This window comes from Choloepus didactylus, chromosome 4, assembly GCF_015220235.1.
Source record: "Choloepus didactylus isolate mChoDid1 chromosome 4, mChoDid1.pri, whole genome shotgun sequence".
Taxonomy (NCBI): Eukaryota; Metazoa; Chordata; class Mammalia; order Pilosa; family Megalonychidae; genus Choloepus; species Choloepus didactylus.
The window spans coordinates 11,411,496-11,554,676 of NC_051310.1; the positions used below are offsets into that span (position 1 = coordinate 11,411,496).

At 48.8% G+C, this 143,181-nt stretch overlaps 2 protein-coding genes and 1 long non-coding RNA gene across 4 annotated transcripts; all 3 read left to right on the forward strand.

The window, feature by feature from the left end:
• The first annotated feature begins 15,868 nt into the window (after window positions 1-15,868).
• On the forward strand, window positions 15,869-72,746 carry LOC119531100 (nuclear exosome regulator NRDE2-like). The gene is given in 14 exon segments (XM_037831942.1): window positions 15,869-16,036; window positions 28,682-28,790; window positions 35,380-35,615; window positions 46,091-46,539; window positions 47,353-47,743; window positions 49,093-49,226; window positions 52,164-52,289; window positions 56,588-56,758; window positions 62,167-62,458; window positions 62,461-62,552; window positions 63,282-64,210; window positions 65,243-65,381; window positions 71,137-71,208; window positions 71,796-72,746. Coding segments are annotated over 14 exon segments (3,330 nt in total). The 5' UTR covers window positions 15,869-15,972; the 3' UTR covers window positions 71,922-72,746.
• Window positions 72,747-94,202: 21,456 nt separating this feature from the next.
• Window positions 94,203-105,411, forward strand: LOC119531101. 2 transcript variants are annotated; one of them, XR_005216215.1, is made up of 4 exons: window positions 94,203-94,674; window positions 97,727-97,814; window positions 98,457-98,576; window positions 105,362-105,411. It is a non-coding gene; the product is annotated as an uncharacterized LOC119531101 (long non-coding RNA). The 2 variants fall into 2 exon arrangements; XR_005216214.1 differs by lacking the exon at window positions 105,362-105,411 and having other exon boundaries at window positions 98,457-98,785.
• A 2,401-nt stretch (window positions 105,412-107,812) lies between these two features.
• Window positions 107,813-112,499, forward strand: LOC119531099 (nuclear pore complex protein Nup153-like). The gene has a single exon (XM_037831941.1). The coding sequence runs from the start codon at window positions 107,988-107,990 to the stop codon at window positions 112,353-112,355; it is 4,368 nt and encodes a 1,455-aa protein (XP_037687869.1). The 5' UTR covers window positions 107,813-107,987; the 3' UTR covers window positions 112,356-112,499.
• The last annotated feature ends 30,682 nt before the right edge of the window (window positions 112,500-143,181 follow it).

Consider the following 143,181-nt stretch of genomic DNA (forward strand, 5'->3'; position numbering starts at 1 on the left):
TTCAACAGCAGTATTTAATGCCAGAAGGTAGTGATGCCATTCTGAGGGAATGAAAGTGTGACCCAAGAATATTATATCCAGCCAGGTTGTAAGTCAACTACAAAGGCAATAGGCAGGAATTCTCAAGCAGGCAAAAAATCAGAAATAGCAGCACCAGTGAGTCTGTAACTTGCACACCAATTTGATGGAGAAATTAAATCAGCAAAGAGTTGAATCAAAATAAAATATCCATGGCTACAGAAACATGGCAAAATGACTGGTGGTAGATATTGAAATCCTTTAAATACAGATCTGAGACTATAGAACTGTGAAAATTATCGTTGCAGCAATATAGTAATTGATGTAAATAATGTAAACCTTGACTATGTAAAAACACTAATTAAGAAAAATGTAGAATTTGCGGGAAGGTAGTAGAAATACCCAACTGCTGATTTCCTCATCTTTTAGAGTAGTGAATAAACTGATGCTATCTAAAATTGAAATATAAGTAGGTAAAGAGGAAAAAAATAATAAATTCCACATCAATGACTTTTTTTTTTGTAATTGTTTCTCTTAATCATACAAGAATCTTACAGGAAATGCTCTCTCTTACATTCATCTGATGTTCAGAAAGTCCTTTATATTCACTTTGGTTTCTTATTCGTTCGTTAAATTCAAGGAAAATAAAATCTAAAACATTCCATTAAAACATATATAATATAATCCTATTTTTATAAAATTATTTCTATCTAACTGTATCTTCCTATCTGTGCATGTGTATATATGCACACACATATATCCCCATATAAACACATACATATATATATATACACATAACATATAGAAAGAGAAAAATAGAATTTGATGCCTGGAGTGATTTCATCTAATTTAGTTATAGGTATTTCTGGGTGGTGAGATTTTTGAATGATATTTTACTTTCTTCTTTGCACTTTTCTTTACCAGTTGAATTTTTTTTTATGAGCAGGTTTCAGTTAAAAAACAATATCCAAACGTATTATAATGCAACAGTAATCAAGACACTGCAGTACTAACATACAGACATACAGATCAATGGAATAGAATTGAGATTCCAGAAATAAACTCAACATCAATGGTTTTCTTCCTTTTTTTTTTTTTTTTAGTTTTCATAGGTAAGGTTTATTGATGATGATATTTGAGGATGTTATTAATATTGGTTAAGATGTCAAAACACACTAAGGTTAACAATATAATGAAAGTCAAAAAAAGATGAGAAGAAAACAAGAAAAAGTGCAATGGAGTTATCTATTGACTTTTTAGCCCTCTTATTTGTATTCTCTTCAAAGTTCCAGAGGGGATTTATCAATAGAAAAACTTCACCCCTTCCCCTAATGGGCAAGGAGAAGTTCGGGATGATGTCACTTCCCTATTTTTCCTCGTACATTTAACCAAAGGCACTGATCAACCCAGAGAAAGCAGGAAAGGAACACAGAGGTTTCCCCTGGCAGAGAAGAGGTGAGACTGATGGGGAAAAAAATATGTAAATTAAACAGAGACTTTTAGAGTCCACTGAGCTCAGAATACTGGAAAAAGGTTGTCCCAAGAAAAGGAAAACACACAATACTGGGTACCAACTCTGGTTCTTGCCTGGTGAACTGCAGGACTGGTGACTGGCTATGAAAAGGGGATTTCTTTTTTTCCTTTTTTTCTCTCATACTAAGTAGCTCATAAGAGAAAGCCTCGGGCATTTTCAGTTGTTTGCACCTACCCAGGCAAGGGTAGAGTTAAGATACAGAGTCAAAGAAAAAACTCAAATGTATGTGATAATTCCCTAAAGGGATTATCTTCCATAGGAAAAGGGTGGGTGGGGCCAAGCTCAAGTGGCAGCTATACCTCAGAGAACTCAGACCCCAGGATCTGTAGGGAAAAAAAAAACAGAAACACCTTTAGCTTGGCTTGCGATACCCTCGGTCCCTGAACAGGACAGGGCCCACTGAGAATTAAATGCAACCCACCTCTTCATGCCAGTGGGAAGCTGCAGGCTGACAAGCACCACCTGCTAGGTAGGATAGGAAAAGCACAGTGTCTAGAGGCCTCACAGAAAAGTCTGACAATCTTCTGGGTCTCACCCTCAGGGAAACATGATACTGAATACAGCCTCCTCTGAGACCAGGGCCAGTCTGATCTGGGAAAATGTGATTGGGGTAATCAAGGAAATTAGATGCCTGGACAACAAAAAAATTATGAATCACACGAGAAAAATGAAGATCTGGTCCAATCAGAGGAACAAACTTACACTTCAACTGAGATACAGGAGTTGAAACAACTAATTAAAGATTTTTGAACAAATATGCTTAAGTCAATTCAAAAATCAAAACAACAAGTTGAGGAAAGATGGCAAAAGAGACTTTGTGGTGGTGAATGCAAAATGATATTATACTGGGAATCACTGTTTACTTAGGGTGGATTGTATGTGTGTGAATAAAACTGTTTAAAAATAAACAGAGGATACCAGTGCTGGAGAAAATGTGGAGAGAGGGATGTATCTATTCCCTTTTGGTAGGGAAGTAGACCGGTACAGCCCAGCTGGAGGGCAGTGTGGTGGTTCCAAAGGAAGCTAACAATGCGGCTGCCATATAGTCCTGCAACCCCATTATTGGGTAGATACTTGGAAGAACTGAGAGCAGGGTCATCACTGAACATTGCACACTGGTGTTTATGGCCACAGTATTCACAATTTGCGGTGGATGGAGGTGGCCTAATGGTACATCAATTGATAAACCAAATGGCAAACTATGGTGTATACATACAAAGGAACACTGAACAGCAGCAAGAAGAAATGAAGTTGTGAGGTATGCAACTAGGTGAATGGACCTTGAGGACAGTATATTGAGTGAAATAAGCCAGAATAAAAAAGACAAACATGATGCCTCACTAATATGGACTAACTATAATGTGCAAACTCCGAGATTTGAATCTGAGAGCAAAGGTTTTCAGGGGAAGGCTTATTGTAAAGGTTCCAAGATTGTAAGCTTTAACAGCAGTCACATCTATTCATGAGCTTTAGTAATGGTGTCTAAAGTCTGAGATGCTGAGCTCCTTGTGTGTAACCTGGTCAGTCCCTGGAACTTTGTGTATCTGTGTGACACCTGAGACTCAGAGCCAGGGTTCAGCAGCTATGAATGTCAGCATTACTCCATACAGCAAATGTTAAGAAGCTTAAAAAGAGATCAGACTTCAATTAGATATATGAATGAGATATGGAGATATTTCATATCTCTCAATTAGGATATAAAATGGAGATCTCTCTCCATTTGAGACATTTCATATGGAGTTGAGAGGTCATTCTGGTGGACGTATTTATGCACTATATAAATAACACTTTTCAGGGTTTAATGTACTGGAGTAGCTAGAAGTAAATACTGGAAACTATCAAAGTGCAACCCGGTTGCCCTGACTCTTGAAGATGATTGTATAACAATGAAGCTTACAAGGGGGGACAGTGTGATTGTGAAAACCTTGTGGATTGCACTCCCTTTATCCAGTGTATGGATATACACGTACAGAACTGGGGACAAAAACTAAATGAAAAATAGGGTGGGATAGGAAGGATGATTTGGGTGTTCTTTTTATTTTTTATAATAATTATTCTTCTTTCTGGTGTAGGGAAAATGTTCAAAACTAGATTGGGGTAATGAATGCACAACTATATGATGGTACTATGACAGTTAATTGACACCATGGATGATTGTATCATATGTGAATATATCTCAATGAAACTGAATTTAATTTGAAAAGAAGTCAGGGTGAATTAAAGACATTTCCAGATAACTAAAAGTTGAATTCACTGACAGCAGATCTAAAATAGTGTCCTAGTTTGCTAATGCTGCAGAATGCAAAACGCCAGAGATGGATAGGCTTTTATAAAACGGGGGTTTATTTCACTACACAGTTACAGTCTTAAGGCCACAAAGCGTCCAAGGTAACACCTCAGCAATCAGGTACCTTCACCGGAGGATGGCCAGTGGTGTCCGGAAAACCTTTGTTAGCTAGGAAGGCAGCTGGCGTCTGCTCCAAAGCTCCGACCTCAAAACGGCTTTCTCCCAGGACGCTCCTCTCTAGCAAGCTTGCTCCTCTTCAAAACATCACTCCCAGCTGCACTCTCTTTCTTCCCTCCAAGTCAGCTCATTTATATAGCTCCACCTATAAGGGCCCACCCTGAATGGGCGGGGCCACGCCTCCATGAGAACATCTCATCAGAATCATCTCCCACAGCTGGGTGGGGCACATTCCAAGCAAATCCAACCAGCACCAAAACGTCTGCCCTACACAAGACCACAAAGATAATGGCATTTGGGGGACACAATACATTCAAACTGGCACATTCCACCCTCTGGAACCCAAAATGACATTATCTTTCCAAATACAAAACACATTCATTTCATCACAATATCACAGAAACTTACATCATCTCAGTAACAATAGTCAAGTACAAAATCCCATCAAAATCAATTTAGGCATGGTCAGTCCCAAGGCACAATCTTTCTTTAGAACTTAGAACAAGTTACGTGCTTCCAATATACAAAGGAGGGACATTCATAGGATAAACATTCCCACTGCCATAAGGAGAAACAGTAAGGAAAACAGGGTTAACAGGAGCAAAACAGTTCTTAAAACCCGCAGGACAAACTCCATTAGATTTCAAAGTCCAAGAGTCATTTACAGAACAATGTTGCATCCTTGGGGCTTGAGAGAGCGGGAGCCTAACCCTTCCTAAGGGCCTTTTCGGCAGCCCTTTCCTCTCCAAACGCTTAGGTGAGTGCTCCAACATTTCCACACATTGGGGAGACCACCTTCTCGGCCCCACCCTCCTCAAACCTCGGGGCAGCTCCCGGATTCCCTTCCATCTCCAGGGCACATGCTCAACCCCTTCAGAACAGTGTGGTGGCAGCCAGGCTCTCCCCAATTCCCTGGGAATGTGCTCCACCCTCTTTGGGACCTCGGGTGGCAAAACTCTTCCAGAGCATCGAGGTGGAATGCCCACCCTCGACCTCCGGGGCAAACTCACGCTTTCCATGCGTGTGGGCTGCTCCACTCTCCCAGCCCAAGGCCTCTTGACTCCAGACCTCAACCTCCATGGCTCTGTGTTTGAAGAAATTTTTCCTGCAATTTGTTCCTTGTCTGTCTCCTCCAGTCCAGACTGGCAATGGCTCTGTCTATAAATTTCTCGCAAAAATTCTGTTGGCTTTGCATGAAGCACACAGGGGTCAAAGCCATCAGACAATAGGAGTTTCCACAAATCCTTTCTGGATAATTCCATCTCCAATCTTGGCTTGTACTGAAATGGCAGCTGGGTTCCATGTTTGGTTACATCCTCACATTGGGCTGTAGCTTCTGGGATTCCACTCCCTGGAAGCTCATAATTTTCCAAGCCATCAGCTTCTGGTTTCTTTGAACCCAAGAGTTCAGTTCTAAGTTTATCTCTCTCTGCTCGCATTTTACTATAAGCTGCAAGGAGAAGCCAGGATACATCCTCCACATGTAGTCTGGAGATCTCCTCAGCTAAGTATTCCAGGTTGTTGCTTCCAGATTCTTCCTTCCATATGACACCAGGACTCAATTTTGCCAAATTCTCTGCCACTTTAAAACAAGGATCGCCTTTCTTCCAGTTTGCAACAACATATTCATCATTTCTGTTCAAGACCTCGTCAGAAGTATCTTTAGAGTCCATATTTCCATAAACAGTCTCTTTAAAGCAGTTTTGGCCTTTTCTATCAAGCTCCTCACAACTCTTCCAGAAACTCCCCATTATCCATTTAAAAAGCCGTTCCAACATGTTCGGTATTTGCAAACTCAGCAGCAAAAGCACCTTCACCGGAGGACGCCAGTGGTGTCCGGAAAACCTTTGTTAGCTAGGAAGGCAGCTGGCGTCTGCTCCAAAGCTCCGGCCTCAAAACGGCTTTCTCCCAGGACGCTCCTCTCTAGCAAGCTTGCTCCTCTTCAAAACATCACTCCCAGCTGCACTCTCTTTCTTCCCCCCAAGTCAGCTCATTTATATAGCTCCACCGATAAGGGCCCACCCTGAATGGGCGGAGCCACGCCTCCATGAGAACATCTCATCAGAATCATCTCCCACAGCTGGGTGGGGCACACTCCAAGCAAATCCAACCAGCACCAAAACGTCTGCCCCACACAAGACCACAAGGATAATGGCATTTGGGGGACACAATACATTCAAACTGGCACAAATAGGAACACTGTGGTTTTCAGTCATGAGTTATGTTGCTTTTGAGGCACTGTGTGGAAGCATGTTTGGCTGTCACTAATCAAGGGTATCGGGGCGTCGCTGACATATAGTGAATAGAGGTCACAGATGCTGGGTACCGCACAGGACAAGCACCGCCTACCCATCTCCACACAGCAGCATCATGTGAGTAGTGCCGAGCTCGAGAACGCAGGGTCTAGAGGAGTTGTTCAAGAACATGAGGTCATGGGAAAACACAAAGGGAGATTCCATCATTTCTTCCCAGATTCGTGCTGAAACAGAGCCAGCAGTCTCCAGCCAGATGTTAACTGCACACGCCTAAGAAAGATCTTAGATCTCAGTGCCAGGTAAGCACATTGTTAATTGTAGGTGGGCCTCAAGTGCTCCATGGATTATAGCCTTGAAAATGTTCTGGCAACCTCAATAAAGAAACTAGAGTGAGTTACTGAATTAAACAGTGTTTCTACTCTGCCATATTCAAAGATAAACTTTTAAAATGCAATGTTCTGTAGTTTCTTTTTATGGTTAGGGATAATCAACATGGTATTTTTAGATCTTTAGGACAGAATCAGAACTACCATTTCTTAATACAATGGTTTTCAAACAAACGGTATGTTATTGGGACGGTACACTTTTTAAATACTATATTTAATTTGCTTTTCTCTAAATATTTCCATTTTGAAAAAGAAAACATTCACATCATTTCACTGTACTCTCTTGTGTGTTATTAATAACAGTAGGTTTTGAAGGTGGGGCAATTTAGCTAGTCCTCTAGAGTAACTCGTAAATACCCAGGAACAACTACTAAATAGTCTGGAACAACTGATGGGGCAATACCTGTGACTGGAAACAAATTGTACACCAGTCTGGAATGGGTGGAAAGGCTGAGATCACAGCACAGAACTGTAAATAAAGCACCCCAAACTGCAGAGCTGGCACCCCTTCCCCACTGGCAGAGCAGGCTGAGTAGGAACACTTCCCTGCGGGAAAGATAGGCAGTCTTTAGGAGTAAGGGACAGTAATTCTACCAAGCTCCAAACGTGGTTTTAATTAACAAATTTGGGCTACTGAAAACAAGCTTCAAGAATCAAGGTCACTGGGTTGTAGTTCAGTAGTTTCAAGTATTTCCCTCTAGCCATTCCAGCACACTAAAAACTACAGAGTGGTATCTGTATAGTGCGTAATACCCTCCAGAGTGACCTCTTGAGTTCATTTGAAATCCCTCAGCCACTAGAACCTTATTTTGTATTATGTCTCTTCCGCCTTTTGGTCAAGAAGATCCTCTCAGTCCTACAGTGCTGGGTCCGGGCTCATATCCAGAAGTCACTTCCTGCATTTCTAGGGGATTTACACCCCCTAGATATAAGCACAGATATACCCAGAGGAAGCAGGAAATGGACTCTGGGGTCTCTCCCGGCAGAGAGGGGTGGAGCTGACAGAAAAAAATAAATAAAAGCAGAGGCTTTTGGTGATGGCTGAGCTCTGAATACTGGCAAATGGCTGTGTCCCAAGAAAAGGGGCACAGAGAGCTGGATACCAACTCCAGTTGACCAGTGAAACTGGGGGCTAGGGACTGGCTCTGAAAAGGGGACTTCTTTCCTTTTTTTTCCTCACCCATCCTAAGTAGCTCATTAGAGAAAACAGGTATTTTCAGTTGTCAGCACTGACCCAGGCAAGGGTGGAGTTAGAGAGAGTCAGACAAAGGAAGAATTCAAATATAGGAGATAATTCCCTAACGGGTGTCTCTTCCCTAAGTAAAGGGGGGGGCATGGTACAGTTGAAGTGGTGGCCCTCCCTCAGGGAATTCAGATCCTAGGGCCTGGGGTGGGGGTGGGGAACCAAAAACAACTTAAGCTTGGGTACTGACACCCTCGGCCCCTGGCCAGGACAGGGTCTGAGAAGAATTAAAGGCACCACAAGCCCTCGATGTAGGGGCTTTCCACTGTGAGGCTAGTTGCTGCAAGGGAGAGGCTAAACCTACTTACAATTTTGCCTAGGAGGTCCCCCTGGACAGCCTCATTGTTGCTCAGATGTGGCCCCTTCTCTAAGCCCCCTCGGCAGGGTAACTCACTACCCTCCTCCCTACATGGGACATGACACCCAGGGCGATGCGGCAACCGCACCCCTGAACACTGCACGTCCCAGGCCGCGGCCCCACTTCAACGCAGGGAACCAAGGACAGGCCCAGGTGGAACCCCCAGCCCGACACCCTCCCGCAAGGAAGGCCGGCCCCCGCGCCTGCAGAGACGGATCAGGTCCCTGCCGAGGAACTGGGTGCACAGGGAGCACTGGAGAGACGGGGAGGGGGAGGCACCAGGTTCCCTGGGTCACCGACTCCCCAGGAGGATGCATCTGCCTGGCGGGTGTTCTGCTTGCGGCCGTGGGACCAAGGCGGCTCTGGGAGCAGGTGAGGAACCCCCTCTGGCACTCCGGGCCGAGCCCGTGTCCCGGGGCCTCCCCTCGCACAGCCCTGGTGCCACCCAGTTGCTCCCCGGGAGATGGCAGAGGGACGTGACCTCTGCACCTTTCACTCTAAATGCAGATGTGGTTCAAGGGGGCCCCATGAGGCTGGGAGGGAGGGTGCACCCGAGGGAGCCAGCCTAGGTCCCCCTCAGGCCTGCCGCTCCTCCCCTTGGCCGGCAGGGCTCGCAGTCAGTGGGTGCTGAGTGAGGCTGGGCAGGGGGGTAGCCGGGCGGACAGCCAGCTCCCAGAACGGCACCCTCAGCACACCCAGCCTCAGCAGGGACATCTTTCCCATGTCCTGCTGCCGCCTGCCCAGACCCAGCCTCCAGAGCTTCCCCCAGGGCCACCTCTGCAGCTGCTCCCAGGCCGGTGCCCCCGTGGCTGCTGCCCTGTGGCTGCTGCTCATCCTTCCCACCCCACCATGAGCCCACTCTGCCTCGGCTGCTGTCTCTGGGCTGCCGTCAGGCTCCTGGAAGCGGCACCTGCTGGCCCAGCTCCCTCACACCACCTGGGGAAGAGCCAGGGCCCCGGCACGGTGGTGGGCATACAGGCTGGTGGGCACACAGGCTCAGGGGTTGCACAGACCTGGTCTGAGCCCCAGCAGCTCCTGTACTGGCCGAGTCACTTGAGCAACCTCTGAGCCAACTGGCCTCAGTGACACCATCTGCAGGGGGCACCTGCTCTGAGGATGGGGGGCAGGGGTGCAGGTATGGTGGAGAGTGTGCTCAGCAAGCACCAACATGTGTCCCCGACCCAGCACCTGTTGGCAGGGTGGGGGAACACTCAGGGGTCATGACCCAGGGGTCACGACCCAGGGGGTAATGCTTGACCAGAACACGGGCAGCGGCGCTGCCTCCAGACATTGTGGGACTGGGGGTAAGACGCGTCACCTCCTGGAGCCTGCAGCCACCCCGCACGCATCCTCAAAGCACCTCAGGATGAGTCCATCACATCAGTCTGGATAAAGTCCTCCAGGGCTCCCCATTACCTCTAACTGAGGCCCAAGCCTGTTAGTCCAAGCTCTCAGCCTGGGGCCTGGCTCCTTTTCCAATTTCTCCCCCTTCCCGCCACCACCACAGCCCAAGATGGCTCCAATCTTGCTGAACAATTTGTTCTTCCCAAGCACTTCCAGATCTCCTTGTTTCTCCTGAAAGTTACTTCACTGTCCAGCTCTGCCGAGTGAACTCCTATTGATACTGCAAGACCCAGCCCAGATGTCCCCTCCACTGTGAAGCGTCCGTTGTTCTCACAAGAAGAGAGAAGAGCTACATGGCCCTCAGCTCCTTCCTAGGAGCTTGTCCCAATTCTCCACCCCACAGCTGTGGCCCTGGCCCGGGGCCCTGCCCTAGCCAACCCAGCTGGGATTATCAGAACTGGACTAGGAGGTAAAATGCCAGTCTCTCTTGGTGGCCAAGGGTGGAAAGTATAAAATACAAGCACCTCCAACCACTGCGATTATCACGAGGTGGCCTGACCCGGGAGGCGAGAGGCCGGCACTCCCTGCCCTTCCCTACCCGGGTGGTGCAGCCATCCTCGGATTCCGCCCCTATAAGGGCCTGTCACCATGAGTGCAGCGGCCTGCCTGTAGCCATAGCCACATCCCTCTGGGCAGTGATGTCCCCATGGGCTGTCCCCCGACCCTCACGTCCCCTGGGGAGCAGGATCCCCAAAAAGCTCCCACTCTGGTCCCCTGTGGGTCCATACCCGAGGCCCAAGGCTGCCTGGGGGTACAGGGGGTGAGTGGCCAGGCGTGGAGGGGCGGGGGCTGCTGCGGCAGCGCTGTCCATACACAGGAGCCCAGCGGCCCTTGGCCTGCACACTTTGCCCCAGTCTGTAAAACCCACCCAGGCTGAGCGAAAACACTGGCCTCCGTTCCACCTGACACCCCACACTGAAGTCCCAGGCAGGTGAGGATGGGACTGTGTCCTGGGACCCCCCGGCAGCTCCTCTACCTGCGTGTGACCCCATTTCCGGCTCTCAGGAGCACTGCGCAACACACAGCTGGCTTTGTGGAGCCAAAATGGGCCCCCCTACTTCCTCTCTCTCCGTGCACCTCCCCCCCCCAGGCACAGCCAATCCCTTTGCTTGGGTTTGACACGACGGGGGGGGGGGGTGAGCTGGAAGGAAGCCCCCTGTGCACCTTCGGAGAATTCTCCCAGCAGATTCTGAGCACTCAGACTGGCCATGCACCCCCAGGGGTCTGCACGAATTAGCGGATAAAGCAGGGTGGTCTGGGCAGCAACACCCTGACCAGGTCACCGAGGCTCCGTGACAACACGGGGAGCACCTCGACCCACCCAGGTGCACAGGCCAGGGGCAGGCGGGCTGCGGGGGTGGGGGGCCATGGGTCCGAGGGGCTTCCGATGGGGAGATGCAGAGGGCAGGGGTCCAGCCCTTCTGCCCCTGCTCCCCTCAGCCCCTTGACGTGCTGCTGGGGTCAGAGCCGGGGCCCAGGGTGGGGGCAGGGGCAGAGGCACCCCTGCCTGCTCCTGAGAGTGGTCGTCGGGGCCAGGGGCCTCATGACTTGGAACTGACCACAGAGGGAATATTTGCCCCATGGGAGCTGGCACACACCGCCGTCAGGCCTTTGGGGGGCAGGGGAGTGGGTTTCCAGCACACCGGTGCCCACCCCACAGCCGTGCCCCAGCCCTGGGCCCTCAGCTCCGCACAGACAGGTGTCGGCAGCCACCAGACCCCCCCACACTCCTTCTGGCCAATTCATTTCAGCAAACACTGGGGGGCTTCCTGCGTGCCGGGCCGGGATGCAGGTGGGGACCCGAGCCCCCCAGGCTACAGGTGGCTCCTAGGTATCCCCAGGTGTCCTCAAGGCTGAACATGAGCCGAGCCAGGGGCCCTGTCCTGCTGCCACCCCAGGCCTGTCCACAGAACCCCGGGAAGCCTGAAGCCCCCGAGTGCCAGGAGGCCCCCATCCTGGCCATGGAGAGGGAGCTGCAGGTTCCGGGGGGCTGTGAGTCGGGCACAAGGACCGACCTTTCACCCGCACCCCAAGCCAGGTGGGAAGCACTTTCTCCCATTGCCCCAAGTGCAGGAGCCTGGTTCCGGCCGGAGAAAGACCGTTTCAGCAGCTTCCTCTCCACTCCCGGGCCCAGCAGCTGTGTCGCTGCCACGGCGGGAGGTGGCCTTGTGTCCATCATCTCAGCTGACCGGCCCCGGCAGGTGGATGGCGGGGGGCAGCAGAGGAGGACAGGGTGCACTTGGGGAGGGCCGCGGGATGCCCCAGGAGGCAGGCTCTGGGCAGACCCCAGGGCCTTGGCGAATGTGGGGGTCCCCGGGCCCCAGGCCTTCCTCCCCCAGCCTCAAGGGCTCCTGGGTCCGGCACCTGCTGAACGCTCACCCCCCCATCCCACCCTCATCACCTCCCAGAGGGCCACCGCACTGTTCTGCCTCCGAGCTGCCCAAGCAGCGCCCGCCTCGAGCCCCCCGCCCATCCCCTTCATCCTTCCCCATTGCTGACCATCGAGCCTCCAGGATTTGGCTCAGGCCCCAACCCCCTCCTTGGGGTCCCCATCCTAGCAGCCCTCGCCTTGTACACACACACGCCCATATCTGGGACTTCTGGAAGGACGCTGGGGTCTCTGGGCTCTGCGGGGCCCGCAGAGGAGAGCAGGGGCCAGGCGGGTGCCCGAAGCGGAAGAGCCTTATGCGGGCCACCCCGAGGAGGGTCCCGGGCTGGGCTGCGGCTGGGGAGCGGGGCCTCGGCCCCCCAGCTGCCTTACGCTGTGGCTCTCCCCGACAGCTCCGAGACACAGCCTCCTCGGTCCCCATGCAGAGAGGATGACCGGGGCACAGAGCCGAGTGCCTGGCGGGTATTGGGCTGGCAAGTGGAGTGGGAACAGGGACCCCCACTTCTCACTGGTGCTTGGATTAGACCCTGCCTCTGAGAGGAGTGGGGACCCCTGCGCCCCGCTCGTTCTGCAATCCCTCCTCCCTCCAGAGACACACCCCAAGGGCAAGGGAGGCCTGGCCAAGACCCTGTCACCTGCCTTTCTGGGGATGAGTGGGGGGCCCAGAGAAGCACGAGAGGGCAGGAACCCCACTGTCCCCCCACAGGCCTGGGAGCCCCACACTGCAGGGGGCCACAGGTGTCCCACCAAGCTGAGCCTGAAATGGGCTCCGTGTCCTCAGCCTAAAGCTGCTTCCCTTGGGAGGGTCCTTCTGGGTCATTGGACACAAAGGAGAAGGCCCCGTCAAGGGGCAGGTGCAGCCCACCCTCCAGGGACCACCCCCCAGAGCCCCTCTACCCATGCAGTCCCAAAGCCAACCCCACTTCAGGCTGAGTCAACGTGGCCATCACCGGCCTTCCTGAGGGGCCATAACCCCTCAACGGCAGAGCCCGGGCCTCGGGCCACAGGAGCTCAAGTATGACGGGGATGGTCACGGGGCCACAGTCGCTGCCTGCTCTGGGCAGCCTCACACCCCAGGCCAGGGGCAGCCAGCCTGCGGGTTCCCCTCAGTTACTGACAGCCCTGGAGCCAAAGCCGCAGCTCAGTGGACGCGACGAGGTGGCTGCTCCCTCAAAGCTGTGCGGGTCACTGCGGCATGGGTGGTGGCAGCACTGGTGCCCGCTCGGCGTTGCCTGTGGCAGTGCTGCATTCCCTGGGGCCACAGGGAAGGGTCACAGCTGGCCGGGTCACACGGCGTCCGGTCTCGCAGAGCCCCAGGCTGCAGGGAACCACGTCCTCTCTTCCGGGCCTGTGCGAGGGGCGGCCATGGCCCAGCCTGCCCCGTCTGTGCGTCCGCTTCCCCCTCTCTCCGTCCACTTCTCCCTCTCTGCCTCCATTTCTGCCTCTCTCCATCCACTTCCCCTTCTCTATATCCGCTTCTCCCCTTCTTATGAGGACCAATCATCCTGGGGGGGCCGACACTCCCTCCACCAGGACCTCACTGTAACTTGCCTAATGCCGTCTGCAGTGACCTTGTTTCCAAATAAGGTTTTTGGGGGACACAGTTCAACCCCTAATGGACGCCTGGCTTAGCCCTGGTATAAGAGGGGCCTCTGGACCAAATGAAGTCCCACTTCCCGGTGACTCTCCCCGAGACAGCCCATGTTGGGAGCTTCTCCCCTTCCCCGGTCCCTGTGTGGTGGGCCCTGGGAGGAGCCCCTATCCCCTCAGCTGCCCCCCATCTCCTGTCCCAGCCCCCGCAGCCCCCCACTGAGAGGAGGGCCAAGCCCCCTCCCATCAGGACCCACCCAAGCGCTAATTGCCACCGGGCTCAGGGTCTCCCGGGTCGTTAGACTCATTGCTCGGCCGCTCGCCAGCGACTATCACACGTCAACAGAGGCTTGGCCGAAGCGCCTACCCCGTCGTCAAATATTGACAAAGGCAGAGGGGAGCACACCATGCAAACTGTGCACTGATTTTCCCCACAGGCTGAGCTAACGGGCTGCAGAGAGCGGGGGGGCTGGGAGGAGATCCCCACTCCTGCTCACCTGCTTCTGGCCCAGCAGACCTGGAGCTCCAGCGCCGATGTGCAGCAGCAGAGCAGAGACCAATCACGGCGAGGGGCGTGGGGTGGGGGATGCTGCCCTGGGCCCCCAAGAGACAAGCTCAGAGCTCCCTCCCGGGCCCGAATTCCAGCTTCGCCGCTTACTTTTTTTCTTCGTAGAAGCATTTGATTACTTTTTACCTTAAAACAATTTGCCTGGTAAATTTTTAAAAATTAGTGATGATGTGTATGTTACTAAAACTCCCCTTTAAAAATTCTCCAAGAATTGAATCATATGTCTTCCTTAAAATACAGTGACACTTAAAATCAGGAGTCTAAATTAGTTACTCAATTACACACTTTAAATTGATCTTAAGTTAAATTCTCCTACACGTTTGTGAGTACACAAAATACCCAAATATGCCTAGATTCCTTATTGTCACAGAAACATTATTTTTATGGCTTTGATTCTCTTAAACTTTTCATATTAATTCTTACTTTTCTGGGTGGGAAAATACGATGCCTTGGGAAAGACTTTCCATTCCTGTCACCTGAGGCCATCTACTAAAGAGAACAGAAGCTGCCCAGTGGATTGACGTAACTTAGAATTAGAGATTTTGGCAGGACTGAATTCTAAAGCTCCAGCCACTGAGCTTCCTTTTGTAGGTTCTGCCTAGGGGACTTCAGAATTCGAAAACTTTGATTTTGGAGCTCACCTAATTCTTACAAAGTTCTGCAGCTTCCACAGGAGTCCATCAGATCCTTTAATTACAGTTGCATTTCTTTTGCTCTTAATGTATTTCCTAACTCTAAAGACCTTTGAACTCCCCAGGATCCTAAGAAATACATTTTTACTTATCTCTCTATTTTCACCCCGCAAATACTTCAACATTTATCTCTAATATATAAGAATTTTAAAACATAACCTCAGTTAGATGCCATTGGTACATCTAATAGAATTAACATTAATTATTGATATCATCTAATATTCTGTCCAACTTTCTATTTCTCCATCTCTCAAAAAGGTCTTTTAACAATTTGTCCAATCAGAATCACAATGAGGCTATACATTACATTTCGTTGATACGTCTCTAAGATCTTTTAATCTATAGCAATTTCTGGCCTAGTAAAAGCCATCAGTAATTGAAGAAACCAGGTCATTGCTTTCTATTGATTTCCTAAATTCTGGATTTGGCTGATTGCTTCACAGGAGTATGAATTTTTTAGGTTTTCCTCTATCCTGTTTCCCGTAACAGGCTTACTTAGATCCAGGTTCAATTATTATTATTATTATTTTGGTCAAGAACTCTTCATAGGCTGTAGTGTATTGTCTGGCTAGCAAAGACGTTTGAACTTGATGGGACCTCGCGTTCTTTCCTATTGCTAGGATATTTCAAATGGCAACCAGATCGCGTCAGATGCACTTTACATTATATTTTCATTTAATCTCAACTTTCAGCAGATGAGGAAACTGAAGCTTTGGATTTTCTGTAAAAAGTTTAATTTGGTTCAGTTAGTGATGGGGGGAGTTTGGGGGTCAGGGTTGGAATCCCAGCAGCGACTTCCCAATACCTATCTGCGCTGTGCAATTCCTTCTCCGCACCTCGGCATTTTCCCGTTCTTAATAAAGCCCTGGAGTACCCCCGGCGGGGAAGCCGCCCCGCCCACAGAGTGCGTCCACATAGCTCCGCCCACAGGGCCCGCCCACACAGCCCCGCCCCGCCCCGCCCGGGCCGCAGTCCAGCCGGCTGACTGCGCGCGGAACCACACGTCCCAGGGTGCAGCTCACCGGCGGATGCCGCAGGCCGTGCGCTTGCTCGCCGGTGAGGCCTGTGGTCATGGCGCTGTTCCCAGCCTTTGCCGGCGTTAGTGAGGCCACCGACAGCGGGAGCTCCAGGAAAGGTAAGCACACAAAAGAGCCGAGGGAAGCACTCGGCTGGCTTAGGGTGCAGTTTCCCGGGGCCCAGTCTTCTTGGCCCCCGCCTTGGATTTGTTTAGCCATTTGTTTGTATCCCGGCATTCTCCGCGGCACTGCAAAGCCACCTGGGAAGGGCTCCCGACCTCTCCCGGTCTTCCGGGGCCCAAAGCAGGAGTGGGGAGGCTGGAGCTGTAGAGTTAAGGAAGGGAACAGAGAGGAGAGAGGTCTTGGAGCGGAACTTCCAATATTACCAATTGTTCGATCCCACTCTTCCTCCGTGCCGTGGTCACTCTGCTTGTAAAATGAGAATAATGATACTCCGCATCTCATCGAGACTCCTGATGCAAATCGCTGAATGTTAGTTCATTTTTCTTCCCTTCTTGTCTTATTTACTTCTGAGATGTTTATTGGATTCATGTCTTTCGGCAGGCCCTGAGATAGCAGATGGGTTAAAGAGCCCGAATCAACAAGTTTCTGCTCTTCAGTCGGGCACAGCTCCTAAGGGAAAGAATGAACATGTGTTTATTGGGGGCCTACTGTTTGCCATATTTTATTCAAGCCTCAAACATTCCTAGGAGGTCTGCGGTTTTAAAAATTGTGAAGTCCTTTAAAAAAAAACTTATCCTAAATCATTGTGACACAGCCCAATTGTGTCTGGCCTCTCGGTTATGTCCTCTCATGGCTCCTATACTTCCGTTTTCGCAATTCTTTTCTTAATTGTGAAAATTTCTATGTAATTAGAAATTTTAAAATTTCTATGTAATGTAATTAGTATGAAAACGTTCTCCTTTTACTAGACCATAAGCTCCATGAGGTCAGGGACTTGGTTTGTCGATTCATTGCAGCATACTAGCACTGGCCCAGAATATAGTAGGTGTTCAATAAATGTCAAATGTACAAACCAATAGTAGATTCTTAATAGTTACTTGATGTATGACTGATTGAAACCACATAAAATATGATTGATTGCACAAGGTAGGATGTATCCATGAAAACTATAGCAATAATGACTTGTAATGGGAGGGTGAAAGAAAGGTCTGTGTAGGATTGGTTTTTAAAGAGGGTAGGATTTGGAAAATAGAGGTAGTGGAAGGGCATTCCAGAACCTAACAATAGTCAGAGTCATGTGGGAAGCAGGATGTGAGACCTTAGAGGGAACTACTCTTAGTCCAGTTTGGTTGGAAATAAAGGAGCATAAAGAGGAGAGGTGGGAAATGTGGTTGGGATGATGGTGAGGGAGGGTAGTGAATAACAGGCTAAGGATTTAACCTATTTTGGGAGAAAGGTATTGAAGGCTTGTGGGGGAGTGTTACTCGACATTTATCTTTAGCAATATTTATTGGAGATACACTGCATATCCAGGAGCAGGATAATGCATGTAAAAGTGCTTTTTGTAAAGCATTGTCTCTTTTTTCCCTAAACTTAAGCACAATACTAGTATGTGTAATGAAATTAGCTGTGATTCCTTAATATCATCTAATAGCCAGTCAGTGTTCAAATTTCCCAGCTGGTCTCAAAAACGACGTTTTACAGTTAGTTTGTTCAAGTCAGGATCCAGAAAAGTCCAACATTGCATTTTGTGGATATGTCTCTTAAGTTTCTTCATATAAAATAATTTCTTCCTCCCCTCCATTTTCTCATGTGATTTGTTTGTTGAGGAAACTGGGTCTTTTGTCCTGTAGGCATTCCCACCAAATCCTTGTGGTATCGTTTAACGTGCTCCTCTGTCCCACTATTTCCTGTAAATTGGTGATTAGATTAGAATACTTCAGGGAGGGTGCTGTGTACTTGCTATTGAATCCAATTAGAAGGATATGATGTCCACTTTTCTCTCTTTTAGTGATGTTAAGATTGATCAGTGGATTTATGACAGCTTGATGCCTCCACTATGAAGCTCCCCATGAACTTTCTACCTAATGATTTTTGCAGCCATTTATGGTTATTACTTAGATCCATTATTTAATTGGAGTTACAAAATGGTGATTTTTCTAAATGTATCATTCCTTCGATATTTATTAGCTTCCATTTTTCTGTAAAGAACTTTCCCTCTACCCTATTGGGGACCCTGAAATACAGTTCGGGAAGAAAAGACAGAATGTATGCTTGATTCATTCCTTTTGTCAGTTTACAGAATGAGTTGGGTCCTAGCAACTTCCAGAGTTGACCAGTGAGGTAATTTTTTCATTATGAACTCATTAATTTTTAACACATGTGTATTTCAATCCATTGCAGGTATTATTTTTTTTAGTTCACTAATTGTCCCATCTTTGGCTAATGGGAGGCTAATCAAGTTGGTGCCTGTATCCTTTTGATACAATCCAGTCATCTTTAATAGCTTCCTTGGTTTCTGACCTAAAAGATGTCCAAAACTGATCACTTGCATGTTTCCTCCCCCACCTCCGCAATATCCCTCTTTCTTAAATGTATACTATCCTGCATTTTACCTTAAATTCTGGAGATTACTCTACAGTGGAATACAGACATCTGCCTCATTTCTTTTTACATCCATTGTGTGGATGTCAAGTACTCTTTTCAACCCACTGTGTTGAGGACATCCGGTCTTTGGTCTTATAAATTGAAGCACTGTATCTTTTACCTTACACTATAAAATATTATTAAAATATAGGGTAGTGTTAGTAGTAGTGGGTACAGACTTTCAATTAAAAAGACATTAAATTTCTGGACAGAAAAGATGGCCAGTACCGAAACGAGTGAGAAAGGCCTGCTCTCTACAGTCTAGGTACTGTGAAGAGAAAGGCCAGGGTTTGCGTGGGCATCACATTTAATAAGGGACTTGGGGTGATGGGGGGGCCTAAATTCAGCAGAATTCATTCTTTCAACAGACAGGTATGCAGCACCTCCATTGTGTTAGACGTAGTAGAGAGCCCAGGTATCTGATTCCTCCAATTCTTGATCACTTCCCTTCTGCACCTTCAGAGAGTTAGGATTGCATATTCTAAAACATTGAACATTGTTGCCTGGGAGTGCAATATTTGAGCAGAATTGGGATGAAAGATGGCATATCAGCTCATTTAATCTTCATAACAATGTATTATTTGGGGAAGAAACTAAACATGTTATCTTTTTCCCTAAACCTGTTCTTCTCTTGTGTCTACATATCAGAATATGGCATCATCATTAACTGAAGTCAAAAACCTAGATGCCAACTTCCACTCCCACCCTCCACCCCCTTCAATTCATCCGTCCTTCTAATTAACTCTTAGATTTGTTCGTTTCTCTCTGTTCTCACTGCCCTGCCTCATTTTTTTGCCACCACCATCCACTGGATTACTACAACAGCCTTCTAAATATATTAAGTTCTATCCTCACTCCTAGAACCACTGTACACAATGCAGCAAGAATTTAGAAATTTATATGTTTTAAAACACTATGTACCATGCACTGATCTGAATGCTTTACAAATGTTAACTCATCGAACCTCGTTACAACTGTACCGTTATCTATTTCTTTTTTTGAGAAAGAAGCAAGTTTATTTGGTGGTTAAAAAGAAGGTTAATTTTGTAGAAGTGTAGTGAAGATGGAGAATAATCAAGTTGGAGAGTTAGAAGACCATGATGCTTACTGATACCTCTCCTCGTCATCTATTTTTATGAAGGAGGAAACAGAGGCACAGAGCCAATAAATAACTTAGTCCTTGTCACCTGGCTAGTAAATCACAGAGCCAGGGTCTCATGTCAACTTTTGTGCTCCTGAGTACACTGCTCTTTGCTGCTGATCTTTCAGACACTAGATTTGATTTTGTCTCTCTTGTTCTGCCTGTTGGCTGTAGGGTAAATCCAAACTCACTAAAGGCCCCCACCCCTCTAGCTTCATTTTGTCCCACCCTTTCCCTTACTCCCAGTGGTCACTTCCTGCTATTCCCCAGAGTCATTCTCTCTCTTTCAGACTTTTGCACAAGCCTTCTCCTCTGCTTAGACACTCTTCCTCCCAGCATCTTTGCCTAACTCCTTCTCATCGTTTAGTTCCTAGCTGAGATGTTCTCCCAGGGAGCTTCCTCTGATCCATCCCTAGTTTGGATTAGGCGACCTTGTACTTGCTCTCATTATACCCTGTATATTTCCTCTGTCTTGGCATTTGTCACATTATGCCAAGGAAGCAAATGCCAGTATGTCAGCTCTGTGAGAATGGTGTTGGGTGTTGGGTTTGTCTTGCTCAAAGTGTATCCCTAGCACCTAGAATAGTGCCTGGCACTCAGTAAAAAAAGTGTTGAATGAAAGAGACTCAGAGTATTTTGTCCAGAGTTGCACAACTAACAATAAAGTCATTATTTGAACACAGGTGCTTCTGACCACACTTTGATGTCAGTAAGTTGGGGTTATGGTTGATTAAACATTACCTTTAGGATTCCTGGGTTTCAAGTAGTAGATTAGCCACCATGGAGGGGCTGATTTTGCTCAGTTTCCTGTAGTCACTGTCTTAAAAGCAGTTCTTAGCTGTGTTTGCTGGTGCTGTTTGTATAAATAAGTTTGTGCTTCCTGATTCTTTGTCATAAAGTGAGGCTTTAAATGAAGAAAAGAAGAGCTTGATTCATTCTTTTTAAAGGAACAAACCTCTCCCCTGATATATATGCTAATTGATTTACACAGTTGGCCCAAATTAATTTTTTTGAGTTATCCTCTCTGTAGGTGTAAAACTCACCTCTGAGTTCACTTAAACTACCAATCAGGGCTATTTTGTGAGAATGGAGAAATAGGTGTAGAACTTGTATATTTTATTTAACTATAATTCAGAATTTATTTTTAAAATTTGAGTCTATTCATGATGATTCCTTCCTCCATTTATCCATAATGGAGTTGAAGTAAAGCATTTTAACTAGTGATAGAGAAATATAGTTATGTAATGAACTGATCACAAAAATGTTATTAGCTTAAAGTATTCAGCAATGATTCATTAGATTATTTTCTGTTAAATTACCCTGAAAATTTAAACATGCTGAGTTCTTCCGGATACCTGCCTGTTTTCTGTTAGGGAGTAGTTCTAAAGTGGTTTTTCTGCCTGATGCTTCTACCCTTCTTCCTTGCTTAGACAGTGTATGTGGTAAAATGTATGGCAGAGTGCTAATTTCTGGGCAAGTTTCGACCTACCATCTATTCACTAACCTGCAGGATCAAAAGGTTTGTCAGCCAGTGAGATTCTCTACCTTAAACCCTAGGCATACGGTGTCCTGCTGGGATTCTCCATAATACGTTACATCCTGTTAATGTTGACACAATTATTTAAATATGTATTTGATTTCTGTCAGGAACTTTCGACTATGTGAGGATGTAAGTAAATGGAGAAAAGAACTTTACAGTATCATTAACAAAGCTTCTTTTAATCTCAGGAAACTTACCCAGCATTTTGTTTCGTTAAAATTAATTCAACAATCCACATGTATTATTTGAACAGTTAAGGTTATGATTAAATATAAGCACAATGTGAGCGGAGACCTCACCTGGCTCATTCACTACTGTATCCTGAGTGCCTAGAACTGAGCCTGGGCACATAGTAGGTACTCAGTCATTATTCTTTAGTGATCAAATATACATTTATAATGAAGAATGGTATTATAATAGTTATGCTTCATACCTAGATAAAGGCTTATTTTTGAAGGTCTCAGGGTCCTTCATTTGTTCAGTAAATTATGTGCTGGGAAAACAAAGATGTAATGATATGTAAAGATCCTCATTCATTTTACTCATTCAACAAATATTTATAGAGCCCGCTAACATTGTGTAAGGCACTGAGTCAGGTGTTGGGAATAGACATGGACCCTGCCCTCACCTCACTTATCGTATGGGAAGAGAGAGTAGAATTGTAAACCGTTTTGGTGTATTTTTTGGCTGGCAGAATATTTTTAATCATTTTTTTTTTCATTGTTCTGTCCTTGTTCTTTATATTGTCACAGTAATCATTACCAACCCAGTCCATATGTCATATGTGTGTGTGTGTGTATTTATTTATTTATTAGAAAAGTTGTAGGTTTACAGAAAAATAATGTGGCAAGTACAGAGTTCCCCTACCTACCACACCCACAGTCTTCCCTATAATTAACAGTCTGCATTAGTGTGGTATACTTGTTACAATTGATGAAGCATTATTATAATTATACTGTTAACTGTAGTCCTTAGTTTACATTGGGGTTCATGGTTTGTGTTGTACAGGTCTATGGTTTAAAAAAAATTTTTTTTTTTCTGGTAACATATATACAGCCCCTGTAAGCATTTGAGTTGTTGACCTTTGGCATAGAAGATAACAGGAAGACTGCCGTGCTGATAATGAGATTACAGTATGAAAGTTGCCATCATGGCCCCTGTAGGAAATGCAAGGAGAATCTGGAAAACAGAGCTCCTTGGTTGAGGAGGTGATGAGTAGTGCTATGTACAGTGGAGAGGCTGGAGGGAGGAGCCCAGATACAGGTTCAGATATGTGTCCTTAGCCAGGTGACTTCACCTCTTTAGGCCTCTAACGATTCGTGTGGTCTCCTGGCTGGGCTCCTGAGAGCCTTCCCAGGCCCAGCCCCTCCCTTGGAACCCAGTCAGAGCATCCATTTTTCTTTTCTACATATTGGATTTTTCTGAAAGATTTTGTTTGAACAATGAGTTCATGGCTAAAAAATGTATGAAGGTCTCCAGGTAGATGATCTCCAGAATCCCTACCAGGCCTAATATCTAGTGACTGTTACTTGTCATATTTCATGCATATTCACTGCATGCATATCTATATCTGTATATCTATATCTATACCTGTATGTATCTATCTATCTATCTATCTATTTTTTTAAAGCCAAAACCCCCGACTACTTGTTGAGTAAAATTACCTTATAACCCCACAAAAGTCCTTTGATTGAGGTAGACACACAAAAAGTGAGTGATGATTCTGGTTCAGAGTAGTTCGTAAACTGCTTTTCACAGCGGTCCTATATGACAAATCCTTAATTATGTCCTTAAAGCCTTTCTTGTCCTTCTGAAGGATTTTGGAGAATTGCAATTTTTATGTAGTTTTGATGTCAGTATTTCTTTACATTTCCCCAAACTGTCATCACCATCTTGAATATTTTTGTGAGAATATACTGGGATTGTTTCAGAGATCCCTCCTGGTGTACTTTTTGTTCCATATTTTTTCACTTTTCCTTTCCCTGTTCATGATGGAACTTGATTATTGGGAAAATAATTGTGATGTCAGTGAGTGACAGGTTTTATTTTCACATACCTCTTGCCAGGAATTAAGCCCAAGGAAAGGGAACCAACATCAGAAGATAAAAGGAAATGATGGAAGAAAGATTGCATGAATGAGTTTGTTTAGCACCTAGGAGGTATGACCTTACAAAATGCTTAATCCCTTTGAGCCTTATTCTCCTCTTGTATAAAAATGGAGATCCTAATACCTCCCATGGAGGGTTGTTGTGAGGGTTAAAAGATATGAAAGATGTAAAGTGCTTAGCTTGGTGCTTGGCTAACATTAGGCACCTAATAATTTAGAATCCCTCTCTTCCTTCCCTATTTCCTGTGCTCCTCAGGAATTTTCCTTCTGTCTTCCCTCCACTCTCCTGACAAGTATTTATTGAACTTTTACCACATGCTAGACATTGCACAGGTGCTGGGGATATAGCAGTGAAGAAAACCAAGTAACTATCATCCTGGAGCATGCTTTCTGGTATCTCCTCCTCACTAAAATGTGATTACCTTAAGGGGCTAGTATCCGGAATATAAAAGAACTCTTACAACTCAATAATAAGACAAGTAGCCCATTTAAAAATGGACAAAGGATTTGAATAGACATTTCTCCAAAGAAGATATTTGGATGGCCAGTAAGCACGTGAAAAGATGCTCAGCATTATTAGTTCTCAGGGAAATGCAAGTCAAAAACCATAATGAGATACCACTTCATACCCACTAGGATGGCTGTAATCAAAAAGGTGAACAATAAGCATTGGCAAGGATGTGAAGAAATTGTAACCATTATACATTATTGGTGGGAACGTAAATTGTGCGGCTGCTTGAAAAACAGCCTGGCAGTTCCTCAAAATGCTAATTATAGAGTTACCATGTGACCTAGCAATTCTATTCCTAGATGTCTACCCAAGAGAAATGAAAACATGTCCATATAAAAACTTGTACATTAATGTTCATAGCTGCTTATTTTTTATTATTGCCAAAAAAGTGGAAACAACCCAAATGTCCCTCAGCTGATGAATGGATAAAATGTGGTATATCCATAAAATGGACTATTATTCAGCAATAAAAGAAACAAAGTACTGTTAGATGCTGCAAGATGTATGAGTCTTGGAAATATTATGCTTTGAGAAGCCAGTCACAAAGGATGACTATCTTAGTTTACCAGTTTGCTGTGACAAATATGACAAAGTAAAATTTGGCTTAAACAACAGGAATATATTATCATGATTTCAGAGTCTGGAAGGCTTGCTTCCTCCTGGGGTAGGTAGGGTTCTGGCTGGCAGGTAATCTTGGAGTTCCTTAGCTTTCGTGTCCCATAGCAATGTACTCTCCTTTCTCTTCTGGATTCTGTCGACTTCTTCCTCATGGCTTTCTCTCTCTCTCTGTGAATTTCTTCTGCCTATAAAGGACTCCAGTAATCCAGATTAAGACCCAGCCTCATTCAGTTGGGCCATATCTTAACTAAAAATAACATCTTCAAGAGATCCTTTATATAATAGGTTTATACCCACAAGAGTGTGGATTAATATTAAGAACATATCTAAGTTTGGGTACACAATTCAGTTTACCACACCTACATATTGTATGATCTCATTTATATGAAATGTCTAGAATAGGCAAATCTATACAGCAGAAAGATAGTGGTTGCCTAGGACTGTGGATGAAGGTGGGGAGTGACTGCTAATAGGTAGGAAGTTTCTCTTTGGGATGATGAAAATGTGCTAGAGTTATGTTATGGTGATGGTTGTGCAACTCTATATTAAATACCATTGAATTATACACTTTAAGTGGGCCAACTAACTCTCCTCTTGTCTCTTCAGCTGTTTCATGGGTTCTTTCTTCTCAGCATGTGAATGTGCTCTGGCCTCCCCATCCTAGGATAGGACAGGAAAATACAAACCCTTCCTTGGGCTCTCTTGCTACTAGCATCCTGTGTGTGTGTGTGTGTTTCCTTCCCTTCCCTTCCCAGCTAAGATTCTTAAAGGGACAGCAGAGTACATTGCCTCCCCCCCCCCCCACTTGCTTACCTCTTACTGCCTCCTCATTTATCTGCAGTTCGCTTCCCCCACTCCTCCACTACACACTGAATCTGCACTAGCAAAGGTTGCTAAATCCAGGGAACACTTTCAGTCCTTATCTTACTGATTTTTCTGCTCCTGACTTCTGTTAAAACTCTTGCCCCTTGGCTTCTGGGCCACTCGGTTTTTCTCCTACCTTAAATATATGTGCCTGACACTGAGCTGGGCACTTTATGTACATTTTGTCATCTCTGAGCCAGGTTTTATTATCTCCATTAGTTGGTAAGAAAGCTGAGACACAGGCAAGCAAGCAGTAAGTGGCCAAGCTGGATTATGAACCCAAGGCCGTGGCACCCCACTGCCTGGGCTCCTGTCTTTGGGCACACTGCCTTCCTTCTTGGGGCTCTTTTTCAGTCCCTACACAAATGCCGCTTCCTCCACCCATGCCTGGGCAGTCATATCTGTTTCTCTTATGTGGGTTGCCATCTCTGTATCTGGTCCTGAGTTCTCTTCTGTACTCCAGATTCACATTGCCAACTGCTTTTGGGATAGAAGAGCTATCTGGCTGGGCCCTTGTCACCCCAGATCCAGAGAAAGCCAGATACTTCTGGCTGAAGCCCTCCTTCTGTCCTTCCTCCCAAAGGAACAGCAGTTTGCCTTCCCAGAAGGAGGGGACCTGTTCTTCAGTCGAAGTTATTTGAGTTGTGCTCCACTATTAGAATTCCCATGTTGGACAGCTTCACTTGGGGTTGCTGCAGGCAGCTTGTACCCATCTTCACCTGAAATCGCATCTCCTTTGATCACAACCTCAGGAAATTACCACCCATCATTAGTGCTCAGTCCGTTCTTTGATTTCCAGTCACCTTCTGGATAATTCCAGCACCAGCCTGTTTTTTCGGCCTCCTCTCTTGCTACTTCCCATAGCTTCCCCACATTCTGTGATTATTAGATTCCTGAATGAGCCATGTCTCCATGTCTGCCTCTTTGTTCCTACTCTTCCCTCTTCCCTGGAAGACCCTTCCTTGCCTATAGCTCCTGCTAGGCCCCCTGACATGTTCTTTCCTCCAGGAAGCCTTCCTCACTCAAACCCCACCGATGCCCCATCTCCCATCCTAATTTCGTAGGTAGTCCTTCCTTCCCTTGTGCTACCATATTCCCTCTGCTACCTTTGGCTCAGCACATGTCATTCTGTGTTATAATTGTTTTACCCATTGCCTCCTTGCATTTGGTGGGGAGCTCCATGAGAGTGGGGACTCTTTCTCCATCTTGGTGTGATGTTTGGTACATCCTCAATAAATGGTTATCGAGTGATTGGATGAGTTTGTGGTTTAACTGAAAACTGGGGGTTGATGCAGTATGTGGCATGTATGTGATAGCTAAATGAATCTTTTAAAATGCTTCTTTCATTTTATTCAGAAGCTTTTCTGGGACTTCTCTGTAGTTGAACCCTCTAGTTTACAAATGAGTTAACTGAGGCCTGGGGAGGGAAGTGCTTTGCTGTAAGTGACACAGTGAGTTTTCCACTTGATACAGTCCAAGTGACATGACTGCGAACCCCTGCCCACCTTTCTGGCCATTTCTCCCCTCTTCAGTGGCCTTGTACGCCTCAGTGTCAACAACTGTGCACGTGCAGTCTGCGAGTGTGTCCGGGCCCTGTGCTCCCTCTCCCCACCCCACCCGCCACACTCCTTGAAGTCATCTTGCCTGCTTTTCTCTACAGTTCTGTTCATCTCTCAAGATCTAGCTTGTCACAATTCTTCCTGAAAAGTCTGTGGAGATTTCTTTACCCCTTTTAGCTCTTCTAAAGGCGCTTAGGACTTGTTCAAGACTTTCCATTCTTGGCAGGAGTTTTATTTAGGTTTACTTTTTATTGAAGTGTATTATACATACAGAAAAGTCCGTGTAGCATAAGGGTAGAGCTTGATGAATAAAAAAATTAGTTCCAAAACTGAACATATCAAAAAACATCACCAGTAACATTGCTACAATCCTAAAAGCCATAAAATGGAATATTATGCAGGGCAGTTTTTTTGAGGGGGTGGGTGTGGTTCTCTGAATGTATCGCATGTATGAAATGCCTTCACCCTCTCAGGTTTTCAGAGTCCTGCCTGTCCATTGTTTCAAGCTCAGCTTCAGCCCACCTTTTTATAAACATTCTCCAACTCCTCTGGCTCACTGAGCTCCCTTCGTTCTCTGTTCTCTCCGGCACTCTGAATTTCTTCCACAGTCACCATTTACATAATGTGGTCATTACATCTCCTGATGGGTCTTAGACTGTTATTTAACTCCTGTTATTTTCATTTTTACACACTTGATGTCTCGTTCTGTCAAATAAATTACAAACGCCTTGAGGACAGGGGCCACTAATAATGAATCACCAAATTTTGTCTAAAAATTATGTTTATCTGAATTCTTTTAAAGGAATTATAAATACCTTATTGTGAAATCATCATAGTGGAAAAGTTAGAAAGTAGTTTAGAAATAGGGCAATGTAGAGAAGTTAGAAAATGTGGATAAGCAGAAAGAAAAATCTTAAGACACCCAGTCTTACCACCCACAGATAATCATTAACATCTTGTATTATTTTCTAATATTGATTGGAAATATATAATTGAACTTAAGACTTTAGAGGGAGATTGTATGGCTTGCTTATTAACTCGATCATTATAGGAATAAGTGCTGGTGCTTAGAATGAACAGACACTGAGCACAGGCCATGGGCAAGGCTGATTAGGACTACAGGAGACCCAGAAAGTTAGGAGACAGGCTTTCCAGTGTCTGGAAGGAGCCACAGGTATAAGTAGTTCAATAATGATGCTAAAGCAAGGTGAGCAAATTATCGACTTTGAAATGCCTGTTTTAATTTCCATCAGACTTATACAGACAATTTTTTTTTTTAATTTCTAAAAAGGATACTGTTACACAAAAAGGTTTATGTTAAATTTCTATAGCAACATAGAACATTGGAATTTTTTTAAAGCTCTTAATCTTCTGTAGTAGCAATGGGCATGGTGGGCTTTTATGCCTGATTTGTTTGTTTGTTTTTTTTTGTTTTTTTTTTTTTTTAGGAATTGTCTAAATTAAATTTGAGTTTATTAAAACTTAATGCTTTGGAAGCTTTCACACTCATTAGACAAAGTATGGATGGAGTACATAAAGCCTTGTTACCTTTTAGATCATACTTGTTAGTTTTTGCTTAAGCTGCAGCCTGATATCACAAGAGGATTTCTGGTCTTAAATATTTCAGTGTGTGTTAAACCTCTGTGCCCTGTGAAATAAAAATTTCATGGATTCCTTTCTGCTTCTGTGGACTGTTGGAAATGCTTGGCTGACATTGGATGTGATTGAGGTTGTTGGCTGGTAAGATGGATTTCCTGCTTTGGAAATCGTATTGAGCCAATTTCATTGATCTTTTCTCCCTTTTACCTGTGCAGCATTAGACTGGCTGAGCAACCGGAGCTTTTGTGTCGGAGCCATAATGTTACAGGGCCAACAAACTGAAGAGACCACAGCCCTTATTTCTGAGGGGTCACCGTTGACAAGGTATTTTCTTTTGACAGATGTATCAGTCTTTGTCAGTGTACTATCTGTAGCTTAGCTTAAATGATGCTTCTTGGAAAATACTGTGATAGAAGAATTAAATAAAACTTCCTTTTACTTAGGGTAATAAAGTGATCTTTTACTGCCTCTTTTCCCTTACCTCTCTTACTGATTATTCCTTTTTTTATTCTTTTCTTGGCATTACAGTGGCAAGTACATGACAACACAGTTAGTGCCTGTAATTAGGCCATGAGGGAAGTGGCATCATTGGGATTCTTAAGTAACTTTAGTAACCTCATTAGTAACCTTTAGATAATAATCCAGGTATTTCCTTAGTGGCGTTTTCAATACTTTTGTAAAAATAAAATAAAACATAGGATAAAATCAGATGAAAACTTTGAGGAAAGCAAAATGGCACACATCTCTACCCAGCTTTGAAAGAGTTTTGTTGTAGATAACAGAATTGAGAAATGAGCTGTCTCACAAATATAAACGAGATGGGCTCAGTAATATGATGACCTTGTTAAGCCCTGTACTCTGACAGTGTAAGACACCTTTGAAAGTTCAGAACAGTTGATGTATAACAAGGAGTTGTTTGTAGACATTTCAGTAATGAGGAAGAGTCATTTTAACCTTTAAAAACTAGGACTGGCCTAGATTGTAAGCTCTTACAGCAGTCACATCTGTTCTTGAATTGTAATGGCTGTCTCCAGATTCCGAGATGCTGATCCCTTTGTGTATAACCTGATCGATCCCTGGAACGTTGGGTATCTGTGTGACACCTGAAACTCAGGGCTAGAACTTGGCAGATATGAATGTCAGTATTAGCACATATGGCAACTGTTAAAAAAGGTGAAAAAGAGTCCAGACTTCAGCTAGAGATATGAATGAAGCAAATGTGGTTAGGATTAGGGCAGATTGGGCCAAAGGGTAAAGGACCATACTGACAGCGTTTTAAAACTTCAAATTCCATGTGAGACCAAGGGAAGAGATGTTTAGTTGGTGCAAGATCTGTATTTCCTAAACAATTTAACTCATACAGTTTGTTCAAATACTGTAATTACATGGAACTTTTAATAGGAAGTGAGACCTGGTAGGTTTGCGTAGGTTAATGTGAAATAGAGACACATCCCAAAGTAATTTGGACAGAGAATAAAACTATATATGCAGGGCTCCTCTGAGAAGCTGGGGGAAAATGCAGAGGTGTTGGGCTTCTTCACCTGGGTTGTTGCTGATGTTCTCACAAACATTGAGGACTGGAGGTTTGATGTGCCAAGCCCTCTATCTTGGGGCTTGCCCTTATGGAGCTCGTTACTGCAAAGGAGAGGCTAAACCTGCTTATAATTGTGCCTAAAAGTCTCCCCCTGAGAACCTCTTTGTTGCTCAGATGTGGCCCTCTCTCTCTAGGTAAGCCAACTCGGCAGGTGAACTCACTGCCTCCCCCCTACAAGGGATCTGACACCCAGGGGTGTGAATCTCCCTGGCAGCATGGGATATGACTCTTGGGGATGAATCTGGACCCACCATCCTGGGATTGAGAATATCTTCTTGACCAAAAGGGGATGTGAAATGAAATGAAATAAAGTTTCAGTGGCTGAGAGATTCCAAATGGAGCTGAGAGGTCACTCTGATGGGCATTCTTATGCACTATATAGATAACCCTTTTTAGGTTTTAGTGCATTGGAATAGCTAGAAGTAAATACCTGAACAATTGATTGTACGCTTTGGATGATTGTATGGTATGTGAATCTATCTCAATAAAATTGAATTTAAAAAAAAGTTTAAAAAAAACTAGGATGAATTCTTTTTTTTCGGTTTTTTTGTTTTTTTGTTTTTGGGCACTAAGGACATGCTGGTATAATATGTGGGACCCTAAAAATAAACTTTTTATAATGTTGCTTTTAAAAATACTATAGTCGGGGGAGGAGAAAACATGGCGGCCTAGAAAGAAGTGGAAAACTGTTAGTCCCCCCGAGAACAATTCATAAATGACCAAAAAACTAGTAAATAACCAGGAATAATTGCGGGGAGATAAACGGGATTGTCCACTCATCATCCACCAACCTGAATTGAGAGGAATGCCCGAGATCACAGCATAAAATCTGTAAGTAAAACTGCGGACCCGCGCTGAGAGCCGAGAGCTGAGAGCCCCTCCCTCACAGAAGCCTCGCGGTGCTAGAGAGCAGCACTCTCCGAACAAGCTAGTGTACCGCAGCCCAGCTCCATCTGGGATTTTACTGTTAACTGCTAAATACAGACAGTGAATCCTCAACGAGCAGACAGAGGCTTTTGGGGACAACTGGCCTTGGGAGAGTCGGGGGACATATCTGTCTCAGGATGAGAAGCCCAGAGGCTGACAGGTGAACCCGGGAGCTTTTCTGTCCCCTCTGCTTTCTGTGGAGAAAACTGCAGCTGCTTTCAGCCCGCAGCGCTTTGCAGTAAAGACAGACTCAGCTATTTTAAAATCAAAATACTTTGATCAGCAGAGTCAAAGAAACAAAGAACTTCCTGATAGGCAGTGACCTCTTTGGAGGGGGCATAGCTTCCCAAAGGAAAGGGAGGGGCCCAGCTTTACCGCCCGCCTTTCCGGAACCAGACCCCAAAGTCTGGGGGAGGAGAGCCACAGGCCACACCCCCTTACACAGGCGGTGACAGACTGCACCTGCCAAACAGAAAAGCACTGGTGTTATTAATCCTCTAAGAAAAACCATCAGGGGAACCAGATACTGAATATTTCCTCCTTCTGTGACCTGAACCTGTTCTCATCTGGGAAAACCTGATTGGGGTGGCCTAGGAGGTCAGATGCCTAGACAACAGAAAACTACAACCTACACTAACAAAAACAAAGCTATGACCCAGTCAAAGGAACAAACATACACTTCAACTGAGATACAGGAACTTAAACAACTAATGCTAAATCAATTCAAAAACTTTAGAGAATATGTCACCAAAGAGATAGAGGCTGTAAAGAAAACACTGAGCATATATATGGCAGAAATTGAAAGTTCAGAAAAACAACTAGTAGAAGCTAAGGAAATGAAAGGCACAACACAAGAGATGAAAGACACAATGGAAACATACAACAGCAGACATCAAGAGGCAGAAGAAAACACTCAAGAACTGGAGAACAAAACACCTGAAAGCCTACACACAAAGGAGCAGATGGAGAAAAGAATGAAAAAATAAGAGCAACATCTCTGGGAAGTTAAAGATGAAACAAAATACAAGAATCTACGTATCATTGGTATCCCAGAAGGAGAAGAGAAGGGAAAAGAGGTAGAAGCAATAATAAAGGAACTAATCAATGAAAATTTCCCATCTCTTATGAAGGACATAAAATTACAGATCCAAGAAGTTCAGCGTGCTCCAAACAGAATAGATCTGAATAGGCCTACGCCCAGACACTTAATAATCAGATTATCAAATGTCAAAGACAAAAAGAGAATCCTGAAAGCAGCAAGAGAAAAGCAATCCATCACATACAAAGGAAGCTTAATAAGACTTATGTGCAGATCTCTCAGCAGAAACCATGGAGGCAAGAAGGAAGTGGTGTGATATATTTAAGACACTGAAAGAGAAAAACCTCCAACCAAGAATCCTATATCCAGCAAAGCTGTCTTTCAAATATGAGGGAGAGCTCAAAATATTTTCTGACAAACAGACAATGAAAGACTTTGTGAAGAAGACACCTGCCCTACAGAAATTACTAAAGGGAGCAATGCGGAATGATAGGAGAAGATGGGAGTGTGTGGTTCAGAATACAATTTTGGGAGATAGCACAGCAATGTAAGTACGCTGAACAAAGATAGCTATGTATATGGTTGAGAGAGGAAGGTTGGGAGCATGTGAGACACCAGAAGAAAGGAGGAAAGATAAAGAATGGGACTGTGTAACTTGGTGAAATCTAGTGTTCAACAATTGTGATAAAATGTACAAATACGTTCTTTTACGAGGGCAACAAGAAAATAACCTTGCAAGGTGTTAAAAATGGGGAGTCATTGGGGGAGGGATGCAATCAATGTAAACTAGAGACTGTAACTAACAGAATCATTGTATTATTCTTCCTTTAATGTAACAAAGGTGATATACCAAGGTAAATGCAGATAAGAAGGGGGGATAGGGGAGGCAAGATAGACAGTTGACATTGGTGGTGTTGTCTGACTCTTTACCCTACTTTGATTTAAGGTTATTTTCCATTTTGCTGCTTTCTAGCTGTCATTTTTTTTTCCTCTTTCTTTTGCCTCTCTACCTTCTTTGATTCTCCCTCCTGCCTTGTGGAAGAAATGTAAATGCCCTTATATAGATAGTGGTGAAGGTGGTGAACACATAAATATATGACCATACAGAGAACCATCGATTATTTACTTACGATGGAATGTATGGTGAATGAACAAAACCGTATTTAGAAAAAAAAAATGGGTTGACAAAACCTCAAGGGCAATATATTGAGTGAGATAAGCCAGACACATAAGGACAATTATTGCAGTCTCACTGATAGGAACTAATTATAATATGTAAACTCATAGACATGAAATATAAGGTACCAAGATATAGGACAAGGCTTAAGAATGGGGAGCAGTTGCTTAGTATGAGCAGAATGTTCAACTAGGATGAACTTAAATGTTTGGAAATGAACAGGGTTGTCGGTAGCAAGATGTGAGAATAACTAACAGTGCTGTATGGTGCATAAATGAAGTGGAAAGGGGAAGCTCAGAGTCATATATGTCACCAGAAGGAAAGTTGGAGGTCAAAAGATGGGAATGTATAAAACTGAATCCTATGGTGGGCAATGTCCATGAGCAACTGTACAAATACTAGAAATCACTTCCATGAACCAGAACAAAGGTATGACAATACAATTAGAAGTTAATAATAGAGGGGCATTTAGGGAAGAAATATATACCTATTGCAAACTACATACTACAGTTAGTAGTATTTCAACATTTTTTCATAAACAGTAACAAATGTACTATACCAATACTACGAGTCAACAATTGAGGGGGTTTGGTTAGGGATAGGGGAGGATTAGAGTTTCCTTTTCTTTTTTTCTTTTTTCATCTTTCACTTTATTTCTTGTCTGGAGTAATGAAAATTTCTAAAAATTGAACAAAAATTAAGTGTGGTGATGGATGCAGAGCTGTAGGAGGGTACCAGGGGCAAGTGATTGTACACTTTGGATCTTCGGATAATTGTATGGTATCTGAACAATCCCAATAAAAATAAAAAAATACTATAGTCGATGAAATAACGGATTACTTTCATTAAAAGATGTATAGATATGAATATTTAGATGTAGAAACTATTAAAATTAGCATTTCTTTACCTGGTTTTATTTTAGGTCCAAGTCTAAGTCTTTTTTCTTTTTTTTTTTAATTCAGTTTTATTGAAATATATTCACATACCATACAGTCATCCATGGTATACAATCAGCTGTTCACAGTATGATCATATAGTTATGCGTTCATCACCACAATCTATTTCTGAACATTTTCCTTACATCAGAAAGAATCAGACTAAGAATAAAAAGTAAAAGTGAAAAAAGAACACCCAAACCATCCCCCCCATCCCACCCTATTTGTCATTTAGTTTTTATCCCCATTTTTCTACTCATCCATCCATACACTAGATAAAGGGGGTGTGATCCACAAGGTTTTCACAATCACACTGTCACCCCTTGTAATCTACATTATTATATAATCGTCTTCAGGAGTCCAGACTGCTGGGTTGGAGTTTGGTAGTTTCAGGTATTTACTTCTAGCTATTCCAATACATTAAAACCTAAAAGGTGTTATCTATATCGTGCATAAGAATGTCCACTAGAGTGACCTCTCGACTCCATTTGAAATCTCTCAGCCAATGAAACTATTTCGTCTCATTTTGCCTTCCCCTTTTGGTCAAGAAGATACTCTCAGTCCCACAATGCCGGGTCCAGATTCATCCCTGGGAGTCATGTCCTGCATTGCCAGGGAGATTTACACCCCTGGGAGTCGGGTCCCACGTAGTGGGGAGGGCAGTGAATTCACCCGTCAAGGTGGCTCAGTTAAAGAGAGAGAGGGCCACATCTGAGCAACAAAGAGGTACTCAGGGGGAGACTCTTAGGCACAACCATATGCAAGTTTAGCCTCTCCTCCACAGCAATGAGCCCCATAAGAGCAAGTCCCATGACCGAGGGCTCAGCACATCAAACCACCAGTCCCAGTGTTTGTGACAACATCAACACCAGTCCAGGTGAGGAAGTCCAACACCTCTGCACCTTCCCCATGCTCCTCGGGGCTGGGAGGGGGGGAGCTGTAAATATATTTTTTATTATCTGCCCAAATTACTTTGTGATGTGTCACTATTTCACTCTGGCCTATACTAACCTACGGTATCTTACTTCCTATTAAAAGTTCCTTGTAATTGTGGTGTTTGAACAAACCGCAAGTCTAAGTCTTTTAAGGTAAATTATAATCCAGGAAGCTGCTATATGACCTATGGACAAATAGTAAATCTATGTGAGCATTTTTAGAGTACCCTGTTACTCATTTGTTTATCTACTTATTTTCCCTGCCTCTCCTTTGAAAAGAATTTTAATGTTGATTTTCTCAACTAGGAATCCTTTGAAATCAGAGCCTTCAGATGAAAGCGACACTAACAAAAAACTCAAACAAGCAAGCAGAAAAAAGAAGAAAGAGAAAAAGAAAAAAAAGAAGCACCAGCACCATAAGAAAACCAAGAGGAGACGTGGGCAGCTGAGCAGCAGTGGGTCTGAAGCAGATACTGACTCTGAAAGGGACACATCTTCCAGAAGCTTCAGAGATAGTAGAAGGGAATGCGAGAAACCAAAGTAGGTTTTCTGTTCTCAAATAGCTATGATATTTTACATGTTGAATTTTTGTCCTTTGATTCTTGCCACAAGGTAGACTTTTGCATGATAGAACAGTCACAGAGTAGGTGTTCAACGCTGGCTTTGCTTTTCTGCTTAGTCCAACATCCTCCTTCAAAGAGGCACTTTGCTCATAGACAGGATAGTTGGCAGGCAGTGAAACTACCTGAATTGTTGCTCATTTAATTTTTCTCTTTTCTTTGCTCAGACTGTCCAGAAGAGAGAGAATTTAAGTACCTGTCTAGGGCATGCTCTTTAAAAAAAAAAAAAAATACTGCGGTCAAGAGTTTTGAAACTCTTTAGGGATTATTTACTTTTGTTCTGTGCTTGGAAGTCCCATTGGTGTCAGTGAGAGCTTTGTGCCTGGAGCAAGCCTGGAATCTTGCCCTTAGTGTTTCCATCAGAAAGGCAAACACAGCAGTCTTCTGGGATCCTTCTGTCATGAGGTCAGAGTTGGAGAGCTCTGCAGGCTCCATGGCTCGGAGGATCCATGTCGACTTAGCCCTCTGTGTGTCTCAGGTGCTGGACCTGTAACCCACACGTGCTTTTATTAGGAGGGAAAAATAAAGGAGTGAAGCAAAAAAGATGCTGAATTTGAGGGCAGGAACCATGCCTGCCTTGCTCAACAGTGTATCTCCAGCGCTTGGCACAGATCTGATACAAAGTTAGCACATGTTATGTTTTTAAGAATGAGTGAATATATTGTTGGTATTCTTGCTTTTTGGTATGTCTTTAAAGCAAAATACATGGTTTCTTCTGAAAGTTCTCCTTTAGCTGCTAATCCTTTTTATAGCCGAGGAAAATAAGTTTAAGGGATTTCCTGAAACCACACAAGAACTACCATTAGAACTTGAAAGATAGCTGTTTTCAGCTGATACTTAACCGTGTTAGGGATGATCTTTATCACCTCTTGATAGTTTTTGATCCAGATAATGGTTTTAAGTTTGTTGACGTGCAGAATCCCAAAAGCCCTGTTAAGATCAAAATAGATTGTTTTTGACCTTAACGTCTTTCCACTAACTTCTCTAGCCTCTTCCTGGGAAGTTACCTGGAAGAATTGTTTGTTTCCACATGGACAAGGACTGAGACATAAGTGAGTTGGGAGAGTCTTTCCATGATGTCAGGAAAGTGGGTTAGTAGAGAGTAGTACAGCACGTGGGACTCTATTTCAGGGAGACTGAGGACGACTCAGGAGTAGATCACCGACAGTCAGTATTCTCGTGTTTGTCCCAGAGGCTGCAGCTGCTAATTGACTTGGGTTTCCTGGGGCTTTTCTTCGCCTCAGGTGGAGGCAGCTTCTTCCCTGACCACATCTTGCTTCCTGCCCTCTGAGGGATAGGGCTTGCTAACCCCAGAATTGGTTTGCAGCCGGCCCTTCCTTTTTGCCTCCATTTGGCTTCCTGTTTCTCCCTGGGACACATCCTTCTCTTTCTAGTGCACTCTCCCTCCCTCCTCTGCCTCTTACAGTTTTTGTAGACAGAAAACTGTCCGTGGTTGTTCTGAAGGGGGACCTGTTAAAGTCACCATATATTTTAACCTGAGACTCATCATTGAACAAATATTTAGTGTGTAGCTGCTTTGTGTCCCTGAAATGCCATTCTCAGCCAAGAATGATTTGGAAGCTTCTAGAATCTTTATTTCTATCTGGGCAGAACCAAAAAGCAAAGATGGAACAACAGTTAATGGCTGTTTTGACTACTTTGGCAGCTTCTTGTGTCAGCAGCATTAGGAACTGATTTTCTTTAGAGGAAGAAAGACGTTAGATGCCGGAGAAACCTTCCCTCCTTCTCACTTAACTCCTAGGGAAGTCGTTCCCTTGTATCTGAGCTGAAAATCGGCCAGCTCACAAATTGATTCAGAGAGATAAGTAGGGGTCTTGTTTTAAGTGTACTGCGCTTTGTAGGAAGTGCTTCCATGGAGGGAGAACACTCCACAGCCCAGAATGTGAGAATCGGGCCGACCGGGTCCAAGTACCATCTCAGACCAAACAATTCAGGAATGTGGCTTTTTTCCCTTGTAACTTTTTCCTTTTTTAAAATTTTTTATTTTTGTAAGTTTTAAATCAGAATAAAGTATCTGAGCACTTTCAAATGAGTTAGCTGACTTAAGAGTGGCTCACTTTGTGGTGTCTGCCTAGCACTCTGAATTGCTTCAGGGCAGGATTATTTTATTTTTTTTTTAAGAAAAAGCTTGGTGGCAGCTTTTTTTTTTTTTTTTTAATCATCATTTTATTGAGATATATTCACATACCACGCAGTAATACAAAACAAATCGTACTTTCGATTGTTCACAGTACCATTACATAGTTGTACATTCATCACCTAAATCAATCCCTGACACCTTCATTAGCACACACACAAAAATAACAAGAATAATAATTAGAGTGAAAAAGAGCAATTGAAGTAAAAAAGAACACTGGGTACCTTTGTCTGTTTGTTTCCTTCCCCTATTTTTCTACTCATCCATCCATAAACTAGACAAAGTGGAGTGTGGTCCTTATGGCTTCCCCAATCCCATTGTCACCCCTCATAAGCTACATTTTTATACAACTGTCTTCGAGATTCATGGGTTCTGGGTTGTAGTTTGATAGTTTCAGGTATCCACCACCAGCTACCCCAATTCTTTAGAACCTAAAAAGGGTTGTCTAAAGTGTGCATAAGAGTGCCCACCAGAGTGACCTCTCGGCTCCTTTTGCAATCTCTCTGCTACTGAAGCTTATTTCATTTCCCTTCACATCCCCCTTTTGGTCAAGAAGATGTTCTCTGTCCCACGATGCCAGGTCTACATTCCTCCCTGGGAGTCATATTCCACGTTGCCAGGGAGATTCACTCCCCTGGGTGTCTTATCCCACATAGGGGGGAGGGCAGTGATTTCACCCTTCAAGTTGGCTTAGCCAGGGAGAGAGGGCCACATCTGAGCAACAAAGAGGCACTCGGGAGGAGGCTCTTAGGCACAACCATAGGGAGGCCTAGCCTCTCCTTTGCAGCAACCATCTTCCCAAGGGTAAAACCTATGGTAGAGGGCTCAACCCATCAAACCACCAGTCCCCTATGTCTGTGGTCATGTTAGCAACCATCGAGGTGGGGTAGGCCAATACCCCTGCATTCTCCACAGGCTCCTCAAGGGGGCACTACATCTTTTTTTCCTTGTTTTTCTTTTTTTTTTTTTTAACTTTCCCTTCTTTTTTAAATCAACTGTATGAAAAAAAAGTTAAAAAGAAAACAAACATACAATAAAAGAACATTTCAAAGAGACCATAACAAGGGAGTAAGAAAAAGACAACTAACCTAAGATAACTGCTTAACTTCCAACATGTTCCTACTTTACCCCAAGAAAGTTACCTAATATAGCAACATTTCTGTGAACTTGTTCCTACTATATCCATCAGAAATTAACAGACCATAGTCATTCCTGGGCATCCCCAGAACGTTAAATAGCTTATCTGTTCTTCTTGGATTATTGTTCCCCCCTCCTTAATTGCTCTCTATTGCTAGTTCCCCTACATTCTACATTATAAGCCATTTGTTTTACATTTTTCAAAGTTCACATTAGTGGTAGCATATAATATTTCTCTTTTTGTGCCTGGCTTATTTCGCTCAGCATTATGTCTTCAAGGTTCATCCATGTTGTCATATGTTTCACGAGATCGTTCCTTCTTACTGCCGCGTAGTATTCCATCGTGTGTATATACCACATTTTATTTATCCACTCATCTGTTGAAGGACATTTGGGTTGTTTCCATCTCTTGGCAATTGTGAATAATGCTGCTATGAACATTGGCGTGCAGATATCCGTTCGTGTCACTGCTTTCCGATCTTCCGGGTATGTACCGAGAAGTGCAATGGCTGAATCGAATGGTAACTCTATATCTAGTTTTCTAAGGAACTGCCAGACTGACTTCCAGAGTGGCTAAACCATTATACAGTCCCACCAACAATGAATAAGAGTTCCAATTTCTCCACATCCCCTCCAGCATTTCTAGTTTCCTGTTTGTTTAACGGCAGCCATTCTAATCAGTGTTAGATGGTATCTCATTGTGGTCTTAATTTGCATCTCTCTAATAGCTAGTGAAGCTGAGCATTTTTTCATGTGTTTCTTGGCCATTTGTATTTCCTCTTCAGAGAAGTGTCTTTTCATATCTTTTGCCCATTTTATAATTGGGCTGTCTGAACTATCGGCCTTGAGTTGTAGGATTTCTTTGTATATGCAAGATATCAGTCTTTTGTCAGATACATGGTTTCCAAAAATTTTTTCCCATTGAGTTGGCTGCCTCTTTACCTTTTTGAGAAATTCCTTTGAGGTGCAGAAACTTCTAAGCTTGAGGAGTTCCCATTTATCTATTTTTTCTTTTGTTGCTTGTGCTTTGGGTGTAAAGTCTAGGAAGTGGCTGCCTAATACAAGGTCTTGAAGATGTTTTCCTACATTATCTTCTAGGAGTTTTATGGTACTTTCTTTTATATTGAGATCTTTGGTCCATTTTGAGTTAATTTCTGTGTAGGGGGTGAGGTAGGGGTCCTCTTTCATTCTTTTGGATATGGATATCCAACTCTCCCAGCCCCATTTGTTGAAAAGACCATTATGACTCAGTTCAGTGACTTTGGGGGCCTTATCAAAGATCAGTCGGCCATAGATCTGAGGGTCTATCTCTGAATTCTCAATTCGATTCCATTGATCTATATGTCTATCTTTGTGCCAGTACCATGCTGTTTTGGCAGCTGTGGCTTTATAATAAGCTTCAAAGTCAGGGAGTGTAAGTCCTCCCACTTGGTTTTTCTTTTTTAGAGTGTCTTTAGCAATTCGAGGCATCTTCCCTTTCCAAATAAATTTGATAACTAGCTTTTCCAAGTCTGCAAAGTAGGTTGTTGGAATTTTGATTGGGATTGCATTGAATCTGTAGATGAGTTTGGGTAGAATTGACATCTTAATGACATTTAGTCTTCCTATCCATGAACATGGAATATTTTTCCATCTTTTAAGGTCCCCTTCTATTTCTTTCAGTAGAGTTATGTAGTTTTCTTTGTATAGGTCTTGTACATCTTTGGTTAAGTTTATTCCTAGGTACTTGATTTTTTTAGTTGCTATTGAAAATGGTATCTTTTTCTTGAGTGTCTCTTCAGTTTGTTCATTTCTAGCATATAGAAACATTACTGACTTATTTGCATTAATCTTGTATCCCGCTACTTTGCTAAATTTGTTTATTAGCTCTAGTAGCTGTATCATCGATTTCTCAGGGTTTTCTAGATATAAGATCATATCATCTGCAAACAATGACAGTTTTACTTCTTCTTTTCCAATTTGGATGCCTTTTATTTCTTTGTCTTGCCGGATTGCCCTGGCTAGCACTTCCAGCACAATGTTGAATAACAGTGGTGACAGCGGGCATCCTTGTCTTGTTCCTGATCTTAGAGGGAAGGCTTTCAGTCTCTCACCATTGAGTACTATGCTGGCTGTGGGTTTTTCATATATGCTCTTTATCATGTTGAGGAAGTTTCCTTCAATTCCTACCTTTTGAAGTGTTTTTATCAAAAAGGGATGTTGGATTTTGTCAAATGCTTTTTCAGCATCTATTGAGATGATCAATTGATTTTTCCCTTTCGAGTTTTTAATGTGTTGTAATACATTGATTGTTTTTCTTATGTTGAACCATCCTTACATGCCTGGAATGAACCCCACTTGGTCATGGTGTATGATTTTTTTAATGTGTCTTTGGATTCGATTTGCAAGTATTTTGTTGAGGATTTTTGCATCTATATTCATTAGGGAGATTGGCTGGTAGTTTTCCTTTTTTGTAGCATCTTTGCCTGGTTTTGGTATTAGATTGATGTTAGCTTCATAAAATGAGTTAGGTAGTGTTCCCTTTTCTTCAATGTTTTGAAAGAGTTTGAGTAAGATTGGTGTCAGTTCTTTCTGGAAAGTTTGGTAGAATTCCCCTGTGAAGCCATCTGGCCCTGGGCATTTATTTGTGGGAAGATTTTTGATGACTGATTGGATCTCTTTGCTTGTGATGGGTTGGTTGAGGTCTTCTATTTCTTCTCTGGTCAGTCTAGGTTGTTCATATGTTTCCAGGAAATTGTCCATTTCTTCTACATTATCCAGTTTGTTGCCATACAGTTGTTCATAGTATCCTCTTATAATTTTTTTAATTTCTTCAGGATCTGCAGTTATGTCACCTTTTTCATTCATTATTTTGTTTATATGGGTCTTCTCTCTTTTTGATTTTGTCAGTCTAGCTAGGGGTTTGTCAATATTGTTGATCTTCTCAAAGAACCAACTTTTGGTGATATTTATCCTCTCTATTGTTTTTTTGTTCTCTTATGTCATTTATTTCTGCGTTAATCCTTGTTATTTCTTTTCTTGTACTTGGTTTAGGATTGGTTTGCTGTTCATTTTCTAGCTTCTTCAGTTGATCCATTAGTTCTTTGATTTTGGCTCTTTCTTCCTTTTAATATATGTGTTTAGTGCTATAAATTTCCCCCTCAGCACTGCTTTTGCTGCATCCCATAGATTTTGGTATGTTGTGTTCTCATTTTCATTTGTCTCTATATATTTAGCAATTTCTCTTGCTATTTCTTCTTTAACCCACTGATTGTTTAGGAGTGTGTTGTTTAACCTCCAGGTATTTGTGAATTTTCTAAGTCTCTGATGGTTATTGACTTCTAATTGTATTCCGTTGTGGTCAGAGAATGTGCTTTGAATAATTTCAATCTTTTTAAATTTATTGAGGCTTGTTTTATGTCCCAGCATATGATCTATTCTGGAGAAAGTTCCATGAGCACTAGAAAAGTATGTGTATCCTGGTGATTTGGGATGTAATGTCCTGTATATGTCTGTTAAATCTAATTCATTTATCAGATTGTTTAGGTTTTCAATTTCCTTATTGGTCTTCTGTCTGGTTGATCTATCTATAGGAGAGAGTGATGTGTTGAAGTCTCCCACAATTATTATGGAAACATCAATTGCTTCCTTTAGTTTTGCCAGTGTTTCTCTCATGTATTTTGTGGCACCTTGATTGGGTGCATAGACATTTACGATTGTTATTTCTTCTTGTTGAATTGCCCCTTTTATTAGTATGTAGTGGCCTTCTTTGTCTCTCAAAACATCCCTGCATTTAAAGTCTATTTTATCTAAGATTAATATTGCTACACCTGCTTTCTTTTGGGTGTAGCTTGCATGAAATATTTTTTTCCATCCTTTCACTTTCAGTTACTTTGTGTCCCTGTGTCTAAGATGAGTCTCTTGTGTGCAACATATTGATGGTTCATTTTTTTTGATCCATTCTGCGAATCTATATCTTTTAATTGGGGAGTTTAATCCATTTACATTCAACGTTATAACCGTGAAGGCATTTCTTGAATCAGCCATCTTATCCTTTGGTTTATGTTTGTCATATTTTTCCCCTCTCTCTGTTAATATCCTTTATTGTACCCATACCGAATCTGTTTAGTACTGAACCTTTCTCCAAGTCTCTCTGTCCTTTCTTTGTTTCTCTGTCTGTAGGGCTCCCTTTAGTATCTCCAGTAGGGCAGGTCTCTTGTTAGCAAATTCTCTCAGCATTTGTTTGTCTGTGACAAATTTAAGCTCTCTCTCAAATTTGAAGGAGAGCTTTGCTGGATAAAGTATTCTTGGCTGGAAATTTTTCTCACTCAGAATTTTAAATATATCGTGCCACTGCCTTCTTGCCTCCATGGTGGCTGCTGAGTAGTCACTACTTACTCTTATGCTGTTTCCTTTGTATGTGGTGAATTGCTTTTCTCTTGCTGCTTTCAGAACTTGCTCCTTCTCTTCTGTGTTTGACAGTGTGATCAGAATATGTCTCGGAGTGGGTTCATTTGGATTTATTCTATTTGGAGTTCGCTGAGCATTTATGATTTGTGTATTTATGTTGTTTAGAAGATTTGGGAAGTTTTCGCCAACAATTTCTTTGAATACGCTTCCTAGACCTTTACCCTTTTCTTCCCCTTCTGGAACACCAATGAGTCTTATATTTGGTCGTTTCATATTATCTATCATATCCCTGAGGTCCATTTTGATTTTTTCAATTTTTTTTCCCATTCTGTCTTTTATGCTTTCTTTTTCCATTCTGTCATCTTCCAGGTCACTGATTCGTTGTTCAGCTTCCTCTAGTCTTATTCTATGAGTGTCAAGAATCTTTTTAATTTGGTCAACAGTTTCTTTAATTTCCATAAGATCATCCATTTTTTTATTTAGTCTTGCAATGTCTTCTTTATGCTCTTCTAGGGTCTTCTTGATATCCTTTGTATCCCGTACTATGGTCTCATTGTTCATCTTTAGTTCTTTGAGTAGCTGCTCTAGGTGCTGTGTCTCTTTTGATGTTTTGATTTGGGTGCTTGGGCTTGGGTTATCCATATCGTCTGGTTTTTTCATATGCTTTATAATTTTCTGTTGTTTTTGGCCTCGTGGCATTTGCTGAACTTGATAGGGTTCTTTTAGGATTTGCAGACCAATTGAAGTCCTTATCTCTAATTTATCAGATCTACAGCTTCGTGGAGTACACTTTCTCTAACTAACCAGCAGGTGGCGTTCACGAGCCACCTGTTCTCCACAAGCCAGTTCTCCCCTGCTTAGCCTTTTTGGTGAGTGGGGGAGTGAGTCTTGTGGGGTCCAATTGGTGTACCAAGCTTGCGTGTGTAGTTGGTGTTGCCTGCCCTGTATATGGGGCGTGTTTCTGGGCAGTCAGGGAGGGGGGGTGGCTCTAACAATCAAATCTCCCTGGTGATCCTAGAGTTTTAAAGCTGCTGCAATAGTCTAATCCTTCAGTTCAGTCCTGCCACAGTTTGTCTCTGCCACTGACCCACAAGTCCTTGGTATTGGCGTATGGCTTCTGAGACTTGCAAGTGGGCCCCTCTTCCAGGCCGTGCACCCCGGGTCCTCTGTTGAGGGATGACTGTCCTATGTCACAGGTGAGTGCCGTCCCCCCAGGGCAGTTCTGGGCTGGTGGGCTGTGTAGGGAGGCTCGCAGTCTGCTGAAATGATGGCTGAATGGGGCTTTGTTAATTCACACTGCTCCACCTTCCCAACTCTGGGACAATCAGCTGAGGTTGGGAAGGCTAATGTCCACGCCCAGTTTTGTGGTGTGTGCCTGTTATTTGAAGCGCTTCTGTCACACTGGGTTGTCTGGGGCAGCTCTGGGCTATGGGGCTGGCGATGGGCAGGAGTCTTTCCTGTCCACCAGGATGATGGCTGTGAGCGGACACCCCCCTTTTCTTGGGAAGTTGTGGTGTTTAGTGAATTTTCTCAGCCACTGGATTATTGCCTTTTGTCTCAGAGCTCTCTTAGTTCTGCTCTTGTCTTGACCTGCCCAACTTGCAAGTCTTTGAAGCTTTCTGTATTGGGCTTCTTAGAGTAATTGTTGTAGAAAAAGAAAAAACGATTGGAAAAAAGGGCCCTCCTCAGAGATCTAATGGGTTATTGAAATGCTAAGAGACAAAGGGATTAGGGCCATTAAGGAAAGGTCCACAGGGCAGAGAGATCAGCTTTTCTTTGGGATTTGCATATGAGCCTTAGGGCCTAAGCTCTGCCCTTCCCCTTTCTATGTTCACTAGAACTCCAAAAATCCTCTGCTTTTATTTTGGAGGTTTTTGTGTTGTTTTTTTCTATGCCTGTCTCTTCTCTGCTGGGCTGGCTGCTCTCAGATTCTCTGGTGTCTGGTCTCAGTCTATCTATGGTTGGAGTTTGGATCAGTAGAATGAGTTTCCGATAAGGGCTGCCACTGCAGTTCTCCCTTCTCCTTCCCGGAGCTGACAGCCCCTCCTCCCATGGGACTGAGCCTGGCAGGGAGGGGTGCGGGTCCCCTGGCCACAAAAACTTACAGATTTCGCTGATCTCAGCAGTTCCACATTTTCATGAGTGTTGTATGAAGTATGCCCAAAGTCAGATTGCTCTGTGGTGTCCAGTCCACGCAGTTTCTGTCTTTCTACCTACTTTCCTGGAGGAGTAACTAAAACATACAGCTCACCAGTCCCCCATCTTGCCCCGCCTCCCGATATGTTACCTTTTAAGGAGGGATATAAGGCAACACTAAGGAAAAGTGGCTGTTGTAGGACATAGGTGACCAGGGTTGCTTGTCTGAATGCCCTTAATTAGGAACAGTGTAAAAGAGGGAATGATAATTCCTGCCTTGCCTGTTACAGAGGGCTGTGATGTTTAAATGAAGTATGTAACTGTATTTTTTCCACAAAGCTTATGTGATCTCATAAAATGTTAATGAGGAGTTAAGGTGTTACAGAAGGAAGGCAAACCTGGCAGAAAAACTTATTTGCTGATCTTCATATTTCTCTAAATAGAAACAGTTTGAAGGTGAATTTTCATATGTGCAGTTAACTTGCATAACACGAATTTGAGATTAATGAACCTCAGTCATTCAGAGTTAGTGCACATATTCCTGCCATGATTTTTTTTCTTTTTAAAATATAGGATAACAAGCGGAAAGGAGACTCCTGCCTTGGCCTTAACCCTAAGAAGCAGTGTATATCTTGGGAAGGAGCTTCCAGCCAAAAGGAGCATTTGTACAAGCATGTTGAGTGCTATTTTACAAAGAAAAATTTGGTATTAATGAACTCGGATGGAGTTGCCATTAGCAGTAAAACCGAACCTCCCTCGTCTGAGCCAATCCTGTTTATACCAGTGAAGGACTCAGGTGATGTGGTTCCTTCTGCTGCAACCTGGCTGAATCCTTTGGGGATTTATGGCCACTCAACCACGCAGTGGCTACAAGGACAGGGTCCTTCGGAACATGAGTCGAAGCAGCCAGAGTCACAGCCAGACAGAGAGAACGCTGCCCTCAAGGCTAAGGTGGAGGAGTTTAACAGGAAGGTTCGGGAGAATCCTCGGGACATTCAGCTATGGATGGCGTTTGTTGATTTTCAGGTAAGTACCACAGTCTCAGTTTTCTTTAGAATGACCTCCGTAAATCTGGACAAGTACACTCAGTCTGCAGTCATTTTTGAGGTCCTCTGAGGAGCTCCAGCACTGGGCAGCTGAAGGGGTTAGAACCTGTTCCTTGCCCTGAGCTTGCTTGGAGGCCAGTGAGGAAGACTGCCGTGAAGAACAAATGCCATCTAGGGTGGTAGACGCTGTCACAACCGTGAACTGGGGAATGGAGGGAGGGAGTGACTTGCCACTAGGGAGCTAGAAAGAACTTCCAAGAGGGTGAAATTGGAACAGAATCTTGGAGAAAGAATCCAGGCAGGGAGAGGCATTTCTGATGAACAGACAGAACCTGGAAAACAGAGAATTATGAAAGAGAAGGGGCTGCTTATTAAATTACTCTAGTCAGATCTTTGTTCTCCCATTCTAAAATACGTAGATTTGTCTTAATCACTCATTTGAACACTCATACAATTACCATATTTTGTCCCACATTTGACTATTTTTTTGGTAAGGCTGGCTCTTCAGAAAAGGTTTTCAAGGTCTGGCCTGCAAGTTATTGACGTATAAATCTAAATTTAACTTGACAGAGAGTGGACAGGTAAATTAGATAAATTAAACACAAAATCACACATATCGGGTGACACAGGCACTTGGGGAGCCAAGTGTTTATTAAAAGGAATTGTAATAAGTAGTTATGAAGAAAGTCTGAATAGCAATTGATTCTGAGAGTCAAGAAACCCGTTAGGGGTTTTAAGTAGAGAGTCTGAAGCTTTCGTGATTCCATTGTAAACTGGTGTTTTTGTTGTTGAGGATGAGGTGATGAGAAGCCCTGGCCTCTATGCTGTCGATGAAGGAGAGCTGGAGAAGCGCGGGAGGTCCCTGAAGCTCATTCTGGAGAAGAAGCTGGCCATTCTGGAGCGGGCCATCGAGAGCAATCAGACCAGCGTGGAGCTGAAGCTCTGCATGGAGTTCTGGGAGCCCTCCACCCTGGTCAAAGAGTGGCAGAAGCTGACATTTTTAAATCCCAATAATACAGCCCTTTGGCAGAAATACCTTTTATTTTGCCAGAGCCAATTTAGCACCTTTTCAGTATCGAAAATTCACAGTCTGTATGGAAAATGCTTGAGTACTTTGTCCGCTGTTAAGGATGGCAGCATCTTATCCCACCCTGTGTTGCCTGGAACCGAAGAGGCCATATTTGGTAAGGAGATGACCAGAAGCAGTTACCTGGGGAGAGTTCAATTTTCTTTTGGCTTTAGTTGAAAGTGACGTTTTGTTTTGGTTTATTTTAGAAAAGTCTAAAATTTCTGATAGAAGTGATGAAGAAAACAAAGTATTACTCTTTTGAGTAAAATAGATTTTTCTCTCCGTGAGCATATGATATTTTATTAGAGCCAGGAGAGTAAGAAAAAAAATCACAAGGCTAGAAGTCCCAGCTTTTTGACTCATTAACCAAGTAAATGTAGTCAAATCTCATAACCACGTTGGCCGTCAGTGACTTTGTCTGTCAGGATGCCCGTTCCTGCTCATTTTACCCAGTTTTAGGGTTTCACGCAATAATGTACGTGAGGTGCCCTTACCAATTGGAAATCGCTGCCTAGATACAAGATGTTGGTATTATTTACACTGTTAACATTTGCTGGTGTGCCCTGAAGGAACCTAGTATAAATTTTGGTTGGTGATGACATATAGGAGGTGGCATATTATGCAGGAGCTGGAAGTATCACTCTTGAGTTGGAATCCGTTAGCCCTTTTCTGGCTCTGTCATGACCTTGGGCAGATTCCACAACCTGTTTGAACTCCAGTTTCTCCATCAGCAAAACTAGTATAATCTCTACTTTACGAGATTATTGTGCAGTTTAAATTAGGTAGTATATATTGAGTTTAGCTCAGTGCCTGGCACATAGGAGGTGTTTCTTTGACTGAAAACTCCTGCTATTGAGTATTGCTATAGCTTTGAAAGATATAAGTATATTGCTCTGGAAATAATAAGCATTTACTGCAATCCCATTTGTGCTATGTTCAAATGCTTAATGTTTAGTAATTAGCATTATACTGCAGTTAAAACAACTGCAATTTTCAGACATGGGGCCTTGATTTATTTACAGCAGACTCTGAGCATATGATGAAAATTGCTGGTGAATAATGCCCTCTATTGATGAGTTGAGTACAGATCTTAATTTTCTGATAAACACCTACTAAGTCATCATCCTTTTCCTATAATTTTTCTTGTAATAATAAGCCTTGAGTATTTGATAGTCAATATGCTGACCAACCCCCCTTGACTTATTTATATGTACTATGTAAAGTTTTATTGTTAATGTTTGTATTCTGTGATAGTGTCATATAAAATTTAGAATAAATATACTTTGATTACAGGACAATTGCAGTCCCTTTTAAATCAGGACTGTATATAATACAGCTTTGAAAATATGAGAGTATCTGAGTTCAGGGAAAAGATATTCTTGTGTTTGTCTGTTTTTAGGAGTTTTGTTTTTTCCCTTTAATGGTGTGACGAGAATTCTGCCCCTTTGCTCCCCCTGCTTGCAGCCCTCTTTCTTCAGCAGTGCCATTTCCTGCGGCAGGCTGGCCACTCCGAGAAGACCGTCTCTTTGTTCCAGGCCATGGTTGACTTCACCTTCTTCAAACCTGACAGTGTGAAAGACCTGCCGACCAAAGGACAGGTACCGATTTCTGCTTGTCTGCTCCCCCCACACCCCCTGCCCTCTCTCTTTGAGGAGAGGTATGGATAAGGGGAGGCAGTGGTAGTGTTTTTAAAATATATTTTCCTTTACATCAGATCTGCTGAGGTTTGTTTCTCAGAAATATTCCGGTGATCCAAGGAAAATTCCATAATGAAAGTAGTGCAACATGGATAGATGAAAGAAGAAAATCATTGTGAGAATTGCCAATGAAATTAAACATTGGCACTTTATCAACACCCATCCTAATTAGGGAGCGGGACATCTTTTAGATCATAACAAGTGAACACTGCCAGTATTTATTATGTGAAGCAATAAAAAAAGAATCTTACCTCAGAGCTATGCATATGAGAAAACCTATCTTTTCCCTTTTGCCACTGAATAAAACTCAGTTTCCTCCTTTGCAAAGGGGATCTGGTGGAGGATGGAAAACATGTTTGAATTTATGGTGAACTTTGAAAAGGCTTTCTTGAGAGGCTAAGGTTTGGCCATTGTGTGAAAGTTTCATGAATTGCCAGTAAAGACCGTTTTTATCATTTGGTACCTCTACACAAAATTGCATCAAAGAATTATACCAGTTAATATTGATGTACCTGGATATTATTATTATAAGCCTGATAAAGTTATTAAATTTTGAGATATGCTTTGATATTTTAAGAATATGCTACTCTATACAGGTGACTCTTCGCCAACTCCCAGGGGCGCTGTCAGAGCCTTGCTCCCTCCCCTTAGCCGAGATGCCATGTGTGTGGGGCGAGTGGCCACCTGTGGGTGAGCGGGCACTGCCCATGCTGGGAGCTGCTGAGGACCGTGGCTCCACAGTGGCCTGAGACCCTGGTCCACCGTTTTGAGATTTTAAATACTAACAGCACACACATTTTCAAAGCATTTTTGAGACAACTTTGGAGTCAAACTCTTTATTCCAGGGTCTTCCATGTTGCCTTTATAGCCTGGAGACGTTGTTACTATAAATACAGTAGTGGAACATAAAACAGGCAGAGTCTGATATTACTGGTTTGTGTTTCTGTGGAATAAACAAATTGGTTATAACCATTTATAACACTATTTTTAACAAATTCCCTTTCTGCTTTTCCTTGAGTGTACTTTGTTCCATCCCTCTTATAAGAGCAAAACCCGTGCCGAGGGAGTGTGGCCTCCCCGGGCCCCTTCCTGAGTGAGGGTGGCTGACACGTACTGAGAGGCAGGGCCCACGTCAGGACGTTTGCCCTGCCCTGCCCTCTGGTGACCCTCCCGTAGACCATATGCACGGCACCCCCAGGCTGAGGCTGGAAAGCCCCGCAGTTCCTGATCCACGGCATGCCCTTTGGAAGCCTACTTGTCATCTTCAGAAGGTTTCTTACAAAAGCTTTCACTGAGCAGGGTGTTGGCTCATTTCTTAAGTCCTCATTGTCAGTTGACAACATGTTCACTTCTCCTGTTCATTGCCGTGTGCACGTTCTTTTCCACAGGGAAGTATTTATTGCCTGCGACCTCGTTACTGCACACTGCAGACTTAATGCCCGAGTGAATGAGGGAGGGGGCTCATGCGGCCAGGCTTTAAAATGCTGAGCTTTTTCTTCACTGGATGTCTCCTGCATCCAGCGCTAGGCCAGCAAGCACTTACTGAGGCCTTACTGTGTGTTGACACTGTGCCAGGTGTCAGGACTCTACAGTTCCTTAAGATGTGGTCAGGCCCTCAGGAGCTCATGGTTTGACCTGTGGAAACTTTGAATCCCCTTCCCCTCAAAAGGTCTTGCAGCAACATGGCTTTTCAGAGACCAGTTAGGGGGCCCAGTGGCATTAGGAGACTGGTACTGTCCCTGGTTAGACTGGCCTGTCAGGATCAGAACTGGAAACCACTCCTCCTTCCCAGCTGCAGGCCCTTCGTGCTGGCCCTCAGCCAGTCTCTGTAACCTAATCACAGAAGTAACATCCCATTACCTTTGCTTGATTCTGTTTGTTAGAAGCAATTCACTAGGTCCAGCCCGCAGCGGGGGTGGGGGGTGCGGTCGCGGTTACTACTTCTAGGGGGAGAGGCGGCCGGTAGCCGAGCCCTCAGCTCTCGGGGCTGCTCAAGGGGTACCGGCGGCGGGGGCTCTTTCCCGGAGGCGAGGGCGAGGCGGAGGACGTGGCCAGGGTCCTCGGCGAGAGGCGTGCAAGGAGGGCGGCGATAGGGACAAGACACTCTTCATCCAGTAGGAGTATGCGCCAAAGAGATTTATTCAGGGGTGATTACAGGTTATATAGGCTGGTAAGAAGGGCAGGGCTGGAAAGGAGGTGAAGCAGCCTTAAATGGCAATACTGAAGGGATAGGGGCTAGGATTGGTTCTGAGAGAACGCCGGAGCCGTTGCAGCGGGGCGGGGGTTGTTCTGGCCACGGGCATGCGCGCTGGCGGTGGCAGGAGTGGCCTTGGCACCAGGGAGTGAGTGGGTAAGATAAGGAAGCGGGGAAAGGGCAGTTGGGAGAAAGGCGGTTTCCTCCGGCAAGCCTCCCCTGCCAGTGGCATTTTGGGTGAGGAAAAGGGAGCTGCCTTGACCTCGCTCCCCAGGCTCGGGGGGGGCTGCAGAGGGCACTCACGCCCGTACCTACTACCCTCCCCAGGGGGTGATATCAGGTCCCCTGGCCCAGGCCTGGTAAGTTGAGGTACAAGCTCAGACACCCGCAGGGGGCTTTACAGAAGGCATGAACACCAGGAGGCCGCGCTCATGGAGCGCCATCTTGGGGGCTGCCTACCACACTAGGTCGTTGTTTTTTCAATTTTTGGGTGTGCCTCAAAAATCTACCTGGAAGACTGATGGCAAGCATGATTTCATTCTAACAATCCTAAGCTCCTCTTATGTCCATGATCACTCATTTTGCCCAGTGACTCTGCTTTTTGTACAAGTTAAGCCCAACTTCCATTTTAAAAATCTGAACAGGTGGAATTCTTTGAGCCCTTTTGGGACAGTGGAGAGCCCCGCGCTGGAGAGAAGGGGGCATGAGGCTGGAGAGCGTGGATGCACCAGCAGGAGCGGGGCAGCTGGGTGGTCATCAACCCAGGGAAGGCATCTCTGAGTTACGACGCATTTGCCTTTCCTTCTGGAATTTGTTTTTAAATCTTCATGATGATTTGTTTATCCATGTAAGCTTCTGTTTATCAGCACCTTAAGAACATTATACAAACATCAAAATGTCAAAAATACTTTGAGTAGATGTCAGGAAAGAATAGGCTGTTTCTTCCCCTTAGATGCTTTAAAGCTGTGAACTCCCTATTCTTTCCGTACTTTTGAGAGTTTGAGTTTCTTTCCAGAGGAAGTAATTTAAAATTTTCCTTTCAGAGGTTGCTCGCCAAGAAGTTATAATCATGTTGCTAACTACCCTCCCTGCGTCTTTCTATTTTTGTTTGGATTTAAGGCTTCTTTTCCTTCCCCTGGCAGTGTACGGACCAACAGAACCTTTGAAAACTATTTGCCTTTTTAGGAATATTATAAAATAATTATTAACTAGCAATTATGTAACTGTCATTCTCAGTGACCCCAAGATACTTTCCAGTTGATAAGACAGCTCTGGCCAGTAGAAATAATGCAAGGCCTATATTAATTTTAATTTTCTCATAGCCACAGTAAAAAAGTTAAAAGAAACAAGTGAAATTAATTTTGATAGTAGGTTTTATTTAATGTAGTATATCAAAAGAGTATCATTTCAATGTGTGATCAGTATTGGCAGTTATTGAGATAGTTTACATTCTTTTTCTTTTTTTCATACTAGCTCATGGAACTTGGTGCATATTTTATAGTTAGAACACATCTGAAATCAGGTTAGTCCCTTTTCAAGTGTGTAAAAGCCACATATAATGGCCACCATATTTGGCAGTGTGGCTGTTAGATATTCAGGAATTGCTTGCCTCTCTGCAAGGCAGTTCCAGTTTAGAGGGGTATCTGCCAGGGAGACTGTTTTCCTTGAAAGTGATAGGTGGGAAGACAAAGAGGCGGGAGACTGGCCCCTTGCCCAGGTCAGCCAGCCTCTTGTCACGGGCTTACCTTTCTGGGCTTTGGTTTCTTCGTCTGTGGAACGACCTCTTTGGATTTCCCATCTCTGAGGCAGCGGCTGCGTGGCATTTCAGAGCTCCAGACCATGTGACGTCACTCTTACCCCTCCGGAGGGGCCTTCACGGGTTTCGGTAGTTTTACCCTGGGCAGTGCCTTTAGGTGAAGAACATGCCTTACTTGCAGGCTGAGGAAGGATCAGCTGTTTAGATTTCCTTTGAGTGTGAGAATACAAGAAAGACCTGGAACTGTTCTCTCGAGGAAGAAAAATAACCTGCACAGCAAAATGGAAGTATGCTCTTTCAGCCACTGAATCTGCAATATCTGATAAGCAAGGATCCAAAAAAGAAAAAAAAAAATCCTCTTAGTATTAACTCTTCTTTCTCTGAGTGTCTGACTTAATGTGGCTTTTTGTTTTTAGGCTGTTAGTTTCTGTTTTTCTTAAGCTACATGGGTATACAGTGTAGAATACTTATATTAAACCAAGTTTCTCATGTTCTGCATTACCAAGTTTGAGCATGGAGTTTGCAGAGCAGCATCCAGAGACATTCTTTCTCTGATAAGTGTCCACCCATCTAATGGTCACTCATAGTCCAATGGAAAGTAGCTTTCTCAGAAAGATGTGATGTAAATGTTGAGCCTCAATTTTCTTTTAATTCAGTTTTATTGAGATATAGTCACATATCATACAGTCATCTGTGGTGTACAATCAGCTGTTCACAGTACCATCATATAGTTGTGTATTCATCATCCCCATCTGTTTTTTGAACATTTTCCTTATACCAGAGAAAGTAAAAATAAGAATAAATAATAAAAATAAAGGAGAACACCCAAAACACCCCCCACCCTATTTTTCGTTTAGTTTTTGTCCCCATTTTTCTACTCATCCATCCATACGCTGGATAAAGGGAGTGTGATCCACAAGGCTTTCACAATCACACTGTTACCCCTTGTAAGCTACATTGCTATACAATCATCTTCAAGAGTCAAGGCTACTGGGTTGGAGTTTGATAGTTTCAGGTATTTACTTCTAGCTATACCAGTGCATTAAAACCTAAAAAGGGTTTTCTATATAGTGCATAAGAATGTCCACCATAGTGACCTCTGGGCTCCATTTGGAATCTCTCAGCCACTGAAGCTTTATTTTGTTTCATTTCGCATTCCACCTTTTGACCAAGAAGATGTTCTCAAGCCCACGATGTTGGGTCCAGATTCATCCTCAGGAGTCATATCCTGCATTGCCAGGGAGATTTACACCCCTGGGTATCAGATTCCACGTAGGGGGGAGGGCAGTGATAAACCCTCAATTTTTAAGATCGAGTTAGAGGTATATATTGGTACTTCGATTCTGTGCAGGCCTCCTTGTTTCCATTGTAGAGGATAATCCGTCTTGCTTTGTTAATGAATTTCTAACAAACCCTGTGGGGTTAAAAGAAAGGTTGAAAACTTGCTTGTTTCCAGAAAACTGTTGATCACTGTTTCTTTTTAGGCTCTGTTGTCCGTCCTGGTAAGGTTGATATTTTTAGAGGGTAGGTAGCATTTTATCATACATCCTGAGATATTTCTTCTTACTGGTACCACAGCTTATTTCTTCTCTCTTAACCTCATTTCCTATTAGTCTGTTACTATTATATATAAAATTACTAAAATGGGTCTTCAGCTTTCTTTCCATTCTAATTCATGGTCTTTGTGTTTTAATGGCTCCTGTCCAAAACCATGTAATCCTTTGAACTTTTAATGTAATAAATTCAGAATTTATGTTACAAATTCAGAATTCATGTAATAAATTTTGGGGTATGACTCACAGGGACAATTTCTCTTATGGTAGGAGTTTTTCAGAGTGATTAAAGGTTTACTTCAAATGTGGATCTTTCGAAGAAGGTGCTAGTTAAATTTTAATTTTCTTCTTTGAGAAAGTCAGAAGAGTATTTGAGTGAAAGATTGAGGTTTAAAATGCTATAATCGTTATGTCATGCATTTAAATTCTTCTTTGGGTTTTTTGGTTTGTTTTTAATATTGTTTTAAAATTTCAAAATAATTGTAGAGACAAGCCCCAGGTACCCCTCAACCCCGTTCCACCTTGCATGGGTATAGGACATGATCAAAACCAGGAAATTAATAATCTGTGGAGTTTACTCAGATTTCACCCGTTTTATGTGCCCTTATTTGTGTGTGTGTGTTTGTATAGCACTAGGCAGTTTTATCATGTGCAGGTTCATGTAAACACCAAGTCAAGCAAGATACAGAATGTTCCATCCCATGAGGCTTCCTTGGTGCTGTCCCTTTATGGCCACATCCGCCCCTGCTTCCCATCACTAACCCCTAGGAACCCTAGTCAGTTCTCCAGCTCTCTGGTTATGTTATTTCATGAGTGTTATGGAAATGGACCCATACAGTATGGAGCCTTTTGAGTCTAGCTTTTTTTCACATAGCACAGCTCCTTTGAAATTCATTCAGATGGTTGCCTATTTCAATAGCTTATTCCTTTTTATTGCGAATAGTATTCCATGATAGATGTGTACCACAGTTTGTTTAACAATTTACCTAATGAAGATTTTGAGTTATTTCTAGGTTTGGGCTATTATGAATAAAAGCTGCTGTGAACATTTGTGTGTGGGTTTTTGTGTGAACATGAGTTTTCATTTTTATGGGATAAATGCCCAAGAATGCAAATTGCTGGGTTTTATGGTAAGTGCAGAAGTTTAGTTTTACAAGAGACTGTCAAACTGTCTTCCCAAGCATCAGTACCATTTTGCATCTCCAGTTTTTGTTGTTGCTTTTATACTGAAGTTTGCAGATGATACAGAATTTTCTACTCTTCCATTCTGCATGTTCAGAGTTGGGAAACAAAGTGAAATACAATATAGGATATCGTGGTTGACTATTTTTTTCTAGCAAATTCTAATGAGCATAGGTCCTAATCAATTATAAACCCACTGGCTAAAAATTCTCATTGCTTGAGAATATCTAAACCAATACTGTCATTAAATGTGATTTAGTGTTCTAGAACTGTGCTGTCCACTAACAGCAGCCACTCATCATGGGTAGCCATTTAAATTAAAATTAAATAAAATTAAAAATTTAGTTCCTCTACTAGGTACATTTCAAGTCACATGTGGCTCGAGGCTACCATATCAGACCCCACAGATACTGAACATGTCCATCGTTGCAGAAAGTTCTTTTGGATAGAGCTGTTTATAGCATGTGTCTTCCTCATTTTAATTGCTGGGATAAAAATAGCAGCTTGATAGGGTGGTGGTGGTGGTGGTTTTACTTGCTGATTAGGTGAACTAGAAGTTACTTCTTGTCTAGATGAGGTTGATGATGAACCAGAAGAGGATGACGAGGAGATAAGAGATAAGACTCTGCCCAGGTGGCAGATCTGGCTTGGCGCGGAGCGTTCCCGAGACCAGAGGCACTGGCGGCCCTGGCACCCTGATCAGACCAAGAAACAAGCTGAGGACGACTGTGAGGATCCCGAGAGGCAGGTCGGTGCCCTCTGCCCTTTCCATTCCCATTGTGTTCTGGTTGTCTGCAAAGAGACTGCTAGGGCTTGGCCGACTTGGGGGTGGTTGGCTGCTCTGGTTTGGGTCAGGGGTGCTTCCGTCCTGGGAGTGCCAAGGTAAATGGGGTTGCGTATGTGCTCTTTAGACCAGGTGGCTCCTGCCTGAGTCGGAGGGTAAGGCTCTAGCGGCCACCCCTCTGGAGATTGTCTTCCGGGTTATTCAGTACATTTTCCACATAGAAGCCTGAGGGCTTAGGGTTTTAAAAGGCTGGATCACTGCCCTTGATTCTTTTGTGGTGTCCACTGCCCCACTCCACTCTCTGATCCACAGAGATTTAGCAGAGAGGCATGATCTGGAAGATAAGAGAGACTGGATGCCGAGTCCCTGTTGGGGCAGTTGTCCTACAGCTTGCTTGCAAGAAGGAACTGGCCTCAACTGAGTGCCTGTGTGTTCTGGGCCCTGGCCTCACGCTGTCTTGTTTGCTGTCATCATGATGTAATACCTGATGCTCTATGTGTAGTGCCCAGCAGCTCTGGAGGTTGTAAATTAAGGAAGAAATTCTGGTAGGGTATGTGGAATTGGCCATTCCTAAAGACTCCATTGCTTGGCATGTGACATGGTATAGGTACAGATCAAGAGGTTTTCACAGAGATGAGAGGTGTTAACTCTTCAGCTTGGTGTGGTTTGTTTGTGACCCTCCCTAGAAGTCAGGGGCCTTGAAGGTGGAGATTTTTGCCCGCTTTGTTCACTGCTGTATCCCCAGTGCCCAGAACAGTGCTGGACATGCAGGGAGTGCTCAGTGCATATTTCTTGGATGTTGAATGGGTCTTTGATGCAGAGGGATCAGCACGAGTGAAGGCCCCAGAGGACCTGGGATGTCCAAGGAGTGGTGAATAGGGCAGCAGGACCGGAATTAGGAAACAGAAAAGGGGGAATGGAGAAAGAGGTGAAGGGGCAGCGTGTGGGGGTGGGGGGCTTCCAGGAAAACCTCACCTTGGTGGACTTCTAGGGAAGTGGACCGTCGTGGTGACATGAGTCTCTGCACATTAGGCCCCTTTCTTGGCTAAAGCTGCATGTTTAGCTAAGAGCATGGTCTTTCTTGGGAGTTTGAGGGTTTTACAGAATTCAGGGTCACCCTTCTGGAAGTAGGTTCTCAAGTCTCAGAATCACAGCAGTCTCCTGGAAGCTGATTTCTGGAGCAGACCGTGGTTGGGAGCAATTCCTTGTCATTTACCTTTTCCTCTAATCAAAGCCTGGGGGCAGAAACCATTCTGCTTATTTGGTAGTTTTGATGATTGAGTCCCATGTATTCCAGCTTTATTGGCTGATGTTTCGATTTCCTCTTTGCTGACAGCCACCAAGACCAATGAGACAAGCAGTGCCCGAGACAGTGGGCAGTCTCTTGACCTTACGTTTAAAAATTCTTACATGAAATCCGCTATGAACGTTGACAGTTTAGTAATAGACTTTTATAATTGCTCTTAACATGATCCATTGCTCCTTTTGTTTCCTTCTTTCCTTGCAGCTGTTTTATCTAATTTTGAGCATAATTTTCATTCCCTGAAGCATTTTTATACAAAGAAACCACAAAATAGTAAAGTTCTTGAACTCTTCCATCTTAAAACAATTTTTTTCCACAATTGTAATTTATCAAAGTAAATACAAAAGCAAGTATGGATCTAAGATGGCAGCATAGAGAGGAGTGGAAGCTAGTTAATCCTGCTGGAACAACTAATAAACAACCAGGAACAACTAGTAAATAATTTGGAATAACTGCGGGGGACAAACATGACCATCCACTATATCATACACCAACATGAACTGGGAGGTTTGCCCGAGATCACGGCATAAAGTCTGTAAGTGAAAACTGCGGATCCAAGCCGGGACCCCCCTTCTCCTGTGGCCTGAGCTGCAAAGCCTCATGGTGCTAAGAGAGCAGCTCTCTCAGAGCAAGTGAATACAGCTCAGCTGAGCTCACCTGGGGTTTTAATTAACAAATGTGGACTGCTCGATACAAGCTACATATCCCCAATAAGCAGACAGAGGTTTTGGGTGAAGACTGACCTTGGAGAGCCAGAGGGTAGCCACAGACTGGCCCTGAAGGGGGCCCTGTTTCGGCTCAGTGGAGAAAGCCTCACCCATTTTCAATTCCCAGTGCTCTGACCCAGACAAGGGTGGAGATAGCCCAGGCAGAGAGAAAGAGTATTCAAATGCTGATAACCTCTCCCTAGGGGGTCTATCTCCCCTAAGAGGAAAGAGGTGGAGCCCAGCTCTACTACCCGCCTTCCATTCAGAACCAGAACCCCAGAGCCTAGGGGAAAACAGCCACGGGCCACACCTCCTTACACTAGTCTGGAGCTACAGGCTGACAGGCACCACCTGCTGGGCAGAAAAACACAGTGACCTGAGGCTTTTTCTATGACGCATCCTCAGGGAAACCAGATACTGAATAGTTCTTCCTTCTGGGACCGGAGCCTGTTTTGGTCTGGGAAAACCTGATTGGGGTAGCCAAGGAAACCATGCCTAGACAACAGAAAACTACAACCTACAGAGGGATTGAAGTTATGGCCTGGTCAAAGGAACAGACTTACACTTCATCTGGATACAGGAATTTAAACAACTAATACTAAGTCAATTCAAAAAGTTTAGGGAAGATATGGCAAAAGAGATGAACTGTGTAATGAAAACACTGTCTTTCATAGGAGATGAGAAATTTTCATTGATTATTTCCTCTACATAAGGTAGAAATTGAAAGTTTGAAAAACCAACTGGCAGAATCTATGGAAATGAAAGGCACAACACAAGAGATGAAAGACACAATGGAAACATACAACAGCAGATCTCAAGAGGCAGAAGAAAACACCCAGAAACTGGAGAACAAGACACCTGAAGGCCTACACACAAAAGAACAAATAGAGAAAAGAATGGAAAAATACAAGCTATGTCTCTGGGAACTTAGGACAAAAGGAAAAGCATAAATGTGTATCTCATTGGTGTCCCAGAAGGAGAGGAGAAGGGAAAAGGGGCAGAAGCAATAATAGAGGAAATAATCAATGAAAATTTCCCATTCTTATGAAAGACATAAAATTATGGATCCAAGAAGCGCAGCGTATCCCAAACAGAATAGATCTGAATAGGCCTACACCAAAAGACACTTAATAATCAGATTATCAAACATCAAAGATAAAGAGAGAATCCTGAAAGCAGCAAGAGAAAAGTGATTGATCACATACAAAGGAAGCTTGATAAGACTATGTACGTATTTTGCAATAGAAACTATGGAGGCAAGAAGGAAGTAGGGTGATACATTTAAGATACTGAAAGAGAAAAACCACCAACCAAGAATCCTGTATCTGGTAAAACTGTCCTTCAGATATGAGGGAGAGCTTAAAATATTCTCAGACAGACAATGACACCGTTTGTGAACAAGATACCTGCTCTACAGGAAACACTAAAGGAAGCACTGCAGACAGAAAGGAAAAGACAGGAGTGAGAAGTTTGGAAGACAGTTTTGGGAGATAGTAGCACAGCAATGTAAGTACGCTGAAGAAAGATGACTGTGAGTATGGTTGAAAGAGGAAGGTTGGGACCATGTGGGACACCAGAACAAAAGACGAAGGATAAAGACTGGGACTGTGTAACTCAGGGAAACCTAGGGTGCTCAGAGATTATACTAAAAGGTACAAATACGTTTTTACAGGAGGTGGAACAAATGAATGTCAACATTGCAAGGTGTTAAAAATAGGATGGGATTGGGGAGAAAATACAGTCAATGCAAACAAGAGACTATAATCAATGGAAACATTGTATTCTGCTTCCTTTAATATAACAAAGGCAGTATACCAAAGCTAAATGCATGGGCGGGGGTGGGTGGGTGGTGGGACTGGGGAAGTGTATGAGACTCCCAGCATTGGTGATATTTTCTAACTCTTTATTCTACTTTAGGTTAATGCTATCTTTCCTTTTATTGCTTTCTAGTTGTCATGTTTTTGTTCTCTCTCTCTCTTTCTCTTTTCTTTTTCTTTGGTCTCTCTGCCTTCTTTGACTCTTCTTCCTTCTTTGTGGAAGAAATGGAGATGTCCTTATATAGATAGTGGTAATGGTGGTGAATACATAAATACGTGACTATACGGGAACCCATGATTGTTTACTTAGGATGGAATGTATGGTGTGTGAACAAAGCCGTCTTAAAAGAAATGGGTTGATAAACTTTGAGGACACTATATTAAGTGAAATAAGACAGACATATATAGGCAAATATTGCAGGGTTTCACTGATATGAACTAATTACAGTATATAAACTCATAGACATGAAGTATAAGTTACCAGGATATAGAATGAGGCTTAAGAATGGGGAGCGATTGCTTATGAGCAGAATATTCAACTAGAGTGAACTTAAATGTTTGGAAATGAACAGAGGTGATGGTAGCACATTGTAAGAATAATTAACAGTGCTGAAAGGTGTGTGAAGGTGATGGAAAGGGTAAGCTCAGAGTCACGTATGTCACCAGAAGGAAAGTTGTAGGTTAAAAGATGGGAATGTATAAAACAGTGAATCTTTTGGTGGACAATGTCTGTGATTAACTATACAAATATTAGAAATCTCTCTCACGAACTAGAACAAATATGACACTATAACTAGAAGTTAATAATAGAGAGGCATATAGGAAAAAATATATACCTATTGCAAACTATATACTACAGTTAGTAGTATTTTAACACTCTTTCATCAGTAGTAACAAATGTACTGTACCAAAACTATGAGTCAGTAATGGAGGGGGGCTGGTTAGGGATATGGGAGGATTTGAGTTTCCTTTTTTTGTCTTTATTTTTTTCTGGAGTAATGAAAATGTTCTAAAAATTGAAAAAAAATTAATGGTGGTGATGGATGCACAGCTGTATGATGGTACCATGGGCAATTGATTGCACACTTTGGACCTTTGGGTGGTTGTATGGTATGTGAACAATCTCAATTAAAAAATATATATATATATATATAAAGCAAGTATGTGTGCTTTTAGGAAGTGAATGTGGTTCTCGCTTTTGTAGGAGCACATTATGCTACTTTGAAAGCTTTTGGCTTCAGCCTGTTGGTGTCTTCCCTCCTTCCCAGGACAACCTGTATTCCCCAGGTGACGATTCTCAGGGCTGCCGGCCAGTTGTTCTGGAGAATCACCTCTCCAGGTTGCCTTGCAACGCCTCTGGGTTTCTTTTGCATCTTGAAGAAAACCTAGCAGCTGTCTATTTAAAATTTGCTCTAATTTGAATAGTGTTGGACCGTTATTACATTCACAAAAAAAAAATTGTGGGATAATTGTGAAGGCTTTTTTTTTGTTTCATTGTATCAACTTAGCTCCTAAATAGTACACTTTATTTTGTCTTTGTTGCAGGTGTTGTTTGATGACATTGGACAATCTCTGATCACACTTTCCAGCCCAGAGCTTCGGTTTCGGTTAGTCGAGGCCTTCCTGCAGTTCTTGGGGGTGCTGTCTGGCTCGGCTTCTCCTGCCACCTGCCGTTACCTGGCCGTGGATGAGAACAGCGTCTTTGATAACGGGCTTTGTGATGAAAAGCCATTGACACTTTTCAGCCCCTCATTTTCTGGTGTTAGCTGTGTTGGCCGCATGGACCAGTTGGGCAGTAGTTGCTGGACCAGGGGTCACAATCGAGATGGCGAGGAGTTCATCGTAACATCTTCCACCTCGTGATGCCTCTGTTTTCAAGCAAGGAAAAGTCTCAGCTTGCCTTCTCCTGGTTACAGGATGAGATTGCAAAGGTAACGCCAGCCTCCTCCACGGTCCATATGGGGACTTTTCATTTCTGTTGGTGCCCATAAATGGGGTTATAAGGCTTATTGCTCTTCAGGGAACCTGCCACAACCCCTCCTCCTTCAGTGACTCTGGAAGGCACCTCGTGGGAGGATGGAGGGGGCGAGGCCATCCACTTCAGTGACTCCAGAACCGTGTATTGTGTTGATTCTTAAATTGCCAGATGTCTGGGATTATATGAGCAGTTCGGGTTAAGAACCAAGCTTAAGCAGGGTTAGAGGATTTAGGGGCTTATTAAACTAGATAAAATAAGCTGCTTACTTTATAGCTGTCTGCTGGAAATTAAATGTTGGGGGTCATCAGTCTGCCCTCTGCTGGCCACCAGTTAGTATTGAATTTGAACACCAAACTTTTGAAGCTTTAGTTACAGATTTTACTTACGAGGTTGTATTATTAAAATGGTCTCTTTCATAACATTTGGTGGCTACATCTCTTTGGAGAAGGGCATCTTGAGTGAATAAGCGTTGTTTATAGAGATTTCAAATGGATGTGTTTATTTGGGGGCACCCGTGGCTGAGGTAAAATCCTGATATGTGTCCATATTCAGAGAGCCCAAGTGCTTACCAAACACTTGGAAGGCAGTGGAGACGCCTCATACCTTTTCAAAGTTGGCAGTGTAGAGGCATTGCTATAAAACTACAGAGCACTTGAGGGCATCCTTTTCTTTTTGCTCATAGGTCATTTGCTGTCTGCACACTAAAAACAAGAAGAAATTAAAGTCACAAGGGAAGAACTGCAAAAAACTAGCCAAGAATCTCCTTAAGGAGCCAGAAAACTGCAAGAATTTGTGCCTCTGGAAGCAGTATGCCCATCTGGAGTGGTTGCTTGGCAACACAGAGGATGCCAGAAAAGTTTTTGACACAGCACTCAGCCTGGCAGGAAGCAAAGAGCTGAAGGATTCCACGCTCTGCAAGCTGGGTCTGCTCTATGTGGAGCTGGAGGTGGAGCTGCTGTCGGACCTGAGAGGAGCCGCCACAGCCAGGGCTGTCCACATTCTAACCAGACTGACCGAGAGCGTCCCTTATGGGCCCTACGCTGGGCAGGTCTTGGCGGTTCACATTTTGAAAGCCCGGAAGGCATATGAGCACGCGCTGCAGGACTGTTTGGCCGAGAGCTGTGACTCTGACCCAACTCCCCTCAATTCCTTTAACCACCTGATGAGCCTGGCTAAATGCTTTATGCTCTTCCAGTATCTGACTGTAGGGATCAGTGCTGCCTTGCAGATCTACAAGCAGGTGTTTGCAAAACTGAAGCGCTCCATTTCCCCAGAAGACTCTGGCCTGGAAGAGGGTGACCATGCCCAGTACCTGATCAGTGTTCTCGAAGCCGCCACCCTGATGCACACGCATCTGCTCAGGTTTCACCTGAGAGTGAGGGTCTACCCACTGACACCCCTGCGCAAGGCCCTCTCAGAGGCTTTAAAGTTGTACCCAGGCAACCAAATTCTTTGGAGGGCATATGTACAGATCCAAAATAAGTCCCACAGTGCCAGCAAGACAAGAAGATTCTTTGACGCGATCACCAGGTCTGCCAAATCCTTGGAGCCTCGGTTGTTTGCAATTGAAGCTGAGAAAGTGCAAAAAAGACTGGTGGAAGCTGTGCAGAGGTAATTACAGATCATCTTGTTCACATGTTGCACAAACCTTTATGGACTGTCTACCATGTTTCAAGAGACAGTGTCCGGGACACCTGCTCTGGAGATTCCAGGGGGTGCAGGACGATATGTTGAAAGATGGTATTTGCAAGTTAGGATGAAAGTTACTTACAGAGTAGCAGCATCTTTCATTGGAGGCCTTTGCCGCTGCCTTCCAGGCCATGCTTTCGGGGAGCCTGCGTGTTGCTTACCGTGCATGGGCGGCGACTGTCAGCCCTTCAGGGTATCTGAGAAGCTGTAGTGGATGCATAACACTGAAGACTACAGGCTCTGGTGTTGGACTGTCTGGATTTAAAACCCAGCTCTTCCACAGTTGGCTGGGTGACCAAGTCAGTTCATCTATAAAATGGGGATAATTGAGGAACCTACTTCATCATGTGTTTTTGAGGGACAGTGAGTGCAGAATAATTAGCAGCTTCTGTTATTACTGGTAATAACAGTGTCATGTTTTAAATGTCATCTTTTGATACAATGTTTTATACCTAAAGTTTAAATGGTGGTCTTGGGAAATATATTAGCTTAGGCATCGTGGTTCCTTCCAGAATCTTAGCTGTTGCTTCACTTTGACGTCATAAATTTGGCAAAATTACCTCACAATAGTATTTCTTTTTATTTTATTTTTTATTTTTTGCTTTGTTCCATTTTTTTTACTCCATATGAGTTTTACTTTTTCTACTTCATGCATTCTGCTGATCAAAGAAAGGATAGTCAGAAAACAGAGGTAGTTAGAAGGCAGAGAAGCAGCTCGTGTGTGTGTGGGTGGGGGGGGGGACTTCTAGGTAGCCTGAGGGAGGTGTAGAAACCAGAGAGCCCTGGCCTCAGAGGGACCCTCTGTGCCCCCCAGCGTCACAGAGACCCAAGCATGCACCCCGCTGTGCCCTGACCTGCTTGCTGCTGACACTTGTTAGTACTAAAGCACCTCCTCCTCCTGTGATGTGGGCCAAGAGAGCTTGTCCCAGGGTTACATGCGCCCTTTTCTTGCAGGCTGGATGGTAGAGAAATACATGCCACAATTCCTGAGACTGGCTTAACAAATCGCATCAAGGCCCTGTTCGAAAATGCCACCCGGAGTGACAGCGGCAGCCAGTGCCCCCTGCTGTGGAGGATGTATTTGAACTTTTTGGTAAGAGCATATTTAGGCTTCTTTGTTCGCAGAGCTCTACACCTTCCTTCCTAAGTGAGAAAGGACGAGCGTCCAGCAGCCACTGCGCAGGAAGGCTGGGGGTGCTCATTCCCACCTCACAGCTCCTTGGCATTGGTTACTCCTTCCTGGATCCCCAGCAGGATCATATCATTCTCTCATGGGGCCAGGTGAGGGGCGGCAGGTGACGTTTTTACTCAGGGCATTTGGTAGAATGAAAGGCCCGATGATTAGGGCAGGCCTCATTTGCTGTATAATACAGCCACGGCCAAGGTGCATGTGTTTTAGAAATAGTCTTCTGGGCTACGTGTGTGTTGCTTTAGCTCAAGGGCACTGCCTCACATCCCAGTGACCTCCAGTGCATATCACACTTTTCAGAAGACAGGAATGACCCTCCTTAGACGTAAATGCTATGTGTATCTCTGATTATTTCTATAGGATAGATTTTCAAAACTTGGTCAGAGAGTTTTAATATTTCTATTTGACATATGACAAAATTGAGGTTAAAGAGATAGAGAATAAGTTAGGGGTTAGAAGTTTGGGCCTCTCCCTTCTGCCTTCGATTCCAGAGTTCACCTGCCTATACCCCCTGTGCTGAAGGCCAGAGGCCAGGGGTGATGCATCAGCTCAGGTGTCGGCACACCTGGGAAAAAGGTGCATGTTCTTGTGGCAGAGTTGGCCACCAAGTTCTGTGCATTTTTGTTCTTTTTAGTCCGAAGTTGAGGTTTTATGGTTTGGATCTGGTGTGGCGTGTCAGCCTTAAGAAGTCCACTTGCTGCCTTGCATGGTCGTGGTGCTCCCCTGGCCCCGAGCAGGAGGCTGCCAGCTACTCAAGGGGCACCCGGGTCTGGTCTCACCTCCTCTTCTTCGGAGCCCAGGCTGCCCTCGGGGCAGATCAGATGCCCCCAACAGCGTTTCCAGTGCAGACATTCTATGAGTCTTTCTAAGGGAAGTAAAAGACCTTAGTTTAACAAGGGAGACCTTGCACATTTGCCAGTTTTAATGTCCCCATTCTTTTATATATGGAGATAGGGTGAAGTACAAATGTACCATATTTTACTGAGAATCTGCCATGAGTCAAGTTTGGTTGGACTGTAGACAGAAAAATGCTTGTTGACTTTGAAATAAAAAGATCTGGGGCCTTAAGGAGTTTATCTCCTTTTGGAAAGGTTCGTGTTGGAACCGAGGATTAATTAGAGCCATGACTTCCCTGGCAGCCCCTGAGGCGTTCACACTTTGATAAACACTGAAAAAATCACATGAGGGTCGAGATGTGGGGTGTGGGCAGCAAGGAGCGGGAGCGGGCAGGGAGGGGCACCACAGGCCTGGGGAGGGATGGGTTCTGTGGAGGAGTGCGGTCGCAGTTGACTCGTCTGGGGGGGGGGGAGGTGGCGGCCGGTTGCCAAATCCTAGGCTCTCAGGATTGCTTGGAGGGTACCGGCGGCGGGGGCTCTTTCCCGGAGGCGAGGGCGAGGCGGTGGACTGGGCCCGGTCCCCGGCGTAGGCGTGCAAAGTATGGAGGGCGGCGAGAAAGGAACAGGCGGGACACGGTTCTTTTAGGGTGAAGAAGCCAAGAGAGTTTATTAGGGGAGAGTACAAGCTTATATCGGGCGTTTAGAGGGCAGGGTAGCTGTAGAGGTTAAAGGCTTGGATTGGTTCTGAGAGGGCGCGGAGGTTGATTGAAAAGGGGCGAGAGTTGCTCCGGTAACGGTGTCTGGCAACAATGTATGCGCACTGGTAGTAATGGGAGTTGCACTGGCCACGGGGAGTGTCCGGGCAAGATAAGGGGGTGGGGAAAAGGCGGTTCCCTCCGGCAAGCCTCCCCTAACAGTGGTATTTTGGGTGAGGAAATGGGGCCTGCCTCCGGCCTCACTTTCCCAGGCCCGGGGGGCTGCGGAGGGCGCTGTCGCCCGTGCCCACCACCCTCCCCAGGGGCTGATCAGGTCCCTCAGCCCAGGCCTGCCAAGTTGAAGCACGTAATCAGTGTCCCGCAGAGGAGAGTTTCTGTCTGTGCACGCTTGCTTGCTTTGTTTTCCCTGCAAAACTGATTGAAGGAATTGAAACTTACTGTTGGCTGTAGAGAATATGGTGGGAAAAAAAAAAAGAATTAGACAACCAGAAGTTAGAATTTTCTACTAAGATTGGAAATTTTAACTTAACAGGTTAAAATCTCTGTTTTAGGAGAGCCTGTCAAATATATCATTTTGTATATATATTAATACTCTCAACCAAACTTTGTTTATTGTTGTTTTGGCTAAAATTGCACAGTTATTCTCAAGATTTTTAAAGCCTTTTAATTTGATCACCTACCTATACAATAAAGAAATGTTTAAGTATATAAAGCAGTTAGCTGATTTTATGTGACTGATGAAGTCTCAATAAATGGAAAAGGATTGTGGCATTTCTGAATTGTTAATCATTGGATTTTTTTTTTTTACTGTCTGGAATAATTTCCTCCTCCGTTATGTTGACAGCTGGCAGAAGTTAGAATATATTGAAAGGCCACCATTTGCAAGAGCTGGTGGAAGGGAAAAGAATCCTTTTCATGAAGTTCACCTTTCTGGTGATGAATAAATAAACCTCTCAGCAAGAGTGTCAGTCTTATGCTTCTTAGGAATACTCAGATGAAATATTATAGAAGTGTTATCTTTTCTTTATTTGTGGAAGGCTGGATATCAGTGCTGTCAGATTACTTTGGAAGAAATTGTACAAGCTAGCATTTGCTCAGATTTGCTTATACCGACATAAAGAGAATCGTATTTTGCAAAAGCCTGAAGAGTGCAGTTATTCTGTTTTCTTAGCGATGCCTGCTTTCCCCGTGTGGAGGTGGCATACATCAGATGAGGTACAGAAATGCCAGAACAAGTGATTACTGAGCATCAGGTGGCTTCTCTAAATGGAGAGTTCAAGCCTTGTTACCTTACTGAAGAGGCTGGCCCAGTCGGCAGCTGCCTCTTTCTGCTGCCACTGTCCCTGCCCTACCTGTCTGAGTAGGTGGACAGTTATTAATGGCTCAGCTCAGGCAGGGACCAGGGGCTGAGCAGAGGGCCCTGTTGCCCGCGGGTTTTCTGGGGACTCACGTTAGGTGTTCACGAGTGTCCTGTTTGCTGGGTTCTTCACACAGAGGCCTGCAGGTGAGGCTTGGTTTCTGGCACTGGGTCTGAGGGAAGGGCGGGCCTCTGTGTGATGCATGAGGCCTGGTTCACTCTGGGGGACTCACTGGCAGGTCAGAGGCTTGCCTGGAGGCCAGCGACAGCAGCTCTGCTCCCTCCTCATCTGCATTTTCTGTGGTTCTCTGCGAAGACCTGGTCAGTGCCTTGAGCTGCTCCCAGGCTGTGTGAAGAGACAGATATCCCTCCAGTCACAACTGGGGTGAGGGGGGAGTGCCATGGTGGGGAAGGAGGTGTCGCCCACGGGTTATATTTCAGTCCTGACTTAACAGTTTAACAAGGAATGTGGTTGTCAAGATGAAAAAATTTAGAAAGTGAGGAAGGATGAGGGGAACCAGGTTGCACCCATGGAATTTCCTTCCCATTTGCGGCTCTGCTCTAGTGAGAAGGAAGGACACATACCAGGCCCCGTCTTAGAATATGAAACCATGAATGGGAAAACCCAACACAATCGCCAGCACACTTTGACCCAGCATGAGCTTCTCCACCTGAGACATTGAAGGTGTTGTCCTGTGGCCAGTGGATGAGGGGATCTGGGAGAGCATCTCTCATTTGAAGCTAACCAACTTAGCTCCCTAGGATTGTATCTGTGAGTCTCACAAATACAGTGGTTTGTCACTGGCTGAGAAACTACAGTAATAATTGTTCTTTCTTCTTTCAGAAGGAAGGAAAAATTGGCTGGAGTTAGTATTTTAGGAGGGACCATTTCTGGGGGGCAGGGAAAGGAAGGTGAGCTCTCACTGGGTTCCTGGTTACAAAGGTAATAAATTCAGAGGCCCAGCCTCAGAATGCCTGGGGCTCACACTAGGGAGGGAACCCAGGCGTCCCCAAGCCACGTGGCTGGCTCTGTGCTGGCACTTGGAGGAGGTAGAGCAAGACCGAGCCTTGCCTGAAGCTCACAGATGCTGGTTACAACCCAAAGTTTTGGTCTCTGGGACCTTGGGGATTAACCGTAAAAAGTTGGACCGGAAGTGAGGCCGTCCTTGGTGGCGCGAGTTCCTGAGCTGTCAGCTGGGCTGCTGAGATGCCACTGGCTGGGGTTCCTGGGAGGTCGGTGTGCCAGTTTGAATGTATTATGTCCCCCAAATGCCATTATCTTTGTTGTAATCTTGTGTGGGCAGACTTATTAGTGTTGATTAGATTGGAATCCTTGGAGTGTTTCCATGGAGATGTGACCCACCCAACTGTAGGTGATAACTCTGATGAGATAATTTCCATGGAGGTGTGGCCCCACCCATTCAGGGTGGGCCTTGATTACTGCAGCAGTATATAAGCTCAGACAGAAGGAGCGAGCTTGCCACAGCCAAGAGGGACTCTTTGAAGAATGCACAGGAGCTACAGATGAGAGACAGTTTGAGGACAGCTGTTGAAAGCAGACTTTTGCCCCAGAGAAGCTAAGAGAGGAAAAACACTTCAAGAGCAACTAAGAGTGACATTTTTGAGGAACTGCAGCCCAGAGAGGAACGTCCTGGGAGAAAGCCATTTTGAAACCAGAACTCTGGAGCAGACGCCAGCCACGTGCCTTCCCAGCTAACAGAGGTTTTCCGGACACCACTGGCCATCCTCCAGTGAAGGTACCCGATTGCTGATGTGTTACCTTGGACACTTTATGGCCTTAAGACTGTAACTGTATAACCAAATAAACCCCCTTTTATAAAAGCCAGTCCGTCTCTGGTGTTTTGCATTCCGGCAGCATTAGCAAACCAGGACAGTCAGTCATCAGCAACCTTTATGAGTCCCATGCCGGATGCTGTGCGCTGGCTGGTGGCTGGGAAGAGTGGGCATGTGCTGGAACACTCTCCTGGGGGAATGGGGAATCTGAGGGAGGCAGGGAGGGGAGGTGGATGGAAAAGTTCAGAGATGGACTTCGGCTCCATGAGCTCTGCTTGGGTTTGCTGAGCTGCCTGCACCACCTAGCCAGTGGTGCTGCCCTGTGTGGCTGATTCCCCGGAGAAGCTGAGCCACGGATCCCATCCTGTTGCTGGAGAGAGGCCCTGGTGAGGGGAGTCTGGGAGTTACCTCACTGGGCTTGGAAAGAGGTTCTAGATCTGTAAGTTGAGACTAGGGATTTTATACCCGGAGTGAAAACCTGCCAAGTTCAGCACACTGAAATTCTGACTGAAATTGTCACTCCTAGTAAGGTTACTGGTTTGATGATCCTGGTGATCTCATTTCTTGAAAAGATAGTTTTCAGAAAACGACAAGTATTAGAGCAAGTGTTTTCCCTTTGTGTGAAGTCATCAGCCTCACCTCAGAGACAGCCTCGATCGAGGCACCGTCATGGTGCCGGGACCTGGTCCTCACAGCACAGGAGTGGACGCAGGATGAGGAGAAAGGCGGAAGTTAAAGGCCGACACGCAGGGCCATCTATGGAGGGAAACTGGCCCCAGCCAGCTGTGGCCCCTGAGCCGTCCTCTGGGACGTGGAGACTGTACTCCCGGGCCCGCCATCCATGCAGGCCGACTTCTTGCACTCAGGAGCCCACTTGTAGATGAGGCCAGGAGGATTTTATAGCCTTAGCCTGTCAGTCTCAATTAATTATTTTTATATTTTGTTCCTCACCTCAGGTTTCCTTAGGAAATAAAGAAAGAAGCAAAGGTGTATTCTACAAAGCTGTTCAGCATTGTCCTTGGGCAAAGGTAAGTTTTAAAGATCATGGTATGTGCAGGTTCCCACACGTCCCCTGGGCCTCAGTCTAGCCAGCCTGCCCGGCCTGCCAGTGTCATCCGAGACGCTCAGCTCTGTGGAGGCCTTGTCATAGCGAGATGTCCCCTGTGGAGTCTGAGCCTTCTGTGCGTTGGTTTCCTTTCTCAGCACCGGAGTTGCTGCTTCATGGGTGGGTCGCTGTGGATAGCTGGTTTCCTACATTTGCCCAAACTTCAGCCCATTTTCCATTTTGGAAAATCAGGATCCATGTCCCACCTCTGCCTGGCAGAGCCCCGGTCAGGATGTGTTCAGAAATCAAACTGAGGGCGACTGCAGTGTCTGCCAACAACCAACGGCCCCACTTAAAGTGTATGCACTTTCCGTCTTTCTGTGAGTTTGTTGCCCTTCCTGGGGCACACCTACGTGTTATCTGAGTTAGGAGAGCCCCAGTGAAGGGGAGTTGGGCTCGGGAGGGCAGGGCAGGAGGGCCAGCTTCCTGGGAACCTGCTCCTCAAGTTGTGAGCTCTCCCCATGTGGCAGGAAGTGGCTGACTAACTGGGTGGGCTCCTCCCACCTGTAGGTGTTGTACATGGACGCCTTGGAGTACTTCCCCGATGAGATGCAGGAGATCCTGTATCTAATGACTGAGAAGGAGCTGCAGGTGCGCCTGCTGGTGGAGGAGCTGGAGCTCCTGCTTGAAGATTAGGGATCAGGAGGGCAGGAGGTGTCGCGGTGCACTGTGTGGTGTGTGTGCCTAAGTGCGTTAGGAGACCTATCCTTTTTAAGTCTACTGTCTTGGTAATTTGTGTCTGGGTCATCAGTCTTCCCGAAGTTGTACATTTTTAGACTATAAAAGACACAAAAGCGATTGTTTTACATATTATATATGCGAATGTGTATATATATATACATAGATGACTCGTTATGCCAAACAACACTTAAACCTATTGTGGTTGAGGTGTGTGCGAGTTCTTGTTTGATCTGCCCTTCCTCTGCCCAGCCACTGCCAGCCCTGCCCTGGCATCCGTGGTGGTCTGCCGGGGCCTCTGGGGTCTTGGGGTCACTGCAGGGAAGGGCTGAGACCAGACGTAAAGGTCTAGTTCCTCAAACACTAGACCTCCTCCCTTAGGCCTGTTAGTAGAGGTCATTTAAAACTTGGGTCCTGGCTTGTGTCGAGTGCGTGGAGGGTTTCTCCTTAGTCCTTTGGACCAGAACTCAGCGGGAAATGCAGACTCTCAGGCCCACTGAGTCAGAATCTGCCCTCTAACAAGACTCCCAGGGGACTGTGTGCCCATTGAGTGTGGAAAGCACTGCCCAGGATGAGGAGCCCTCAGCAGAGGCTTGTTGGGGACTGCCGGGTGCCCGCTCCTTTTCCCACAAGCCCACTCCTGCCTCCAAGATGTGCTGAAGATGCTTGTTCATCTGTTCTGTGTCGACACTGCTTACGAAAACAAGGCCGAGACTGGTCACATTCTTGTTTTGATTTCTGAGGCCTATGAATAAAATGGACCATATTCTGCTTCTGCAGAGATTTTTTACTGCCTTCCAGTCATTTTTGACCACTAATAACATTTGACCAGGAGGAATTGCTTTCGTATCTTCCATGACATCCTGCTCTAAAAAATAGCAATAGCCTCCCTCTGGCTTTCTTTTTTTTTTTTTTTTGATCATAATCTCTAGAATTGCCGAAGTCTTAGATTTCTTTAAAATCTTAGATTTCCTTTTCCAGAAAAGCCAGTGTTGTGGAGTTTGATTTTGGCTATAACCTGATAGATATTGTCTAGCAACCAGCAAGGGTAATGTGGCTGGAGCGCTTCTAGGCCAGTGCCTCGGAACACAGAAGGAAGTCGGCCAGCCCACCCCAGTAACTGCCCTCCTCTGCCTCTCCCCAAGCCCCTGAGCTGCAGGCAGCTTGGGCAGAAGCCCAGGGTGCTCTTTAGCAGTGAACGCAGGTTGGATGCTCCCTTTGGATGACTTTTCCCAGGAATACGCAGCAGGTGGACATAGCCGGCACACAGTGCTCTAGCCTGACGTGTAGACTCACTCCCTCCCACACCCAAGAGCTGATGGACTTGAGGCAGTAATGAGAAGATTTAGGGAGGTCTGACCTCTCCCTCTGAGTTCCTGGTTTCCTGCAGAGTAGGACCTTCACCAGCCGTGCCCGCTGTGTGTGGTGGGTATCAGGCAGTCCCGGCTGTCGTGTCGTGCCAGGGATGGAGTAGGAAGCCAGTGTCCAGGCTGCAGTCCCCACAGTAGCAACTGGGGCTTCCAGCCCGCTTCTGCGTCTGTTCTCATTTGGTGCAGAGCTGAGTGTATTAGTTAGGGTTCTCTAGGGAAACAGAATGAATAAGAGGTGTCTCTGATTATCAAATTGTAAAAGTGACTCACGCAACTGTGGGTATGCACAAGTCCAAATTCTGTAGAGCAGGCAGCAAACTCAACTCCAAGGAAGATGTCTGATGAACTCCTCAGGAAACGAACCGGCAACTTCGACGAACTCCTCAGGAAATGCTTCACTGGGCAGCCCAAGAAGTGAAGGTCCTCTATCTGTCTTGCTTATAAGTCTTCAACTGATTAATTGGATCAAATCCAGCCAATTGTATTCTCTCATTGTGGAAGGCACACCCTCTGGTGAGTCATCAGTCACAGCTGCAGTCAATTGACTGATGATTTAATAAAGCAGCCTCAAATGTCCTCACAGCAATTGTTAGGCCAGTGTTTGCTTGACCAGACAGCTGGGTCACCTGGCCAAGTTGACACATGAACCTAACCATCACAGCAGAGATCCACACACTGTCCCTGATATGGCACCATTCCTCGAGGTGATCAGCCTGCTACCTGGTGGCAGGTTGATTACATTGGACCACTTCCATCATGGAAGGGGCAGCGATTTGTTCTTACTGGAATAGACACATACTCCGGATGTGGGTTTGCCTTCCCTGCACGACATGCTTCTGCCAAAACTACGTTCCGTGGACTTACAGAATGCCTTATCCACCGTCATGGTTTTCCACACAGCATTGCTTCAGACCAAGGAACCCACTTCACAGCAAATGAAGTGAGGGAATGGGCACATGCTCATGGAATTCTGTGGTCTTACCATGTTCCCCATCATCCAGAGGCAGCTGAGTTGATAGAATGATGGAATGGCCTGTTGAAGACTCAATTATGGCACCAACTAGGTGGCAATATCTTGCAGGGTTGGGGCAGTGTTCTCCAGGAGGCTGTGTATGCTCTGAATCAGCATCCACTCTATGGTGCTGTTTCTCCCATAGCCAGGATTCATGGGTCCAGGAATCAAGGGGTGGAAACAGGAGTGGCACCACTCGCTATCACTCCTAGTGATCCACTAGGTAAGTTTTTGCTTCCTGTCCCCGCAAGCTTAAGCTCTGCTGGTCTACAGGTCTTGGTTCCAAAAGGAGGAGTGCTTACACCAGGAAACATAACAATAATCCCATTGAACTGGAAGTTAAGACTGCCACCTGGCCACTTTGGGCTTCTTATGCCTCTGAATGAACAGGCAAGGATCCATGGAGCATGGCCACTGGCTCCCCCTGGATGCCCCAAGCCGGGGGTGGAGGAGAGGGTTTGGGCCACGGGGCTCGGGCTCTGACAGGCGCCGACACATCAGGTGCGGAGGCCGCCAGGCACGTAACGGCCAGGCCCGCCCGCCGAGTTGATTAGAATTTTTATACAATTTTTTTATAAGAGTAATAACAGTTCTTCTGAGACAGCCCCAGGCTTGGGGAGTTTAAAGATCTCGGGGAGTGGGGGTCTGAGGAGCCGTCGGAGCCCGATGCTGCTGCCCCCCAGGGGCCCCCGTTCATGCCTGTGCCGTGGCCGCTCACCCCCCAAGTGACCCCTGGCACCCACCCCGGGGCCTCCCCGCCCGGGTGGAGCTGGTGACCTGGCCCGGCCTCCGCTGGGGGTCCCGGGTCTCGCCCCGATGCCGGGGAGGGCGCAGGCGGGCGGCAGCCACCCGGTGGCGGCAGAGGACTGGCGGGGGGCGGGAAGCCCGGGCATCCAGCGGGTGGACGTCCCCCTCCACCCCGACCTCCTGCTCGCGTCCCAGCAGCCTCACCTGGGTGGGACCGGGTCACAGGGCACCCTTAGGCCCCCAGCACCCCATGGGTATGCCTTGCTGCTGAACTAACCAGGGTGGGGGTATCCTCCTATGGGAGCTGTCCTGAGGGACAGGGAGACGAGTGAGGGCCTGCAGGGAGAAGGCTGCGCTCCTGCCTGTGCCACCGGAGGGACCCCCAAGGAGGGACGGCAGGCGGGGGGCGGGTGCCCGTGGACTGTGCTGTCTGCTGGGAACTTCCCGGCCAGAATGATGCATCTGTCCCGGAGGGAGGGGGTGACAAGCAGAGCAGGGGCCCCAGCCCTGGGGTGGACGGCAGGAGCCTGGGCAGAGCCCTGGGTGTTGGCAGGCAGGCGTGGCCGGGCTCTGAGCCCCCATCGTCATCTTCAGGAGGACAGAGAAGGGGCCTTTTCCTGCCACCTGTGTGGCCCACCCAGCCCTGCTTTCCTCGTGCTGAGGGATGAGACGTCAGGAGAGGGGCAAGGGGTTGAGAGCAGACCACCACTCTCTCCGCTGACCCCAGACCACAAATGGGCCTTAGTGACCCTCTGCTGCGTAACAAATCACCCCTGGGCCACCTGGAGCCACAGGCACTCGGCAGCTCTCAGCTTCCCCAGGACAGGAACCCGGATTGGATTAGCCGGGGCCTCTGGGGCTGCACTCGAGGCGCCGGCCAGCCCTGCTGTCACCTCAGGGCTCGACTGGGGCAGCAGCCATGTCTGCAGTCTCGTGGCTGTTGGCTGGGGGCCTCGGGTCCTTGCCCAGGTGAGGGCTCCCAGAGAGGCTGCAGGACGGGGCCACGGCCTATTATAACCAACGTGGAAGCCACAGTCACTCACCCGGCATAGCGAGTCCCGTGCTCGAGGAGGAGATTGTACAGGATTGGGACTGCCTGGGGGCACGGTCAGCAGATCCCCTTAGAGACCACCCACCCCCGGGGGCTCCTGCTGCCGAGCCACGTCCTGCCGGCTCCGGCCACGGTCTGGGGGTGCCGGGCAGTGGTGGCAGTGGTGGCCTCACAACGGGGCGCACAACTCGTCTGCACTTGCCTGGAGAGGCTGAGGTGGGGGGCCCCTGTCTGCGGAGGTCTGACCACCAGCTCCTGCCAGGACTCCCTGGACAAGTGCGTCTCGGTTGTGAAAGGTGACGCAGCTTCCTCCTGGTTCTCTGGGACTCTCACCCTTGGAACCCGGCTGCCAAGCTGTGATGAAGCCCAGGCCCCGTGGGGGAGCCCCGTGGGTGCCCCCGCTAACAGCAGCATCCCCACCACCACTTGGTGAGGCAGCCCCTGCGATGCCCTGGCCTCCACTGCCTACACAGGAGCCCCCGAGTGGGACAGTCCAGCTGAGCCAGCCCACATGGCCCTGGGGTGATTTCAGTAATGGTGGTTGACTTATGTTGCCCGCCAGGGGTGGGTGCCATGCAGCAATAGACAACTGGGGCAGACCCCTCACCTCATCCGGCACCCATGTCCCATAGCCAGAGATGTTTCCTCTGTGTCGAGATGCTTCCTCCGAGCTGGGGCACTTCCTCCGTGACAGGTGCCAGGCCGGGGGAGATGGGCACGGTTTAAGGAGCCGCCGACCGTGACGCCCGTGTGCCTGCAGCCGGTGCCTGGGGGTGAACGAACGCCTGTGAAGCTCTGTGCCCTGGGCTCCCGCTCGCCCAGCCCTGCCTTGTCCTGCCCCATGGCTGGGTCTCCTCCCCGCACCTGGGTGCCACCTGGCTGCCCCCCAAGTCTCACCCGGTGACATCAGCCTCCAAACCCGGGTGCTTGTGCAGACCCACCAGCTCACCACCCAGGCCCAGCTGCACCACCCGAGTCTCACTAGAGACGGGCCACAGAGCCCACCTGGTGGCAGTTGTGCGGGTGGAGTGAGAGAGCTCAGGTTCAGCCAAGGGAAGTGAAGCAGCCTGGGTGGGTGGGGGGTGAGCGAGACGCTCTGTTTCCTGCTCTCCTTCCTCAAGTGACCTGGGGGCCCCTCCCTGACTCCCACCTCCTCTTCTGGGCTCCGTCCCCACCTGCACCCCTCTTGCTGGCTCCCCCGTGGCCTCGGGCAGCTCCTGAGGGACACTGAGGCAGGAAGGCCTAGGGGGCACCTTCCCCGAGCCCTTCCCTGGAGGCACTGCCCCCAGGAGCCCATAGGGCCCCCACAGCCCACGTCCGGCTCATTGAGGGCAGGAAACTGAGGGGCCGGCACCCCAGACCCAGGGACATAAAAACCCATTCCCCGTGGAAGGAGAGTCTTTAAACGACATTTCACTTTTACGAACAGTTTTATTACGAGGTAGATTTCCTGCAGCCAATTCCATCAGCCGAACCCCTCAAAGGCTCCATGTGACTGCCGTGCAGCCCCGAGGGTCAGACCGCAGCCTGCTAACTGGAGGGGACGGACGATGGGCGAGACACGGGTCGTGGGCTGCGGTCAGCCGGGGTTCGCAGCTAGCCAGGGGACGGCCAGCGGGGGTCGTGGCCAGATGGGAGTCACAGCTGGGGTCGTGGCCAGGCGCGTTGTGCTGTGTGCCCAGTGAGTCCCAGCCCCCACCCCCGACTGTGCCCAAGGGCGGCCCCCTCCCCACCCCACCCCCGGCAGCTCGGCCAGGCAGGGCGCCTCCTTTCCTTCTAGGAGAGGCCGTGGGACTCCAGCTGTTCAGTCGGGAGGGGCCCGGGGGCAGGGCAGGGAGCTGGGCGTCGTCACAGCCACCTGAGGGGCCACTCTTCAGCAGTCCATTGCTGTCCGGTTAACCCAGGGCAGGGCCTGGAGCCCCAGGGGCAGGAGACAAGTCCCCAGGGAGGAGGTGCTGGGGCGGGAGCAGACGGGTGTGGGTGGGAGCCCTGTTGCCCCAGGGTGGGCTGCAGGGCTGGGGAGCTGGGGGTCCTGGGGGCAGAGCCGGGATGATGCTTTGGCCAGGGGGGGGGAAGCGAGCCTGCATTCTGGTCTGGGGTGAGCCAGGTGGGGGCTCCCCGTGCCCGCAGGATGTGGCCGGTTGTGCACCCTGGAGGGCAGGGGCCTGCAGCCTGCAGTTGGGACGGGGTGACCCGCAGGCTCCTGCCGGCCTGAGCATCTTGGCCTCTGGCCGGGCAGCCCCAAGGACCCCACAGTGGCAGGGATTCTCTGAACAACCCTGTGTGTAAGCAGGGAAGGGGGCAGGGGTCCCTGCGGAGTCCACCAGGGAAAGGGGCAGCTTCCCGCCAGCCCTTCCACCTCTGAGGACTCATCTGTGCCAGGAGAGGGGTCCCCACTGGGGTTGCCTGGGATGCCGTGGGATGCCTGCAAGAGGGGGTGCAGGGCTCCACGTAGGGTGCTTGATCCCGGGGTGCTGTAGTTTTGCCCACACTGGGGCAAACCAGCTAGAGCCTGGAGCGAAGCCCCCACTCTCTCCACCCCTCCCCCACACCCCACCCAGGCAGAGGGCGATGGCCTGGGGACCCCCGGGGCCTGGACATTTGCAAGAGACCCCTGCAGCTGCATCGTCAGGTGGTGCATCCTGGAAAAAATGGGGGCCAGGGGGATCCAGAGAGAAGCAGGCTGGAAGTACAGGGAAGGGGGGATGTGGGGGAGCGGGGAAGGTACACAGCCCTCCAGCAGGTTCGGGGGACCCTACATGGAGGGCAGTGCTGAGGGCTGGGAGCGGCCTCGGCCTGGGAGCCTGCACCCCCCCACTGCCTCCCTCCCTGTACATGCTCCTCCATGTCTTGACCCCCCTTGTCAATCCCCAACAGTGGCCGGGTACCAGGGACTCCAATTAAGAGGCATTGCGGCCTCGATCTCAGAGTGCCGTGCAGAATGTCATGGAGTTGACGAAAATGACGTGTGAGAATTATCCTCATCTTAGGCAAAGCTGTGGTGTTCATATCGATGAGGTCATTCCAGCTGAAACTGAAGAAAGGAGGATGCATGAGGGTGGGGAAATGAGAGAAGCTTCCGTGGAGGTGGTTCGGATGTCAGAGCACTAGGAGAGGCCTTGGGCAGTGCGTGGTGAAAGCCCGAGGTCATGGGAGTGTGCCGTGCTGTCAAATAAATAAATAAACTCTGTTCATCTGAAGATCAGTGCAAAGTTGCAATTAAAACTCACATCCCTATTAAGTGCAACAGAGAACTTCTTTGGGGATTTCACTTTTCAGGGTAAAGACCTGCCTTAATCTTTTCCCCATGATTTTCCCTGAATTGTAGATCTTTGCTTGAATTAATCAGGAAAGGCTAGATTGTGCTGACAAACAACCCCCAAGCTCTGACTTGGTCCATTTTCCACTCTCACAGAGCTGGCCTGCGTCTCCAGGAAGGCTGAGCTTCTCGGGATGCCTTGGCGTTCCCACGTCAATGTGTTTCCATGTTTGTTGAAACAGGAGCAGAGAGCAGCAGCATGTCGAGCCCTGGCAATGGCATGTGGCCAGATGGCATTAGCCACACCAAGACAGACAGACAGCCACGCCTGGCTCTAAGCCGGAGGGAAGTGCTGTCCCTTGCGTGCCCAGGATGCAGGGTCCAGGTTTTGGGAGCTGTACTGCTTGAAATGAATCCACTTAAAATTTCTAAGGTGGCCTCATTTGGTTTTGGTTTTAGTCACAATTTTTATGAACATTCAACTTTGTATTACATAAATTGCCACTTATGTAGTTTTCACCAAGCAGGTTTTTCATCTTTCTTGTGTAACAGGAAGTCAGGAATGGGCAGCTTGCAGGAACTCAGGCTCTCTCCGTCTCTCTACTTAGCCCCCCTTAGTTGGTGCTGTATGTCTTCTTATAGCCTCATGGTCACATGGTGGCTGCTCCATCTCCACCATCACATCTGCATTCCAGGAAGGATAAAGGAGCAGGGCAGAGGACAAAAACAAAGTGAATGTGGCCAGAAGGCCTGATGGCTGAGCCTTCCCCCCTCTCTGGGAGGTACAGCCCAGTGGCTTCTACATACACCTCACTGGCCAGAGCCGGGCTGCACCGTCGCCTTCACCTGCAGAGGAACCTTAAGTGCAGAGGAGGGTGTGCTGTGGCTTCCCACAAAATCAGGGACTGCGGGTTGTGAAGAAGGTGGGCATGACCAGTGGGCCGATGGCTGCCAGTGTCTGTCCCTTGGGTCAGGAGGATATCCGGAAGTTTTATTATCCCCTCCACTTTTAAAGGGAGGAAGGAAACACCTTTCTCTGAGCCCACTTCTTTGAACCTAAAGTCGCTGGTACCCCATTGTGATAGCAGATGCACTTGAGTTCTCTATTAATTTTAAAAAATAAGTCAGAACCACCACGCACACAAGGTCACGTTTGTGTGCATTTTGTTCTGCTTTTGCAGAGGGCCTGTGTGTTTTTGGACATCACCAGCCCAGGTGTGGGGCGAGCGAGTGACCCCGTCTGCAGATGGTGCTGGGAGCCCTGGGTTCCTGGGCCCCTACATGGCTTCTGTGGACTCCGGGGTCCCAGTGCTCTTGGGCCAGGGCTCACCCTGTTTCGGGGGACCTGGGGCAGAATTTCGGGCTTGCCATTGCTGGCCTTTGCTCTGAGCCGCTCTCTCCAGTGAGGTCTCATGTTTGAGGGGACAGCGGCCAAGGATTCGCCCCCTCTCGGGAGTCGGCCGAGTAGGGCAGGAGCTCGTTCACTCCAGCAGCTCAGTGGGCACCTGAGTGGGGCAGGGGGGCCCTGCAGCTGGACCACACCCGTGGCCTCCCCTGCCCCCCATCGACCAAAGACAAGTCAAGCGAAGAGTAAAGTTTAGCTTGTAGCCAGGAGGGGGAGGCTCAGGGCGCGGCTCCCACCCGTGGCTTCTCTGTAATTAAAACAGAGGCTGGGGATGCCGGGGAAGCTGGCTGATTAGTTTTTTTATTAAAATAATGACGCCTTCCAGGCAATCAGGGGGAGTTGCATAAAACTCAGCAGTTTTCCCTGCTTATTTATGGTAACATCAGGCAGTGGCCATCTCGTTACATCTGTAAATACCCAGGGTTGTGTCCTTGGTGGTGAAATATTGCCTTCCTGGACAGTGGGGAGCGGCCGTCTGATTCCCGGGAGACCATAAACCCTCCGGAATTAATTACCATGTGCTTTAAACTGGCATTTGACGACCTCATTGGGGGCCTGTACTTGGACGTCGGCCACGGCTCGGGCAGGGTGGGGGGCCGGCTGGAGATGGGGCCGGGGGTCCATGACCGCTGTGGGCCCCTCCGGGTTCTCGGCAGCGAGCAGCAGGTGCAGGCGTGGCCAGGGTGGGATCCCAAGGATGGCCGCCCCGGGGGTGGGGGAGCCGGGCCGGGCGAGGGGCTGCACTCGGCCTCTATGTGGAGCCAGGCCCCCTTCCCCTGGAGCCTCTGCTGGCGGTAAGCGGGGCACCAGGGGCCCCGTCTTTGTTTCCCGGGGCTGCCACAGATCGGGTGCCTGAAAGCAGACGCCTGTGGCCCCAGGGCTTCGGGGCCATGTCCCTTCCAGTGGCTCCCGGCTCGGGGGGTGGCTGGCGGCCCCAGGCCTTCTTGGCGGCAGCCCCCCATCCCGCCTCTGCTGTTCCCATCCCCCACGTCTCCCCTTCAGGACACCCAGGGCGTGTCCACCTGGACAAATCCCGTCTGCAATGACCCATTCTCAAAGGAAGCTACGGTCAGAGGCTCTGGAGTTAGGACTTAAGCATATTTTGGGGGTCACCGTTCAACCCTGACAGACCCCTTTGGGGTCTCTGTGCCTCGAGTCTTGCTGCAGCCCTCAGCTCTTGCCCCCATCTTCCTCCTTTCCCGTGGGAGCCCCTGGGGGGTGGGGACAAGGCATCGGGGGAGTCCCTGGTGGGGTGGGGGCTGGGGTGGAAGTTTCCGGGGAGGATGACCCGCTGTCCCTTCCAGGGTGGGCCCACCTACCACCAGGCAGCTGGGGGTCCCGGGGGTGGCTGTGGCTGAGACACCGGATACCGGGCAAGGGCCGGTGGGCCGCGGTCGGGGCAGCCCGTGCTGAGCCCTGGGCGGCCCCCCCTGCCTCTGTGACCCAGCTGCCCGCGGAGAGCTCACCTGGACGCAAGTGTGGGCACAGCCGGCAGCGATTCCGAGAGGAGCCACTGCCCCTTCTTCCCCAAACCCCCTTGGAACCTGCTGTGGACCTCGCTCCTCCAGGGCCACCGGTGGTCACAGCCCGAGGCGTGGGGGCCACTGAGGGGCGGCGCCACTGCAGAAGCGAAGGTCGGGATTCCCGGCTCGGGTCTGGTGCTGGGCGGAGCCCCTTGGCCCTGTCCTCAGGGCCGCCCGGCGTTCCCAGCTCCCTCCCACCCCTCCCCACCCTGGCCAGCCCAGGGGCAGCAGTGGACACTAGCGGACTCGTCTGTGACTGTCCCCAGGATGAGCCAGGTGTGGCCCCACCTCACCTGCTGGTTTGTGGACCACGGCTGGGTGTGTCTTGCTTTGTGGCAGGCGGGTGAGAAGTGCCCACCCTGTCCCTGCAGCTCAGGGTCAGCCGTTCACAGCTTCCCGGGCCCAGCGTCACACCAGGGGCTGCATCTTGCGGTGAGGACGGGATGCTGAAGGGGGTCCCACGCAGATTGTCTCCCAGGGGGTCAGCCCTGGGCAGCCTGCGGGACTTTGGGGCCACCGGGAGTGGCTGACTGTGCCTTGTGCCCTCTCCAGGCAGAGAAGGCTCTCAATGGTGGCCCCTTCCCTCCAAATCCACTAAGACCCCTGGTCAGGGGCAGGGGTCAGCATTGCCTCCGTGTCTGCTTGTAGGGCAGCCACGGCCAGCCCTGCACCTGGGCCGGCTTGAGCAGCCAGGTGTATGGTCTCCTGGCCTCCAAGGTTGAGGCTTTCCGCGGGATCGGCTGCAGGCAGGTGGCGGGAGTCTCCGTTGCTGTTCCACTCTCGCTTCTGGCATCTCCTGAGGCCTCCAGCACGTCCTGATGCAAACTGGCCACCCCTTAACCCATCACAGCGTCCTCGAGGGCCCCGTTTACCATCTCAGTGGGGCTGGGACTGTGAACGCGTCTTCTGTCTGGGGCATGGCTCAACCCCCACCGCGGCCTTCCCTTGTGAGGGGCTGTCCCACAAGCCCAGATGGCCCCGGGGGCCCGAGCACCTGCAGCGTCTGTCTGGCTCCCTGGCCCCGGGCCGCTCCCTGCCCTGTCCTGTGGGGTCAGGGTTCACGTGCGTGTGGCTGGATCATGGGAAACACAGGGCTTCCGCGGACTGACCTGGGGGTGGAGAGACGAGACGGGAGATACCGAGAGATTTGAGAGCTTCTGCTGCCCTGGCTTTCTCCCACAGCTGCCCGCCAGGCATCAGGGGCTCTTCTGATCGCTCCAGGGACCCCGGCTCCTCGTTTCACTTATGAAAACCCCCATCAGTGCCTGAGCTGAGCTCTGTCCCAGCCATGCCGGGCATTAGGTGCTGATTCCGTGAGAATAACCGCCGCGTATTCTCTGGGGAGGCTCTGGTCTCTATTTCCTTCAGGACCGCATGGGGACACTGGAGTTCGGCCAGGGGCTGTGGGTGCCTACATTCTTCCCCATTGGGCCAGGGGCCAGGGGCCAGCAGGTGGATTCTACCAGACGCCTTCCAAACCAGCCCCCTAGGAACTTGGGAGAGACATGGGGTTGGGAGCCTCCAGGTCAACACCCCTCGCATCCCGGACCTCTTCCTCCCTCAGGTTTGGAGGCCGCAGTGGCTTCCAGTGGCAGCCGTGACCCTGGTGTCTGCGAGCCGCTGGGACTTCGGGCTCTGAAGCTGGCTTTGCAATGGGAACCTATGGATGGCCTTGGGGTGTGGCCTGGCCCGTGTCCCTGTCCCTGTGTCTTCCGGAGCAAAGGCCCGCTCTGATGTGTCCTGGCAAGTCCCTGGGTTCTTGGGGATCTGAGCCTGTGTGTTCTTTCCTAATCCCCGGTTGTGGTGGCGGCTGCTAGCCCACATTGCCGAGTCGCCCCTGCCCTTGCGTCGTCCTCTGCCAGTGCCCAGCACCCCCAGCCCGGCTCCCACGGGGCATCAGCCGCTCCAAGAGAGGGGCAGAAGTCTGAGCCCTGCACGCAGTGGCAGCTCCATGTCCCTCCACCCACCTGTGAGGTTTGGGGAACCCGCCTCATGCCCCAGCACATCCACGGCAGCTCACATCCCTCACCCCGCTTCTGGCACCCATGTCTGGGTTAATCCAGTTTCTTGTTTGCAGCAGACCAGGCAATTTAAGTGGAAAGGCGTTTGCTGGCCAGACGCCAAGTGGCGCGAGGGTCGGGGGCTTAGAGAACCCACCAGGGAAACAGGCAGGAGCCTAGCACATCCATCGAGGAGCGGCCGGTGCCAGGCACCACCAGGAGGGACACTCGCCGAGGCGGGTTCTTGACTCACTGCCGCCACCAGACAGATGACGTCTGAGCTCCCCAGGCTCTCTTCTCCCTTCCACGTACTTCTCCCCAAGCTCAGCAGGTGGGGGGTCAGGGACATGCAGATGACCCCCCAAAACCCCCCTGTGGGACAGCTCTTACTGAGGTCTCCTTGGTCATTTTGTGTCATGGCTCAAGAACCTTCTGTGCTTCCTTCTACCTGCTGAGTCAAGTTCATACCCCAGGCCGGCAGGCAGGGGTCTCTGCGGTCAGGGCCCAGCCTGCTCATCCCTCCACCCCCAGGCAGGCTGGTCTCCCCAACTTTCCCAGATCACCCCCTTCCCATGAGGCTCCCACTGTAAGTGCAGGTCCTGCCCGGCCCCAAGAACAGGGGCAGATGGCGGTGCTTGCTGTTCCATGTCCAGCCAGGACACGCGGGCACGTGGGAGCAAGAGGGGCTGCTTCTAGTAATGAAGCAGGGACCCCAGCAGACCTTGGAGCTGTCGTGGGAGAGCTGGGATGGACGGTCACCCTCCCGGCCCATCTTCACAGCAGAGGAATTGAGCATGCCAGCCCCGTTCCCAGGAGGAAGCTCTCCTGTCCCACCCGTGCCGTGGACAGGGGAGGTGGCGTCCCCCTTGCAGCCGAGCAGAGGCCCCTCTCACGTCCTGATGTCCCTGAGAGGTGACCATGGCTGGTGACAGACCAGTGTGCCTGGCCCCGGGGGTGACGGCCAGGCTGCTGCCTGCCCCTCTCCCACCTCCCCTTGCCCCTTCAAAGGAGGTGCCAGGGGTGCCAGGGCCCCAGGGCCGTGCAAGCACTCAGGCCTCCAGCATCTGGGCCTCGGCCCTGGACACAGGGGTCCTTCCACCCTCCACACCTCCCAGAGGGGCAGGGGCAGAGCCTCAGCACTGCCTCCAGCTGACGTCCCGGGGTGCTGGGCCAGACACCCGGTGGAAGCACCCCAGGACCTCGCACCAGGCCTTCCCCTCAAAAGTGGAAACGGGCTGTTCCCGAGGCTGGGAAGTACCAGTGGGCAGCGCTTCGGGAACTCTGGCAGGTTCAGAACCTGCTGGCAGCTCCCACAGTAACTTCTTCGGTGTCTCCGCGGGAGCAGAAAAGCCTCGTGGGTGGAGAGCTTGGGTGAGGGCACCTTGGGCACGTGGACAGGAAGGTGCTGGGGTGCCAGATCCTGCTGTTTCCTATCTGGAGTGGGAGACCCCAAGGGGGAGAAGGGGTGGGGGGGTGACCTGCGCTCAGAAGTGGGGGCCCCGGGAGGTGGTGCTGGGGTTCAGACCCTGTTTCCCGGGGCTCCTGCTGCCGGCCGTGGCCAGGGCTCGGTTCTGCCCCCTGGGAGGGAGAGAAGGAGGCGGCGGGCCGGGCCGGGCCACCAGCTGGAACCAAGCCCCGAGACTGGCGGTAATTGGTGGGGTGACCAGAAGGACGGAGAGCCGTGTGAGGCGTTGCTGGCCCCTGTGGGTGGGACCCCAAGGCCAGTCCTGGGATGAGGGCCAGAGTCTCGCAGCTCCCCGGGGCCTGCGGGGCGAGGCCGGGCCAAGGTGGCTGTGGGGCCCTCTGAGCAGCTCACTGATGGGCGAGGGGCTCCTGCGCCCCCTCTACCCCCTTGCGCCTCCACCTGGGGCTGTTCCCACGGCCGCACCTGTCCTCGGCCTGCGCCCACGGGGGCAGCGCTCACCTGGTGACCCACAGCCTTAGGCAGGCGCCGGGATCTGGGTGGAGGCCTGAGGAGTGGACAGGGGCCATGGAGGCTGCTCACCCTTCCCCATTCCAGGCTGGGGTCCTGGCCTCCCTCGCCTGGGATGCTCGCTCGTCTGCGCTCTCTCTTTGTGTAGCTTCATCTTTTCGCCTCAGGGGGTGACCTGAGAGCCGCGCCCTGGCCATGGTCCAGGGGCCCTGCCCAGCCTGGGGACCTGCGGGACAGGCAGCACCCCCAGAGGCCAAGGGACAGCGTGCCGGCCTGTCGTGGCTGCACCCCGCTGTTCCCCGCAGTCCCACGGAGAGGGCCCCTTCCAGCCAGGACCTGCGCCCCCGGCCGCTCTGGTGCCTGCCCTGCTGAGCGCACCTCTGAGATGAGTGAGAATAAATTAGCATGCTAATGAGGGTGGGCGGCTCAGAACCATCTGGAGCAGACACGTTGTCATCGGAAGAGCCAAGATGGTTCCAAAGCCATAGTTAATGCTTCAAACACATCCCTCTCCCCACAGCCTCGGGTGATAGTTTCACAGCATCCGAGCCGCACAGGCCTTCCTGAGCGCGGGGGGCTGGGAGTGGGGGGCTGCTGCCCTCCCCAGCTGGCCTGTCTCACCCGTGTGTCTGCATTGCCCCCTCAGGACGGAAATATGCCCCCAGAAAGGAGAGAGCCCATCTCAGACCTTCCGGTTGCTGTCAGGGGGAGTCGCTCAGCAAGGGTGGGGCCAGGGGCTGTGCTGAGGAGGTGTGGCAGTAGGGGTACCTGCCTTCCCCCACCCAACCCCCTGGGGCTCACAGGGAAGTGTGGAGGCCAAGTAGGGGGGAGGTAGGGATCACCACTTCCAGACCAAGGTGTGCACAGACATACACAGAAGTGCACACAGACAGGCATATACACACGTGAACATAGATGTGCAAAACACGCACACACAGATGTGTACACACATGCATACAGGCACAGAAACATGCACACATGCATACACAGATAAACACATGCATATACATGCACACGGACATGCGCACACCATATACACATAGGCTTATGCACACATTCACACAGATGTGCACACACATGCATGCATACAGACGTGCACACACACTTGGAACAGCAGCCGACAGTACTCGGGGATGCTGGGGCCACCCAGGGGTCTTGTTTACCTGCCCAGCCCTCATTAGGTGTCACTGTGCAAGATGAACCGTTTGAGATCCTGGCTCCATGCTCCCTTTGGGGTCTGGATCAAGTGACATGGCTGCTGTCAGCCTGGGCTTCTTCGTTTGGTGAAGGGTCGCGGCGGGTGGTGTGTCTCCCTGAGTGACATGGGGTCAGGGTCAGACGTGCTGATGCAGGAGGTCATGGGGTTCCAGGACCCGGCGGAGGCCACGGTGAGGGCTCATTGGTGAGGTGCTCTCAGGCATGTGGCAGCAGGTTCCTCTCGTGGGGAGCAGCCTTCGTTTAGAAAAGGATCTGGAGGAGGGGCTGACGGCCTGGGGTATGGACCGGCACGGGGGCCACGGCAGAGAGGAACAGGGAGAGGGAGAACAGGGAGGAAGCGAGTCTTTGGCAAAAGGGAGGGAATTTCAAACGTGGCTCCAGGCCTCCCGGTGCAGCCCGTCTGGTCTCGGTGATGCCCGCAGGGCTCGGGGAAGGGGTGTCCGGAAAGGTGAGGAAAGCGGCTGTGCTCCTGCAGCCAGGGTCCCAGTGACCCAAACGCAGTCACGGGGGCGAAGGGAGGAGCGAGAGGGACCCCCGTGTTCACCGACGGTGAGAGGACCCCCGTGGCTTCTCCCAGGACAGGGCCCGGGGCCGCACACTAGGAAGATGGCCCAGGATGGGATGGCGGAGCACGGCTGACATCTGGGCTCACCATTGTTAGTGCACCCTGGGACAGCAGACACGCTGTCCCCTCTTGTTAAGCCGGCCGGTGGGAACCTGGCTTTGGGGGTCAGGAAGCCGCAGGTGAGCAGGTGCCACCCCTCACCAGCAGGGAGCCCTTTAGACCAGAGGCCTGAGGTCCGGAGTGTTGGAGGGTCTCCAGTGGGCTGGCTTTACTGGGAGCGGGACGGCTGCATGCTCACCTCCAGCCCAGAGCCCGAGACGGGATGGGCTCTGCGGCTGCCTCCCCACCCGCGGCCGCTGGGCAGGGCTGGACGGGCCTGAGGGCAGGGCCGGGAGCCACCGTGCCCACCAGGGATGGCCGCAATTCCCCAGGGAAAATGTAGATTGTTTTCCCGCCCATCGGAAGCTGGAAGCAACCCCACTCTCCAAAGTCAAGAACCAAGAGAATTAGACAAAACAGGAAAACTTGCAAAACCCAAAGGATTTTACATAACCTGAAGCCTTGGGTTAACATTTTAGACTTCACATTTACATTTAAGTAGTTAATTTATTTTTTTTTGTTGTTTACAGTGTTTGCTTTGTAGATTTTGATGTGAGTGATTTGCTGCTTAAAGGTTAGTCATTCATATGACCTCGTTAGGCTGGAGTCTTTTCTCCAGGTCCCTTTCTTTGTCCCTTCCCTTGTTTTTTAAGTTTACCTGATGTTAAATTTACCACCCATTTTCTGATTGTTTATGTTTGCCTAACATATCTTGGCAAGCCTTTGTTGTTTAACATCCAAGTGTCATTTTATTTTAGGTGTACCTTGTGTAAACAGCGCATATTTGGATTACTTTCTTTAAATAGGAGCTTTATTGTCAAAACAAACATGTTTGTTGATACATATGTTATTTATGCCTTGTTTCCTTCTTCTTCCCCTGCCTTTGGCTTTGCGAGCGGTTTTCTGTACTATTTTATTTTTCTGTACTGTTTTGAAAGGCCTAGTACTTATTTGTATTCTCTTGGTGGTAAATTCTAAGTTTAAAATATATTTTTAAACAGCTTTGTTGAGATTTAATTGACATATGATAAACTACACATACTTCAAGTGTAGATTTGATAAGTCTTAACATATGTAAACACCTGGGAAACCGTCATCAAAAATCGAGAAAATGAACAAATCCATCCCTTCCCAAAGTTCTCTTGCACCCTCAGGTTGTCCCTTCTCCCTCCTCTCTCGACACCGTCCATCTCCCCCTCCCCAGGCAGCTAATGAAACACCTTCTGTTGCTATAGGTTAGTTTATGTTTTCTAGATTTTATACACATGGAATGATACAGTGATGCTTGTCTGGTTTCTTTTATTTGGCTCAATTGTTTTGAGATTCCTCCATGTTGTTGTGTGTGGTGACAGTTCATCATTCCTTCTTATTGTTGAGTAGTGTTCCACTTTTGAATAAAGCACCATTTTGTTGATCCATTCACCAGTCGATGGACATTTTAGTTGTTTCCAGGTTTGGACTATTATGAATAAATTGCTATGAATGTAACTTGGACATACGCTTTCTTTTCTTGTGGGTAAATATCTAGTGGTGGAATGACTGGATGAGATGGGAGGTGCATGTTTCACTTTTTAAGAGACTGCTAAACTGTTTTCCGAAACATTTGAACCATTTTATCTTTTTGCCAACAGTGCATGTGAGTTCCGGTTTCTCCATGTCCTCACCAGTGCAGGGTAAGGTTGGGCATTTTAGCGGCTCTAGTTAGTGTGTCTGCAGCAGCATTTCACTGTGGTTTCAATGTGCTCTTCCCTAGTGAAGAAGATGTTGAAAATCTCTTCATGGGCTTTGTGCCGGTTTGAATGTATTGTGTCCCCCCAAATGCCATTATCTTTGTAGTAGTCTTGTGTGGGGCAGAAGTTTCAGTGCTGGTTAGATTTGCTTGGAATGTGCCCCACCCAGCTGTGGGTGATGATTCTGATGAGATGTTCCCATGGAGGCGTGGCCCCGCCCATTCGGGGTGGGTCTTGATCAGTGGAGCTATATAAATGAGCTGACTCAAAGAGAAGGAACTCAGTGCAGCTGTGAGTGATGTTTTGAAGAGGAGCAAGCTTGCTAGAGAGGAACGTCCTGGGAGAAAGCCATTTTGAGGCCAGAGCTTTGGAGCAGACGCCAGCTGCCTTCCTAGCTAGCAGAGGTTTTCCGGATGCCATTGACCATCCTCCAGTGAAGGTACCCAATTGCTGAGGTGTTACCTTGGACGCTTTGTGGCCTTAAGACTGTAACTGTGTAGTGAAATAAACCCCCGTTTTATAAAAGCCTATCCATCTCTGGTGTTTTGCAATCTGCAGCATCAGCAAACTAAAACAGGCTTGTTTGCCATTTATGTATCATCTTTGGTCAAATGGCCCTTCCAATCTCTTGCTCTTCTCCCTTTTTTATCAGGCTGGGACAAATAGAAAACCACTAGCAAGACGATCAACTAAAACCTATTCAGATTAGCATTCACATTAACGAAAGTGATCTTTATACTCAAATTAAAAAGCAGAGATTTTCAGGTTGTTTAAAAACTCAAGACTCAACTATATGCTGCCTATAGGAAATGAACACTAAATATAAAGAAACATGAGTTTAAAATTAAACTTTAGCTTTCCTTAAAGATAGTGTTTGTGGCTATATTACTATCAAAGCAGATGTTAGAATGAAGAACATTGCCAGGAACAGAAAGGTCATTTCACAACAATAAAGAGGTCAATTGATCAAGAAGACACAGCAAGTGAGACTTCCGGGGAAGATGGTGGAGCAGGGAGCCCCAGGACTCGGTCCTTCCACTTAAACAACCACTGAACAGGCAGGAACTGTCTGAAACAACTATTTGGAAACTCCAGAGGCCAGAAGAACACTGTAAACATCTGGGGAACAGCGAGAGGAAGAGACTGATAAAATATGGAAAAGAACTGTAAATTGCTGTCTCCAGGTGGCAGCTGCCTGCACCCACCCCCCACTCTCACAGCAGGCTGCCATGGGGTCCAGTCTGTGGCCAGCTCCCTGATGAGAGAAAGGGACATAAAAATCCTCTTCCCCAAGAACAGGGGTGGCCACTGCTGATCACGGCTTCTGGGGACCTGGCTCTGACGGCAGCCATCATTTCACCCCTCCCCAGCAGGGGCAGAGACAGTGGAGATTTAAAGATGGGCACTTCCTTGGGGCTGCAGGGTACAGTTGGCAGAAGGGCTGCATTTTCTGGGCAGCCCAGGGAAGCTCAGCTGTGGGGAGCGGTCAGAGAAGCTCTTGGTGCCCTACCTGATCCCCTCCCCAGGGACTTTGGACCTGGTCTGCACCCCCTTTGTGGGTCCTTGGCCCTGTTTTGGCTGCAAAAGACAGAATTGGGGAAGTCCTCGCTGGGGTGACCTCCTCCCAGAATTTGCCATCCAGACAAAAGTAACGAGACACACACACAAAAAAAAGTGTAAAATCTATAGAGGTGGACAGTCTGGGACAAAGACCTGCCAGCCTCAAACACCTGGGAGAAGGAGGTCTATCTTCTGGGAAACAGAGGGGACAAGCAAACTCCTGTGAACAAGAACTCCAAAGCAACTAACAAGCAAGAGCCCAAGACAAGACAGAAGTACAGTAAGACGGGGAAACCGCACACACTGCATTCGCCTTGGGCAGACCTTCCTGTTAGGAGGGCTGAAGCTCAAGAATATCTGTCTTATCCCAGCTGGTTACAAAACCAAATAACAGGCATTTCAGGGAATAAATCCCAGAGTTAACATTTAAAAAAATTAAAGCATACAGGGTGCAACAAGAGTACAAGAGAAACAAAGAAACAGGAAATGATGGTCCATCTAAAGGAAGAGGATGAAAGTACAGAAAGCAGCAGTGAAGAAGATGAGAATGGGGACATACTGAGCAAAGCCTTTAAAAAAAAAGATCTAAGAATGTTCAAGGAAATGAAGGAAAGTACAGAGAATAACTAAAGGATATCAGGGAAACAATGAATGAACAATATGGGAGTCTAAGTAAAGACATAGAAAGTTTAAATAGGAACAAAACAGAACTACTGGAGTTGAATTCCACCATAACTGAAATGAAAAGGGCACAGGAGGGTTTCAAGAGCAGAATGGAGCTGGCAGAAGAAAGAATCAGTGAGCTTGAAGACAATACACTTGAAATGAGTCAGGCTGAGAAGCAGAAAGAAAAAACAAATATTAAAAGCAAAAATAGCCTAAGACAGCTATGGGACAATATCAAGTGAATCAATATACACATAATGGGAGTCTCAGAAGGAGAATAAAGAGATAAAGAGGCAGAAGGTAAAGTCAAAGAAATAATGACAGAGACCTTCCCAAACTTAGCAAAAGTCATGAATATGCACATCCAAGAAACAATGAGAACACTTAACAGAATAAACATGAGGAAGAATACATCCCATCATATATTGATTACACTGTCAAATGCAAAGGACAAGAAGAGAGTTGTGAAAGCTGCAAGAGAAAAGCAACATGTTTTATACCGGGGAGTCCCAATTAGATTGAGTATTGATATCTCATCAGAAACCATGGAAGTGAGAAGGAAGTGGGTTGAAATACTTTCAAGTGCTGAAAGAAAAAACTGCCAGCAAAGAAGTTATACCCAGTGAGACTCTTTTTTGAAAATAAGGGGGAGATTAAGACATTCTCAGATAAACAAAAGCTGAGGGAATTTATCATCTCTAGATGCATTGTTTGGTACATAACTCCAGTTCTTACTTCCTACAGGTTCTAAAATAAAAATGCTTGGGTGCTAAGATGGTGGCACAGAGAGGTGTGGAAGCTAGTTAGTCCCCCTGGAACAACTAATAAACAGAAACAAGTAAATAACCTGGAATAACTGTGGGGAGACAAATGTGTCCACTCATCATACACCAACCTGAATTGGGAGGAATGCCTGAGATCGCAGCATAAAATGTGTAAGTAAAAACTGCAGACCTGAGCTGGGAGCCCCTCTCTCACAAAAGCCTCGCAGTGCTAGAGAGCAGCACTCTCTAAACAAGCAAGTGTACCTCAGCCCAGCTCCAACTGGGGTTTTAATGTTAACTGCTCAATACAGACAGCGAATCTCCAATAAGCAGACAAAGGCTTTTGGTGATGACTGACCTTGGAGAGTCAGGGGACATATCTGTCTCAGGATGGGGAGCCCAGAGGATAGGGTGCTATCCCTAGACAGTGGGTGAATCTGGGAACTTTCTGTCCCTTTCTCTCTCTCCTAACCTGGGCGGCTTAGTGGAGAAAGCCTCAGCTGTTTTCAGCTCACAGTTCTCTGGCCCAGACAGGGGTGGAGATAGCAGAGTCAGAGAAACAAAGAATCTATTTATATGCAAATGACCTCTCTCTAGGGGGTGTATCTTCCCAAGAGAAAAGAGGAGGGGCTCAGCTCTACTACCTGCCTTCCATTCAGAACAAGATCCCAGAGCCTGGAGGAAAACAGCCACAGGCCACACCTTACACCAGTCTGGAGCTACAGGCTGACAGGCATCACCTGCTGGGCAGAAAAGCACAGGGTATGTCAGTCCTCTAAGACACACCATCAGGGAAACTGGATACTGAATATTTCCTCCTTCTGGGACCTGAGCCTGCTCTCATCTGGGAAAACCTGATTGGGGTGACCTAGGAGGTCAGATGCCTAGACAACAGAAAACTACAACCTACACTATGAAAAACGAAGTTATGGCCCAGTCAAAGGAACAAACTTACACTTCAACTGAGATACAGAAATTTAAACAACTAATGCTAAATCAATTCAAAAAGTTTAGAGAAGATGTGGCAAAAGAGATAAAGACTATTAAAAAAAATGGATGTACATAAGGCAGAAATCAAAAGTTTGAAAAAACAACTGGCAGAATCTATGGAAATGAAAGGCACAACACAAGAGATGAAAGACACAATGGAAACATACAACAGCAGATCTGAAGAGGCAGAAGAAAACACTCAGGAACTGGAGAAAAAAACACCTGAAAGCCTACACGCAAAAGAATAGATAGAGAAAAGAATGGAAAAATATGAGCAACATCTCAGGGAACTTAAGGACAAAATGAAATACGAGAATGTACGTATCATTGGTGTCCCAGAAGGAGAAGAGAAGAGAAGAGGCAGAAGCAATAATAGAGGAAATAATCAATGAAAATTTCCCATCTCTTATGAAGATGGCTGCAGAAACGTGGGCATGTGTGATGATGGGGTGTTGCCCAGTTCCTGCTGGGGTCACGTATACCTAGAAGCTTTCTAAGATCCCAGCACCCCCAGGATGGGGGCACTGCTAATGGCCTCTTGTTGGCAGGGTGAAAAGATCTGTCTCATCAAGCCGGCCTCGGCCAACTCCTCCCTTTACGAGTTCTGCCATTTGGCCTCCAACCACAGTGAGATGTTCTTTGTCGACCAGGTGATCAAATGCTACAAGTGCACTATCCCACATGGCCAGGTGCTCTTCATCTCATCAGCTGGGCCTGGGTGGCCCCAGGGACCCCAGGACCTGGGTCTCCTGCCTCACAGCCTGCTGCTGCTCCTGGGAAGTGAAGCCAGCAGGAGGGAGCCGTGTGGAGGAGGGCGAGGTGGGGCCACCCCCAAGGGCAAACCCGGAGGGCCCCCTGATGGCGATGGGAACTGCACCCTGAGCCGCTGGCAGGGCTGGGCCACCCCTGAAGGGAGAAAGAGAGTGTTTGCTTACTCTAAACTTTACAGTAAGGGATAGTTCAAGTATAGACAAAAGGAGGAATTATGCTATAAGCCTTTGCCACTTCCCTAGCCCAGATTATGTTGAAGTCAATTCTAGACAGATTGTTTCATCCATAAATATTTCAATTTCTATCTCTAAAATATTTTTTTAAGTAACACGATTAAAATACAGGCATCATCCCTTTAAAAAGTAACAATTAATAATAATCCTTTCGTATCATCAAGTATCCAGTCAATGTTCAGATTTTCTAAACGTCATATGTATATTTTTTGTATATTTTAAATTAGGATGAAAATGAGGCTCTTGCTTTTGGATTGATTTATATGCCCCAGATGGGTTCATAATACCCGGACTCTCCCTCTCCTCTCTGTCCCTCCCTCCCTCCCTGCTTCCCGCCTTTCCTTCTCCCTCTGCTCTTCTCCCTTCTTCTACCCCCCTCCTTCCCTCCCTCCCTCCCCCCTTTCGTCCCTCATACTCACAGTCCATTTTTTTTCCATTTTTTTCTTTTTTGTGAACTCTAACATATGTACACAACAGTGATAAGTTTCAATGGATGATTTCACAAGTAGTTAGAAAGCAAATTTCAAAGAACGTCATGGGTCGCAGTTTCACAGCTTCAGCCATTTCTGTTATTGTAAAATATCTCTTGATGTACAGCTCAACAAGTAGTCATATAGATAATTTCCAAAATTGTTATGGGTTACAGTTCCACAATTTCAGGTCTTTCCTTATGCAGTACAAGGTATATAAAGAAAAGAGAAGACCTTCAAGGCACAATTCAATGAGCAGCTATAGAACAAATGCCAAGGGCTGCAGTAGCCTACGGTTCCACCATGTCATTTCCCTCCTTGCAGCCCTTCCAACAGCCCCACTTCCAAAAGTGTGTATGTAACTATATAAAGCTTCCGTATTCCTAGACCTTTGTTCACTGTTACCTTGTTTGTCGCTGCTCCTTCCTTTGACTTAATCTTTCTCCATCTTCAGCAGAGTCTAGGCAGTGAGCACCCTAACTTGTTCATATTAAAACGGGGTGGCAATGGTATGGGGAAGGGGCCGCACCTGGTAGTTGATGTTAAAGCAGCTGTTGCCTCTGGGTGTTAGGACTTGTCTGCTATGGAGTTTCACAGAGTTCACATTAGTGATTACAGAGACAGTCTCTTCTCTTGTGTCTGGCTTATTTCACTCAGCATTATGTCTTCAAAGTTCGTCCATGTTGTCATATGTTTTACGACCTCATTCCTTCTTACTGCCGCATAGTATTCCACCATGTGCTTATACTACAGTTTGTTCATCCACTTATCTGTCGAAGGACATTTGGATTGTTTCCATCTCTTGGCAATTGTGAACAATGCTGTTGTGAACATTGGTTTGCAAAGATGTGTGCTTGTCACTGCTTTCAGATTTTCTGGTATATACCAAGGAGTGAAATTGCTGGGTCATAGGGTAACTCGATACCTAGTTTTCTGAGGAAAAGCCAAACTGTCCTCCAGAGTGTCTGTACCATTGTATGGTCCCATCAACAATCAGTAAGAGTTGCAATTTCTCAACATCCTCTCCAGCATTTGTTGTTTCCTGTTTGTTTAAAGTCAGTCATTTTAAATGGTGTGGGATATTGTCACATTGTGGTCTTGATTTGCATCTCCCTAAGAGCTGGTGAAGATGAACATTTTTTCATGTGTTTTTTAGCCATTTGTATTTACTCTTCAGAGAAATGTCTTCTCATATCTTTTGTCCATTTTATAATTGAGCTGTTTGTACTATTATTCTTGAATTATAGGATTTCTTTATATGTGCAAGATACCAGTCTCTTATCAGATACATGGTTTCCAAATATTTTTTTCCCATTGAGTTGACTGCCTCTTTACATTTTTGAGAAATTCCTTTGAGGTGCAGAAGCTTTCAATTTTGAGGAGTTACCATTTATTTATGTTTTCTTTAGTTGCTTGTGCTTTGGGTGAAAGGTCTAAGAATCTACCTCCTAATACAAGGTCTTGAATGTTTCCCTGTGTTATCTTCTGGGAGTTTTATGCTCCTGTCTCTTATATTGAGGTCTTTGATCTACTTTGAGTTAGTTTTTATGTAGGGTTGTGAGGTAGGGGTCCTCTTTCATTCTTTTGGTTATAGACATCCAGTTCTCCCAGCCCCATTTATTGAAGAGACTGTTATGTCCCAGTTCAGTGGATTTGAGGGCCTTATCAAAAATCAGTCGACCGTAGATCTGGGTGTTGATTTCTGAATTGTCAATTTGATTCCATTGATCTATGTGTCTGTCTTTGTGCCAATACCACACTGTTTGACAACTGTGGCTTTATAGTAAGCTTCAATGTCAGGCAGCGTAAGTCCACAGTCTATTTGTTGAGCTACTGGGGGGTTTCCTGGAGTCTGGGCCCCAGGTTCCTTCTCTGACACTAACATGGGCTGAGTCCCAACCCTCCCGGTAGATTGAGTGGCCCTGCCTTGTCCTCCTGCCTCCCCCCGTGTGTAGAGACCAGGGTGCCAGGGCCTCAGTGCTGTCTCCCTGTGTCCTTGAGCAAGTCCCCTCACCTCCCAGGCTCTCAGTGTCAGGGGCTGGATTCACTGTCTCTGCCTGTTCAGAGACAGCCTCTCTTTCCTGTGGGGCCCACCCCACCTCCTTTATAGGGTGAGGACCTCTGGGGGCATTCTGGGCAGCAGGTGCAGTGGCAGAGGTGGATGAAGATATCAAGGCCCTGGGCTGGCTGTTCTCTGTGCCCACCAGTCTGCTGGAGGCGCCGGGCCTGCTCCTGATCCAGAGTTGGTGTTGGCAGGGATCAAGCAGTCCTGGGCCCCGTCAACTCCCAGGCCCTCCGGACCTTCCCATGGGACCTTCCCTGGTGCCCATGCTGCAAGATGTGCCCAGTCTCGGTGGAGTCATGGAGAAGGGCTAGCTCCATCTCTGTCTCTCCCAGGCTGGATCGACACCACACTCATCCCTGTGGCCTGCCTGACCTTTGCAGCACATTTCCTCCACAGCCTGAGCGTGGAGATGTAGACGAGGTACGGCCTCTCCACACGACACCACCCTGGGCTCAGTGTGCAGGGCTTCCCAGGCTGTGCTCTGCCTGTCCCTGTCCCTGTCCCCAGGCTCGACAGTGCCTGTCCTTGGGTTCTGTGGGCAGCATCTTCCACACTGTGCTGTGTCTGTCCCTCGGCTCTGTGGGCAGGGTCTCCGTCCACCATGCTGCACCGTCACTGGTCTCTGCCCCTGGGTCAGTGTAATGGTATCTTCCCTCTCCTTGGGTGAGGCCTGTTGAACTCACTGGGCCTCCATGTGCACGTAGATGAAATGTGCAGTCTCATGAGCCTAAGGCCTGTCTTGGCCATCTTGGTGGGAATGGAGGCTGGAAACAGGTGACCCTTTGGTGGATTCTGGGTACATTGGAAGGCACACTCTTTTCCTGGCCACTGACCCTTGCTCTCTAGTGACCACAGTCATGGGCTTGTGTGAGAATGAAGCAGGCAGCTCCTGCCAAGGCCCAACTTTCACCCCCCAAACACAGTCCCCGTGCCGTGGAGCTGTTCCACCTCTGCAGGGCCCTGGTGGGGGACCCTGGGTCCTGTGGCCTTGATATGGGTTACTCTCTGCACACTACTGGCTGGCCCTCATTGCACTAAATTGTTCTCTGCTGTGGCTTACAGAGCTCATGAAGTGGAAAGAAGGTTGAAACTTGCAGCCTGACTCAGTTTCCAAACTTTGAAGTGGCCTGTTGGTACATGGGAAAGCATCTGCTTGAGGCATTCAGAGGAACCGGTTGCCCTGTATGTGTGTCTGAGCCCATGCTTCTCTATGGGGAGCAGGGGCTGGGGGGCTATTTCTTTGTGGGTAAAAGCCAGGGATGCCAGGATGCGGGTGTCTGAGCTTGTACCTCGGCTTGCCAGGCCTGGGCCAGGGGACCTGATCACCCCCTGGGGAGGGTAGTAGGTACGGGCGTGAGTGCCCTCTGCAGCCCCCCCGAGCCTGGGGAGCGAGGTCAAGGCAGCTCCCTTTTCCTCACCCAAAATGCCACGGGCAGGGGAGGCTTGCCGGAGGAAACCGCCTTTCTCCCAACTGCCCTTTCCCCACTTCCTTATCTTACCCACTCACTCCCTGGCGCCAAGGCCACTCCTGCCACCGCCAGCGCGCATGCCCGTGGCCAGAACAACCTCCGCCCCGCTGCAACGGCTCCTGCGTTCTCTCAGAACCAATCCTAGCCCCTATCCCTTCAGTATTGCCATTTAAGGCTGCTTCACCTCCTTTCCAGGCCTGCCCTTCTTACCAGCCTATATAACCTGTAATCACCCCTGAATAAATCTCTTTGGCGCATACTCCTACTGGATGAAGAGTGTCTTGTCCCTATCGCCGCCCTCCATACCTTGCACGCCTCCCGCCGAGGACCCCGGTCACGTCCTCCGCCTCGCCCTCGCCTCCGGGAAAGAGCCCCCGCCGCCGGTACCCTTTAAGCAGCCCCGAGAGCTGAGGGCTCGGCTACCGGCCGCCTCTCCCCCTAGAAGTAGTAACCGCGACCGCAACTGGTGCCCCGTGTGAGGAGCGTCTCCACACAACAGTTCAGCAGGTCGATCGCTCGCCCGGACGCCTCTCCAGCTTCCCGTTTCCTCGCCTGCAAGGTAGGGCCGCCTCTCCTTCGCCGCTTCTGGAGCCGTGGGAGGTTCACTGCTCCGAAGCCGCTCATCCCTTCCCCCACGCTCTCTTCATCCAGTAGGAACTCCTCCCTTCCCCTACGCTCTCTTCGTCCTTTTGTATGCGCACTTCTATGACCCCCGTTCCTCCTAACACTCTCCCTCTTCCCCTCCATTACTTTGCTGTAGTTCTTTGTATCTTTGTTTCCTCATTTGGTGCTGTGTGCCTCTTTGCAACCGCCCCCCCTGACTGCTCCCGTTGCCAAAGGGCACTGCTTTCCGCTCTCGCCGTCTCCTTCGGCCTTGCGGCCACAGTTTATCTCATTCTCTCTGCTCGGTAAACAACTCCTCCTCCTCCTCCCTGCCAGCCAGGCCGGCCCGGCTCGGGAGTAACCCCCCCTCCTCCCCCCTCAGCTATGGGTAATCGTATATCTACATGTCAGGCACCTCAAGTTCGTGCTCTAGCGGGTCTCCTAGACACGCATCGCTGTAAAGTGTCTGTCCGGCAGCTGCAGGTGTACTGGGACCTCCTGCTGCCTTTTAACCCATGGCTCACCACTTGCCATCTTTGGGACCCTGTTACTTATGATCGTCTTATTGATCGAGTCACTAATGCCATGGAACATGAGAGCAAGCGCTTCCCTCCCGGCTTGCTCCCCACCTTGATAACCATCCGCTCCTGCCTTCAAGGCTCCCTCCCCCCTGATCGAGGCCTCATTAAATCCAAGGAGGCCCTATCAACCCAGCCAACAGATTCAGATAGCGATACTAATTCAAATCATGACTCAGACACGGAGTCCTTAGTCGAGCAGATTAACAACGCGCTCGAGGTGACTCCCAAAAAGCAAAATAACACTGCGCCACGCCAAGATGGCGAACTTCCTCCTTCTTCTTCCATCGAGGGGAGGAAATGCTCCGGCGATGACATCAGCCCTAAGCTGGGCCGGAAACCACATATGCTTTACCCCGCCCTTCCACAGGGCGGAGCTAGTCCACCATCTTATGCCTTGGGCCCCACCCTTTCACAGGGCGGGGCTGATCCACCATCTTGTGTCTTAGCCACGCCCACCGCGCCGCCATCTTGCGACGCTTGGGGCCTCCCACTCCCACCTCCCCCTTCGGCGAGCTCCCCCTCGGAGCCGCTACCGGCAGCTGCCGCCGCTCCTTCCACCCTGCCGACTAACAACCCCTGGCTGCCTTCTACACCTCAAGGCAACCCTTGGGGCAACGCTCCCCCTACCCCCACTCCCGTGCCTAGCGCTCTTCAAGCGCGTCCTCCTTTCTCTCGTGCTTTTCGCTGCTTTCCTCTTAACCTTGCGCCCACCCCACAGAAACCGTATGACTGGTATCCCATTGACTCAGATACTATTAAGCAGCTTCGCAGGGCCGTCAAGGAGGACGGGTTAGGTAGCCCATACGCTTCCCAAATACTGCAGGATCTCGGCATGGACTATTGCATCCCCCAAGACTGGGCCTCGCTTGCCCATTCCATTCTTAACCCCGGTCAGTTTGTTAACTGGCGTGCTCACTTCCAAGCAAAAGCAGCTCAGCAAAGTGAGCAAGATGCAGCCCTTGGAGTCTATCATCCCCCTGAAGCTTATTTGGGCACTGAAGCATTTCTAAATGCGTCTGCTTATATTAATGCACCTGCCACCTTTTGGCCTATCCTTTGGGGAATCGCCTTACAAGCGTTTGCCAACTGCTCTGCCTGTCGGCCTAATAAATTCACCAAGCTCTTCCAGGAACCGAGTAAGCCTTTCGCCACCTTTGTCTCCAAAGTCGAAGAAACCTGCGCTCAAAAGGTAAGTAATCCCCAGGCCCAATATTACATGTGCCCATCCTCAAATCCTGGAAAATCGTACTGTAATTTCCCCAACAAACTATTACTGCCCGTACTGGGGGTGTGAAACAATAGCCACTGGCTGGAAACCTTCTGTCCCTGACAAATTTCTAAACCTCGCAGTAATCCCATATTCTTGCCAAAATCCAGGCTATCGCTATTTCAACAGGTACCCTTGTCCTAAAAGACTAATGCTCACCATACAAAACCCTGCCGATACGTCTTGGCTCTTGGGTAAAACTTGGGGCTTCCGAATTTGGCTATCGGGGTTCGATCGGGGAACCCTTATATTCATAAGAAAGGAGGCTATAAACCAACCAAAGAAAAATACTATTATAAAAAAGCCCTTTAACATTAGTCCCAACAAGGTCATTAACCCTCTTTTTCCACAGCCCTCCAGCCGCGTCTTAGCTCCGGCTAAACGCACCTCAACTACATCTCAAACCCCACCACCCCAGCTTCCTTTGCCCCCTTCTCGTTATTCCTCTCCCCTCCTCAGCCTCATCCAAGCCGCCTTTGCCTCAGTAAACTCCTCCAACCCCAATTTTACCTCATCCTGCTGGCTCTGCCTCTCCACCTCTTCCTCTCTATACGAGCCCGTTGCCTCCAACCTCTCCTTTTCAGAAAGCACAGAAAACAGCCCCTTGGAATGCATTTGGAATACCTCTGCCGTCCCCCTGACCTTTCATTCAGTCTCCTATACGGGAAAGTGCGTCCGCCCTCGCTCCAGTAACTCTCCCGACCTCACTGCCTGTGCCAGCTACTCATCTCCCAGCAGCTCAGCAAAATTTCTCATTCCTCATAACTCCTCCCAATGGCTCTGCTCCTCTACAGGACTTACCCCCTGTCTCAGCACGAATGTCATCAATGAATATAAAGAAACTTGCCTCCTAATTGTCCTTATCCCTAGGGTCTTATACCACAGCGAAGAAGACTTCTTCCTCCGTCTAGAAAAAACTGCAGCTCCTGCCCTTCTGCAAAAGTGAGAGCCCATCACCGTCCTTACAATTGCCTCCCTCTTAGGTCTTGCCGGCGCTGGCACCGGAATCGCTGCACTAGCCAGTCAAGACTCCGCCCTAACTCACCTCAGGGCGGCTGTTGACGAAGACATTCATCACTTACAAAACGCTATTCACCATCTAAAAAATTCTGTCAATTCCCTCTCTGAGGTAGTGCTCCAAAACCGCCGAGGTCTTGACCTTCTCCTCCTCAAAGAAGGAGGCCTCTGCGCCGCCCTAGGAGAAGAGTGCTGTGTTTATGCCAATTCCACAGGTCTCGTCGAGGATAGCCTGAAAAGGGTCCGAGAGGGACTAGAAAAGCGTAAAAGAGATCGTGAAGCCACCAGTTATTGGTCCAGTTTTTTCACTCCCATTCTCCCATACATCCTTCCTTTTCTTGGCCCCCTATTAATAATTATTCTAGCTCTCATCTTAGGACCCTGCCTCATCCGCAAAATTGTCCAGCTTGTAAGAAAACAAACGGATGCCATTTTTTCCTCGTTCGTGCAAATCCAGTATCAGCGACTCGCCACCTCTGACGCCCCCCACTCCAAGATAACAGCCAACCCCCCCGCGACCTCAACGCCACCCGTCGACTCGCCAACCGCGAGACCCTTCTCAATCACCTGAACATCGCTCTCACCTCGAGTTCCAGCTTCTCTGAACCCCTGAACTTTAAACCCCTCACCTTCGCCCAGCCCGCTGCAGCGAAGCCATTGTCAAGCGCCCGGGCACCACACCAACACTGAGCTCCAGCCTCGCTGAGCCACCGTCAACCCCTTTTTCCCTTCCCTAACCTCCCCCTTCCCTCACCCGTAGTGGGCCTCTCCGGTAAAGCCTCTTCCTCTAATTAGAAAAGAAAGGGGAATTGCGGGTGTCTGAGCTTGTACCTCGGCTTGCCAGGCCTGGGCCAGGGGACCTGATCACCCCCTGGGGAGGGTAGTAGGTACGGGCGTGAGTGCCCTCTGCAGCCCCCCCCGAGCCTGGGGAGCGAGGTCAAGGCAGCTCCCTTTTCCTCACCCAAAATGCCACGGGCAGGGGAGGCTTGCCGGAGGAAACCGCCTTTCTCCCAACTGCCCTTTCCCCACTTCCTTATCTTACCCACTCACTCCCTGGCGCCAAGGCCACTCCTGCCACCGCCAGCGCGCATGCCCGTGGCCAGAACAACCCCCGCCCCGCTGCAACGGCTCCTGCGTTCTCTCAGAACCAATCCTAGCCCCTATCCCTTCAGTATTGCCATTTAAGGCTGCTTCACCTCCTTTCCAGGCCTGCCCTTCTTACCAGCCTATATAACCTGTAATCACCCCTGAATAAATCTCTTTGGCGCATACTCCTACTGGATGAAGAGTGTCTTGTCCCTATCGCCGCCCTCCATACCTTGCACGCCTCCCGCCGAGGACCCCGGTCACGTCCTCCGCCTCGCCCTCGCCTCCGGGAAAGAGCCCCCGCCGCCGGTACCCTTTAAGCAGCCCCTAGAGCTGAGGGCTCGGCTACCGGCCGCCTCTCCCCCTAGAAGTAGTAACCGCGACCGCACCAGGATATTGGGAACTGGGATGGGGACCCATCCCCTGGGTGTGGATGCTGCCTTCATGTGTCCTTGACCAGGCCCCCTCACCTCCCCAAGCCTCAGTTTCCCTGTCTGTATGATACAAGGGCCGGATTGAGTCAGCGGTGACTGCTCAAGCATGGCCCGGAGGCCTACCTGGAGGGGCCATTTGGTAGTTTAGAAAGAGCATTGGGCTGAAAGATGAAAGGGGCAAGTGTGCATTCTACTTTGTGCCTTTGGCCTTGGTGCAATTATTCACTAACCCCATGCACTCCCCAAATGCCTCAGTGAGGACAGTCAAACCTACATGATGAGAGACTTGAGGTCGGCTGTGTTTCTGCGTCAGCCAGGCAAGAGACCCTCTCACTGACCCCGCTGTGAAGTGGGAGTGCGTGTGCATGTGCGTCTGTGTCAGTGTGTGCATATTTGGGTATGTAAGTGTGTCTGTGTGAGTGTGTATGTGTGCTCCTGTGTGGTAGTACGTATATGTGCGAGCATGTGTTCATGTGCCTGCACATTTGCATGTGTGTGTTGGTGTGTGTGCATGTGTGTACATGTGTGTACATGGTATATCTGCATGCAAGTATGTGTGCATGTGTGAGTGTGACTTCTCTGTGTGTGCATGTGCACAGAGGGACATGTGTGTGTCTCTGTGTGAGAGTCAGGGACTCCCTGCGGCTTGGAGGGGACGAGGTGGGGAAGTGTGATGTGGGCTCCTTGCTCTGTGCTGCCCCCTTGGGCTCCCCCTCGCCAGCCTATTGTCTCTGTCCCAGTTCCATGCCCTGCTGAGCACTCCTTTGGGGCCCAGGAGCACTTTGCAAAACTGCCTGTGTCCCTGTGAGGGATGCTGGCTAGAAGCTTTTTTCTGTTATGTATCTTTTTTTTTTTTTTGCAGTTGTGGTCTTCCCAGGAAGTTGCTTTCTTTCTGATAAAAGTCACAAAGAAATAATTTTATTAGGGACCTTTTGCACTTTGGGTGTAGTTTGAGCTGAGACAACTAAAAAGATTCTTTCATCTCTGCTGACCGGGTCTCAATTAAATTTATCAACAGCCCCCTGGAATGAGAAGCCCAAAGCCAGGCTCTGGCAGAGGAAGTGAGAGCCCAGGAGGGGGAGCTGGCACAGCCTGGGGGGTGCCCACGCCCATCAGTGGTCAGGAGTATGGGACTCGCCAGCTAGGCAGAGGTTCAAGGTGTCACCATGGAGTCGAATCCCATGGTGACAACGGTCCAGGCTGTCCCCTGGGACTTGGGCCCCTCCTCTGCAGAAGGCATGATGATAGTCCCTGCTTTGAAGGCCATAGGGGTGTTCCAAGCTCCAGTTCTCCCATGGGTGGCTGCTGGGCACAGCAGGCCACAGGCACCTCCTTTGTTGGACCCTCCCGGGGTCCATGAGGGATGGTTGGCAGTTGGGCAGGCTGCTGCTGGCGGAGGCCCCTGGAAGTTCCTGGACACTGGGGATGCCCCTGGGCTGGGGGTTGGCTGCTCACCGGGGCCGGGCAGCTGGCAGGGCCCCCCTGAGCTAACCCTCCTCTCCTTCCCCAGCCCACCCAGGTTCTCACAAATCTGGGAAGCAGCTGCTGCCTCCTTGATTCCAAGGAGCTGGAATTCTCAATGGAGCTTGCAGATCATGGACTGAAAAACAGGTGGGAAAGTATCTCATGCAGGACAATGGGGCGGAGAACAGGGTGGCCAGGTGGGAAAGAAAGTGCCAGAGCCTGGAGGAGGGAATGTCCAAGGGCTCATTTTCCTACCCATGAGAAATGTCACAGGAGGTGCTGGCAAGTGGCACCTGGCATGGGCTGGCCCAGAGTGTGAAGCAGCCTGAGTCAGACATCCCAGTGCTGCCCCATCCTCCTGACACTGACCTGCCCTGAAGGGTGGACGGACACAGACAATAGCACCCTCCCACCCAGGGGAGCAGGCTTAGATGGTGGAAGCAGGTGGACACCCCAGGATTGCTGGGAGACGTGGGGAAGGAATGTGAGCCAGCACGAGGCCAGGTGGAAGGAAGGCAGATCCCAAGGTGGGGAAAGACTGCCAGGTGTGGACCCAGAAAGGCCTGGAGAGGGCAGGGAGACGGTAGGTGGGACTCTGTGGGAGCAGCAGCTGGTGACTGGGAAGGGCGGGCAGTCCAGCGGGGTTCTGCTGAGCCCAGAGGTGGAGGCCCGGGAGTGGGTCGCAGAGCCCGGGTTCGGGGTGGGGATGGGGTGGATGACGTGGTGGTTTCACATACCTGTGGGTTTTTGCCCCGGAATGTTGGGGAATTGTGTTTGGGTCACGGAGGCATTGCAAGTGGTAATGCACGTGCATCCAGATCTTGTTAGGCAGTGTGCCTGCATGTATTAGCTTGGGTGTAGGATTCCTGTGTTGTGAATGTTTGGGAATGTGTTGTTGGGGCTCATTCGCATGTTCTTAAGGCACATTGAATGGCCATGAATGTTTCTTATATTGATTTTCAGATGTGCATCTACATATATTAGTATGGTAGGGTAGCTGTATGGCATTTAGTGGTGTATTATTTAGGGTTCTCTAGGGAAAGAGAATCAGTGAGAGGGATCTATGAGTATAAAATTTATAAAAGTGACTCATGCAACTCTGGGTAACTGAGAACACTCAGGGCACATTGAATGGCCAGGTAAGTTTCTTGTATTGATTTTCAGATACGTGTCTACATATATTGGTATTGAAGGGTAGTGAAGGGTAGCTGTATGAGTTTTAGTGGGTTGGTAGGGTGTCCTATATGTTCAGATTGTAGGATTCTGTGGCATTTGCTTTGTGTGATTCTTTATGCACACAGGTATGTGATGTGGGACCAGATAAGTATTGGTGATTATATTTGCCTACTTTGTATGTTGTGTATTTGAGTATATTCGAGGCAGGTGGAAGTTGAATTTGAATTTCATTGATGTATGTATTTATGGTGCATGGGAGTTTGCACATTTTCTAGGACTATGTGTTTGCATTTTGTTGTAGGAAGTCGTTAGCGTGCATTCTGGGAGCCGAGTATTTGATGGAAGTTTGGGTTGTGTGTTTCCAGTGATGCGGGACAATTTCGTTTGTATGTAATGGAAGCATGTGATACAATTACCTTGGAGTATCTGGGGTTGTGGTAATTTGTCGGTGTATGAATTGGGCCTTGGCAGAGATTTCCTCTGTCCTCATCTCTGGCAGACTGGAGATGTTTCTTTGTGTTTATGTAGTGTATACTAGTTTGTGTGCACTCTAGAACCAGGCAGTTGTTTGCAGGTTCACGGTAGAGTGGTGGATGAGATAACTCTTCACTTGAAAGTGTGACAGGGACTGTGTTTGTGTGGAGGTTTTCTGTGTATATGTCAGAGAAGTATTTTGGCCATACATGGTGGTAAACGGGCATTATGTGTGGAAGTTTTGTATGGTTCTAGGTGTGTGTGTACAAATTTGAGTGTGTGTAGCATTTCCCCTTAGATAGGAAGAAGTGACTGGAGTATGTGTAAGTTGTGTGGGTCTGTTTTCCAGCTATAGAAGGGGCTGTGCCTGTTCTTGTGATTTATAGCATGGTTTTGCTGATATGTTTTGGGTGAAAGTAAAAGGTTCATACTCAGTGTGCAGGTGTATTCTAGGCACATATTTTTGTAAAAGGGGTTTAGATTCACTAAAGCTGGATGGAACGAACTTGGGACAGTTCTTGGTGCATATCTCCTCCCACGGCCGGGGCTCCAGGTGAGGGCAGAGAAGGCTGACATGCGGGGTGCTATGGAAGCCTGAGGTACAGTCTTTGGAAGTGGATCCCAGAGCCTGGTTCAGTGTGGTGGGGAGGGGTCATGGAATCGTTTTATATAGGTGGGGTTTTTTTCTCCCTGAGTGTTGGCGAGTTGTGTGTGCATCACCTCCGGCTTACTCGCAATAAGTGCAAGTACAAGCATGTCATGTTACGGAGTGTGCATGGTCGATGGCAGTAGCACTGTGAGCTCTGTGTGCAGAGAGGGGTCATTGGGTGTCGTTGGTGGCATTAGCCATCTCAGCGCTGGCCAAGGCATCAGAAGAAGAATCCACAAGGCCAGCGTTTGAGTTGGGCCTCAATAATGCTGGGAGCTGCTCCCTGTCTCCTGGGAGAGATCTCCATGGAGACTGCCCCACCCACAGAAGTGGAATTGTGAGGAGGCAGCATTGTCCTCTGGGAGAGATCTCCATGGAGACCGCCCCACCCACAGAGGTGGTATCCGCAGGAGGCTGCAGTACTGGAGCCACCTCTTGGCTTTCGGTTGCTGGCACCATTGCCCACTTCCCTAGCGGGCACTGTTGCTCCACTCTTCTTCCTAACCTCGTGGTCCCTGTTGTACCTGTGCCCCCCAGCTTGGGCAGTGTTGAAGGACATCAGGCTGGGCCAGGGCCAGGGTGGGGCTCTGCGGCCTTTGCCTCTACCTCTCCCACCCTTCTTACCCGTCCCGGAGCTGGAAGCGGGGCAGCCTCTGCCATGGCCTCTGGATCCCCACGCACAGGGGGCAGCGGAAAGATCCGGACACGGCGTTGCCACCCCGGTCCCGTGACGCCGTACTCGCAGGGGCGACGGCGCCAGCTGGGCATTCTTAGCAGGGTTACAGAATATGTTCAGAATAACGTGCCAGCATGGCTACAGAGATATTTCAACAAGAATGAAGATGTATGCAGCCACACAACAGATGCAGAGGAGACTCTATGTTCGCAAGAAAATAGGGAAGATGACGAGATAGTGTGTGCCTGTGAGGAGAGCTCTAATATTAATGATGGGAGGATCACTAGTGAGCCAGCAGTCGGTAATACAGAAGACACCTCAACAACCAGCCCTGCTTCAGATTATGCAGGTGAATTAAACAGGCCATCTCTTCGTCGGAGCTGCTCGAATTTCTCCGTGTTGGAATCCCATGTTTCAAATTGTGAGCTGTCCACATCATCAGCATTCCCAACTGGCAGTCCTGGCTTTTCCCTTGTGAAGGAAATTTTAGACTCTACCTCTCAGCATGGTGCTAGTAACACGTCCACTAGCCATCATTTTGATTTTTCATCAAGAGTTTCCGATAAAGCTATGGCTGCTCCAAATAAGACTTCAGTGCCACCTCTGTGGTCCCCAGAGGCTGAACGGTCTCGTTCGCTCTCACAGCACACTGCCACCAGGCCAAAAAAACCAGCGTTCAGCTTGTCTGCATTTGGGACACTTTCCCCTTCATTTGAGAAATCTTTGATCTTTCAAACAAGTCAGCATGGAGATCCTCCTTGTTATCCTAGAAAAACAACGTATGGTGGGGCAGCAGCTGCTGTAAGACATTCTAAACTAGCAACAACCCCTTGTCAGGCACCAGTAAGAAGACAGATGAAAGCTAAGCAACTCAATGCACAGTCCTATGGTGTGACTAGTTTAGCAGCTCGGCGAATATTACAATCTTTAGAGAAGCTATCAGGACCTCTAGCAGATGTTCTGTCTTTTCCTGTGTGTTCTCCTCTTGATAGGAGTCAGATAGATAACACAGATTTGGGGGCCAAAAGAGATAAGGTGGATTCTCAGTATCCTGTTCAAAAACTCATGTCTCCAAAGCTAGTTTCCAGAGCAACAAATCAAAGTGTTTATTTTAAACCGTCTCTGACCCCATCTCATGAATTGAGGAAGGCTGATCGAAGAATAGTTAAACAGCACAGTACTCATTATGAAAACAATGTGACACCAGGACAAAACAGAGAACAAGAAAGTGGCTTTCCGCATCAAAATTTGCGTTTCCCTGCCCCCGATGGATTATCTTCTGGAGCAGGTAGTAGAGGTGGCAAAGTCAAACGGGAGAGAACACACTTCCTGACATCTGAACCACCAGTGGAGGAGGAAAGGCAAGCACTACTATTATCAAAAATCTCTCTACCGATCACCAATTCTTCCCTCCCTTCCTTCAGCTTTCATTGTCCTTTGATGACAACTTCCTCTCCAGCTCCCATGAGTCCTTCACAGTCAGTAACAGATAAGGTACAAATGATTTCTCTGAGCAGCACTGGCAGACCCGTGTTTAGATTTTCTTCTTCCACTGTAAAATCTACTGAGGCAGTTGTACTGCCGTCATCATCTACTGAATTTACATTTAGTATGCCTGTTGCAAAAGCAGAACTTGCAGACACCAGTAGTACTTCAGAACCTATGATAAATGCTTCAGCTCAAGAAATCACTGCAGTGACTAGTAGAAGCCATAAGAGGAAGCTAGATGAAAATGATGAGGGCCCTTCTAGACCTGCAAAAACCTGGAAAGGAGGAAGAGTCCTTGATGTTCTGAAAAACCCTGGTTTCCTATCACCAAAGGTAGATGCTTTTGCTGCTCAGCCGACCACGACCAGCCCGGCAGTTTATACAGGACCAGCCGTATGTAGGTTTTCCTCTAGTGAAACTGGACTTGGGGAAAGTTTAAAAGCTAGATCATCGTGGCGCTGTGATACATGTCTACTCCCAAACAAAGTAACTGATGAGAAGTGCGTAGCCTGTCAAGCTGCCAAGTTGCCACCAAGAGGTACTGCTGAAGAAACAGCAGTTGGGACAGCAAGAAAAAGTGGCAAACCAACCATTTCTGCATCAGGGGCAGGCTTTGGGGACAAACTTAAACCAGAATTCAGAGCTTGGGAGTGTGATGCATGTTTAGTGCAAAATAAACCTCAAGCAAGAAAATGTATAGCTTGTGAAACAGCCAAACCTGGAACTGGTGTCAACCGGTTCCTTCCACTGCCAGTGGTTTCAGAAAGTGACATAACTATGACGGCTTCATCTTCTAGCTGCACTGTGACCACTGGTACGTCAGGAATTGGAAATGAGTTGAAAACACTGAGAGGATCTTGGGAGTGTCCAACATGCAGTGTTTGTAATAATGCAGAAGACAATAAATGCATGTCCTGTATGTCCAAGAAAACAGAGAGCTCAGTACCTGCTTCAAGTAGCAGCACTGTATCTGTCGCTCTTTCTTCTGCAGATACTCTAGGATTGGAGAAGTTGAATCCCGAGGGAAGCTGGGACTGTGAAGTATGCCTAGTACAGAATAGAGCAGATTCTGCCAAATGTGCAGCATGTGAAAGTGCCAAGCCAGGCACAACAGGCACAAAATCTCAGTTTAAAGGCATTGTCAGCTGTTCCTCACGTTCAAACCCAGCAGCCTCATGTTCCAAATTGGGAAACCCATCACCTGCTTCTGGGCCTTCTCCGACTTCAACAAGTACTGGAGACTTTCAGTTTGGAGATCAGGGAGGCTTCAAAACCAGCGTGTCTTCAGAGTCTGGATCCACAGACGCCATGAACAGAAGTTTTCAATTTGAGAAATCCACCGAGATACCTCGTAAAGTTGCCTCTGCAGTTATTAGCTTTGGCACAAGTGTTATTAATCATGATCCAGCTGCTGCTAATACTGCAGCGACCTCTCAGAGCAAGAGCGGCGTCAGTTGTAGAACAGTAGAAACCAAAATTATTTCAGTGACTCCAGTCACATGTCAGACATCAGACATAGAAACGGAGGAATTGCCTCCAGCCGAAGGAGGGTCCGCTTCTGGCAATATGGGATCTGCCTCTGTGCCACCTGCCTCAGCGTCCACTTTGGGAGGGACAGGGGAGAAACAGCAGCAGCACGTCACTTCTGCTACTCCTGCATATGGGACGAAAACTGCTAAAGAAGACAGAAAGCGGAAGGCAAGCTTTCCCTTCGGCTGTTCAAAGCGAAGGAGAGAGGAGAGTTGTTCAAAGCGAAGGAGAGAGGAGAGTTGTTCAAAGCGAAGGAAAGAGGAGAGTTGTTCACAGTTGGCATTTGGTTTCAATATGAGGAAAGCATCTGAGAAGACATCTGAGCAGCCAGGAAAGGCCACTTTTGGTTTTGGAGCTCAAACCAGTACTGCAGCTGATCAAGGAACAGGAAAGGCAGTTTTCAGTTTCTTGAACAACAGCTTCTGTGGTTCAAGGACATCAGCCACTTTAGCAGGTGGTGGCATATTTGCTCATTCCACCCCTTCCTCCAGCCTCCCTGTGGCCGCTGGTGCACTTGGACAGGCCAGCAGTCCCGTCATCAGTCCTGCCCTTGGTAACTTTGCCGGACCCAGCTCATCTCAGTCTTTGCAATTTTCTCAGCAAAATAGCACTGGTACAGCTGTCGCCCCAATTGTCTCAGGTCCAGGAGCCACGAGTAATAATACGTCAACGTCTGGTTTCAGTTCTCAAGCTACAACCTCATCTAGCTCTGGAGGATCCTTTGTATTTGGCACTGGACCTTCAACACCATCTGCCAGTCCAGCATTTGGTGCTAACCAGACCCCAACATTTGGACAAAGCCATGGTGCCAGCCAGCCTTACGCCACAGCATTATTCGCTACTGGTTCCCAGCCTGCACCACCACCTATTTTTGGTGCGGCATCAAGTGGTAACCAGCCTGCTGTGTTTGGACAGCAGCCTAGTCAGAGGGCATTGGGCTCTGGAGCAACTCCTAATTCCAGCCAAATGGATGAACTATGTTCTCTTTTTCAGCGAGTTCATTTTGTGGACTCACAAAAAAAGACTGCTGTTAAACGCAAGAAATAATAGTCTCAATGCTGATATACACAACAGTTTTTTTTTTCTTTCGTTGTATTTCTTTAATAAAAATGTACAGTAAAATAGTTGTATTATATTAATACATTCAGAAGAATTCTTCCTTTTCCTTAATTTTCAGCATGCTTTACAGCTAAAGATGATCAGAGTACTTTGCTTGTTTCTTAAACATAAATAGTACCATCATTCAAAATAAAACCCTTATGTTAAAAACATTTATTTCTTTCACCATCAAACATCAGAGATGACTCTAAATTATATATAAAAACTTTTCTGTAGTAAATTATTTTTTATCTTAGAAAATTAAGTAGTTTTTAAACTTATATACATATTAGTTTTTAATCATATAAGTAGCAGTAAAAAATTGCAGTAAGCCTATAATATAAATATTTTTTCCTTTGTGTTTAATAGATATTTTGTGTTTTAACAGGTATCCAGCATTCGCAGCCTTCCAGTGATTCACTGCTCTTGGAAGTAGTAAAACAAGTAAAAGTTAGTGAAATGGAGGAGGATAAATTTGACCTTTCTGAAGAGGACACGACAGCTAGAGTAAATATGTATGTATAGGCACTTGAAAGAATTAAAAATGGAGCTGTCAACTTGAGGACGATATTTGGTTGAAATTCTTATACTGCATATTTCTAAGGTCCTACAGTTAATGCTGAGTAAGCTGCTAGGAGTCTGTCAGTATTAACTGGTGTTACAGAGGAAGATTTCTCTTAGAATTTGGATAACTTGGAACTGGACCTTGAAATTAGAAAATATGTTGAACTGAATGATAAAAAAAAATGTCAGATATTTGTGGGATACAGCTAAAGCTGTGTTTAGATTAGAATGTACAACATTAAATGTAAATTCAAGCAAACTAAATGTAAATTCAAAAATAAAACAGAAATCCGTGAAAGAGAAAATAAAACCAAAGGAAAGATCAATGAAAACAAAAGCTGGTTATTTGAAAACAAACAAAAAACATGAACTTCTAGCTGGAATAATCAGTTAAAAAGAAAGACAACTTAAATTACAAATATCAGGAATGACAAGTGAAATATCATTACAAATATTAAAACGATTACAAAGGAATATTGATAAATTTATGTGAGTAAGTTTGACAACCTAAATGAAAAGGACAAATTCCTTGAAAGGCAAATTACCAAAGTTCCCCTAAGGAGAAATAGATAACCTGAATAGCCTTCTATTTTAAAATTTTGTATTTGTAGTTGAAAAACCTCTTCCAATTAAATATAAAATATATATCCATTTTCTCATCTCTCTTTGTGTTATTATTGTCACATATATTACACCTTTATATGTTAAAAGTGCAACAATACGGTTTTATAGTTAATGTTTTGTGCAGTTGTTTTTGAAATCAGTTAAGGGAAGAAAAGAGGAAAAATATGCATTTTATACTTTCTTTTATATTTTCCTCCATAATTACCTTACTTGTGTTCTGTGTTACACAACAGTTTTAATAATGAAAACACAGAAATACCATACAATTACTAAACGGAGAAGTTGACATATCTGGAAGGCACTTAGCATGGACATCTTTAATCAGGCTTCCTCCGTCAGAAAACTGTGGTGCACAGTACACCCAGCTCACTCACTTCACACAAACACAGCACAAACTCAGCCTAGAAGTCATTCATTTCAGCATCCCCTAATCTGTACTGATGCCTGAAGCTTCAGAAAGTAACCGATAATCCAGCAGATCATTCACTGATCTAGTCTGTTCTAGCTGTCCCCAGAAGAGTGCCCAGTTCCAACTGGCTGTTCCTGGAACCTCTTCATCTGCACCACTCATGTGCATTGCTGTGCATTTGTGGAATGCTGTGAAATTGTAATTATATCTGAGGAATTCTATTTTTTCTAACAAATTCAACTTCTTTAATACATATTGGGCTACTTAGAATGTCTGTTACCTCTTGTAATCATATGATTGAGTTATATTTTTCAAGGAATTTTTTTATTTCATCTAAGTTGTGAAATTATTTTGAAACAAGGTTTTTCATAATATATTCTTATTAACCTTTTAATGCCTTATCATCTGTAGTGATGTTCCCTTTCTAATGCTTCATATTAGCAATCTGTGCTCTTCTTTTTCTTTGTTGAACAGTCTAGAGGGATTTTGTCAATTTGTTCTTCTCAAAGAACAAACTTCCACCTTATTAATTTTCTTTATGGCTTGTCTGTTTTCTATTTTGTTGACCGCTGCTCACATCTTATTCCCTTCCTCATACTGTTTTTTATTTTACTTTGTTCTTCTTCTATTAGCTTCTCAATGTGAAGCCTTAGGTTATTGATTTTAGACATTAGCAAATTTTTCTAAAATAATCATTAAAACTACAAATTATCTGCATTCACCAATTTTGATACGTTGGGTTTCATTATAATTCAGCATAAGATATTCTCCAATTTCAGTTATGATTTCTTGATTGATCGATGAAATACTTAGAAATGTACTGTTTACTTTGAAAATATTTGGGAGGTTTTCTACAGATTTTACTGTTGTTGATTTCTAATTTAATTTCATTGTGATAAGACATAGTACTCTGTGGGTGCTAATCATTTTAAATTCACTGAGACTTATTTTATGACCCAGCACATGTTCTTTCCTGTCTTGGTGAATGTCCCATGTGCACTTGGAAAAACGGAATGCATACCCTGCAATTGTTGAATATCATGTTCAATGTAAATTAGTTATGTCAACGTGGTTGGTACTCCTGGTCGGATATTCTTTGTCTTGTGTTCTAGTTTGCTAATGCTGCCAGAATGCAAAACACCAGAAATGGATTGGCTTTTATAAAAGGAGGTTTATTTGGTTACAAAGTTACAGTCTTAAGGCTGTAAAATGTCCATCAACAAAGGGTACCTTCACTGGAGGATGGCCAATGGTGTCTGGAAAACCTCTGTTAGCTGGGAAGGCACGTGGCTGGAGTCTGCTCCAAAGTTCTGGTTTCAAAATGGCTTTCTCCCAGGATGTTCCTCTCTAGGCTGCAGTTCCTCAAAAATGTCACTCTTAGTTGCACTTCGGATATTTGTCCTCTTTCAGCTTGTCTGGAGCAAGAGTCTGCTTTCAACAGCCATCTTCAAACTGTCTCTCATCTGCAGCCCCTGTGCTTTCTTCAAAGTGTCCCTCTTGACTTTAGCTCCTCTTCAAAACATCACTCACAGCTGCACTGAGTTCCCTCTGCCCATCAGCTCATTTATATGGCTCCACTGATCAAGGCCCACCCTGAATGGGTGGGGCGACACCTCCATGGAAATATCTCATCAGAGATATCACCCACGGTTGGGTGGGGCACATCTCCATGGAAACACTCAAAGAATTCCAATCTAATCAGCACTAAAATGTCTGCCCCACAAGATTGCATCAAAGAATATGGCTTTTTCTGGGGGACATAATACATTCAAACTGGCACATCTTGGATGATTTTTTTTCTGTAGTTATTCCATCAATTGCTGAAAGAGGGGTGTTAAAGAGAGGTGCTAAAATTTTCAACCATGGTTGTGAACTATTTCTTTCTTTAGTTCTGTCAATTTTTGCTTTGTGTATTTGGCAGCTCTGTTAGGTGTTTATACAAGTATGGTTGTGTCTTTTAATGAATTGGCCCTTCCATCCTTATGGAATGTCCCTCTTTTCCTCTGGCAATATTCTTTGACTGAAGATTATTTATCCAATAATAACAGTCACTGTATCCTTCTTATGGTTACTGTTTTCATAATAGATCCTTTTTCCCATCCAATTACTTTAACCAGTGTCTTTATATTTAAAATACCTCTCTCGTAGACTATATTTAGTTGGGTCTTGTGTTTTATCTGTTCTGATCATCTCTCCCTTTTCATGGAGTGCTCAGTCCATTCATATTTAATATAATTATTGATTTGTTTGGAGTTAGGGCTGTCATTTTACTATTTTTTCTGTTCATCTTGTCTGTTTTGGAATCCTTTATTCCTACTTTCCTGCCCAATTCAAGATTATTTAAATAATTTTTAAAATTTCATTTTAATTTATCTATTGACTTTTTAACTCATCTTCTCTACATTGGTTACACTAGGAACTACAGTATGCGTCTTCACGTCCCACAGTCTACTTGGAGTTAGTATTGTATCACTTTGTGTAGAACATAGGAACCTTACCAGACATATAAGTTGGGCTACTTACATCCCCATCCTTTATGTTACAGTTGTCATATATATTGACTCTGTATACATTATAAACCCCATAGTGAAATGTTATAGTTTTGCTTTAAATAGTCATATGTATCTTAAAGACATTGAGAAAAATAGTAAGCTTTATTTAACCACACAGTCATCATTATGTTCTTCATTCTTATCTGAAGGTCTGAGATTCTTTCTGGTGTAATTTGCCAACCATTTAAAGAACTTTAGCATTTCTTGTAATGCATATTTGCTGGTGAAAATTTCTTTTTGTTTGCTTTTATCTGAAAATTTTTTCTTTCACTTCCATTATTTAAGAATATTTTTTGCTGTTCATAGTTTTTTTTCCCTTTAATACATTAAAAATATTTTCCACTATCTTCTAGACTTCTTTGTTTCTGATGAGAAGTCAGTGTTCACTCAAATCATTGTTCCCTGTGAGTAAAGTCATTTTTTTCCCTGACTGCTTTTAAGATTTCCTCTTTGTCTTTGATTTACAAGAGCTTAACTATGGTGAGCTTTGATAAGGTTTCCCCTGTATTTATTCTGATGTGGGTTTTCCAAGCTTTTGAAATCTGTAATTGGTGTTTCTCATCAACTTCAGGAAAATTTTTTAATTAATTTATATTTTTATTAGAGAAGTTATAGGTTGAAAAAATCATGCAGAAAATACAGAATTTCCATATACCCCCACCACAAACACACACACACACACAGACACACACACAGTTTTATCTATTATTAACCCTTTGGATTAGTGTGGTACCTTGTTACAGTTGACAAAATAATATCATTATAATTTTAACAATAATTCATAGTTTGTGTTAGGATTCACTGTGTTGTGCAGTCCTATGGTTATTTATTTTTTTAATTCTAATAATATATATACAACCCACAATTTCCCCCTTTTAACCACCTTCAAGTGTAGAATTCAGTGCTGTTAATTACATCCACAATGTTGTACTAACATCACCACCCTCCATTACCAAAACTGTCCCATCACCCCAAACAGAAGCTCTGTACCAACCAAGCATTAGTTTCCCAATCCCGACCCTTTATTCTGATTATTTCATGTCAGCAAGATCATATAATATTTGTCCTTTTGTGTCTGGCTTATTTTACTCAACATGATGTCTTCATGGTTCATCCATATTGTAGAATGTACCAGTGCTTCATCCCTTTTTAGGGCTGAATAATATTCCATTGTGTGGACATATTTAATTTTGTTTATCCATTCATCTGTTGATGGACACTTGCGCTAATTCCATCATTTGGCAATTGCGAGTAATCTGCTATGAATATCAGTGTGCAAATACCTGTTTAAGTCCCTGTTTTCCATTCTTTGGGGTATATACCCTGAAGTGGGTTTGTGGGTCATATGGTAATCATATATTTAACTGTCTGAGGAACCACCAATTCGTTTGCCACAGTGGCTGCACTATGTTACATTCTCGCCGACAATGAATGAGTGGTCCTATTTCTCCACATCTTTTCCAACATTTGTAATTGTCTGTTGTTTTTTGTTTGTTTGTTTGTTTTTGTTTTTTTTTTAATACTAGCCATTCTAGTGGGCATGAAACGGCATCTCGTTGTGGTTTTGATTTACATTTCCCTAATGGCTAACATTGTTGAGCATCTTTTTATGTGCTCACTAGCCATGTTGATATCTTCTGTGGGGAACTTTCTACTCAATCTTATGCCCATTTTTAATTGTCTTTTGTGTTAAGTTGTAGGATTTCTTTATATATTCTGGATACTAAACCCTTATTGGATATGTGGTTTCCAAATATTTCCTCCCATTCTGTAGGTTGTCTTTTCACTTTCATGAGGAAGCCTTTTGATGCCAAAAGTTTTTAGTTCTAATGAAGTCCCATTTATCTATTTTTTTTTCTTTCATTGCTTGCGCTTTGGATATAAAGTCTAAGACACCGTTGCATAACAGAATGTCCTGAAGATGCTCCACTATGTTTTCTCATAGGAGTTTTATAGTTTTGGTTCTTATATTTAGGTCTCTCATCCATTTTAAGTCAATTTATGTGTATAATGTGAGATAGGGGTCTGCCATCATTCTTTTGCATATGAATATCCAGTTTTCCCAGCACTGTGTGTTGAAAAGACTATTTTTTCCCCATTGAGTGAACTTGGTAACCTTGTCAAAAGTCAGTTGGCCATAGATGTGAGGGTCTATTTCTGAACTCTCAACTTGATTCCCTACTGTATATGTCTATCCTTGTACCAGTGCCATGCTGTTTTCGCCACTGTGGCTTTGTAATAAGTTTTTAAATTGGAAGTGTGAGTCCTAGAGATCTGCCCTAAGCAATTGCAGCTGAGTGTCCAGCCACAAACTCAGGGGGCCCAGCTGCAGATTCTGGAGAGCTTCCTTATTAAGGCCCTGTGCCAGTTTGGATGTATTATGTCCCCCAAAACTCCATTATCTTTGATGCAATCTTGTGTGGACAGATGTATTAGTGTTGATTAGATTGTAATTCTTTGAGTGTTTCCATGGAGATGTGACCCACCCAACTGTAGGTGATAACTCTGATTGGATAATTTCCATGGAGATGTGGCCCTGCCCATTCAGCATGGGCCTTGATGAGTTTACTGGAGCCCTATATAAGCTCAGACAGAAGGAGTGAGCTTGTTGCAGATGAGAGAGCTTGAAGACAGCTGTTGAAAGCAGACTTTTGCTCTGGAGAAGCTAAGAGAGGACAAACACCTCAAGAGCAACTAAGAGTGAAATTTTTGAGAAGCTGCAGCCTAGAGAGGAATGTTCTGGGAGAAAGCCATTTTGAAACCAGAACTTTGGAGCAGACGCCAGCTATGTGCCTTCCCAGCTAACAGGTTTTCTGGACACCATGGGCCATCCTCCAGTGAAGGTACCCAATTGCTGATATGTTGCCTTGGACACTATATGGCCTTAAGACTGTAACTGTGTAACCAAATAAACCCCCTTTATAAAAGCCAATCCATTTCTGGTGTTTTGCATTCTGACAGCATTAGCAAACCGGAACAGGCTCCTTCCCTTTGGTTCTACTTCCTGCGAATTCCAACCACTTCCACCCCCCGGAACCCCAGTCTCTGACTCCTCACTCAGCGGCTCCGCCTGGGTTCTGCCCCACCCTGCTGCTTTCCGGGGCTCACCTCCCCTGATTCCTTCCCTCAGGTCCATGGCCCTGCTCTCCTTCCTGACGAACACCGGGAAACTGTTGTTCCATGATTTTATCCAGTTTTGCAGTTGTTTTTTGCCGAAGAAAGTCCATACTGTTCTGTCATGGCCAAAACGGCAGGCTTAGGGGACATATGTGAGATTTTTGTTAGAGTTATGATGTACACAGTGAAAAGGGACCAGAAGGGGTGGATTTTCACAGAAGGGAACAAAACAAACTTTAGCCAAAACCCAGATGGACAAAACAAACACCTACAGGGCCCCAGAGGTGTCCTTGAGCCCCTCCAGGCACTGCCCAGCCTCACGGGGTGGCGATTTTAGTTTCCAGCACCACGGACTAGTTTTTCCTGTCTTTGACCATCATATAAATGGAATCACACTGAGCACCTTTTCACTCAGCATCACGTTTGCGAGTGTGTTTTGCCTGTGGCCGTCGTCCTTGATTGCACCCCCTCAGCTTGGGTCCCATTCCCCTCCTGTGGTGGCTTGGAGCTGTGTGTGCCCTAGAAAAGTTCTTGTTCTTTTAATCCACTCCTGTGGGTGTAGACCTGCTGTGGGTGGGAACTTTGGTTTAGGTTACTTCAATTCAATCGAGACGTGACCCTGCTCATTCAAGGTGGGTCTTAATCCTTTACTGGAGTCCTTTATGTGAGGATAGAAGACAGAAAAAGCCCAGAGAGCTCAGAGAGAAATGCCCAAGAAGGTAGAAGACAAGGACACACCCACGGAAGCTGAGAGGAGGCCATGGAAGCCAGAAGCTGAAAGCAACGAAACCTGGGAGCAAAGGAGCAGCAGACGCCACCGGGTGCCTTCCCGTGTGACAGAGGAAGTCCAGGTATCATCCCATTGATGCTTTAATTGGGACATTTTCATGGCCTAAGATCTATATTATAAGCTAATAAATCTCTGTGGTAAAAGCCACCCCATTTATGGTATATCACATTCCAGCAGCTTTAGCAAACCAAAGCACCTGCCAATGGACATATTGATTATTTCCAGTTCTTGGCCATTGAAAACCATTATGGACATTCTTATACATGTCTTTTGGTAAACATATGTACTCTTCTCTGTTGGGTCTATATCTAACCAGTGGAAATGCAGGGTCAGAGGATGTGCTCTGGCAAACCATTCTACAAAGTGATTGTACCAATTTTTCACTCCCACATCCCCAGCAATATTTCACATTTGCTCACTTTTTCATTTTGGCTGGTCTAGAGCAGTGTCACATTGTGGTTTGATTTGCATCTCTCTGCTACCTAAAAGCTTTTTTTTTTTTTTCCATTTATTTATTGGAAATTTGGACATCCCATTTTGCAAAGTGCCAGGTCAAATCTTTTGCCTATTTTTCCATCCATTTACCTTGCCCCCGCCCCTACTTTTTGAAAAATTGGCACACTGGAGCTCTTTATCCAGATATGAGTCCTTTCAGATAGTTGAGCTGCAAAAAGCATCTCTTGGTTTCTCTTTTAACTTTCTTAATGGTAGCTCTGATGAACAGGAGTTTTAAATTGTAAAGTAATCCAATTTATCCATTTTTCCTTTATGCTAGTGTCCTGTTTAAAATATTTGTGCTCAGTCTACATTGAGGTCATTTTAAAATTATGATTCTGTCTTGCAATGTACCTTCTATCTTTTGTCTCAGCAGCCATGTGACAAAACATTCTCTCGTTTCTTCCTATAAATCACCGATAAGAATATTGAACAACAGAAGACTGAAGCCAGAGCCCCTTGGGGACCCACTGCAGCCCCCCCTCAAGAGTGATCCGGGCCTGTAACTCACTCCCCCCTCCTGCCATTACACAGATCATGGGGGGTGCATATCCCATTTCACCTTCCGGGGTAGCAGGGCAGCCTTTGTGGAGCATGCTGAACTCCAGACACATGCGGTGACGGTCCCTCGTCTGCTGGGCTAAGGCCCGCGACAGGGAGTGGCAGTGAGGTCAGTTTCCCACGGCCGCCTCGAGAAAGCCAGAGAACGCACGATGTCAAGTCAGGTTTTGCAGCACTCGCAAACTCTGAAGTTCCCCTTTTCTCTGGAATTAAATGTGTTCAGAGACCCTAAACCTTAAGAAACTGGCAGGGGCCCTTCAAATGACAGGCTTACCTGTGGATGGTTGCCTGGTAACGGCCTTTCAGGATGTCATCCCCAGGAACAGGGCACCTGCTGCCTGCTGGCTCGAGATCCAGACCGTGAGGGTGCAGGATGGGAAGGGAAGAGAGAATGAAGGGCCACCCCAGAGGGCTTCCTGGAGGAGGTGAAGCTGATCTGGGCTCAGGGCTGGTTCAGCAGCAGCAGAGTGGGTGGAAGGCGTCCAGGCAGGTGGGGGCTTGGGACAAGGTCCGGAATGGGGAAGAAGCATGGGTCCAGAGGGGTGAGGGGTCAGAGCAGCTGAGGGGCTGGCTGCAGTCTGGGGTTTGGGGGCGGTGTCGATCAACACAGTCCGAGCAATACAGGAGCCCAAGGGGTGGGGAAGGGGCCGCAACAGCCCCGCAGGCAGGTGGGAAGAGAGGACGAGGCACCAGGAGGGCAAAGGAGGGACACAGCAAGGCATGGAGAGGGTGAGGGTCAGCACGCAGGGTGACGGTCAGTAAATAGGCTGACGGTCTGCCTGCAGGGACAGAGGTCGTAGGGACAGAGGTCATAGGGCGCAGAGGGTCCTGGGGCAAAGGATCCTACAGGGACAGAGGTTGTAGGGGACACAGGTTCCTTGGGGACAGAAGGTTGGGTGCCCATGGGAAAGCCTCCAGTGGCGATTCCGGCTGATGTGCCGAGAGCGGACCCTGGGTCAGAGGAGCCAGTGCGCTGGAGCAGCGGGCAGAGGGGAGCCCCTCCCTGGGAAGAGGTGGGTCCTTCTGCCTTCCCAAGGGCGAGAGGAACCCTGGTCTCCTGTGCATGGGTCCAGCTCTCCAGAGGCCCTCACACCTGCAGTCAAGGAAAGCAATGCTGAGGGTAAACACCTGAAAGCCTAGTGTCTGAGACAGGCCTTCCCAGCCTCTGGGGGAGAAACTGAACCGGAGCGCTCAGTGGGCATCGGGTGGCAGTGTGTCCACTTCCGTCCCACACGTGCTGACCACGGCATCCCCGTGCAGGTGACACTTCCTCCCCACCCCGGCACGTCCCCAGGGGCCGGTGGGGCCTGGACATGCCCTTGGCTGTGGGCAGCGGGCAGCAGCACAGGAGACACAAAGGATGGGGGAGAGGAACACCCACCCCAGGAGCAGGGCCGTGGACCCTCCCTCAGGACGACTTCCCTCTGGGGGATGCAGCAGCCCCACCTCGAAGGACCCGAAACCTGTGGAAGCCACCGGCGCTGCCCGGAGGAGGGTCCACTGCCCCAGGCCCCAGGGGCGCTGCCCATCGGAGGTGCCTGCACCCGAGGAAACAGGCCCCGAGTGGGGTCAGAGCCAGGGGTCCTGGGCTGTGGGGCACATCCCAGGGCCCTCGGTGTCACCAGCACGGGGTCCCAGCTGGATGTGACGCTCGGGCTGGCATGGAGTTCCAGCTGGTCCTGACCCTGTGAGGATACTGGTGGGGTCGGCGGAGGGGCTCCGGGCCTGCTTGCTTCTGAGGTGCACCCCAGGACCCCGCCCCGGCCCCTGAGGATGGAGTGGGTGCCAGGCAGGGCCTGGAGGGCTGGGTCATGTCCCAGGCTGCCAGCCCCTTGGGGTCCCTGTGGGCCCCCAGGCAGGGCAGCACAGGGGCTTCCAGGGTGGGGGGTGGCTGCAGGGGAGCAGGGGAGGTGGACCCCTCCAGGGCCGCTCACGTCTTCAGCACCAGGGAGCTCTGTCCCAGGGGCAGCCTTGGCACAAGGTGCCTGAAGGTGATTCCTGGGCTCCTGGGTGCTGGGAGGGGTGAGCACCCTGGCCCCGGGAACTACAGCCTTGAGAGGACCTGATCCGGTAAGCAGCTGACATAGGCCCACCCTGGAGAGCAGATGGGGTCCTGTGAGCAAGAGGCCAGTGGCCCCAGAGCCCGGGTGGGTGGGATGGTCATGGCAGGGAAGTGGCTGTGAGGCCGAGCCCCAGGGCCAGGGGAACCAGCCAGGCACCCATCGGGCAGGTCCAGGTTGTGCAAAGGCCCTGGAGCACGTGGCAGAGGGAAAGCACAGTGGCGTTGAGATGGAGACACAGCGAGAGGCAGCCGGGCTCTGAGGGATCGGGTGGCATCATCGGGGATGTCCCTTGGAAACTGAGGGGCCAACGTGGGACGAGGGGCCGGGAGGATCTCCCAGTGGTGGCCGAGCCCAGGGCTCAGGCAGGTCGGGCCAGGCAGGAGATGGCTCTCGGGGAGCCCCAGCTCGGCCCCAGAACAGGGTGGGGGCACAGCCATGGATGGGCACTAAATCACAGTGATGCTCTCCAGCCGGCAAATACTCCAATTACACCGGGGTAATTTATTGATCCTGCGCATCAAGGGAGGTAATTAACATAAGTCAAGCGACTTCTCAGCGCTTGCAAATGATCCGCCTGTGATGCCCGCCGCCTGCCCACTCTTTGCCGGAGCCCCAGCCTTGCCCTGAGTGCGGCCCTGGCCGGTCGGACCCCCCACCCACCCGGCGAGGCCCCAGGGCCCTGCAGAGCTCTCTGCACCTCCCCCTACGCTGCAGCCCCGGCCTCCCCCCGGCTCCCGTCCTCATGGGGGTGCAGGGCCCAGTGGTGGCCGTCTTCCTGCTCCTCCCGGGAAGCCCACCCTAGACTGCTCCAGCAGCTCCTCCTGCCCCTCCTGCCCCGAGGGTGACCCCCAGACCCCCCTGCCACCTGCCCGTGTGTCCCCCCTTGGCCGAGTAGCAGCCGGTGGAAATGCCTGTGGGTTCTCCTCTGAGCCCAGCTGACTAATGGCCGCAGGGTAGCTGTGTCCTGATCCCCAGGGCCTGGTCACTGGTCACCTTCTGTGGTCAAAGGGGCCCTGCAGATGGGATTCGGCTCGGGGTCGGGGGACAGGGAGACCCTCCTGGACATCGCGGTGGAACCGACGTAACCACGACGGTCCTTAAAGAGGCAGGTGGGGGTCAGCGAGGAGGAGGGAGACGAGGACGGGAGCAGAGGGCACGGAGGGCCCAGAGGCGGGGGCCGGGGCCGCCTCGAGGAGCTGGGAAGGCCGGGAAACACAGCCCCCGGAGCCTCCAGAGCAGTGAGCCCTGCTGCCCCCCTTCCGACCTCCAGAGCCAAAAGACGACGACTCGGTGTGGTTTTAAGCCACTGACTCTAGGAGCCTCACCGTGGCAGCCACAGGAAACTAGATCCCGGACCCTCCCTCCTGGCCGTCCTTCCCTGGGGAAACTGCCCAAGGACAGCGGGTCCCACCTCGTCCCGCCTGAGGGATTCAGGACGCAGATCTCAAGCTGTGACCCGATGGGGTCCGGGACCCGCAGCCCTCGCTCAGCCCGCTGGGCCACCCCAGAGAGGCCTGGAAATGCACCCGGGGTGGGTGGGCGGCCTGGGGTCCACGCTGGGCCAGTCAGCCACGGGGAGGCCTTGGCGGCCGGGCAGGGCGGCCGGGGCTGCAGCGGGGAGAGGCGCAGGGGTGCGCGGGCGTCGCAGGGGCTGCAGCTCCCCCTCCCTGTGCAGCAAAACCAACACTTGCTCTGGGGTTGTCGCTGCTGCTGCGGGAGAGGCGCGTTCCTTTAATGAAGGCGTTTGACGGATGAATCTCGGTGCCGCAGCTGCTCCGGAGGAGTCGGGTGTGTGAATAAGAACAACACGGGGACGAGCTGGCTGCTGCACAGAGCGGGGGTGGAGGGGACGGCGGCAGGGGCAGGGGGCGGCCGGGCCTCCTAGTCCCGGGGACGGCGCCCGCTGGCCGGTCCCTGTGTGCAGCGTGGAGACGGCTGCGCGGGTCCCAGGGTGTGCGTCAGAGGCTGCGAGGCCGGGGAGCCCCCGGGAAGGGGTGAGAGCCTCTTGTGCGGGGCGATGGGGGCACAATGGGGCAGGGGTCTGGCTGAGCTGTCAAACAGCAAGACCCTCGTCTTCTCCCCAGCTGGACACACAGCCTGTCGGTGGAGGGGTCCCCTTGGAAGGGGCGACCCTCAAGGAAGAGTGAGGAGCTGGGTGGGTCTGAGGGCAGAGGGGTGACTGAGGGCATCCTTGCTGGGACCCTCTGGAACAGGCAGCGCCGGGTGCCCCAAAGAGGCAGCCAGGGACCAGAAGGGCCCACCCAAGCCTGCCTGGCCTGACTCTGATGCATCCCAGAGACCACCCGTCCCCTCTGGGCCCCCTACCCGCTGGGCAGCCCTGCTGCTCACATCCCACCTGCGTCCCCCACATCCTGGCAACAGAGGCCCCAACTCAACCTTAATCCCACCTGCCGAGCCCCTTCGGCCAGGTAAGGCACATTCGCCGGTGACAGGTTCCAGGGATTAGGCCCTGGCTCTCTCGGGGCCATTCCGGCCTTTGCCGTGAGGTCTCTCAATGCCTAGGAAGTGGCCTGTCAGTCTGGCTTTCTGTTCCTCAAGGCTGCAAAGTGGAGAGAATCGGAGCTGTCACAGGGCTGTGGGGGGCAGATAGATGCGCCAAAGTCCTCTGGCAAACATGACATTCTGTGACGCGAGGGAGCTGGACCGGGGCTTTCGCAGACCCTCGCCTGGATTTGCGGGGAGAGTCCAGGCGAGGGCAGGGGTCAGGAGGGACCAAGGCCACTGCAACCCTTGTCTGAAGTCGGACCAGGCCTGTCCGGCTGCCTGCACACCCTGATGCTGGCAGGGACCCTCTGGGTGCAGCCCACACTCACAACCACCCCAAGGATGGTTTTCACCCCTGCCACTTCTGCCGGAGGATGCCCCCCAATTATGGATTGAATCGGGTCCCCCCAAATTATGTTGCTCCAGGATGTGGCCTTATTCGGACCCAGGTCATTACAGGTGGATGAGACCGCATTAAGTGGGGTCTCACTGCAGCAGGGTGACTGGCGTCCTCACGAGAAGGGGAGGAGACTGGGGGAGCCTCCACGTGATGACACACGAGGCGGAGCTGGGTGAGCCGCGGCTGCAGCAAGGAGCATCAGCCACCCCTGGACTCTGTGCGTCCAGGCCCCAGCACGGCGAGGAGACGGCTGCCCCCCAGGCTGCCCCCAGGGGTTCCCCATGCATCCCCCTCCTTCACCAACATCACCAGCTCCCCCAGAAACACCGCCGGAGGCTCCATTCACCAGCTGTTGATGTGGAAGTCGTGATTTGCAAAATTGGGTGGAAATTCCACCAGGCGGTGAGGGCCTGACATCTGACACCGCTGAGACTCCCCTCGGGAATAATCAGCGCCTCTCCTGTAAGGCCCCTCACCTGCAGCCAGAACACGTTTAATATTTTTGTTGCAGGCCGTTTAACACGGGGTTTTGCTTCATGAGCTGTGGTGTGTAAACCTTATTTAACAGCCCCAGCAAGCATGTGGTGTATCCATGGCGGGTCAGTGCTGCGTCCATTCGGGGCTGTCAGCCCATTCCCCATAATCCCCCCGCAGTCCCCCGTGAGTTGGGGTGTAAAGACTCTGGGTGCCACTTACGGCTGCAGGGGTGTCTGTGGCCCTGCGGCCCTTGGGGAATGGGTGAGGGGAGCATGGGGGCCCTCGACTCCAGGCCCCCGGCCCAGTCCCCTGTGGGGAAGAACCGTCTGGACACGGGAGGCGTCGAGTTCCCATGGACAGGGCGGCCCATAGCAGGAGGGTCTCCCACAGCCTGGGGTCCGGAAGCCGCCTGCACCCTTGGCAGATCCCACAGCCATCGCCTGGAGCCCTTGCAGCCAGGCCATCAGGGGCCGTCCCGCCGGGGCTGAGAGTCGCCCCCCAGTCCTCAGCCCCACTCCTCTGCTCGTCCCCGGAGCCCACTTGTCACACATCCACTTGTCCCTGACAAATCGCCGCTTGGGGTCAGGCCCGGGCAGCTGGCGGGTGTCCAGATGATGAGTTCATCTTGCAAATCGGGGGTCCGGGTCTTGGCAGAACGGGGGGCAGGACCCTCCCCCACCGCTTCCCATGGGCTACAAAAGCCGGCCTCCCAACAGGTGCCCGGGATGCCCCTTTGTCACGGGCTGTCACCATGGAAACTGAGAGCTCTGCATTTGTCTGCAGTTGATGTGGTGACAGACAGAGAGCCAGGCAGGTCGCAGAACGGACCCCACAGCGAGACCGGGGTGGCAGGAGCCCCGAGCCCGGCCACCCTGGGCGCAGCCCCCGGGTGGCCTCAGGGGCCCCTTCCACCAGCGGGAGGCTGATTGGTGTGCGGTCACAGCCTTACCGTCTTTACCGCACTAATGGCCTGTCTGTCACGTCGCAAGCCCGGAGTAAGCAAATCCCCGCTCCGCAGCTGGAGACGAGGCGCTGCCGGCAGCGCTGGCACCGGCGTCCACCGTCCTCTCGCGCCTCCAGGAGTGACGGGGATGCCCCTGCTCCGGTTGGACGGTGGGGGTGGTAGCCAGGGAGGGTTGGAGGGGCCCACTGGGTGGCCAGCCCGACCTCTCCACCCCAGACGGGGAAACCGAGGTCCAGTGGGGTGGGAGGGCTGCCCGGGTCAAGGAGCAGGAGAACCCGGGGTCCGGGCGGCCAGGGCTGCGCAGCTTCAAGCAGCACTTGCTGTGACCTCATGGACTCGGGGTCAGGGATCCGGACAGCCTCAGGCTGTCCTTGAGGTGTCCTCTGGGGCTGCTGTCGAGGTGTCTACTGGGGCAGCAGTTAGGGTGTCCCCCAGGGCTGCCATCAGCCAAAGGCTCGACTGGGGCTCCACGTCTGAGCTCCGGCGCCAACTGTTGTCTGGAAGTCTCATCTCCTCGTGGCCGCTGCTGGGACGTCGGTTCCTCCGTGCGAGAGCCGCCCCGGGGAGGCCTCAGGACATGGCTGCTGACTCCCTGGGGCAAGGGCCCCAAGAGAGAGCAGGGAGTGTGTCCAGATGGGCCGTGGTCTGCTCTGGTCTGACCTGGGGAGGGGCGTCCGTCACCCGGGCCATGGTCGGTTCACGAGGAGGCATCGCTCGCTCAGGGAGGGGACTTTCCCAGGAGGTGGGGCCCCCGGGGCCCTGTCAGAGGCCGCCCAGCGCAGCCTCTCCCAGACCCAGCCTGGGACCCCCTTTCCCAGGGGAGCTTCCCCCCCTGCACAGCCCCTGCGGATGGCAGCCAGGCCCAGGGCCTGCCGGGGACCTGCCGGCTTCCTCGTCCACCCCTCTGCCCTCAGCCACAGGAACTGCCCACGGGGGTTACCTGTGACCCAGGCACGGCACTGGGCGCTTCCTCCCAACCGCCCCCGAAATGAGGAAACCGAGGCACAGGGGTCCGGCACCCAGCCCAAGGGCAGGCACGCGTCTGACCCGTCCACCCAGTCAGTCACCCCAGACCCCCAGTGGGTGGCAGAGCCTCACGCGCCCCTCAGCTCCAACCCTGAGATGCCACCGGGTCTGCCAGGTCCGGCTCATGGACGCTGCCTCTGAGGGTCGGGCAGGTGCCCCCGGGGTCCCCAGTGTGACCGCCCAGGGCTCCAGAAGGTCTCATGGCGTCCCGGCCACCCCTGCCCCGGCGTGGAGGCACCAACTGAACCGGGCGCCTGGGGCCCAGGCAGGACGTCAACTTGATGGCCCAGAACCCACAGCCTCTCTGGGTTTGGGGCCCTTGTGGGGTGGGGTGTCTCCAAGGCTGCACCCTGGGAAGCAGGGTGAGGAGGAAACCCCGGGGAGGAGTTGCTCGCCTGCTGTCTGGCCCAGACAGGCCACCTCTTCCATCAGGATGGGTTTCCTGGGGCGCCCCTGGGGTTCTCGTGTCTGACCCAAGCAAGGGGAAGGTGCAGGCTCATCAGCGTCACCCCCAAAGGCGGGAGGCCAGACCCCAGCACAGTTTCAGCATCACGTGGGTGCTAATGGCTGTGCAAGCCACTGTAGGAGCTTCACGGGGAGAAACCCCAGGGCTGTGAGGCAGGGGCGGCGGCCAGGCCTGCACCCCAGATTCCCAAGTCCACAGTCAGCCAAGGGAACCAGTCAGGGAGGGGAGCACTCTCTGCTGGCTGGGCAGGGGTCTTCCCACAGCAGGGGCTCCCCATGACACAGACAAGCTCCACCCCTGTCCTCCACTAGGGCCCTGTGGCTGGGCCTGGGGATGGGGCCACCCCGTTTACCTCAGGCCTGCTGCGTGATCCCCATTAAACTCTGCTTTGGCTCCAAACCCCACTGTCTAATTACAACGAGGGGCTCTACAGCTCCTGGTCCCCTTGTAGGATCAATTTTCCAAAGGACAGTATCACCCTCACCATACGCGGACACACACATACACACAGTGTGTCCCTCTGCAGGTGAGGCAGGGAGAAGAGCTAGAGCAAAGGAGGAGGAGGGAAGGAGGCAGGAGGAGGGACGGGGAGGAGGGAGGAGAGAGGAGGGATGGGGGAAGAGAGAGAGGGGAGAAGGGAGGAGGGAGAGGGAGGAAGGAGGTGGGAGAAGAGGGAGGAGGGAGGGGGAGGAGGGAGAGGGAAGAGGGAGGAGGGATGGGGAGGAGAGAAGAGGGATGAGGGGAGGGCTGACTCGGGCCCTGCTGTCCACTGTGGGTCCATGGCCAGGCTGAGCAGGAGGGCAGGCTGAGGGGCGCCCGGGGCTGCCACCCGCCTTACTGAGTGGGGGAAAAGAGCCCTGGAAGGAGAGCCGGGTTCCAGAGCGGCCCACTGCACCAGGCCATTAGGGGAAGGGGTGTGAGTGTGAGGGGAGGGCAGGGGGCTTGTCCCTCGGGACCGTCTTCATCCGACACTGAGCTCCATCACTACGGCCATCACCACTGACCACTGTTCCCCTCACTCCCTGAGGGGAGCCCAGGACAGGTTACCAGCAGCCCTCCCTGGACCCCCAAAGACCAGGGGCTGTGCAGAGGGCAGGCTGGGGGCAGAACCCCAAGCTTTGGAGGCAAAGGAGGTGCCTGTTTCATTCATCATAGCCCTCAGGGCCCATTTTGGGGCTTCCCTCAGGGTCTCCCCAAGCCACCCCCTTGGGTACAGGAGGGCCCCCACCCCCGGACCCCTGCCCTCCTGTACCCAAGTCCAGGAACCTGCACGAGCCACGACGGGGTGCTGGGCTGTCACATCACCCTTTCCTGGTGAAATCTGAAATTGCAGGGCCGGGGGGTGTGCGGGTGCACCGGGACAGAGGCAGGTGCAGGGGGAGACGGGCAGGGGTCTGGAGCTCAGAGGGCGGGCATCTGTCAGGGGGCAGCCCCAAGCAGGGGATGGAGCTGGGGGGCCAACGGCATCGGCGTGAGGGTCTCACAGGTGGCCAAGGAGCTCGAGCCTTTCCGGAAGGCAGCAGCCAGCCCGGAAAGAGGGCCCAGCAGGTGGAGCTGACCGGGCCCCTCACTCTGGTGGGAGTCGGGGTGCACGTCCCCTGCCCCCACCGGCCCCGATGTGCTGTCCTGGGCGGCCGGGCATGCTGTCCATGCTGCCTTCAGGGTGGACAAACGCCAAGGGCCAACCTCTGTTCTGACAGGGAGATTTATCCACCCTTGCAGGCCCCCCCCAAACAAGAAACTCCGAGGGCATCCCGTTCACCTTGGCCCTGTGGGGCAGGGGGACCTGGGGTGCCCCCAGGACTGGCTGCAAGGTTGAACCCCATCCTGGCCCCCCGCAGGCCCCACCCAGGATGGGAAGCAGAGCTGGAGCCAGGCCCACATCCAGTGGAAGAGACAGCAAACGAGCTTGCATTGGGGTGCCCAGGGGTCCCGGGGGGGTCTGTTCCCACCAGAGGTTGAGTGTGGTCCCCAACAGAAGTCTGGGGCTCCCTCCTCCCCGGCCAGCCCCTGCACCCCCTCCTGCCACTCCCGGGGCCTGGTTCCCATTCCGGGCCGTTCTTGTCCGGCTCGCTGTCTCCCAGCGTTCACTCGGGGCCTGAGGTCCTGGGAGGAACCAGCTGGCGTCCAAGAGCCAGAGGGTGGAGGTGGCAGGGGGAGCCCGGGGAGCCATCACCCCAGCCCTGTGACGCTGACGGGGGCTCTCATGGCCCCATGATGCTGACGGGGCCGATCTGCCCAGTGGCCCGGGCCCAGGGACTCCTGGAGCGGCCGGTCTGCTCGGATGGGCCTTGTCCATTGTCCTCTCCGGGGCTGACCCGGCAGCACCGGGACCGGGACAGAGCCTTCTTGGTCCCGAGTGGCCCTGATCCTGCGGTGGGGGTGCGGGAGGCCCCCCTGCCCCCCGCTGTGTCCACGGCCCCTAGCAGGAGGCAGGAGCCGCGGGGGAGGCAGGGCCCGGGTCCCGGCTCTGACCACTGCCGGGCCCCCCAGGACGGGGCGTGTGATGGTGCCTGGGGCCGGGGCCGGAGCAGGGCTTGGATGGAGATGGGATCGGGGGGGTGACGGATAAGCTGTCCCCCAAAAGCCACGTTCAGATCCCACCCCAGATCCCACACATGGGGCCGTATGTGAAAATAGGGTCTCTGGAGGTGGGATTCATTTGGATGAGGCCCTGGTCCCCTAGCACCCGCGTCCTAAGGAGAGGAGGTGTGGAGCAGAGACAGACGGACACAGGGAGAGGCTGTGGGAGGACAGGGGCAGGGATGAAAGGGCCGCGGCCACCAGCCTAGGAGTGTGAGGACGGCCGGCAAGCCCCGGAGCCGCAGGACAGGCGGGTCCTCCCCCAGGTCTCAGACGGAGCGCAGAGCCAGCCCCGAGCTGTGAGCCCACCGGCAGGTGGTTCTGAGCCGCCAGGTTACAGCAGCCCCAGGGGACGTGGGTGGTTCTGCCCTTGTGGGACGCCTGGGTGAGAGGTGAGAGGTGAGAGGAGATGAACAAACGAGGCTGGGGGGTGGGAAGGAAGATGCCTTGCAATGGTGCCGTGTTTGGAAATATTTTGGGCTGCCTCACTCTCAGGGTTCCCCATCTCCTTCCATCCTGAGTGCTCCATTCTTTTTTTTAATAATATTTTTTATTGTCAAATATACCATATATACATGGAAGTAATAACATCCCAAGTGCAATTTAACAAGTAGTTAGAGAGCAAATTTCAAAGAATATTACAGTTTACAACTCCATGGTTTCAGTTACTTCCTTAATGTAAAATATAACATACAGACAAAAAGGTAATATCTTTCAAAGTATGACTTAACAAGTAGATATATAGGACATTTCCAAAGTTATTATGGGTTATGTACCACAGTTCAGTTGTTCCCTTACTGTGAAATATAACATATATACAAAAAGGTATAGCTTTCACATTACCATTTAACAAGCAGCTATAGAACAAATTTCAAAGGATGCTGTGGGTTACATTTCCACCATTTCAATTCTTTCCTTCTAACTATTCTAATACACTAGCAACTAAGAAAAAGAAAATTATATGGAGATTCAGTATTCATCATCCTTTGTTAAATTCCATCTTGTCTCTGCTCCCCCTTCCTATAGTTCAATCACTTGCCCGATCTTCGAGGACGTCTAGGCAGTGACCACCCTGACCGGTTCACGTCGGAAAGGGCTGTCGACTCCGCTGAGTGCTCCGTGCCTGTTCCTCACCGTCCACTCTCCGGGGAGGGGGTCCACGCTCTGAGCTCTTGAGTGTCCTCGGGGTCTTTTCCTGCCTGCAGAGGAGACTTCGCCCCTTCTCTCCGCGTGTAGATGTCGTTCCCCTTCGCAGGTGCAAATCCCCCCCTCCCACCGGGGTCAGCCGTGGGCCCCCGGGGCACAGAGCAGGGCCCCCGCCGGAATCACTGTGCTCTTTGTGGCCCCACGACGCGACCCCACGGCGTTGCTTGTGTGCATTTGTGCGGCTGTTTCTTTGCCTCGCCATCATGTTTTTCAGATTCATCTGTGCTGCATGTTGCGATAGTTTGTCACTTTCATCGCCGCAGTTTCCTGCTCTGTGCCTGTACCACGATTTATTTATCCGTTTTATCATTGACGGGCGTCTGAGTTTCCCCAGTTTGGGCTGTTGCCAAGTATTCTGCCGTCACCATCATTATCTGGGTCTCGGGGCGCCCACGTGCCCGTCCCTCTGGTGCACGCCCAGGAGCAGAGCTGTCGGAGCCGCGCAACGTTCCCGATGTGCCCGACGGTGTCAGCGCTGGGTGTGGCGACTCGCACATCCCCCGTGCACGCGTCTTCGTGCCCAGGCCTCACAAACACCCTTAGTGCCACTCTTTGCCTGTTTCACCCCTTCTGGTCAGTTGTGTGATACCTGATTTTAATCTGCATTTCTTGGTAAATGGTGACCTTGGGCATGTTTCTGTGTTCACTGAGCATTAGGTCTGTTAAGTGTCTTTCCCTCTTTCCCTGGTCCCTCTTTTCTCCTACTGGTTTGTCAGAGCCCATTTTTCCCTAGAAACAAGCCCTTTGTTTGGTGTATATTCCATGACCACCTCCGCCCCGTCGTGGCCTGCCTTTTAAATCCTCCACGAATGGTATCTTCTGATGCACTGAAGTTCTTAATTTTAATGAAGTCAAATGTATCAGTACTTTCCAATAGGATTAGTAAAAATAAAAATTGTTTTGATCCCAAGACCATGAAGCTTTTCTTCTAAATTAACTTCTAAACACTTGATTATTTTCCCTTCTCACATTTAGATTGTCAGTGGCATAGAATTGCTTTTTGTGTATGTTGTGCAGTGAAGTTCAAGTTCATTTGTTTTCCCCTTGGATATCCGTTTATCCCAGTACAATTTATGAGCAAACCATCCTTTCTCCCTCGTCAGGGCTACATGTTTCATAAATCAAGCACTTATATATGCACGTGTCTGCTTCAGGTATCTACGCCCATCCAATGATCGATGCATCCATTTTTTGGCCAGTATCACACTCTCAATTATTAGAACTTGACAGTAAATTTTACAATCTGGCACTGCAAATTCCTCCTTCTCCTGGTCGTTTTGTGTTATAGATATTCTTGGTTCTTTATATTTAAAATAAATTGTAGAATGTCCTTGCTATGTTACACACATGCACACACACAGAGGGAAAGAGAGAGAGAGAGAGAGAGAGAGGGAGGGAGGGAAAATCGATAGGGATTTTAAGTAGTATTGTGCTGAAGTATTAGGCTGATTTGGGGGAGAATTTACATCTTTGAAACACTGAATCTTATAATCCATGAGTATAATTTTCTTGGTCTTCTAATTTAAAAACAAATCATGCCAGCAATGTTTCATGGATTTCTGAATAAATGTCTTATCCGTATTTTGTTAGGTTCATTCCTACATCCCTAAGTACTTGGTAATTCCCGATACTACTCTAAATAATGTCTTTGTTTTAACTTTATTTTCTAATTGTTGAATGTGGGCATAAAGAAGCATAGTTGAATTTTGTGTATTAACTTTCTAACCAACAGTCTTTCTAAAGTCTCTGACTGAAGCTAACTACTCACATGTAGAGTGTCATAGTTACCATGTACTTGACCATCTTATCCACAAATAGCAAAGATTCTGCTTCTTTCTTTTCTCATCCTTCTACTTTTTTTTTAATTAGAGCCCTCATCTTGTTTCATACCACAAAGCGAAAGTTTCACTCTTCTTCTATTATATGTCATGTATTTTATAAAAATCTCTGTTATCAATTAAAGAGTTCTTTTCTATTCCAGGTTTGCTAATGGATGTTTTTATTGTGATGGATTTTGAATTTTATCAAATTCTTTTTATTCATCTTTTGAGATGATCATATGATTTTTCTCTTTCAGTGTCTTTCCAGAGGTCACTGCATTTATGAATTTTTCTAATGTTTATTTAACCTTACAATACTGAAACAAAGGCAACTTGATCATGACCTAGTGTCCTTTTTAAATGTCGTTGGATTCAGTTGTAATGTTTTCCTTGAGATGCTTGCACTTGCATTTGCGTGTGACGTTAGCAGACAATTTTCCCATCTTACACTTTCCTTTTTGCTTTTGTATTGATGTTCCGCTCACCAGGTAAAATAAAGTAGGAAGAGCTCATTATTTTCCTATTCTCTGGAGGAGTTTGCACAAAATTGGTGCTGCTTCTTCCTTGTGTGCAAGGTTATTTCAGCTTAGAGGGGAGGTTTTGATTTACAAATTAAATTTCCTTCATCGTCATAGGTAGAGACTTTTGGTTTACTATTTCCTTTTCTGTCAGTTTCAATAAATGCGTTTTCTAGAAATTGTCCACTTCATCTAATGTTTCAAATTTATGAACATAAATTTGTTTACAATATTCACTTAAACTTATTTCATCTTCTTAAATGCATGATGTCTGTAAAGTCTGCAGAGATGCCCTCACTTTCATTTCTAATGTTGGCTATTTACATCTGTCATTTTCTTCAAACTTCTAGCATTATTTCATTTTTCATATTTTCAAAATATTGTTTTCTATTTCATTGAGTTATGGTCTTATTTTTATTATTCTGATCCTTCTGCCTTTGATCCCCTATTTCCTAATTCATTGAGCTCAATGTTTGACTCATTCATTTTCAGACTTCCTTTTCTGATATAGCCACTTAAATCTATAGAGTTTTATCATGAAGTATTTTTTTGTCGTTTGGCTCAAAATACCAATTTCTGTTATGGTTTCTTCTTTGGCTGGCGGGTTATTTGCTTGAGCTGCAGATATCTAGGTATTTCTTGTCATCTTTTTGTCATCTATTCCTGGCTCAGTGGCATTGCGGTTAGAGAATGGTCACAGTTTGGAAAATTCCCGGACCTTGATCTTGCTTGGTGAAGACGACTGCCCAGTTGTCACCAGCACCCCTCTCTGGGGACAAGGCCCCACAGAGTCCTGCTGCCCATGGCCCCAGCAGCTCCGTGGATTAGCAAAGGCACAAATATGAGCTGGGGGTGGAGGGCAGGGCTGGGGGTCACCAGGCCCCCAGAATTCTCCTCTCTGTGTCCATCCTGTCCAGATGGTGAGGGAAAGTCCTTTTTGAAGGAATCAGATGATCGCTGTTGGACAAACGCGCCTCGCGGGAGTCCTGTGAGCCACATCTCAGCCTGATTTTCTGCTCTGGGCACGGCTTGGGCTGAGGACACTCCCAGTGGCCAGAGAACCAGCTGTGGCTTCACGGTTGAGTGAGGACCTCACAGCCCACTGCCCTGTAAATAATGGCCCCTGCTGTGTCCAGTGGCTTGGACAGCACTCACTTTATTCTGGTTGTCTCCAAATCAAAGTGCACCCCTGGCAGCTGCTGAACATTCCACTTGCTGAACTGATTCTCCTCCCTCCTCGGGCTGGACAGAGCTGAGGGACAGCTCTGTCCCCACCAGAACCCCAACAGATTGTCCCCCAGAATGGATTCTCCAGTAAAACGTGAATCCTTGGCACTCTCCTCACTGAAGCCCTAATTTTTATAGTCGGGAATGGACAGAGGATGGGACAGCTGTGGGGGGGAGAGAAAGGGGAGTGTCCCCTTCATGGTGAGAACAGGAGGGGGTTCCTCGGACCCCCACGGCAGGGGATGGGGCAGCAATGCAAGGAAGGACTGAATCACAGAGCAGACGGACACCGGAGGGGACTGGCCACTGCTGGCACCACCCCCTGCCCAAGCCTGGGAGGTCAGGCTGAGACCCCAACCCCAGCTGTGGCCTGGGCCAGCACTTGCTCTGATGACCAAGCATCTAAGTCCCTGTTGTCACCTCAGGCAACGGCACGGGGTTCTCAGGGGGCACCAGCCTGGCCAGGGCATCGGAGCCCCACACAGAGAAGACGAGAGAAAGCGCAGGGAGGCCCCAAAACTTGGTTCCAGCCTGTGCCCTGGGAGGACTGCCCCCGTCTCCCCGGGGTAGGGTCCGCAGCCCAGGCTTCCCCCACCTTGGCCCCATTGGTGCCCTGGGCTGGATGGTAAATCATCGGGGGCATCCCGTGCCCTGGAGGGTTAGCAGCTTCCTGGCCTCCACCCACCACACACCAGCAGCCTTTCGCCCCGGTTGTGGCAGATGTTGCCAGATGTTCCCTGGGAGACAAAAGTGCCCCTGGTTAAGCTGTGGGCCAGGGTTGCACCAGGGAGGGGGCCTGGCCCAGAGTGGGGGCCCAAGCCGGAGAGGAGAAGGGCTCACCCCTCGCCCATCTCTCACAGCAGGAAGGACCGTGGCAGGGGCAGTCTGGCCCCTACTGGCCATCAGGCCAGTGTCCCGAAGCCACGGACCCCACTCTCCCCTCAGGGGCCCAGAAGCAAATTCCGGGCATCTGCTCCCTGAGATCCCAAGGCCGGGCCCGGGTGGGCCTGCACAGGCCTGGGGGGCTGGGGCCAGGTTCTGTGGGGCCCACGGGAGGCAAGGCCAGGCCCCCGAGCACTTTCCAGGCTGGAGCATCTCCTCAGGGCAGCGGAGCAAGCAGTGGAGGCAGCACCCAGGATGAGGCCCCACCTGCCCCGTGGCCATGGGCCCCGAGTTCTGGCTTGACCCTGGTGTCCGGCTGGGAGACCCGATGAAGTCACTCATTCCAGCAACAAGCTTCTGTGGCGCCTGAGCTCACCCGGCCTCTCTCTGGGCTCGGGACACAGCACTGAATGCTCCTGGGGCAGGCACGTCATGGCTTCCTCCTGGAACATCTTCTGCCTGAGCATCACCTCCCCCAGGGAGTCCTCCCTGATTTTCCATCCAGGCCAAAGCGCCGCCTTCTGCTCTGCTGAAAGAGTCCCAGAAACACCACGTCCCTCTGCCCCCTTCGCTGCCCCACTGGGGAGGGGCTGTTCATGCCATCGTCTGTGGGTCCCTCCGCAGCTCAGGCCAACTCTGCCCACGCACTCAGGCCTCTGTGTTTTGCCTGGAAAGTGGGGTCCATGAGGCACCCAGGTGGGAAGGAAGAACGGGGTCCTCCACGGAAGGAGCTCTCAGTGCCAAGCTGGGCCCCAGGGCTGCGTCCTGCTGCACCCTGGGGGCTCCCCCCATGGAGCCGGCTCCTCGGACCCAGGGGCCCAGCCGGTGGGGCCCCTCCTGGCAGCCCCTGTTCCCTCCGCAGACCTTTCCCACTCGGCATCACGTACCCCTCCCTCCCACCTGGGTGTAAACCTGCAGCCCACGCCCCCACCCCCTCCCATCCCTCACCCTGCACTCCCCAGGCCAGAGAGGGGGGAGGATGGGGAGGAGCCAGGCCACATCCTCCCCAAATTTACCCCCTTTGCCCAGGGCCCCTTTGTCCTCAGATGTCAACCTGGGGCTTCCGGGGACAACAGCGGGAATGGTGGGGGTGGGGAGCAAATCTGGATGGATCCAGACAGGTGTGGGGGGGTGGTGCATGTCCAGGTCCCTCCTCACGTGTGCCTGGCTGAGCCGGCCACCAACTGCATGGTGCCTCGGTTTCCCCAACTGTCCACAGGGATGTCTGCCCACAAGGCGGAGGCCAGGATCAGGGGACGTGAACAGAGGGTCCGGCACACTGCTGGCACCACCGTTGGGCCCTGCACTCGCCTGCCACACCCGCCAGTCCCAGCCTAACGCAGCCCCCGAGCCCTCAACAAGCCTGGTCTTCACCCCGAATCTCTGAGGACACATACTGGGGTCAAAGAAACCTTCAAAAAAGAATACTTTGCAGTATAGGCAGGGGTTTCTAACCTGCAGGTGTAGCCCCCAGACTCACTGACCTTCACAGAACCCCCAGACTGGAAGCCAGGACCCTGAGATCCGGGGATCCCCAATCGGCTCCAAGAGGCATGGGGGTCTTTCCCAGGACCTGGTCTGGAAGCAGAAAGGACCTAGGCCCCCCACCCCATAGAGTCAGGGCAACCCTCCCTGGTGCAGCCCCTCCTGGCCCATCAGCCCCTCAGTAACCAAGTGCCCCCCCCCCAAGCCAGGACGCTGCAGATTTCCAGAACAGAGCAGGGTTTGATCTGGACTCGAGCCTTCCAAAACATGAGGCAATAAACGCGTGTTGTTTAAGCCGACCCATCGTGTGGCATTTGTCATAACAGCCTGGCAAAATCAGACAAAAGCTTTTGCTCCACTTGGGTGTCGTTCACTTATTTCCACAAAGGCGATGAGCAAAACCAATGGTCGTTGTAAGCTGCTAAGTTTGGGCTTGGCCCCGTACGTAGCAGTCGGCACCCGGAACACGGTTTCGTACGTGGAAGTGTGGGTGCTGCCGTGGTGTAGACTCAAAGGCGTGTCGTGGGTTCGGGGCCAGCAGGTGCGAGGGGCGTCCTGGCCCTGGCCGAGGGCTGGGCGGAGAGGGTGACGCTGCAGAGGCTGGAGACGTGCGGGGGGCCTGGGGTAACGAGGGAAACGGAGAGGGCTCCCGGTGGACGCGGACATCGGGTCGGCTGCGGTTTCCGCCAGGCTTCGTCCAGCTGCCCGTGAAGAAATGCAGAGAGAGAGGTGAGTAAAAGAAGACACGTTAGGTTTCTTAGCAGAATTTAGAGGAAAGACAAAGGAGCCAGGACCTGCTGGGTTCAGATAAAACAGTCTCATCCTCAAATCCTCTCAACCAAAGCTCCTCCACATGGGCCGTGACGTCAGGTGAGATGCGCAGCTGCGGAAACGGGCTCTTGTTTGGATCTCCATGGGGTGAAAGCCTTGTCTCCCAGACCCTCTGAAGCCCTAAGGGTGTGCCCGCCACCCGCCACCCACCCAGCTGACGATAGGGCTTTCTGAAGATTTTAGGGTGTCGTCCCAGGAGTGAGAAGGTGATGTGGGGGGCAGCAGTGTCTCACGGCATTGGTGATCAATCCCAGGGACCCCCTCAGAGCTTTCTGTGCAGACCAAGAGGGACAGTGGCACGTGGAAGGGGCCTCTCGCCTCCTCCATTGGCAGGAAGGGGCCAAGCTCCCCTTCAGCTGGAAAAAGAGGAACGACTCAGGAAGCAAAACCAGCAAAGCAGAGGTGGGGCCGAGCTGGTCAAGGAGCTGGGCTGGACCCCAGCTTTGCAGTGCTCCCCACTCCCCGGCTCTGCTGGCCGGAAGAGGCTGCTGTGATGACTCCGGGGATCTCACTGCTGGACGGAAGGGCAGTGGGGCAGAACCCTGCCCTGACCCTGGCACCGAGATCCTGGATCTAAGCCAGGACCCAGTTGGAGGAGATTTGGGGGCCATGAGAGGGTTGTGTGTGTTCTGCATGTGGAGGAGCGTAAACCATTTGTGGGCACCAGCAGGCTGCAGTCGAGCAGAGAAGGGTGGAAGTCCCCCGGCTCGCCTCCGTGCAGCTGCCTCCAGAAGGACATGTGGCGGCACCGGCCTCGGGGACTTCTGAGACAGGGTCAGAGGAGACCTCGCTGCCCTGCCCAGCTCACCCTAGGGAGAGGCCAGAGACCGGAGAGGCCACAGGAAGACACGGACGCCAGCAGATCCGGAAGGGCAGGCACAAGGAGCGGGAGGCGGCCATGCGGCAGGGGCAGGGTGACAAGCCAGCACCAACCACCGCTCAGGAGAGAGGACCCGGCCAACACCTTGACTTGGGGCCTCTGAAACCACGAGGCAATCAGGGCTGCTATTTAAGTGGATCCACTGTGTGTGTGTGTCATCGTGGCCCTGGACTGTCCCCGTGAGAGCCAGGGGTCTCGGAACACTCAGATCACACCTGAGGGCCGTGTCCTCCTGCAATGACGCTGGACTTGGCCAAGGGACTCAGTTTAGCAGTGGAGCAGCAGCGACTGTGATGGTGGCAGAGGCTCAGAAAGCACCCCGGGTTCGTCTTCTCCTGCTGCTCAGGGAACCCCGTGCCCACCGCAGGAATGCCCAGACGAGCCTGCTGGATGGCGAGAGAGGCCCCACACCCAGTCAGCAGCCACCGACCACAGGCCTGTGAGTGGGGCCGCTGAGGCCATCCGGCCGCAGCCCACCACAGCTGACCGTGGCTGGGCGAGCTGCAACGAGGTCAGCGACCGCCCAGGAGGGAAGGACCCCACAGCATCACGGGTGACACAGACGGGGAGCCGTCACTAAGGCTATAGGCGTGTGGTGCACAGTAAAGTGGCCTGAGACGGTGCCGGTCTGCCCGGGGCTCACGTCCTTGTCATCAGGTCATCAAGGGGGCTAAGCCAGGAGGCCACGTCCTACGTGCTACCTGCATTTAAGGAAGAGATGGGGTCAGAGGCAAGGGACGCAAAGCCTGCAGCCTCACGGCAGGGCGGCTGACTCAGAGATGACAAATCCAAGATTCCGAGAGCAACCCTCCCCAGGTGAACCAGAAACGACCCCACAGGCCTGGCTGCCTCGGCCTAAGGTCTCGGGAGGGGGAGGGCATGTTGTGGGGGGAGCCACCCCTAGCAATCCCTGTCATGAAGGACTGGGGACTGGAATCCACCTCAGTGGCCTAAAAATAATTTATTTAACAGGGTTGTGGGGGGAGGGTGGTGCCTTCCAGAAGGTTGGCAAAAATATATGCATATTTTTATATTTTTTTTCCCTTGGGAAAATCACTTTCAAGATAAGCCTCAAAAAATTCTCACAGATAAACTTTATTCTCACAAATGATCGAATTTGAGCTAACAAACAACATTCAAAACCATCCAAGGAAATAAGCCACCTTGACAGAGCATCAGTAAAAAACTGAACCTGATAGTCCCATCAGCAGTACCAGACCCAATAGGACTTCAGAAACTGGAGTGACCAGATGCAAAAATTTTTTAAGTGTGTTCAATACTTTTTGAATAAATTTTTGGGGGATTGAAAATATAATGTCATAAAAGAGAGACTGCTAAAGATGACCAGAAAGACTTGAAGAAAATGCACTTCTAGAAAGAAAACTTTGATCATTGAAGTCAAATATTCAAGAGAAGGTTAAAATAGTGGATTAGATACAGCAAAAGAGAGAATTACTAAACCAGCAGACAGAACTGAGGAAAGTACTCAGAGTGCACCTTGGGGAGAAAAGAGGCAGAAAACAGTAAAAAGATACTAGAGGACGTGGAGATGAGAACGAGCAGCTGTGCTGGTTGCCTTCTGTGGGCCCTTCAGCCCGGTGGTGCCTTTGCCTGTGATTCTGGTTGGGTTTGGACAACTGGAAGCACTGACAGGAGAAGAGCAGGATAGAGAAGTCTGAGTACATCTATTCCCCCAACATCTCCACGTGAGGTGACTTTGAGGCTGTGATTCCCTCAACCAAAAATCACGGCCCCCGTAAGCCGGCCCCCCCCTCACAACCACCAGAGTCTCCCGTGCTGCCCCCCTCCCTATGCCCCTCGAGCCTCGAAGGGGGTAATGCCCTCACTTCTGCCCTCACCAGGCACCTCCCACCCTCTCCGCCCCTCCACTGCTCAGGGGTTAAGCCCGTCTCAAATTACCTAATTTGGAAGCTTAATATGTTTGCTTTCAGGACACAGATAGAGAAGCCTAATTCATGTCTAATCAACGTACCAGGGAAATACAGATAATAGGGGAATAAGGAACGGGCAAAAGTTGAGGAAAGAATGGCTTAGATTTTTTTCACAGTGGATGAAAGACACCAACTCTCAAATTCAGGATGCTCAAGGAAAAGAAACTCAAGCAGGACAAATGAAAAAATATCTATACCTAGACATAGTACAGCCAACCAGGAAAGCACTAAAGGCAAAGAGATCTTAAAAGTAATGAGAGAGACAGACAGAGTCTACAAAGGAATGAAGGTGAGACAGACTTGGAAAAAAATGCACTTCCAGAAAGAAAACTTCATTCATTGAAATTAAATATTCAACAGAAGGTTAAAATAGTGAAT

What these genes read in the sequence shown, in the direction of transcription:
- LOC119531099 (XM_037831941.1), top strand. Translation starts at nt 107,988, where the DNA reads ATGGAGACCGCCCCACCCACAGAGGTGGTATCCGCAGGAGGCTGCAGT.